Raw genomic sequence first — 144179 nt, 5'->3', positions numbered from 1 at the left:
TCTCACACAGAGCTGATAGGCATCCACAGTGATGAAGATTCTCTATAAGCTCCAGACTCTCCCAGTCGAGCACACACAGAAACATCCTAGATCCTTTTCCTTTACCATTCCAGGCAGACTCACACGGAGATGAAGCAGGCATCCAGATTAATCCAGCTCCTAACGCTGTCTATAGCGCGAGCTCTCACGACATCCATGCTGAACTGCATCTCTCACCCTCTCCAAAGGTGAATACAGAAATCCGGCAAATCCAAACTCCAAACCATCCTAGTTGAGTTATCAAGGCACTGGAGGATCCTGCCCAGCCTTTGGCAAGCCCATCGCACTCCACTGTAGCCTGCATTTTGCCGGTGGTGTCACTATCTCCACAGTGAAACAAAGTTCTGCAGCAGATAACAGCAATCACTGTAAACTGAAATTGTAATCGCTGACTGAGCACATGGCATCCCTGTTTATATGGTTGCACAGCACCACCTTGTGGTTCCTTTTGGGATCAGCCATGCTGCACCAATCCAAAGGCTCTGCCCCTGGAAACTTCAGGCAGAAAACCCATATCTCAGGCCATGAGGCTCTGGGGAGGGGAATTAACCCTTAGACCGTAGGATTAACTCTACGGGTCCCTACATTTGTATACTTTCAGGATACAAAATCCCATTTGTATTATTTTAATACAGTTGTGGGATCCCTTATCTGGAAATCCATCAGGATGCAATCAAAAGGCCATTCACTACTGGCAAACACTACTTTTTATGCACTGCTTTTTGACACACTCTTATGCCTGTCATTATTCTGAATTACACTTTTTTTAAGGTACAATGGCATGCATAGTAGAGAAAGGGAAACAAATTACAAGAGTAATATAGTTAAAAGAGACTCTTGAAGGTTTAATCTACATACTTCACCTGTGTTTCTTAGTATTTTTCTCAGTCAGAGAGAGTAGAGAGAGAGTAGAGTAAGTTGCTTACTTTCTCTTTATGGTAGTCCAATACTTTAGAGGGTGCCACTGATCAGAAACCCAGAAACTGATTCAGAAATGGACAAATAAACTAAATAAAGCAATACAGTACCTAGTCTTATTGATAATTAGTGATGGGCGAATTTATTCGCCAGGCGCGAATTCGCGGCGAATTTGCGAGATTCGCCAGCAGCGAATAAATTCGCAAAACGCCCGCGAAAATTCGCTGAAAAAATTCGCCGCCGTCAATTTTTTTTTCGAGAAAACGGACGCCGGCGAATTTCGTGCGAAATTCGCAAATTTTTCTGCAAAGCGAAACGGCGCAAATTCGCCCATCACTATTGATAATGAAATGCTTGGGAAACTTCGGCAATTCTAATTAAAAATGTGGCTTCACACAAGATATTGTCAAGATGTAAATACAGTACATATGCATCCACTAAGATGGAGCAAAAGAGGATATGGAGATTTTCTTTATTGTAGGGATAGGCATGTAGTGGACTTCTGTAAAATGAGAGTTGGCAGTTATTCATGGTGGAGATGAAATGGGTTAGATGCCTCCTACTAAAAATGATACATGTAATTCTAATGTAATTAAATACATTATTTTGCATATTTTGGATCCACTTATTCTCCCTTTGCAGGGTTCCTTTTAATTTATTTCTCCCTCTCTATCTTTTTTTTCATTACTTCTAAATCCCAGAATTTAAGCACTTTTCCACAATTCTTTTAAAATATTTGGAGACACTGCCCTGTTCATTATACCAGCCTTAATATTAATGACATGTTCATTAATCCTATCTCATCATTTTCTATTTGTTTTCTCTCATTCCAGCATGGCTTTCCAGACAATAAATAACATTCTCAGATGTGAATATGTTAGTTTCACACCACTTTGGATATACATTTTTTGTTTTCGCTCTGTATTTATAAACCTTGTCCAATGTGCAAAGATAAGATCCCTTTCATTTCACTCTAGATTCAGTTAATTTTGTAGCAATCTAGCTTTGTATTAGTTCCTGCTTTATATTCTTTGCTTTTTTTAAAGAAAACTTTTGCTGGGGGCATCAATTTTAAGACATTTTTTAAAAAGTTGGATGTCTGCAATTATGTTCTAGCCAGCAGCAACCATCTCCCATTGTAGATTGAGAATATACTCAATATGGCCCACTGTTTGAATAAAAAAGAATTGCTCAGAGCCTGATGAATTACACAAAACAAACGCATTTTATTTCAAACCGTTTTTGGGAGAGAGGATAAAAAGAGAACTGTATTAAAAAAAAAAATCTACAAAAAGTGCTGTATGAGTAGTTCTGATTTGTAAGGATAATAATAATGAAAATAACAGTACGTTTGTTCTTCAACATAAAAGCCATAATGTTTAAGTGCTGCAATAACAGATTTAACTGGTGTTTTCAAGATAAGGTTAAATATTTTATTTGGAAGCTGCAAGGTCCAGTATTAGGTAAAGTATATTTAATGAAATCACCTTATAGCTTTATGCATGACATCAAAATTGATATACACTGTATTAATAATTCTTAAGACTATCCATTAAGATTTTAACCCTTCTCCTTCAAACATATACTCGCCTTAGGTAAAACAAGGATTTTTTTAGCCACGTAATACAAAGGACATTGTTAACATAGATATCAATATAATGAAAATGTATATTATCATTGAGTTTGTGATGTATTTAACTTTTATATATTATATTATAATTTAATGTGAAATTAAGCTCTTATTTTCACTCCTAGAGGACAATGTTGATAATTCATCTTCTGGTTTACTGTCTCATTTGGCTTGCACATTCTTTTATTTGGTACAAGCTGAAGTGTATTCCTTCATTGTTAACCTTTTACTAAATAGGTGTTGCATGAATGTTGCATTTTATGTGATTTTACACTTTCAAGATACTTACGCTTATTTGTATGGTTATTTTTATTATCTTAAATGCAAAAATGATAGAACAAGGTAACAGACCAAATAAATACATTTCTTTATAAAACTTTAAGCAGCAGTAACTAAAGCATTCATTTAGAAGATATAAAACTCTGCCTGCTTTATATGGTGTATTTTAATTTGTGTTACACTTTGTAAACCACAGTCAAGTGAGTTGAGTTCTGAATAGAATTACAGGTATGGGTCAGAACTCCTTACCAAGAAACCTCCAAAATAAGGCATCTTTTTCCATTGATTCTATATTTTTTCCCTATTAGATGATTCTTGTTTAATGTCTATGCAAGAGTATATTCTATAAAGGCTGGTTATTGTTGTTGCCAATATATGAAAATTGTGTAGAAAGTTTGTACAAAGGGCAGGTTAAACCATTTTCTCAGAGGTAAAGTGAAAGACACTCGTGGAATATGACTGGGGATGGATAGGGATTGCTTGTTTTGTGGAAAAATAAAGTTTATATTCATCTGCCATCTATGGGATTTCTTCCAGTTATGTTCCAAACGTATGACTTAATTCTTATGCAACCTACACATATCTAGTATATGCTTACATTAAATTATCTACCCACACATGACAGTCAATTTTTGACAACTGTTATACGGCTTGAACAAATATCAGTAAAGCCTTATAATCACCCACTTACCAGGCATGACACATTTATATAAATGGGGATAGACCCAGCTATACCTATCACATTGTCTCTAATACCATTTGAGAAACTATTGCCTCAGAATTCATATAAATTAAAAGAAACAAAATCAATCACAAGACTTTATTTCCAGGATTAGAGAATTTGAGTTGCACAGAATTATGTTGCAGATTATTCCAGTGAACCTGGTAAGCATCATAACTGATCTTTGGAGAATGCAATACTTGCTCTTTCTGCAGAGTTCTGCATTTACTAATGCTGTTTATAGGATAGCTTTAAAATCCAAAATTTGAGTGGGAAAAAAACACAAATTTTTCAGAATTTATTATAACCCAAGGATGGAAAAAGTCCAAATCCGAAATCCGGCATCTTAGACCTGCCAAGGTTCCATATTTGTCAATGGGAGAAGTCCAGAAGATATCTTGATCTGCGCTTGGTTTCGTGCAACAATCCGAAGATTTCATAGTTTTTGGGCAAAAATTTTAAAAAATCTGAGTTTTTGGGTGGAAAATCTGAAAAATTCAACGATTTTTCCCACACAGGAAATTTTCAGGAATATTGATTGATAAATAAGGGAAAAAAAACCTGTGCGGATTTGGTCTGAGTATTTTACAGAAAATAAATTTGGACTTTATTTTAGGACATACAGTATTTTAATGTATTTGTTACTGTCTTTTTTATGTATTACCAGATATACTCATAAAATAAAATAACAGCACAGTGTGCAATGTGAATTTTTTTTTAGAGATGTGTTCTTGTATCTCTTTTGACATTTGAAAAGTTAAAAGGCATGTGAGGATACAAACATCACTAAAACAATTAATTTTCTATTGAACCATCAGACTCTAATTACACTTATGCATACAGCTTAGCAATTTGTCTCTAGAGTTAGCAGTCTGGGATAACTTGCAGTGTCAAGTAAGGATAACACTTTCTATGTCTCAATTAGGTTTACAATTTCCTTATTTTGTGCTGACCAAAAATATATATAATGGTGTCAGAGGGATGTGTATATAAAATTACAGTATAGATTGTATGAAACGTTATCTAAATTCAGGGAAATTGAAAATGTCATTTTTGATCTATAATTAAATCTAGGAGCTAAATGAATATTATAAGATATTAAGTAAATATATCAGCATGCACATTGTGGACCTAGTACCTATTGGACTGGAAACTTGAAAACCACCAAAATCCATGTTAGAAATCCTTTTTAGAAATAAAGAGAACTATATAAAAAGCTCTTATATTGTATGTTTGGAAAAGTCCATGAAATTAAGATATAGGGTTGCACTGAATCCACTATTTTGGAATTGGCCAAACCCCCAAATCCTTCTGGAAAGATTCGGCAAATACTGAATCCGAATCCTAATTGCATATGCATGCATTGCATAAGGGGAAAACATTTATTACTTCCTTGTCTTGTGACAAAAAGTCACATGATTTTCCCTCCCGCCCCTAATTTGCATTTGCCAATTATGATTAGGATTCGGTTCGGCTGGGCAAAAGGATTCGGCTAAAAAAGGGCGAATCCCGAACCAAATCCCTATTAAGATATATGTCACACAACTGTGTAATCTATATATAATCTAGGCTGCATCCACAATGGTAAAGAAATAACGATTTTTTGAGGTGCAGTTATAAAATGGTGAACTCTAATATGACCCATTGATAAATAAACCTAATAATCACATAGAATGAAACTGGTTGAGTTTTATTTGTGGTGAACTCTAATCTCACACTTTGATAAATCTGCCTCATTAAAACTCACAATTCTTTAAAAATCAGATTAGTAAGAGCAAAGCACAAAAATGTATGCAAAATTTAGATCATATTAATGCCATTCAGAAAGGCATTACACCCATACTTTTTCCTAGAACTGAAGGACAGTGTCAATGCCCATCTGCTCTCATGAATTGCACGCATCAATGCAAGGGAACCATGAAATTACTGCCAGCTTGGACATTATGGTACAGTAGTTCCAGGGTTCCATTAGTAGGATCTGTCAATATCAGCTACAGACTTGCACCAAGCAATTTAGTTGCCATTATTAATACTGGCTAGTGATGGATGACTAAATTCGGCAGGCATGGATTTGCGACGAATTTCAGTGTTTTGCAGACCACAAATGTTTTCGAGAAACTGTGTCAAAAATTTGCAGACGAAAAATCCGCTGCAACAAAAATAAATTGTCAAAATTGTTTGGATGCCCATTGACTTTAATGCATTTGGACAAAATAGTCACCTGTATAAAAATTGTTGCCCATTGACGCCATTAACTTCAATGCATTTCTCGAATTTTCGCCATTTTGCTAATTATTCAGCGAAGCCAAACGGGACAGATTTGACAATCACTAATATTGGCACATTGGTGCACCTAAAGTGACACCAAAATGAGTCTTAATATTATCAAATTGATTTCCTATGGATTTGTAGAAGTCATAAGTGTTAAATATGAGATAAAGTAATTGTGCATGTTTCCTGTTGAATCTGCTGATGCATAAGGAGTCTAAAATGTTTAATCAGAAAAGTTCTACTTTCTGGTAACAGAAAAAAAAAAACGGTACACTGCAAAAAACATGTCCACAAAATCCATATTCATATAAATACTGCAAAGAAAAATCTGCCTGGAATAGTAATCTGACATCCAGATTACTATACCAAGATTATCAATTAAAAATGTACAAACTATAGCTTCCAAAAGATACATTAATCGTCATATTGCCACATTTGATTTTAAAGGAAAAATAAGATTTTACAGTAGGTATAGTGCCATAATAGATATGTTTTGCAATGCTTTCACATCAATCATAGTGAAGTAATAAGTAATAGTGACGTAATAATATTAATTTAATTAATATGTGCATGCAATACATACATTCCAAATAAAATAAAAACTACAAATAATACATTTAAATACTTTAATTTAAACACATTTTTGGGCAGATTGTAGGAAAGTGTTTAACTTTATGATACAAAATTCATAACTTAAAACATTTCTAAACTTCAGTTTGAACATAGGCTGTAATTAGACTGTAACACAGAAGTATGTTGCCTATTTGCAATAAAAAAAATACCTTTGTAAGTGATTTCAATTCTGAAATTTAGAAAAAGGAAACACTTTAGTGATTTGCTTATACAGGCAATTCATCACATCAAACAGCTTCTTGGCTCACAAACTGCAAGTAGAACAAAGTTTATACATTTGAATAAAATAGAAACTTCTCAGTAGAGGCTCAAGGCATAGGGTCTCTGCATCATAGCAAAGTCATTAAACAAGTACACCAAACACATTCGGTGCAAGCCACCACTAAAATGGCTTAACACTTTCAGGTAGGCATGCTCACACTGCGTAGAAGTAGATGCCTAAATGACATATGTAGAATAATTATTAACATTTATTAATGCAGCCATGGTGTTTTGCCTCAATGACATGTCATGTATCGATCTTGAGTTTCTTGCAAAGTAAGCATGTCTAGTCTAGAATTCTCATGCCTCTGCTCTCAGTGCTGACTCATAGTGATGCCCCCGGATCTGGGCAGACTCTATATGACCACACTGAAAATTTGTATGGAGCACAGGAGCTTGCAAATCCCACAATAAAGAAACTGGTAATGAAAGTTTGACGGAGGTCATCCTTGTGTGTAGCGTGTCGGCCGCAGCTCTCGCGATAATCCGGCAACTCCAAGCCGGAATCTGCAAGACAGTCTCTGTGTATCGCCGTCTGTGTATCAGCACACAGGAGATTGGTTTCATAAAATCTTAATTTATTTCAGTCTGGTTAAAAGCATATATAACATCTGCAGTGATATATGATACCTCACGCTTGACACGTTTCGCGGCGTCTCGCCACTTCCTCAGAAGGACAAGGTATCCACCCTCAAACCTCTGGTTAATAAACAAGGGTAAACCACACCCACTTAAACATTTTAACCCCAAAAAACAAAGTAATCATACCACATGATATATAGTTACGAGGTATATACCCCATAAATTAATTAGATTAATTAACCAGAGTTACCTCAATTTAAAAAGAAATTGATATATGAAAAACACACCACGGCCAGATCAAAGTACAAAAATATGACATACATACATTAAATAACCATTATTGATCTCAGATGTTATAAATTAAATTACAAAAATTATTAATAACTGAGGGTTTACTAGGACCAAATATAAAATATGTGTTTAGCCTTCTATATCATATAAAAACAAATGGTATGGGATCAAGAATCGTCCATTAGAAACTGGAAACATGCACTAATTACAATAGCAAGCAATCTCCCACCCTCTATTAAGTCCACCATAGTTCTCTGTAGCTTTTAATTGATTAATCCAGAACGCCTCAAGTCAGCATAGTTTTTTATCAAGATCCCCCCCTTCTGGCATTTCTTGAGGGTTTGTCAATAATTTGAAAAGTTACACTTGGGTTACTTTGATGCTTTTCTACTTAGGGGCAGATTTATTAAAGGTTGTGGTGAATTTTCGAATAAAAAAATTGGAATTTTGAGCTATTTTTTGTTTACTTCGACTAGGGAATAGTCCAAATTCGATTCGAATTTGAAAAAAAAAATGTGAATATCGAAATTGATCATGTACTGTCTCTTTAAAAATTCGACTTTGAGCATTTGCCATATAAAACCTGACAAATTGCTGTTTTAGCGTATGGGGGACCTCCTAGAACTTATTTGGAGTCAATTGCTGGACTTTGAAAAATCTAAGTTTTTTTGGGGAAAAACTTTGAATCGAATTCGACTGAATGCGCTATTCCTTTGATTCGTACGATACAAATTCGGCCGCATACAGACCTGTTCGATCAAAAAACTGACCTATTCAACCGAAAAAAAAACTTCGACTTAATTTCGGTTGGTCTTTTTGAATTCGAATTTAGAAGTTTTTTTAATTCTAAATTTGACCCTTGATAAATATGCCCCTAAGTATTTGGCTATAACAGATTTCAAATCTTTACGATCCACTGCAGACATATGTAAAAATACAGGTACAAGCCATTCGTATAGTTTTACCTACATACTGGGCACTGCACTCACATGTTGCCAGGTATATAACCCACTTAGACATACAAGACAGATTAAGATATTGATTAATGTTATACGTCACACCAGTGACTGAACTTTGGAATACTTTAGACATATTTATAATCAAGCAGGTTTTACACCTGGTACGTCCACATATATTTATTCCTTGTGTATTATATTATGTATTTAAACCAAGTACTCTCCTTTCCCTTCTCATTGGAGGATTACATACTCTCAGAGATGTATGCTGCCAGATTTTTACCTCTCCTAAATACAAATGAGGGAGTTTTTTCCAAGATTTTGCCTAGAACTGGATCCTGAAGAAGTACCCCCCAATACTTGCACTTCTACGAATGGAATGGGCATCTTGGCTATAGGTTGTACAAAACCGGACACTGGGCTGTACCCTATTATTCTCTTTCTGTCCACTCCCAGGCTCAATCTTAGCTTTATAGTGTAACAATTTCTTACGATCAGCCCTTACAGCCTTTTACATATGCCATTTTTATATTTTGCAGCCTATAACCTCTTTCTGCAAAGCGATCCCACAATAACATTGCTTGTTCCTAAAAGGCATCCCAAGTGGAGCATACACGTCGAAGACGTAAACATTTTCCCACTAGGATACCACTCAAGCAAGATGTAGCATGACTACTCTGGGCATAAAGCAATGTATTGTGGGTAATAGCCTTTCAGAATAGGGTGGTTGAAAATGTATCTCCCTGAACCTGAAAAACCACATCCAAAAAGGACAATTCAATTGAATTAGTCTCATATGTGAATAAAATGCCCTTCACTGTTTGATTGCAATATTCTATGAAGGATGACAGCAATGATATCCAAGGCAAAATCTTGGAAAAAAACTCCCTGTATTTAGGAGAGGTAAGAATCTGGCAGCATACATCTCTGAGAGTATGTACTCCTCCAATGAGAAGGGAAAGGAAAGTACTTGGCTTAAATACAAAGGAATATATAAATATGTACGTGCCAGGTGTAAAACCTACTCGATTATTAATACGTCTAAAGCACTCCAAAGTTCAGTCACTGGTGTGACGTATAACATTAATCAGTGTTTTAACTGTATGTCTCTCTCTGTTCACTCACCCAGGCTCAATCTTAGCTTTATAGTGTAACAATTTCTTACGATCAGCCCTTACAGCCTTTTACATATGCCATTTTTATATTTTGCAGCCTATAACCTCTTTCACAATAACATTGCTTGTTCCTAAAAGGCATTCCAAGTGGAGCATACACGTTGAAAACGTAGAAATTTTCCCACTAGGATACCCCTCAAGCAAGATGTAGGATAACTAAACATGTCAAACGTGGGGTATCATTTATCACTGGGCATGTTGTATATGCTTTTAGCCAGACTGAAATAAATGAAGATTTTATGAAACCAAGCTCCTGTGCGCCGTACAAATTTGCAGTGTGGTCTTATTTTATTTTATGAAATATATTGAGTGCGTTAGAATTTCATTATTATAAGAACATTTCGACAGAGCAGCCTGTTTTGTATTGGCAGCACAGTAAAATATAATTTTCTGAAGAACCTCTAGTTTCTCACATGCATATAAAATGGTGGACATTTCTATTGTAAAACATTACAAATATAAAAAAAGTACATTGAGAATGACAAACTGATAATTAGGGATGTAGCGAACGGTGGAAAAAATGTTCGCGAACATATTCGCGAACTTGCGTCAAAAAATGTGAACGGTTCGCGAACGTCGCGAACCCCATAGACTTCAATGGGAAGGCGAATTTTAAAAGCTAGAAAAGACATTTCTGGCCATAAAAATGATTTTAAAGTTGTTTAAAGGGTGCAACGACCTGGACAGTGGCATGCCAGAGGGGGATCAAGGGCAAAAATGTATCTGAAAAATACATTGTTGACACAGTGCTGCGTTTTGTGCTGTAAAGGGCAGAAATCACACTACGTCATTCAGGTGATGTTTCTGGACACGGAATGTGAAAAAGCTCACACAGCTAGGTGGCACTTGGTTAAAGACTGGGCAAACAATGCCTGCAAGGGCAACGTATACAGTAGTGGATACGGAATATATTATTGCTGCTGTAAAAACATCACTCAGGTGATGTTTACGGACACGGAATTATTATTGTTATTTAGACAGAATGTGAAAAAACTCACACAGCTAGGTGGCACTTGCATACCTCCCAACTGTCCCTCTTTTGACCACTCAACCCCCTGTCCCTCTTTTGTACTGGAAAGTCCCTCTTTTCTCTGCACTGAACAGCCAGAAAAAAAACAGTTTCTAACTTAATTGGCTTTTGGCAGAGAGCTCAGAACAGCTAACAGGTGCAAATAAGATACTTTGTAACAATTTTGACTCTGGTTGGTGCTGGTAGTGGTGAACTACTAGGAGGAGCAGCACACCAGTCCCTCTTTTCTCTGAACTGAACAGCCAGAAAAAAAACAGTTTCTAACTTAATTAGCTTTTGGCAGAGAGCTCAGAACAGCTAACAGGTGCAAATAAGATACTTTGTAACAATTTTGACTCTGGTTGGTGCTGGTAGTGGTGAACTACTAGGAGGAGCAGCACACCAGTCCCACTCCCCAACACAGCTAGACTAATAGCACTGGGCTCTTACAGTAGCAAAGTAAAAAAAACAAAAAAGAAAATAAAAGCAGTCCTTACAAGGACTATTGGGTTACAGGCAGCAGTCAGCAGATGAGAGATCAGCAGCAGGACAGCTGCCCACAGCAGCTACATACAGAGCACTGCAGTAGAAGGTAGATTACTAGCCAGCAAAGCTACCTAACCTAAAATGTCCATCAAATCCTTGCAGAGTTCTGTAAAGGGCAGAAATCACACTACATTTCTAAACTTGTGTAATAAACTGCTTTAAAACGTCCGGCGTCTACATGCCAATCAAGTCGTGTAAAGGTTACAGCCTGTTCACACGCAAAGACAAAACGCGGCGCTTACTGCAACGCAAAAAAAACGCAAAGAGCTTTAATGAATGATACCGTCAAGTGAGCAAATAATAGTTTTTAATTACTAGTTGCTTGTCACCTCCAGGATGTTCGTCCTGTTGGTGGCAATATTTCTGTAGTGGTGTGTTTAGCAGTCACCGTGCTTGTGCGCACGTGCACGGTCAGGCAGAGGTAATTCAATGTACAGTGAAGTGAACCAAAAAACACTGATTCTGCAGTGTGGGCCCAGTTTTGGTCTACTTTATTGATCACCTGCGGTGACCATAAAAGATGCGATTTTGCCACTGTTGCAGAACCCTGAAAAATTAGGCATGTGTACTTTCCTGAAAAATTATGTTTTTTTTGTCGCAGCCACTGAAGCACAGAGGCCAGAAAAAATATGCCATATAAATGCTAAAAATATAATTTTTTTTTGTCACAGCCACTGAAGCACAGAGGCCAGAAAAAATATGCCATATAAATGCTGAAAATATATATTTTTTTGGTTGCAGCCACTGAAGCACAGAGGCCAGAAAAAACTCAGGATTTACCTGTCCAAAAAGTTTTGCTTAAAATGAAACCAGTAGGGTTTGCACCCTAGTTTGTAACGGTGGCGGAGGGAGGAGGACGCTAAAGGACAGCTGTGTGTGGAGTCATGCGGCGTGCAGAGAAGGACAGCTGCATGGGGAGTCAGAACAAGTCTTCCGGCATGCAGTAACCCTCCGAGATCCATGCCTCATTCATTTTAATAAAGGTCAGGTAATCCACACTTTTGTGACCTAGGCGAGTTCTCTTCTCAGTTACAATCCCTCCTGCTGCACTGAAGGTCCTTTCTGAGAGGACACTTGAGGCGGGGCAAGACAAGAGGTTCATGGCAAATTGTGACAGCTCTGGCCACAGATCAAGCCTGCGCACCCAGTAGTCCAGGGGTTCACCGCTCCTCAGAGTGTCGATATCTGTAGTCCACTACCTGCCGGTCGAGGCGTTCTCTGAGGGTGGATCCAGAAGGGTTCTGGCGCTGCCTTGGACTGAAAAACCTTTGCATGTCTGACGTTACAGAGTGGCCAAAGTGCATTGTCCTTGCAGGTGCGCTCGTGGCAGGATTACTGGCACCTCTGCCCCTGGAATGTTGATGAGTTCCTGAAGTGACATCACCCTTAAAAGCATTGTACAACATGTTTTGCAGGCTGGTTTGTAAATGCAGCATCCTTTCGGACTTGTGGTACGTTGGTAACATTTCTGCCACTTTATGCTTGTACCGAGGGTCTAGTAGCGTTGCGACTCAGTACAGGTCCTTCTCCTTAAGCCTCTTGATACGGGGGTCCTTCAACAGGCATGACAGCATGAAAGACCCCATTCTCACAAGGTTGGATGCAGAGGTATCCATCTCCGCTTCCTCGTTATCAAGGACTACATCATCCACGGTCTCCTCCCCCCAGCCACGTACAAGACCAGGGGTCCCCAAATGGTCACCACAAGCCCCCTGGGAAGCCTGCTCCTGTTGGTCCTCCTCCTCCACAAAGCCACCTTCCTCCTCTGACTCCACTTCTGACACCTCTCCCTGCGTTGCGGCAGGTGCCTGGGCTCGTTCTGGTGATTCCGACCAGAAATCGTGCGCTTCCTGCTCCTCGTCACGCTGGTCTACAGCCTCATCTGTCACTCGTCGCACGGCACGCTCCAGGAAGAAAGCAAAGGGTATTAGGTCGCTGATGGTGCCTTCGGTGCGACTGACCATGTTTGTAACCTCTTCAAAAGGGCGCATGAGCCTGCAGGCATCGCGCATAAGCACCCAGTAACGGGGGAAAAAAATCCCCAGCTCTGCAGATCCAGTCCTACCACCCAGTTCAAACAAGTATTCATTGACGGCTCTTTGTTGTTGCAGCAGACGTTCAAACATGAGGAGCGTTGAATTCCAGCGAGTCTGGCTGTCGCAAATTAAACGCCTGACTGGCATGTTGTACCGCTGCTGAATGTCAGCAAGGCGTGCCATGGCTGTGTAGGAACGTCTGAAATGGGCCGACACCTTCCTGGACTGCCTGAGAATGTCCTGGAATCCTGGGTACTTCGAGACAAAACGTTGGACTATTAAATTCAGAACATGTGCCATGCAGGGCACATGTGTTAAATTGCCCAGTCTCAGTGCTGCCAACAGATTGCTTCCGTTGTCACACACCACTTTTCCGATCTTCAGTTGGTGTGGGGTCAGCCACCGATCGGCCTGTGACTGCAGAGATGACAGGAGTACAGATCCGGTATGGTTTCTGCTTTCCAGGCACGTCATCCCCAAGACAGCATGACAACGGCGTACCTGGCACGTCGAATAGCCTAGGGGGAGCTGGGGGTACACAGGTGTGGAGGAGGAGGACCCAACAGCAGAGGAGGAGGAAGCAGAGGAAGAAGACGAGGTAGAGAGCGAAGGAGGAGTAGAGGTGGTGGCAGAACCGCGTGCAATCCGTGGCGGTGACACCAACTCCACTGTTGTTGTTGAGCCACGCATTTCCTGCTTCCCAGACATAACCAAGTTCACCCAGTGGGCAGTGTAGGTGACATACCTGCCCTGACCATGCTTGGAGGACCATGCGTCAGTAGTCATATGGACCTTTGCCCCAACACTAAGTGACAGAGATGCGGTGACTTGGCTCTGCACATGGTGGTACAGGTGTGGTATTCCCTTCTTGGAAAAAAAATTGCGGCTGGGTACCTTCCACTGCGGTGTCCCAATTGCTACAAATTTGCGGAAGGCCTCAGAGTCCACCAGCTGGTATGGTAAAAGCTGGCGGGCTAAGAGTGCAGACAAGCCAGCTGTCAGACGTCGGGCAAGGGGGTGACTCGCAGACATTAGCTTCTTACGCTCAAACATGGCCCTCACAGAAACTTGGCTGGGGGCAGATGACTGGGAACTGGTGGTCAAGGTGGAAGGCGGAGTGGAGGGTGGTTCAGACGGGTCAAGGACAGCAGAGGTAGAGCAGTAAGATGCTGGACCAGAAGGAGGGTGGCTTTTAGTTTGTCTGCTGCCTTTGAGGTGTTGCTCCCATAGTGCTTTGTGCTTGCCGTTCATGTGCCTTTGCATAGAAGTTGTACCTATGTGGCTGTTGGGCTTCCCAAGACTCAGTTTCTGACTGCACTCATTGCAAATTACAACGCTTTTGTCAGAGGCACACACATTAAAAAAATCCCACACTGCTGACCTTTTTGAAGCTGGCAATCTGGCGGTAACAGTAGAAGTTGGCGGCAATGGCGGGTGCGTTGGCCGGCTGACCACAGGTGCCGATACATGTTGTTGCCCTACTGTTCCCTGCGAGCTGTCCTCCCTGCTTCTTCTAAGTCTTATTCTCCTCCTGCCTCTCTGACTCTCCGTCTCTCCATCTGAACTATCCTCCTCTTGCTCTCTTCTACTGGGCACCCACAAAACATCAATCTCCTCATCATCATTCTCCTCAGATGCATCAATTTCTTCTAACAGCTCACAGAAGGAAGCAGCAGCGGGGACCTCCTCATCACTCATTATGTCCATCTCTGTTGTGTTGTCTGCCAGAATTATATCTGGTGTAACGTCCTCATCTCCTTCATCTTCTTCTGCCAATAATGGTTGCGCATCACTCAGTTCAAGAAACTCATGTGTAAATAACTCCTCTGACTCCAGTGAAGAAGGGGCGCCGGTGGTGGAGGAAGTGTTACGTGGGGTGCCCATAGCAGAGGAGGATGAGGATGTTGTGGCAAAGTTAGAAACGGTAGAGGATGGGGTGTGCTGTGTAAGCCAGTCAACTACCTCTTCAGCATTTTGGGAGTTCAGGGTAATTGCCTTTGTAAAACTGGGCAATTTCCTAGGGCCACAGGATAGCATAGCAGCACGGCCCCTAGTGCCTCTACGTGGCGGCCTGCCTTTGTCTGGCATTTTTTTTAAAACAACAACAACAACTCAGGTGATGTTTCTGGAGATGGTATTATTATTGATATTTAGACAGAATGTGAAAAAGCTCACACAGCTAGGTGGCAGTTGTTTGAAGAACACACTGGGCAAACAATGCCTGCAAGGTCAACGTATACACTACAGCAGTGGATACGGAATATATTATTGCTGCTTGAAAAACGTCACTCAGGTGGTGTTTCTGGAGACAGTATTATTATTGATATTTAGACAGAATGTGAAAAAGCTCACACAGCTAGGTGGCAGTTGTTTGAAGAACACACTGGGCAAACAATGCCTGCAAGGTCAAAGTATACACTACAGCAGTGGATACGGAATATATTATTGCTGCTTGGAAAACGTCACTCGGGTGGTGTTTCTGGAGACGGTATTATTATTGATATTTAGACAGAATGTGAAAAAGCTCACACAGCTAGGTGGCAGTTGTTTGAAGAACACACTGGGCAAACAATGCCTGCAAGGTCAACGTATACACTACAGCAGTGGATACGGAATATATTATTGCTGCTTGAAAAACGTCACTCAGGTGGTGTTTCTGGAGACGGTATTATTATTGATATTTAGACAGAATGTGAACAAGCTCACACAGCTAGGTGGCAGTTGTTTGAAGAACACACTGGGCAAACAATGCCTGCAAAGTCAACGTATACACTACAGCAGTGGATACGGAATATATTATTGCTGCTTGAAAAACGTCACTCAGGTGGTGTTTCTGGAGACGGTATTATTATTGATATTTAGACAGAATGTGAAAAAGCTCACACAGCTAGGTGGCAGTTGTTTGAAGAACACACTGGGCAAACAATGCCTGCAAGTGCACTACTATTGGTGCACTACTATGAAGAACAGCAAACAGCACTGGACACGTTAAAGAACAGTAAGATAAGTAAAATAAAAAAATATATATATATATTAAAAAAAAAAAATTACTCTGGTTGGTGCTGAACTACACCAGCAGCACACCAGTCCCACTCCCCAACACAGCTAGACTAATAGCACTGGGCTCTTATAGTAGCAAAGTAAAAAAAACAAAAAAGAAAATAAAAGCAGTCCTTACAAGGACTATTGGGTTATTACAGCAGTCAGCAGATGAGATCAGAAGCAGTGCCCACAGCAGCTACATACAGAGCACTGCAGTAGAAGGTAGATTACTAGTCAGCAAAGCTAACTAACCTAAACTCACTGTCCCTCAAATCCCTGCAGAGTTCTGTCCCTACAATACAGAGCAGTATCAAGTAGATTACTAGCCAGCAAAGTTACTATCAACTGTCCCTCAAATCACTAAACAGCTCTCTCCCTACACTAGCTCTTCCAAGCACACACAGGCAGAATGAAAAAACGCTGCAGGGCTTCAGTTTATATATGGAAGGGGAGTGGTCCAGGGGGTGTGGGTTGGTCCAGGAGGGAGAGCTTCCTGATTGGCTGCCATGTATCTGTTGGTCTGGGGTGAGAGGTCAAAAATAAGCGCCAGCTAAGGCGCACCCAAATTGGCGAACGTCGCGCGACGTTCGCGAACATTCGGCGGACGCGAACAGCCGATGTTCACGCGAATTAGTTCGCGGGCGAACAGTCCGCGACATCCCTACTGATAATATGGAAAAACAGATTGCTTTACAGAGAGGCTGAAACACAGCAGGAGAATCTGGTCTCCTTGGATAAGGGAATCGGAACAAAAAACTGTATAACAAGAATCTTAGAGTCAAATATCTATCTATCTATTTATTATCTGTCATCTATCCATTTTTTAAACCAATACAATATTTCACTTTAAACAAGACCAACTTTGTATAATTTAAAGTATAAACAAGTAGTTATAGCATTGAGCCCCTTGCTTTCTAAGAATAGGGAACAACAAAAGCTCCTGAAGTCATAAGAAGATATTATAAGACCACAAAGCCAGCTTTATTGCTTCAAGGAAAAAATGCCATGAGAAAATCCACCTCCATGCAATACTCACAAAATAACCACTGGGAAAAACAATCAACAACAAAACCTGTCAGGTTTTGAAATATGAAGTAGTTCTGGTTTTTAGAAGTGTTATGGATTTGCTTTCTATTATCATTATAACGGTGTAGCCTATGGGTATCATTGTAATACAGTCAACACAATGTTTGCGTTTAATGGTATATTTATTAATTTGGCATTTCGTTACTTTTTACTTAAATGTTTAACTGCTTTTATCCATTTTTCTTATTTCTGCATACAATAAATTCCACCACTCTCCATTCATTTCTATGGGATTTTGAAAGGTGTATTTATCAAAGGATGAACTTTCACCCATTGATAAAAACTCTTTTTAAAATCCCATAGAAATGAATGGAGAGTGGCGGAATTTCACTCTATAGGACTGTGGTGATCTCTAACTTCACTCTTTGATAAATATACCCCAATATGTTTTAGTACAGGTATGGGACACGTAATCCGGAAACCCATTATTCAGAAAGCTCCAAATAACAGAAAGACCATCTCCCATAGACTCCATTTTGTCCAAATAATTCAAATTTTGAAAAATTATTTTCTTTTGCTTTGTTATCATAAAACAGTACCTTGTACTTGATCTAAAATAAGATATAATTAATCCTTATTGGAGGCAAAAGTAGCCCGTGTGGGTTTATTTAATGTTTACATAATTTTCTAGTAGACTGAAGGTATGAAGAACCAAATATCAGAAATATCCGTTATCCAAAAGAATTTTGGATAACTTGTCTCATACCTCTGTTTGCATTTTTATTTGTAGGTGAGAAGCTTGATTTGCGTGTAGCAATGTGCCTCTTATTATTAATATAAATCATGACTGCTTTATCAATATTTTTATTTCAAAAGCACTGAAAAATAGGATAACTTTTTCATTTATCATTTCATTTATAATTTTATTATGAATTATTTTGCATTCATGAGACTTGTGTCATACAAGTCTCAGTGCTTTCCAATCTCTCTTGCAGATGAAGGAAAAAACCTACCACAGTAAAAAGATGGACATGACTTGTATTCAGGCAGTAGCTTTTGTCCAAAAATCTGTGGAAAGGATAGATTTTTCCATTGACAAAATACCAGAAACATTTTTCTTCACCAGGACCAGGATTTTCTGTGAGTTTGTTTGAGCATACCTTTATCACCCTCTTTACGAAGTATTGCACAATCTGTCTAAGAAATTTTTAGAAGCGACTAAGGAGCCCACCGGGCAAGGTTGTGGAATATTACAGATGAGTACATAACTCTTAGGCCTTAGTGAAGAAGGGGGCCCAATGACCAAGAGGACAGAGTAAGGAAGCAGGCTTGAGGATAGGAGGACATCCCACCTCTCCTTCATCAGTTTCTGGGGACTGGGGATTGGCTAGTTTAAATTGTTTAGGTATTGATGGTGGGGGAAGGATTATGCAAGGAGATGTAAGACTAGCTTTTCAGTTGGTTCTGAATAGTGAGAGGAACAACAGCTCACAACATCCCAACCGAGGGTGAAGTAAAATGGGGTACTTTACAAGGTGTGTGAGTAGCTTGGTAGGCCTGGGGTCCTGGCGGGAAGGTAGGCAGCTTTGATTTAGGGCTGAAGAAGGGGGCAGGAACCAGATTTTACATTTTGGAGCAGGGCTAGTACCTTGGGGGTAGTAAGTTAAGATTGCTGGTAAATGTTTGTTTAACAAATGGCTTTGTTAATAGTTGCTAATGTTATACATATAAATTTAGGTTTAATGTTATGGTTTATAAATAAGCCTGGCCTTCTATTTTCGACCAAGGTGTCTGGCATTTTATTAGGGATAAGGTGGTGGGGGATTGAGCCAAATGGAGAGGGGTGCAGTTTCGATGCTGAACCTGTCAAATGCTATATATTTGGGAACAGGGTGCTAACAGAATGTATTTTCTATTTTTTCATTGCATCAATAGGAGGGTTTGGACATGATTTAGCAGAAGAGGCAGAACAGACATAATGGTTCTTAGCACAATATGGAAGTGCAATGAGAAAGTTGTCACAGGTTCAGTAAGCATTCACACTAACCACTCATAACTGGCCAGGTCAAGTATAGTATTTAGCAAATTACCCAAAAGTGCAACAAAACTGAATGGTTTGTAGTTCCAGTTTTTACTGGAAAATGCCATTCTTTTGCTACAATAATATACACCAAGTGACTGTTAAAATTGGCAATATAACAAAATATTAATCTGAAATAGCACCTTAATTAAAATGTTGTCATTATGTTGTTGTTAATTGCACATGCTAATTGGATTTTGATATTATATCTTACACATGGAATGAACTTAGGGCAGGTTGAAAAATAGTAGTCAATGGGGGGTAATGGGATTTTGTAATGAAATGATGAGACAGTTTACACTAAACAAGATCATAAATCTCAGAAAAAATAGACACTGCTATAAGTTTAGACGGAGGGTAGTGATGCAAGATTGAATCACATAATGGCCCCAATTCACATAAATAACTCTTACCCCTCCCTCTTTGTGGGGGTCAAAGGGGCAAATATACTTGCGAATTCTCAATTCGGAAGGCTTAGCCATTCTTCATGTAAGTAAACCAGCCGCTATTTCATTGCGAACGTGCATATTTATTGTATAGTTTCCCTCTATAGAACTGGAGTCTTAATAACAAACCTTCAAGGATAATGCACCTAAAATTTATTTGATCTACTGTACAAACTTAACTTCCTGCTAAACCTTAATGAGCTGGGCTACTCAAGGCATTTAAACAGACTATTTCTGCTTTCCATAACTGCACTAAAGCTGCTCATTCTACAGATGAGAAAAAACATGTTGATGCAATTAACTTATTAGGCAGTGGAGTAATAATATACTGTGTGACAAAACAGAGAGAAAAAATCAACATAGTGATTATGAGACAAGTAAAATTGTAAGTAAAAAAAATTATTTAGATAAACTACAATTAAAAGCTTAAGATACAATAAACTTTAATTCATTCAATCATTACTTAACAAATAATGACATTTGCATTCATTCTACAGGCAGCTGCTTTTGTATGTGATGGAAAATCATGAAATGTATGTTGTTCTTGGATAGTACTTACAGTAAGCCATTTACATTTATGTTATATCATCATAGGATATAACATATTAGCTACATGCTATGTTATATTGTAGCCAGCGTAAGAAATACTCATCTATGTGTATTTCAGTTGGTTTTTGTGGACTTTGGAGCTTGAGTTTCCCTTATTTTCATTTAATATTCCTCCAGAGAAAAATATATATTGATTTATAATATATTTAACAATTGAAAATTCTATATCCCTTTTCAAAATAATGTCTCAGACACAATGTCTATTTCACACTGATGAACTTTGAAATCATTACCAGGAAGGTGTAAGCTAGGATTGTAAGTTAGGACCAAACATATCTTATTGTATAAGAGAATATTGTTACTGCTAGCTTACTAGCAATGCTGCTTATACCTTTCCTTATTTATTTTTACAAACAGTGTATCTGTCCTTCGTCATCTGCTGCCAAATTTAATACTTGTGCTTTAAAACAAATTCACAGAGATAGAGATGAGGGATCAGAACATTTGATGCATTTTCTTACACACTTTTTCAATTGGTGTTTTCCTTTTCTGTTTCTGTCTCATCTAGTTTTATTAGAGTGGTTTCATGAATTTTTTTTTCATGGTTATGACAAAGTCAATGCTTACAGTCCAAAGACACTGGGAATGTCTCTAGAATGGCAATTTCCTGCCAAATATAATTTTACCATTTAACAAGCTGAACAGGTTACATAATTAAATAACAACATTACCACCCCAGGAATGCTTGCCTACTCCACTGGAGTGAAAGAGCCCCCGCCAAGCCGGCCACATAGCTACCCTGTGGTAAGGTGGGCAAGTGAAGGCATAAGGAGGACTCACTCCTAACTCCTACCTCCCAGGACCATTATCCAAGGAGGTAAACCACACAATAAACACCAGGGCGCAAATTTACTAAAGGGCGAAGTGACGCCGATTTACTAATGGGCGCTGGTGTAAATTTGCTTGCGAAGGAGACTCTAGCGCTACTTCGCACTCTAACACTCTGGCAAATTCACTAAGATGCGGACTTTACTGAACGTTACCTCTTGCGCCAGATTTGCCTTCGCCACCTCAAACCAGGCAAAGTCAGACCAGGCAAAGTGCAATATAGTAGATAGTAGTTCCTCAAAAAAAAGTTTAACATTTTTTCTAAGTCCTAAAAAACATGGCGTCTTTTACTTTTTACAGGGGGATAGGCTGAATAAGATCGTAATTTTTTTTTTTTTGGGTTCCCTCCTCCCCCCTACATTTCCTAACATATGGCACATAAACTATACTGTGGGCTCATGTGTAGGGCAATATAACACCTCTATTTTATTAGGTTCCCTGGCCTTGTGTAGTGTAATGTAGTTACTGCAACATATACACCCATTGTACTTTAACTTCACGCCGTATGCTAATTAGGCCTCACTAGCGTAACTTCGAACTGCTTATCGTATTATTGCTAGTGCAACTTCGCGAACCTTCGACACAACTTTGGATTTTCGTGAATTAGCGTTGTACTGGTGAATCTACGCCTGGCGAAGTATTGTGATGTCAGCGAAGCCGTTGCTGGTGCAATTTCAGAGGTAAGTAAATTTGCCCCCAGGGGTACTAGCCCCTTCCCACTATAGCAAGCATTCCCCCGCCAAACCACCATGCTGTGACATAACTGGAACCAACCTCATGAAAAGCCAAAGCTCCCAAATCCCAATATAACACTTGCCCTCTCGCCAAACCATTCAGGGCGGGTGGGCTGGATGCTGCTCACCACTGACGATCGTGGAATGGTGTGCTCCCTCCTTCCTCCTCCTTTCTCTTACCTTAATCTAACCCTCCAGCTCCCTGCCTTCCTAGCCCTGTCAAGGCTTCCCTACTCTATCCCTTTGGGTCGGGGTAGCTCCGTTCAAAGCGCAAGCTTAATTTGGAACCAATGCATTGTGACCATTTCTGTATTGCTAAAAATAGCCTCTAATATTCAGTTCCATATAAACACACATCCAATTACAACTATTGTTTTTCTGTTTAACAAGATGTATAAGCCTTTATATAAAATAAAGGTACCCTTAATGCATTACTTTGCCATTCATTCAAATTATTGAAAGTAGTTTCTGTACTTTGATTGTTATTTCACTGTCTGACACAAAGGAGTGATTTGCATGACTGATTCCAGAAGGCATCACTTTGCATATAATTGCTAGCTAAGGGCTTTTTGGCTCCTTTCAGCCCTTCTCACCCTAACCAAATTTGGCTCCCCATTTTACTGTTTGTCTGACAAATATCAGCTGCCTTCCAGCCTAGATTCCATTTCCCACAATACATAGATGCTTCCTTTTATTTTTAAGGAAGTCATGATGGGAAATGGAATCTTGGCTGGAGGAGAGCTACTACCAATTCGATATTTCAGTGAAATGAATAGACAAAACAAGCAGGACACTAACAGATACTGGTTTCAACAGCAAATACCTTTAAAAATAAGTTTAAAGGGGATCTAAAGGCAAAAAAGCATAATCGCTTAGTGCATTTGGAACATTATGCAGAGCAAATATTCAATATAAATATATTTAAAAAATGATCTACCATTTGCAACAACAAAGCACACACATTTGCTACTCCGGACAAAAAGCCCTTGTTTTCCTCTCTGCACACATCCCCACTAAATTTAATAATTTAATAATCACCACTAAAAATAATAAATCTAATAAATTCTGTCTCCTGCTGCACTCAATTGCCAATAAAAATAGTACAGGTGTGTCTGTTCATTATGTCCGGCTGCACAAAGTGCTAGTTTACAGAGGTAAATAGTAAACAGACACTGCACATTTATTATTGGTGGGCAGCAGGGATGGGCGAATTTTATGGGCCGTTTCGTTTTGACAAAAATAAGCTGCGGGTGAAATGTCGCCGACACCCATTAAAGTCTATGGGCGTAATTTTTTTTTGACGCACGACGCCATACAACTCTATGAGTGTCATTTTTGCACGAAACAAGGCGAAAAAATGTACCCATCCCTAGTGGGCAGGGCAGGAAGAGCAGGAGACAAACAGCAGGCAGGCTTAATCCTTATTCTTTTATTTTATTTACACTGCAAGGAAATTTAAGGGACACACATTGTTTTAGTGTAAAATGTTTAAATATTTCACACTCTCAAGTTTGATTGGGTGAAGGTTTGTCCCTCTTTCACAACAAATCACAGAAATGTTGACAATTATTCCCACACATTCCTTTTATTTATAATAATATCTAAGCCATAGATTTCAAGGTGTGTAATTAGGATGACAATTTATTTATAGTGCTGAGAGTAATCATATAAAACATGTACTTACTATAGTTCTGGCACAAATATTGCTATAATCTTTAGATGAAGGGCTATATAAATAGATATTCTATCTTCAAATTGTTTGCTACTAATATGGTTTTGTCTTTTAAAACAATATCTTTATGTCACATGAACTTTATTATGTTTATTCCCGACTGGGAAGGCAAGATGGAAAATGCAAAAAAAAAAGACATATTTTTTTTTGTTTTTGCCCTTCGCTTCACTAAATAAATTGTCATAGGGCCCTGTGCTCTGTTTCAGACCAACATCAAGGTTAGTGCATGCTTATGATTTTAGCAAGCAGTTGATTATTATTATTATTATTATTATTACTATATATTTATAATAGCACCATCACATTCCACAGCACTGTACAATAAATGGGTGTATACATTGAACATATAGATTACAGAAAAAAGGGGGTCCTGCCTTAAAGAGTTGATCTGAAATTCCTTTTGTCAATATGGAGTGGAGTTTATATAAAACATCTATTTGTAATTATGGCCTTTGATTTCTGTTTGAATATTTATTTGTTATAAATGCACTTGAAAAAAGGGTATGGAGCCTCACTCCTTAACACCTAATATGTAACATTTAAAGTATGTGCTGTGGGTGCCTGTGCTTCCCTTAAATGTTGCTTATTAACATTTCCCAGTTGTTTTGTGGAGAGCATTACAGGTATATTAATATGTAGTTCTAAGGGGGGAGTCTGTTTTGTCTAGCTGGGGTTTGACTAAAACACAAAAATGTCTATAATGTTATAACTGTGGAATAACTTACACTTGCTGTGATAAACAAAGCATCATGTTCCACAAGTCTGCACGAGTTAGTGAAATTACTTTATGCTGTTATGTTTGACAAAGCACACTGTATGTTAGCACTGCAGGTCATCACTGGTCTCAGGCAGGAATTGTTTCATTCGGCTAGTGAAGGAAAATATATAACAGCATCTATGAGGGCAATATGGAATTTGTGCCTGAATCTGGTGCTAAAAGAGTCTTTCACAAGCTGAACAGTGTAGAAGATATATATATATATATATATATATATTGTGCTAATATTTGATTTGGTTACATCTTTTTAATCCTACAACTTGCCACATCCTCAATGGATAAGTGTATATATAGTGTATATACATATGTATAGTTTTTCAAAGATATCTACTGTATGCAAAACCTTTTAAGTGAATGCCTAAATATGAAGCAGAACCGAGAAATTGACGTGTCTCTTTATATACTACAAAGCAGAAGCATTTGGTTAATGGAGTCTTTATCATTTCCAAGCGTAGGATTAAATCAAGTAATCTTGTCTTTATAGGTAAAGAGTGTGAAACCTTGTGGCTTTTTAATGGTAATTACAGATTTAATTAGCCACAGCAGCAGGGTTAAACCCAAGAAGATCTGTATATCCAATCCAAGAGTTAGAAAACGACCTGGATTCAAGACTTATAAATCTGTTATTATTTGCTCTTCTTTATCTATATTGTGTTTTTATTTGTACAAGGTGTCAACAACATTTCCTTTGAAAATAACACTAATTTGAATTTTCCAATGTGCCAAACAGAGGGTACTTATGTTCCTTGTATTTCAAGGGAATCATGTAAATGAGATGTGAAGGACAGCAACACACTTCCCTTAAAGGACATGTAACCCCCCCGCCCACACACACACACAAATTGAATCAGTGAACAGCTACTTTGAAATCTTTAGATACAGTAACTGTCACTCTGGTTTTTAAAATGTTAACAGTAAGGCTGCAGCATCCCCTTAATCACTTAGATTTCCTTCTCCTCCTCTAACCCACTCTGCCCCCTTCCTCAGGAATTTACTTTGGCTGTTGGCTAATGAGCATGCAGTTCTTCTTAGCTCAGATAACTAAACACACCCTCCAGTCTAACAGCCACTGAAGAGATAGCATTGCTGGTTCCAATAGACACTCTAGATGTCTGTTCCAATTTTTTCTCCTAACCACCTCTCCTGAGCTCAGGTTAAAGGGGAACTAACATAAAAATTTAAATTTATTATGAGCTTCATCATACTGAAATAAGAAACTTTCTAAATACAAACAATTAAATATTCTGTACTATTTCTGAATAGTCAGCTATTCTTGACAGTTAGATCTAATATATCTTATAGGGTGGGGGCTTCCTTTCCTAGCAGATGAGCTCAGATTAGAGCTCATTCAAATAACTGATTCCAGTACAAACAAAATCTAACAAAATAGCTGCCTTTTGCACAATACTGCATGTAGAGAGATTTCTGGTGATTTTAGAGTGAGCTCTAATACATCTTCTAAGCAAAAGGAGCCCCCCTGTTAGATATATTAGATCTAACTGTCAATGAATATCTGACACCCAACTCCTGCATGAAGAGAGAATGAAGAGAAACAGATGCTGAGAGAGGGATAGTGAACATGAACTTGACTGTTTCAGAAACGATATAGAATATTTAATTGATTGTATTTCGAAAATTTCATATTTCAGTATTCTGAAGCTTATATTACATTTTAATTGTCACTATAGTTCCCCTTTTAACCATTACAGTGCTCAACCCCAGCAGAACCTTTTATCAAAGTATGCTGTGCCTGTGTAAACCTGCATTTGCATGAACTTTACAGCATACATGTCCTGTTTGCAGATGTCAATGTTACTGATAAAGTGTCAGAGGGAAAAAGCTTCTATTTGGTTTAGGAAAATGAGATGGGGCTGGCAAATGGAGGGGGTATATGCAGAACAAATGATGTGGTTCGGGTGCAGAAGATATGCCCAACTTAAAAACATGGTAGGAAAATGTAGGCTTTACTTGTCCTTTAATTGAAAATAAAGCAGGATAGGAGTCATGGTGGCATCATTTAGTAGAATATTCTACCATGTGGGTTAAGAGCAGTACATAAGCATTTAATAGTAAAATATATGTTAAACTTCTTTGCAAGCTTTAAAGAACAAGTGACATCAATCAACGATGTTCTGTGATTTTTATGAAAGGAACTATCAGTTAATGAAAAGAACTATCATTTCATGCACAATTCAAGACATTTCAATTGGAGTAAATGGCCTGGTACAAATGGGACCTTGGCGATAATTTATCAATCAAGCTCTTTTCTATTATTCATGCAAAAATGTATGTTGTCTTTGATTCAACTTAAAGGCAAATATAATATGTAAAGGACTTCCTCAAAAGCAATTCATTTTCATGACTGATTTTACAAATAGAAACTCAGATATGCTTAAGTCCAATAACATCAACAAACAAAATAACTTTGCCTACATATACATTGTGAGGTTTATAACTGTACTTCTTGTACATCTTTAAAATGGTTTCATATGGTATGATAAAACATTTCTGTTGCATTATACAATATTCCCTTCAATGGGGTGTTGACACAGAGTGCGAATGACCGCTGGCATCTGTCTCTTTCACTAGCGAAGTTACGCCTGTGCCCGTTAGTAAATCGGCAAAGTGCCTGAAAGTGGTAACGCTGGCGATTGCCATCATTACTCCCTTCGCCCTCTGCCCCTTAGACTATAGAAATTGTTTGACGTTTGAATCTATACATAACTCAAATTATTTTGTAAGTCTGAAGTCCCCAGAATTTACAGTTTAGTACTGCAGTATTCTGCAGTTTACTGGAACATCTATTAAAAGTTTAGCTTCAGCATATCATTAGACAGCCAATGTGATAAAAGTAAAATCTTTACATTAACAATTAACAAACTTCATGTAACGGTGACACGTTTATTGGCTGCTTATGATGATAATCAATGCAAGGGGAAGTAAAGTGTAAAATAGAATAATGCTAGAAATGCTGTATTTACATATAAACATGAACTTACTACACAACAAGCCAAAAAAAATTATAGTTTGTCAAAATTGTTGCACATCAAAATTATTCAGATACATTTGGACAAAAGAGTTGCGTGTGTAAAAGTTGTCTCTGTTGTACAGAGAACACATTTTCCTGTGTTCCATCAGCCTAAGATTCATTTAGGGGCAGATTTACTAAGCTCGAATGAAGGATTCGAATTTAAAAAACTTCGAATTTCGAAGTGTTTTTTGGGCTACTTCGACCATCGAATGGGCTACTTCGACCTTCGACTACTACTTCGACTTCGAATCGAACGATTCGAACTAAAAATCGTTCGACTATTCGACCATTCGATAGTCTAAGTACTGTCTCTTTAAGAAAAACTTCGACCCCCTACTTCGGCAGCTAAAAGCTACCGAAGTCAATGTTAGCCTATGGGGAAGGTCCCCATAGGCTTGCCTGTGATTTTTTGATCGAAGGATATTCCTTCGATCGTTGTATTAAAATCCTTCGAATCGTTCGATTCGAAGGATTTAATCGTTCGATTGAACGAATAATCCTTCGATCGATCGATCGCAGGATTTGCGCTAAATCGTTCGACTTCGATATTCGAAGTCGAACGATTTTAGTTCCTAGTCGAATATCGAGGGTTAATTAACCCTCGATATTCGACCCATAGTAAATCTGCCCCTAAGTGTTTCATTACCTTCAACTAAACGTCAATCCTAAATAATTTAGGGAGCTTGTGACAAAATTCCAAATGTGTTAAACTGTGGGTTTGATCATTTTATATTTTCACTACCTATTATATATTGCAAGTCCACCTAGAGCTCTGCTGGTTTTAGAAAACAATTAACTGTAATGTCAAAACAGTTATTATTTGTATTGTTTGTGTCTCACTAATCTGTTGCCTCTGACAAACAGGGTGTTATTTATCAAAATCTGAATTTTTCAGATAAAAAAACACAACAAAAAATCGTGAAAAACTGCGTCTATTTCAGATTGTTGCAAAAATCTGGATTTTTTGGATTATTTGCCGAAAAGTCCGATTTTTTTGTGAAGGTGGCAGATAACCCCAAAATGTTTGGATTCTCGTACGAAACCCAGTGCAGACAATAATATCTTCAAATTGTAGGCATATACACCAGGAAAAAAATATTTTATGCACAAATACTGTATCTAACTGATTAAGAAAACCCAATATTTCTTGAGCATGCCAATATCAGATACAGTATTTTTAATTTTATATAGGTTTCTGGCTCCTATAGGCCAAAAACTCCCAGCAGTAAATTCCCAAAATTTCAAAGCACTTCAGAAGAAATTGGTATAGATTCTACAGCTAAAAAATCCTGTAAAAGTGGGTTTACCCCAGGAGGGGGTGGAATCACGATGGCCACCTGAGAACACGCATTCTCTGGAGCTCCTGTAATCCTGTATTAAATCCTACTATTACACCTACCTTCTATAGCATGGAAGACTGCCTGACTCTCAGTGGTTCCAATGGGCAAACACGGGGCAAAGAATAATTTGGCGCAAATGAAGTTTGCCACCTGAAGTCAAGAACACCCTGCTCGCAGCTATTAACCAGACCCATGCCTGCATGACAACCCAGCTGGAAATATCCCAATATCTCCCTTGCAGAAGAGAACAGTAGAGGTGGAGCACAGACTCCAGACTGTCAAACTATCATCCCCAGAATCAGAAAAGGAGAGGGTCAAATTAAATCTTACACTCAGGGCATATTAGACATATTTGTTACCTTTTATAAAACCTTGTATAGCTCCCAAATCACTTACTTTATACTGTTGAGAACTTCTTGAGAACATTGAATTTCCATGCCTCTCCCAGGAGGAAGCATTCCTAATTGATATCCCAATCACGCACAGGTGAGTAACATGATTTATTCCCTTCTACAAGACAAAACTGAAGTCCCAGACAGCTTCCCAGCTGCATGGTACAAGCTGGAATGCAAGCAATTTTCCCAACACCTGCATAGAACCATGTTGGACTCCACATAAAAAGGTGCTCTCCCATCTTCCTTTTATGAAGCTGTAATTGTGCTCATATACATGGAAGGAAAGGACCCAGAACCCTGCGACTCCTTTCACCCAATTTCTTTAATAAACACCAGTGTGAAGGTGTTTGCTAAAATCCTGGTGACCAGACTATCACAAAGTAGTTATCACAGCACAAACTACTACTACTAATACATTTACCTAATTCAAGGGGTCCCTGTGCCCTGACTTCACCAAGGTTTTTGGTAACCTTGAGGCTCAAAGCTTGGTACTGGTCTTTTCTGCACCAGGCTCCCCAGCATATATATCCCTGGTAATTGGTGGAGAATTGTGCTTCATTCTATTATATAAACTAAGGACGGGATCTAGTCAAACTATCCCTGGCCCAATTGTGAAACCTTCCTCCCATAGGGCATAGTTTACATACTCTATAGGTTTGCAATAAATAATCTGTCCAAGGCCATTGTTACTTCTGCAACTAATGGGAAACATTATGGCCTAGATATTCTCTTGTGGATTCTTTTGTTATCTAATACCTCTGCCCTCTACCATGTTTATATTACAAACATTTACCTGGTGTGTGCTAAATTTTAATTCTAAGTTAACAGGTTTATTTTATGAACATATATTTTAATTCAATACATTATAGCAAAAGAATATACTGAAAAAAATACCTTTGCGATGTCTGACATTTTTCCAGGAATGCATTTTCCTAGAGTGATTTTTAGATACAGGATTAAGCACTTGTAAATTGGTCCATGGAGACACCATTAAGTTTCCTTTTTGATGCCTATAATTCTAGGCAATGCTGAGCTGTAAAGCAGATATGTATCTATTCCCTTTATGTTGGAATATACAACACTGAATGTAAGAGTAGGAGTAAAAGATTTTTTTAATGTGTCAATTTGTCCTTTATAATGTGAATTAGTGGGTTATAAATAATTTTGTTTTTGTATAGGATGAAAAGAAAACATATGCACATGTATAGTAAAAGTCAAATATCTCTTTATAATAATAATATGTACAAATAAAGCATTTTTTTGTTGTGACATCACATGGCTAACTGTGCACACATACTGTACACAAAGCATTCATTTTAACTGAAGTTGATGATTATCTGTTTAAAAAAAACATGAGCTGCCCAAATGAGTAAAGCTCCTCCAGTTAGAACACTATCTGCTCTGTTTGCACTTGACTTTATCTTCTTGGATTCATATGATAATTTATGATAATTTACATTATCATATATATACATTAAGAGGTTAAAACATGTTTCCAACCTCTAAAGTTGTATAACAATGTAATATTGGCTAGCATATCATGCTTGATAATCTCAATATGTTATGTGATGATACGGTACCGCTAGAAGAACTGATTCTGACTGAAAGTGCTAAGAGGTCCAAAAGGCAGTTAGATGGATGGACTGTGTTCCATTAAGCAGTGCTGTCCAACTTCTGTGGTACCAAGGGGCGGAATTTTTCTGGCCTAAATGGTGGAGCGCCAATAATAGAAGCTAGTGTTGACCACTCCCTGTTTTTAAATCACACCCACTTTAAAACAAATCCATTTTTCCACAAGACCATGTCCACATAAATGGTGGTAACACACCAAAAAAAAAATGGTTGGTGCTCATTGCAGGGATATCACTTATCCCTCATATGTGAAACAAGTTAAGTCATATTAAGAACATACCCTTAAATACATATGCCTCCTCATCCCCTGTGGATAACACAGTACCCCCCACCTTAAACACCTTAGGGACCCCTAACAACAAGTTTCAAATGCTTACAAACCCCCGGAAAAAAAACCCCACCAGGCATATGTTCAGCAGGCAGAGCAGGACACACAGGCATAGTTTGGCACATACATGGGGCAAAGGGAAGGCAGAGTATAGTGCACACAGCCAGAGTATGGCACAACCAAGGACCATAGGACAGGCAGATTATGGCACACCCAAGGACCATAGGACAGGCAGAGTATGACACACCCAGGAACCATGGGGCAGGCTGACCATGGCACAAATAGGTAGCATGGGACAGACAGATTATGGCACACACAAGCAGAGTAAGAGTATGGCACACACAAGGAGCATATGGGAGGCAAAGTATGGCACACACACAGAGCATATGGCAGGCAGAGTATGGCACACACAAGGAACATAGGGAAGGCAGAGTTTGGCACACACAAGGAACATAGGGAAGGCAGAGTATGGCACACACAGGGAGCATAGGGCAGGCATCAATTTTTACATTTGCATCAATATTTATGCTGGCGTTAAAGTCAATGGGCTTCCAAATAGTGTTAACAGTTTTGATCTGAGCGACTATTCCGACGCGTGTCCATTTTTTTTTTTACCCGCCGAATTTTCACGTGAATTTCGCAAATTTATTCACCAGCGGTAAAACACGTAATTTCCCTCTGTGGATTCGAGCCTGGCAAATTTATTCGCCCATCACTAGAAATAACACATGCGTAACTTATAATACAATTTGCGCGATTCGCCACCAGCGAATAAATTCGCAAAACGCCCGCGAAAGTTTGTGGAAAAAACGAGACGCCGGCGCTGTTTCGCAAATTTTTCGGCGAAGCGAAACGGCGCAAATTCACCCATCACTACTTACTATTCATCATAGCAGCTGTCCTACAAGTTCATGTTAAACCAGTGGAGTTTAGAAGCAAAGATAGGGTGCATACTGATCTCTAAATGGGATAAGATCATTTGTCTCACTAAGACTGATCACTGGAACTTGCAGGGCAGGGCTGGTATTCGTTCATACACACTACACTACAACTTCACTGAATTTTGGTGATACTATATTTCTCTCTCTAACACAGATGTACTTTTAAAGAATTCCATTTGTATTATGGCTGTACATTTTTTGATCTATGTTGAAATAATGAAGTATAGTTGTGTCTATGAATAACCAGTCTGTAAACTAGCTATTTAGAGACACGTTGGAGCACACGGTGATGTGATAACTATGTTTACTAAAGAAGATGTGTTTTCTGTGTGGCTATCTATTGTAAAACATTAACCCCCCCAAATTCACAGGTGGTTTTTGACACTGATCTATGTAAATAGTAATTGTTTTGGCCCTGACTGCTGGAGATCCTGGCTATGCCAATTAAAATTTGCAAATGTGATGGGACTGCTACTCCTACAAAGCCTTATACCAGTCTATGCTAGCACGTTATAAATGGCAAAAACAACTTTTGCATAATACCATATATAAGTGGATATGTTTATCAAAGCTGTATAAAGGGGTGGTAGTAATAGAAGTAAATACAGGTACAAACCCAACCTTTCAGATTTTAGAGTAGTGGGAATTTAATAAATTTGTGAAATATGTAAATTAAGTAATATGATGGATTATGGGGAGCAATATGAGCCACATATCTTAATATAGCTGGCTCCATGTATATTTGTTAAATGGTTATCTCTGTAGCTGGTAAGCTATTAAGAATTTTCACCAGTGATTCTAAAAAAAGATTTTTGTTTAAAAAATTATACTTCAGGAACATGCACTGACAGGCTGCAAAAAGTTGAACAATTTTACTTTTTTAGGCTTAATATAATTTCTTTCCTTACAGATAAGAAACACATTTGGTATTTAAGAATTTAATGGCAGAGAACAGGTACAAGTCTGAAATCCAATATTTCCAGCAAAAGTCAGAAATTCCCTCTGTCTGCGCTGATTAAAAATATATGAAATTTTGGCTCAATTAAAGGATAAATCCCTATAAGCAATTTCCTCCTCAGTTAAGCTGAAAATTTGAAGGTATGAGAAAAAAAGGAAAGATTCCCTGCTACTGTAGGTGAAAATAAAGGATTGCTAAATAAATGTACAAAAACCTCTACTACTAAATTTGAAAGTAAACATCCATTCTACCTTCTTCAGCCTCTACTGTTGCAAACCTAGCAATAATATTGATGGCCACTGGTTTGTTTTGGGAAGTGCTACCTTTTCTGAAAGGTACACATGTAAAGCAGTTCTTATTAAGCAGAGGAAACACCTAAATGCATTGGCATTTCATGTTATTAAAACTAAACTTTGAAAACTCTACACTACACTAAACCATGAAACAATAGCCTTCAACAGCTGGAATACAGTCCAAAAACACAATTTTTTTATCTACTGGAGCTTTCATTTTTCTGTGTGCATTCTCTTTTTTTTAAGCTCAGTAATTCTTAGAGACCTACTGATCTTTAGAACCAGTGAGGACAAAGTAGTTAATTTGTCACACATCTCCAAATATTTAGAAACATTTTTGGCAGATTTTCCTAGACCTGAATGAATAAAACATAAAACAAGAGATTGGAACAAAATAGAAACCTTTCTAATCTGCTTCTTGACAACAATAATAACCCAAAAGCATTTTCTGTGAAGATGTCAGGATACCTGGTGGTCCAGCAGTGCAGCGGGGACGCCTGCGATCTTCTTTTGTGCATGTGTCCAATGCACTCTTTTTTACACAGTCCGACACTGTGTGATAACATTCCAATGTTATGACATTGTTGTGCCAGGCACGAAAATAAGAATATTTAAAAGGCTCCATTACCCAGTTTCACTTGCCCAAAGTAAGTTTATTTTCTGATAGTTCATGGGTCTGTTTCAAGTTGATGTCAGTTCTTTGACTCTTGCCTATCCCTGATTACTGCCTGTTTGCTGCCTGCACAAACCTTTGCCTGTTACTGACCATTTTCTCGGATCCCGACTTTGTACTGCATTACTGATTGGTTTTAACCCTGACCTGTGACCTCAACTACATCTATGACTCCTGATTCTGTACTGAAATGCCTAGTTTAGTTTTGGTCTTGGCCTAACCTTCAACTGCGCTCCCTGTTTCCCGTCATTGCTGTACACATTATGGTTCCTTTATTTGCCCAGAACTTTTGTCTTGGTCCTCTCACATTAAGACCTGGGGGTATCCGAGTAGTGTAGGGGTCCTCCCAAAGTAAAGGCAGTGGTTACAGGCAGAAGCATGAGCCAAGACAGGGACCTTGGTTTTTGTTCTGGGTGGAAGTATAGTTGGTCTTGGCGCTGCAATCATGAGAGGAATTGCTGCATTGTGGGTAGAAAACATGACCATTGGGACAGACATTTTTTCTATTTGCCACCAGGGACATCCTCATGACTAAAGAGTCACAATCCTTACCATCATAACTTTATTTCTTATTGGAACCCAAAGGTGGTGCATTGCCTGATACCACATTCAGTTTTATAGTATTAAAGTTGATAGAATCCACATTAAACAGTATGAAATTGCCAGTTTAATGTATGTCTGCAAGTGCATTTGTGGTTCCTGCTAGGGATGTAGCGAACCGCCGAGTATGTGTTCGCGAACGCCGTTCGCGAACACCGGCAAAAAATGCGAACAGTTCGCGAACTGTTCGCGAACTTCGAACATCCGAAAATCGTTCGATTCGAACGATCGAAGGATTTTAATCGTTCGATCGAATGATTTTCGTTCGAATCGAACGAAAATCGTTCGATTTTAGCGATCGAATGGTCGAATGGTCGAACGATTTTGACGCGAACGCCTATTGGCGAACGTCGCGCGACGTTCGCGAACTTGCGGCGGACGCGAACAGTCGAAGTTCGCGCGAACTAGTTCGCCGGCGAACAGTTCGCTACATCCCTAGTTCCTGCACTTTCCCCCACAGGTAGCTGTGCATTACAAAACTTTCATTAAAGGTACTTGTGTCAAAATGCACTCCTTGCACTTCTGTATACAGGCCTGGATTTGTGGGCAGGCTGCAAAATGCTGGAGGTGGCATGCTGCCAGCTGGGCTCAACTGAACCTGTCACTATTAACAAAAAGAGAAGTCGATGGCGGAGCTCTCCCCACTCCTTCCACTCTCCCACGTCCTCCGCAGCTATCGCGGGATCCCGGCAACACTCAGCCGAGCATTCACATACAAACGAACAAATTACCGCTGGCAGCGCTGGAAAACGTATCCACGGGAGACGGTAGGATAATATCAATATCTGGCTTTTTTTTAAAATTTTTAAAAAAAATTGATTGGCACTATCAAATGATATATACATTTTTTACACTAATGGCATGATCTATGACTTTTCACATTTTTATTCCTTAAATATTTATGAAGCACATATATGGTGTGATCTTATAACATATGAAACCTTCATGTTATATAAATTAAAGGTGAAACAATATGTACAAGCACTATGTATACTAACTAATTGATTAATATGTAACACGTGTGAACACAGCTATTTATTTGAACTCTTACGTCACTTCTATTGAACTCTGAAGAAGTGCCCAGTGTGGGGCACGATACGCGTTAGTTTTTTGGCACTCCCACTACTATGATACCACTATGTATGTTTAAATAAAGCCAGATATTGATATTATCCTACCGTCTCCCGTGGATACGTTTTCCAGCGCTGCCAGCGGTAATTTGGTCGTTTGTATTCAACTGAACCTGTCCCCACCTGGCACTCTGCACCTGCCTGCCACCACATCTGAACCCCACCCTCCCAGTGCCGTTAGTTGGGAGAATTGCGTAGAAGGTGAGCTGGCTGGCGGTGGGGTGACAAGCGTGTGGGCGGTGTTGGGATGAGGGTGGTGGGTGAGCAGAGTTGGGGCAGGGAGGTGTGCGGCCTAGGGGGTGCACCTTTTAGAAATCTGGCCCTGTCCATATAGTTCAACAGCTCATCGCTGCTAAGTCATTCCTGCCTTCCATCTGGAACTGAACTTTGTTGTGCCTATTGTCTCAGGGGAACCTATTCCCTCAGCACCCTGTGTCAATCTTTGCAATTAGATGTGTTGAAAGAATAGGTTAGGAAAGACTCCAAAATGGCAATAGGACATATTGCCTCTGAGGCATATTAAAGAGATGAGTTCTTCTAGGCAAAGTCTAGTCTAGTTGGCATGAGGTAAATTGTTCAGTCCTTGATGCAGTTTCTCATGCTAGGGACTCTGGTTGCATTCCCTGTGACAACACATTGTAACCCTGAGCAATTCACTATCCTGGTGTGCTGGCATACATTTTTCATGGCTACAAAAAGCCCTTTAAAGAAAAAGCTTTATAAATAATCTCCTTCCCCTTCTTTTTTATTTCTGTATTTTAAAAATCATTCTGTCTGGCTTTTTTTAGGACATGATAATAAAATATGTTGGTCACATCCTATAAATCCCATCATACATACACAAAGCTTTACAGTTCTTTTTAACTGAACCAAAATGTTCTGCCCATGGCAACATAACAGCTGAACCTGAGAGCTTCTGTTTACGAGTGATGTCTTTTTTTTTTTTTATTTACAGATGCCTTATTGCCATTTTAAAATGTTCCAACCATTTTATTTTCAGGTGTTATTTTTCTTTAAATGTTAGCCAAGAAATGTTGGAGAGAGACAATTATGAGTAATGTTTTATCTGAAAACAAACCAAGTCTAAGCACTGCCATCCAAACCATAAAATATTACAGAAACTGGCACAATTATGAAATAGAAAAGACTTGGTATAATTTTTAATTTGTAAGTTACTTGCAAAGATTATATATAAATATGCAGAAATATAAAAGGTAACACATACATATGAGTGACAACTTTACATTAAAGTGACCATATGGCATACCTTCGATAACCCTGTCCCATTTTGCTACAGTGGAAAATTCTCAAAATGGCTAAAAATTTGTATTAATGTGTATTTTTTTCTAACTTTCTTTTCTCGCTATGCATTGCGGTGGGTGGGTGGTTTTTTTTCTCACTCTGAATGTATCAAAGTCAGTGGGTGTTTTTTCTAGAGTTTTATCTAGCTCCAAATGCATTGAAGTGAATGTGCATTTTTTGCTGTGTTTTTCTTGGTGAGGGAAAAATTTTGCCATGTTTTTGTGGAAAAAAAAGAACTCTGCCTCGAATCACAGCCCTGAAGATTGTTTTCTTACTGCCCAATACCTCTCTATGATTCTTCAATGGACATGTCACCTTGCAGTTATTTTGCTGTTATTTAATAAAGGCAGATTATTGTGCAATTTTAGTTTTATACTGTATATCATCATGTATCAAACATCAACAGGGAGGACAGAGTGTTGTTTAGATGGTTTGGTACTATAAGAAATATGTTTAACACCTTCAAAGACTATAGTTTAAACAAATAAAACAGGTGAGCACTAAACACTAAGGATTCTCATTGATGGATTCACTGATCTGCTGGCCCCAGAAAAATTGGGGGTAAAATTGTATTACTTTAAAGTAATTGTTTAATGTAAAAATACAAACTGGGTAAATAGATAGACTGTGCAAAATAAAAAATGTTTCTAACATAGTTAGCCAAAAAATTAATCTATAAAGGCTGAAGTGAGCAGATGTCTAACATAACATAACAAAACACTACTTCCTGCTTTGCAGCTCTCTTGGTTTCACTGATTAGTTACCAGGCAGTAACCAATCAGAGACTTGAGGGGGAGCACATGGGTCATAACTGTTGCTTTTGAATCTGAGCTGAATGCTAAGGATCAATTGCAAACTCACTGAACAGTTATGTCCCATGTTACCCCCCTTAAAGTCGCTGACTAACTCAGAGTTAGAAAACAGGAAGATGTGTTCTGTTATGTTATGTTATATATACGCTCACTCTAGCTTTTATAGGTTACAATTTTGGCTAACTATATTAGAATATTTTTTTATTTTGCACAGCCTATCTATATACCCAGTTTTTATTTTAACACTGAACTGTTCCTTTAAAAAAGTGTCTCTAATATTACTGGACTCCTAACTACCATGATACATTAACTCTTGTTAATACATCTTAGTAAGTTGGAGTACACCAAAGCTACACTAGTATGGAAGGTTTATGTCCACTTTATATAGATGCTGTTTAAAGTATACTTTATATAAAGTATGAATTTTAATGAGAAAGAAGTATGCAACATGTTTGTTCTCTTTTCTTTCCTGTCTTTTCACATGGCAGTGGGAAGTAGTAGAATTAACCCATGTGTGCTCACTACCATGTTTCAGTCCTGGAAAAGAAAATCAAGATATGTATGTATAGTACATATGATGGAATTATCCCTTTTTTCTCTGAGAAAAATCTAATTATACGAGTATTTGTATGGTGCTTGTTATAAGGTGTTAGTGTTAAATCCGGTCGGTATATCAAACTCCAAGTAATTGCAGTCAGAGCCTTGAAAATTTTCAGAGAAGGAAGTTTATTTTTATAGCAAGTGCAGAATACAGAAGCATTCAGCATCTCTGAGAGATCTCTCTTTAGCTGACCGTTACAATCTTATTTATTACATAGTATATCATATCAAAATCATGTGTTTAATTGGTTACATTTAGCTTGTCATAATGCTAAATAAAAATTGTCCCTAGGCAGAATTAAAGTTACCCAAGTTGTTTATTAATAACCTTTTTATATCTTAACTTCCTTTCCTGCAAACTGATGCTTATTAGGTTTCCGATATTTTGCTGTTAATTTTGTCACGTAGCTACAGTTAGGGGGGTTATTTATCAATCCGATTTTTTTTTTTTTACATTAAAAAGTACGACCACAACTAAAATCCACAATTTGACCTTATTTATTATTAAAAAAGTATGATTTAATAGGATCGGATAAAATCGAGCGAAAACCCAAATCATGGATTTTTTTCCAGAATTGCTAAAAAATTTTGGGTTTTGTCCAGAAAAGCACAGACTACAGAAACTTCCAAATAGGATAGGGACCTCTCCCATTGTCTTATATACAACCGCTGCAGGTCTAAAAATGCCAGATTTTTGGATTCAGGCTTTTTGCAGCATCGGGCTTTAAAGGAATTGATTAGTATAAAAATAACAACTAGGTAAACAGATAGGCTATGCACAATAAAAAATGTTTCTTATATACCGGTAGTTATAAGTAGTGTGGCTATTACGTTAGCCATTCAGTCACTCCAGCCATTATAGATTACATTTTTGGCTAACTATATTAAGCTGGCCATAGACCTGCAGATTTACCTTCATATCGGATGTACAACCTGCCACTAACCATTCAGATCAAGTAGTAAAAGAACAGATCAGATGATGTTCTGCCCCGGACAGCAAAAAGCTGGTAACAGTCTCCCACTGATATCGCCAGATCGCCAATAAATGCAGAGAGATATTATCGGTAGCCGACAGTAATTTTCTAACCGGTCTGATCGTCTGAATGACCGATCGCCATGGCATGAAAAATGTAGGGACCTTTTGCACACGGGCCGAAAATCGTACAAAACGGAGATTCGTACGATCAAATCTTTGCGTCTATGGCCAGCTTCAGAAATATTTTTTTGTTTGCACAGCCTATTTACCCAGTTTTTATTTTAACACTAAACTGATTTTAATAAATCTCTAAAAATTTAATTTATTTTTCCTCTAAAAATTTGTGTAACGTTCTGCATTTTTATAATGGTTAATCTATATAAAATGATAAAACTCACTTTATTGATTTAAGCATAGAACTCACTTTATTGATTTAAGCAAAATCTTTTTCAGGACATGCTGGTTATGATGCAGCACATCAAAGGGCCAGACAAGTCATTGAGCGTATGTTTGGCTTACTCAAGATGCACTTCCGTTGTTTGGTCCATTCAGGGGGTTTTCTGCAGCATTCCCTTAGTACAGTATGCAATATAATTTTAACAATGTGCATTTTATAAAAAATGTACATAAAATTCCAGTGGAATATCATCTATTGGGGGATCTTCAATTACCTGAAGCTATTGAAGGTGATCCGCAACATGAAGATCCACCTGTTCATCCCACAGGTGAAGGCCAACATGGGAACCAGGTCCGGCAGCAAATTTTTTGTGGCCACTTCTCTTGTAAGTGAATTTAAAATGCTTTTACACATGAGATTGTGATTTTTTAGCTAACAAATGTCATGTGTCTACTACCTCATCTATGAACATACTCATTTTCATTTGCTGTAGTTTATATGAAACTACCCGTTTTTTTTTTTCAAGCAGGATCATTGTAATGATGTTGTTTGGCCCTGTCAATTTTTTCAGACAAGTGTAATTTGCACATTACATTGTCTAAACATTTATTACTGTCTTCGCTATACAAAATAGCTTTTTGTGTGAGGGGTACTCTTTGCTGTTTACTGAAACATCAACACCTTCTATAACAGCCTCTACAATTCAAATTAGACTCTCTCATTCAAACAGGCTGTTTGCTATAGTAAAATGTACCCTAGCAACTAGACATCTCAGTAAGAAAGAAATAGTGTAGGTGTTACAACCAAAGCTATATGTTTGATGTTCAATTATAAACCAATATTCTACGTGTGTGTTTGTGAGTGAATAAATGACATTTTACCTTAATCTACACATTTCTATAGAATTGGAAGTAAACCTTCACTACATGTAAGTAAACCTTCTTTTGTAACATTTAAGCTAGGTTTGGAGTATATAAACAAAACAACAAATCTTTGCCACCATTTTTATTAATATAAACAAAATCCTTACAACGGGATGCTTTTTCTAGTGGCTTGCATGGCAAAAAATACAATTATATCCACTTACAAACACCTGACCACTGGTGTTTGTTAAAAAAAAAAATAGGCACTTTGCTGCAAATGTTACACAACCAAAATACAGTATCCACAAAACAAACTAGACATATCAGGACAATAATAAAGGCTTAAATATTGTGAGTTTAAAATAACACCAAAAATGAAAGTGTTTTAAATGAATGACAATATAATGAGCTGTTGCCTTGCACTTGTAAAACTTGTGTATTCACTTCAGAAAGAAGCTTATATAAACAAGCTGTTGTGTAGCCATGGGGCAACCATTTAAGCACAGGATACACAGTAGATAACAGATAAGTTCTGAAGAATCCCATTGTATACTACAGAGTTTATCTGTCATCTGCTGTGTATTCTGTATTTTCTCCTTTTCAGCTTTGAATGGGCTGGCCCCATGGCTACACAGCAGCTTTGTTATCTAAACTATTGTAGAGTTCCTAAAGCAAATGCACCAGTTTTATCGATGGAGATCAACAGTATGTTATATTGTCATTACTTTAAAACGCTTTAATTTTTTTGTGTTACTGTTCCTCTAACATTTATTTTTTACCGTTTTTTTTTTTTGGAATATTTGAAGTGGGACATGCTATAGCACTTTATTGTCTCAGCCGGTTGCGTAACACAGGCGATCTTGTGGACACAATCTCTTTTTCCTTGTTCATTGTGTCACATAATAAATCACAAGTGGTTGCTGTGTTGTCGATACTAGATATGGGAGCATGTCAGAGCTTTTTTGAGTGTTTTCTACAAGCTGACACATTGATTGATGCCAATGAATGACTAATGTCAAACAATTGGTGTTGTGTGGTCAAATGTTGCTTGTGGAGTTCAGTTCGATTGTGCTTCATTTTATTTTTCAGTGTTGCAGCCAAATCATAATTATGATTTTACATTAGTAGCTGTAAACATAATTTATACATTTCTCTATTTCTCGTACAATGCAAATTCACTATATTATTATATATATTGACTTGACTTAAAGAACTTCTTTTTCTTTTACTAGAACTACATGAGCCACGTCTAGGTGATAGGTGATCTGCTTTTACTTGGTTCTTTAGCCACATCAGCATGTGGGTTTGTCTCATCAGGGCCACCATGGACCGTGTTAGGGTCCATTATACATTATACAAATTATAAATTCTCAAGACAATTTTTCATCCAAGGGGAAATAAAATGTTTAGGCCGTTTAGAGATACACTTATAGACACATTCACAGCATCAAATTATGTCTTTGGCTACATTTTGCTATGACATTGGCTACACAGAGAAAATTCTATGTAATTGAAGCTTTCAAAGCAAACATAGCATGGTGATAATGCTTAGCTTCATTTCCTGCTAATTGACCATATGTTTTTGTTGCATCACAGCTACTGCTGTTTTCCCTTAAAACAGCTACACTATGTAGTTGTTACAGTTGATACAGTATGTAACCCTCGCAAACATCTTCGGTTTGTAATGGCAGACTAGAATAGTATTAGAAATGGACACAAACATAAACTATAGTATTTAAAAACATAAAAAACTAAAACTTACCCCTTTTAAAAGAAGTCTAATTATATTTTGACTTCAAATAAGTGAAACAATTAGACATGGCCAGTAAATAGTTCTACATAAGTAAGCATATGTTTGTTTGAATTGGTGTAGATCATGGTTGTTACAAATATATTTTTGAAGATGTGTGTCACGGTCGGCACCCAACACCAGAACAAATGCCAAGCACCCTGGTCTCGGCTCGTACTTCACCTGTAGTGTGACTGTCTTTGGCCTGGGGAGGAGCCCTCAGCTACTTGGATGCCACCAGGACTTAAACGAGAGGTGCAAGGCTAGGGGTAGGCAGAGAATAAACGTAGTCAGGCAGGCAAAGGTCAAACCAGGAAGTCAATCAGAAGGGTTAAGCAGAATCGAAGTCAGTAATCAGGCAAGGGGTCAGGATACAGACTGTAGAATCGTCAAAAAGCCAGGCAGGGGTTAAAACAGGTAATCAGGAAAAGGTTCAAACAGAATAGCAACAGCTAACAGCAGCAATCACGGGCCCCAAAATAAAAGGCCATGGGTTTGTTATATCACTTTTTGCCGATGACGTTCTTCTGACATTAACAAATCCAATAGTCTCTCTCTTAAACCTCCATAAACACTGAATGAATATAGCCTATATTCAGGGTACAAAGTAAATATAGATAAAACAGAAGCCCTGTACCTTAACTTACAAGCAGATATTAAAAATTCCCTATCATCGACCTTCCATTACAAGCGGAAAAAATACACTCTGAAATACCTGGGGATTCACTTGACCAAAACTTATGGTACTCTATCCGAATATAATTACCCCCCACTTATACAGAAAATAAAGAACCTCCTTCATAAATGGACCCCCTTACCATTTTGTTGCTAGAGAGAATCACAGCAGTAAAGATGACCATCCACCCCAAACTAGTATATCTCTTTGAGACTCTGCATGTGCCTAAAGCTGTCCTTTAAGACTTACAAGTACCTTTTTTAAGTTTATATGGGGTAAGTCCAGACACAGATGCTAAATTGTCAACTTATTAACCAACCTCAAACTGGGCATATATAGAGTCTCTATGGACCTCCCCTACCCAGCGCAGATTCTGGGGCTGCTGCCGTCTGAGGTTAAAACCCGGAAGTTTGGCTCTTAAAGTTACAAAAGGCGGCTTTTTGCCGCCCCTTGTAACTGGCCGCTCTCTGCCGCCTGAGGCAAGGGTTCCACCTTGCCTCATGGCAAAAGCAGCCCTGCCCCTACCCATCTTGCCACATACCTATGGCAAAGTGGGCCAAACAACAAGACACCATCTGGAGCCTTGAGCTCTATAACATTCACACTGCAAATTTTGGCGCTAATGCAAACTCAAGTATAACTTAATAAGCTCCCACTCCTAACTCCGATACTTGATAATCATTTCCCCCTGGTATGCAGAACACCTTTTAAATGCATTGGGGACCTAAGAATCTTTTTACTATTATGCCTTTATCAACCCACTGAGGAATAAACTCCTAACCTGTAATAAAAACTCAACCAGGTGGTCTAGTGGGGAGACGCCAGGGACGCCTGCCGCCGCTTCGGCAGGGACGCCCGCCTCCTTGTGATTTAAAGGTGAAATTTAAAAGTATTTAAAGGTACATTTTCTTTTTACACGCTGCCTTTTTAGGAATTTGTTCCTGGTGCTATTTGAGCTTTGTGCTATTCTGTTTTGAACCTGTTTGATTTCTGTTGTGACCCCTGCCTGGCTTTTGACTATTCTGACTTCTGGATCCTGACCCTTGCCTGTATACCGACTACCTCTTCTGCAAAATCCCTTCTGATTGATCTTCTGGTTTTGACCCTTGCCTGCCTGACTTTGCTTATTCTCTGCCTGCCTCGACCCGGCCTGTCCTGACTACGATTCTGTCCAAAATACTTTGCTTACAGTTGTGCCCCTTCGTTTGTTTAGAACTTTTTGCCTTTCACTTCTCGTTTTAAGACCTGGCGGCATCTGAGTAGCTGAGGGCTTCTCCCGAGGCCAAAGGAGGCTGCTACAGGCAGAAGCATGAGCCGAGACAAGGGTGCTTGGCGTTGGTTCTAGATTCAGGGTGCCAACCGTTACATAACCTTTGCTGAAGTACAGACTAAGCACCACCTCTCCTCAGCTCATTTTTTTAGATATCTGCAACTGAAACACTTCTTCTAAGAAACCCTCCCTAGCCGATGGCAATTGACCCATCTCACAAGGTTTGAACACATCTGTAAATCTGGTCTCCCTCAAAGAGCTCTACTCTCCACACTATACAAGTTCTTGACAGATCTACCAGCTGACCCTTTCCTTAATACAGATATATGATGAAATAGGAAGAAATCTTCTCCCAAGAACTATCAATAGAAACCTGGGAGGAAATATGGGAGAATGCTAGAAGAAATGTTTCATGTGTAATGCAACAGGAAAGCCTTTACAAAACAATGTACATTTGATATCAAACCCCAATTAAACTACAAAGATTGTTCAATAATATTTTGCAGCATTGCTGGAGACACTGTAGGATGACTTGACAATCCTTTATCATGTGAATTGTAACCATACTTATGTGTTAACCTCGCTTTCTCACCTTTTCATCCAATGGACCTATACTAGTTACTAGACCTTAATGTATGCTATGTCATTTTTCTTTTTTATGTAACAAAACTGTTAAAACCCTAAAAAATTTCAAGTTAAAAAAAAGTACTGAGAGCATTTTTTAATGTCTGCAAAATTCAATGTCAGCTGCCTTGAATGTCTGCAAAATTCAATGTCAGCTGCCAAACCTTCTTCCAACATAATATGGTATTTTATTTCCATTTATCACCGCTTTTCAGACCACTATCACTTAAAATTGGGATATGTGCTTCTCAAATTAACTTGTACAGGACCTCCTGTACATCATCATATGATGATGGGAAGCATCATCATATGAAATGTCAGTGATCTTTTTGCAGTTATATTGGCATATGGAGCACTCCTTGCCCTAAATAATTCCTTAAATAACTTTGAGTCTGAATCAAGATAGACACTGGGAATCATTTTCTGTCTTTATATGTAGTGTGGCTGTATTCATTTAAATTATTCAAATTATAAAATGGTTAGAATTATTGATTGGCGAATTTATTTGCCAGACATGGATTTGTGGTGAATTTCTGGATTTCACCGACAAATGTTTTCATGAATTTACGCTTACAAAATTGTCGCACGTCAAAATTATTCGGACACCCATTGACTTAATGCATTTGGACAAAAGAGTCTCAGGTATAAAAATTGTTGCTCATGTCAAATAGGGATGTAGCGAACTGTTCGCCGGCGAACTTCGACTGTTCGCGTCCGCCGCAAGTTCGCGAACGTCGCGCGACGTTCGCCAATAGGCGTTCGCGTCAAAATCGTTCGACCATTCGACCATTCGATCGCTAAAATCGAACGATTTTCGTTCGATTCCAACGAAAATCGTTCGATCGAACGATTAAAATCCTTCGATCGTTCGAATCGAACGATTTTCGGATGTTCGAAGTTCGCGAACAGTTCGCGAACTGTTCGCATTTTTTGCCGGTGTTCGCGAACGGCGTTCGCGAACACATACTCGGCGGTTCGCTACATCCCTAATGTCAAAATATCTCTAATGCATTTGGACAAAAGAGTTGCGTGTGTAAAAATTGTTGTGCACATAGACATTGTCGCATGTTAAAGTTATTCAGACGTACATTGACTTTAATTCATTTGGACAAAAAAGTCTCTGGTATAAAAATTGTTGCTCATGTCAAAATATCTCTATTTTGACAAGCACTGCTCAAATTTCAGTTTTTGTGCAGAACTGATATGAAGCGTGTTGCATTGAGATTTATGCAAAGCCAATTAGACATAGCAAGAGGACTGACTGTGACAGAAGGGGTATTGGCAAAACAAAATGCTACTGTATGTACAGGGAAACCTGTGCAAAAAATAAAAAAATCTATTCTGTTTGTTCTAATGAGTGCAATTGTGTTTTAATTCACGGCAATTTGTAATCCGAAAGAGATACTGTTTGTTATAATATAAATATTTTGTTACTTAGAGTTACTGTACATTTAAAACCACAATTTGGTTTTACAAAGTAATTCAAATCTTAGTGCATTCTGTTTATGACATGTCCAGCTGGGTTTTTAAGCTTTTGAATTCCCCCATTATTTTAAAGGTTAGTAGAAACAAACCTGCAGACTTATTTAATGGTTCATTGTTGTTACATTTATAAGTGTTCAATAATTTACACATGGCATTACTCAACCTAGATTTGTGTATTCTGCAACTGCTTTCTGGAATCACAGAGTGCAGAATGGGACATTCTAACGCTTCATAGGATTGGAAACCAAACTCTAGCAGATGCTTTATTACTATTAAACATGCAATTAACTGTTTATTTCCATCTCATATTATCTAAAGGTTGAATCTTGAACACAGGGACATTATTTACATATTTACATAATTTATGAAGTTAGCTACTGTAGAAATGAAGAGGAAAGTATAAAGCAAGTTTGGTGATTGAGTTCATTTCAAAGTAGAGAGGAATGTCCACACATGAGATGGCAGTAGTGAGTCGTGAGCAGGACTGAAGTGTAATAATAAGGCCTAAAATTTAAAATAACATTTTTTAAAAGATGTTTTTAGTACACCAAATATAGTTGTAAATATAAACTTTGTTTGAATGACATTTATGTTTCCTTTCAAACCAGATCAAGAATATAATTTACTTACATTTGAACTTGGGTGGCTTAAAGTTGTTATATACTATTGAGTTTGTAAATTATTTCACCATTTAACTGAATTATTACTTCTTCTGGAGTTTTATTGGCCTATATTCTAAGTCAGGATAGTAGTCATTGATACATATAGTAATTGTGTAGGGTTGAACCATGCCTTAGGCTGTCCTGTTAAAAATGATTTGTTCTGAAACTGGTGATAGAACCCCAATATATTCAATCTCTGCCTCTGATCAGCCTAGTCCCCACCACCTTGGATCACCAGCGCTGCTGGCATCATCACCCCACTCTTCACCATCATCAGCCTACCCCCCCAATGTCATGGTGGCATCTCTAAATTGTTCCTTTACAATTGTGTCCTTTACATAAACTTTTAATCACTTACTATTTTATTTCTGTTTTTTCCATTTAATATGATTCTGATCTATATTATGTATATGTATAGAGGCTTCAAAAACTCTATATAAGTTACAGAAAACACTGATTCTCAAAATAAACTTTAAACAACATTGTGTTATGGATACTTTTACCTAAATGCTCTCAGTGTTGGATAATATTGATATATCAGCTGCATTAATTTAATTAGGTCCAATAAGTATTAATAACGACTGTTTATATAGTTCGAATTCCACCTAGATTGGTTGGTCATCTCAAGGGAAGACCTTCAGTACAATAGACCTGTATTGCACCTTGCTATCAGTGCCTTCAAACTATGGACTTGTCCACATCAGCATGTACAGTATATAACTTACTGATAATTTTACACAAACCCTGCAAACTGGTGGCTCCAATGGCTCATTAGCTGTTGACCCACTTCTGTCATTCATACTCTTATAGTTATTAAAATAGAAAACATTATGGAAATGTATTTACATTGAACTGCGCTGCCACTTCTAGTTTTCATTACTTACCTTCCTGTTTCTAACTTTTATCTGAGCAAACTTTTTTTCATGTTATCTGCATTTATCATACTTGTCATGTTAGACTTTTTCTTTATGTAGCACTAAAGATGACAAGATAAAATATTTTAAGTGGTATTTATTGCAGATTTTATCTTTGTAATAGGTGACTCAATCACATTGTGTTGGCCTGACCAAACTGAAAACAGATATCATCAATATATTAAAAGTATAATTTAATCCCTACATGGGTCTCCACCTTTAAAGAATGGGACTAGTTGATAAAACCATAACAAGTTCATTGTAAGGATACATGTAGTTGTCTAAATATTATTATTATTATTATTACTAAGGGTTTATAAAGTTCCAGAAGATTTACATACAAAGCATCCAATAACCCATACAAGAGGTAAAGAGTTCTATGTACATTATAAATAGCAAAAAAAAACATTTCAGCCTCATAAGCACCAGACAATTGGATGCAAACACCCATTGTTTCACGTTAATTAAGACAAGTAAACAGATGGTATATAACCACATCTCTTTTTATAGCTACTGTACTTGTTTTAGTGATGTTTTATTAATCAAGTCTTTATTTGATCTTACATTTATGCTTCAGCTCTGTGTTCTTATATTCTATATCTCTTGAACACACAGATACAGCCTTGCATTATTTTAGTTTTCATTTAGAAGGACTTCAATAATCCTACCATTTAGCAAATGCAGAATATATACATTAAAGGGCAGATTTATTAAAGTTGAGTTGTTTTTTTCCAAGAAAAATTTGCGTTTTTGAGGGTATTTTTCAGCCAAAACTAGAATTTTCAGGGTTTTTTAAAGAAATTAAACATTTTGAGATTTATTATACTACATTTGAGGTCATGTAGAAGTCAATGGCAGAGGTCCCTGGAACCATTTGAAGATGTTAATAGTCTTCATGATGGTCGGTTTGTCTCAAAAATTCAATGAATTTGAGTTTTTTTTTCAAGGAAAATATGATCATTGAGAGTATTTGAGTTTTTCACCAGACTACAATGATTCAAGTTTTTTCCATTCAAGTTTTTTCTTGAATTAGAAACCATTCCAGTTGTGAGTTAATTCAAGGTCTATAAAAGCTCACAGAGCTCTAAAATTTGACCTTTGATAAAAAAAAACCCCAAATAAGAATATAACTATTTTTACAAATCCCTTTCTAGTGTTAATGGCACATGTTAATTGACTGCATCTTGATGTACACTGTAATTTACTACAATTCATTTTACAACTAACATTGTCTTAACATTCTTACATTCAGATACAGTGTATATGTTTTAATTTATAAACAATATGCATTTTTGAACAAGTCTACAGAATATTCACTCTTTTTTGGTTACATAGTAACATAATAAATTAGGTTAAAAAAAGACACATGTTCATCAAGTTTGACCTTTTTATATATAACCTGCCGAACTGCTAGTTGATCCAAAGGAAGGCAAAACAACTCTTCTGAAGCCTCTCCAATTTACCTCAGAGGGGGAAAAATCCTTACTGACTCCAAGATGGCGGACCAGTCCCTGAATCAACTTGTACTATGAGCTATCTTCCATACATGTATTTCTTCTCTTGCTAAAAAAAGCCATCCAACCTTCTTCAAGCTATCTATTGTATCAACCAGTATGACTGATTCAGGGAGAGAATTCCACAATGTCACGGCTATCACTGTGAAAAACCTTTCCAAATATTTTGACGGACACCTTTTTTCTAATCAGAATCTGATTAGAAGAAAGGTGTATCCATCAAAATATTTGTATGAATTAGAGAGATTATTATATGATCCAGTGTCGGACTGGGACACCAGGGGCCCACCCAAGAACCTTAGACCAGGGGCCCAGTCTCAGTACTGTTATTTTTCCTCTTCTCACTCAACCTCTATTCTTCTAATCTCTGTTCTTTACATACTATAAACTATGATTCCGTCTATTTAGCTTAATAGAAATAGGGAATGGCCATGAAATAGGCCAAATGTTTAACAGCATGAGGGCACACTGACACCTGGGCCCACAGAGAGTTTTCCTGGTATCCCGATGGGCCAGTCCGACACTGATATGATCCCTTTAAATTGCTCTCAGCTTAAATTAACACTAAACCCCAATGCATCCCATTTTGCCCTTACAATTATACTAGAACAAATATTTGATTGGATGAATTAGTCAACCTAATGATGATGATGATGATGATTTTTGCTTGAATAATGAACAGATTGCAAAGACTACCCACTCATATGTGCATGGGGTATTCTTCCATTACTAGGTAAAAAAAAAATTTTATAGAGACATTTATGTTACAGAACACAGTGTGCATAAAAGAGCTCTTTGCTCACTGCACACTTTTCCTAAAGGAATAGTTCAATATAAAATTAAAAACTGGATAAGTAAATAGGCTGTGCAAAAATAATGTGTCTAATGTAGTTAGTTAGCTAAAAATGTAATGTATAAAGGCTGGAGTGACTGGTTTCCAATATAATAGCTAGAACACTACTTTCTGCTTTGCAGTTCTCTTGGTTTCCACTGATTCAGAGACTTGAGGGTGGGGGGGGGCACATGGGTCACAACTGTTTGTTTTTTAATCTGACTTGCATGCTACGGATCAATTGCAATTGAGAGCCGAAAAGCAGGAAGTTGGGTTCTGGTAATTATGTTAGATATCCGCTCACTCTAGTCTTTATAGATTTCTTTTTTGGCTAACTAACTTTATTCGAAACATGTTTTAATTTGCACAGCCTATCTGTTTACCCAATTTTTATTTTTACACTGAACTTTTCCTTTTAAAAAATTGCAGCAGGTCTATGCTCTCCATTTACATTGACACTGTATTTGTAGTGGAAGCTGTGGGTCTCTGCCCTGAATTAGCCGGGCAGGCATATAGTCACTTGCGTTCCAGAGAAGGGTAAATGTCCCCTTTTGTTTTTGTTAGTGTCTGTGCATATGACAAGTGTTTAAAATGTGCAATTTATTTTTCTACTTCCAGAGATGACTTTCAGATATAAATAAAATCTTTCTGTTGTCTAAAGGGTTAGACACTACACATAATTGTATCTGTTTTCTTATAATACTATTTAATAATATGGGCTATTAAATCTTTTGCCAGAACTAGTGCACATCTTTTTGTGGGTCCACTACCACACTGCCAGATAAATATTCATCAATATACAAGGGCACCAATCACCTAAAAAAAACCTGATTTTTGTCCAGTTACCTGCCTCAAGGATACTGAATAGTCCTATGCACACTATGGACGTGAACAGGTCACACATTACACCTTTTCTTTATTGGGTTAAATATACAGTTCTAGATTTCACCTTTGTATTCCATATGCAGAAAGAAAATGTGCAGCAGTGTTATAGCGCTGGCGTATTGCCCATTGCATTCCTTTTTTCAAAGATGCAGGTTATCATTTGTGTACATGGCTATATTGTGAAAGATCTTGCCATGGAAAGTTGGGTATATATGTAAGCTCCTTTTAAGCAAAAAGAAATGTAAAACTTTCAAATATTTAAAATTTGGCCTCAAAACAAAATTTTAATTTTTTTCCCTTGCAATTATTTATATGATACAGTATCCCTCTTGTCTATAATATAGTTACTGAGGCAGCTTGCAGATTAAGGGCCATTCACAATACAGAATGCAGGGTGCACATTATGTTCTGCTCTTGCAGAATTTGCATACACCAACCAGTGTTCTACTCTTACAAAAAGGTCACAACAGCCCATTTTTTAGAACGTATTCTGCTCTTGGCAAGCAGTAAGGACATGGCTTGCCTGTACCATCTGACACTGTGCAGAATGCAGCTTTTACTGGGGCACAAGTGATTTTTAGATGAAAACAAAGGAGTACACTCTTGCAAGAGTGCACTCCTTTGTTTTCATCTAAAAATCACTTGTACCCCAGTAAAAGCTGCATTCTGCACAGTGTCAGATGGTACAGGCAAGCCAAATTAGCGTTTTAGCACTTGGGGCCATGGATGAATCTGCTTAGGTGATTTTAAAATACAAAAATTCCTAATTTTCAATCTGTTATACATTATGTTATAACAAACTTTAATTTTACAGCATGCTTACGTGCGTAGAGTTACTTCGTAATGGCACTTCTAGTGACTCATAACAACTGGATAGTACATGGAAAATATACAAATATGACACCTCTCTAACTAACTAAACACCTAACTTGGCAGAATATCCATCTCTAAACATAAAGTGTAACATCTAATGGTGTTTGTGGAGTCGATCTTTATCATTATAATATTGCAGATTTTTTAATGTTCTGTCATTCGTTAAAAACTGAGAACTTCACAGTCGACACATATTTATCTTTTTTCATACTGTACATATATATTTTTCTTAGTAGAACTCTTTTATGAACTCAAGCTAAAATGGACGCAAAATTGTGATTTTTTTTCCATTGTTATCTACAACAGTTCAGGTATGGGATTCCTTATCTGGAAACCCCTTATCCAAAAAGCTCAGAATATGGGAAGACCTTCTTCTATAGAATCTGTACCTTGTACTTTATCCAAACTATGCTATAGATGCAAAACGGTCCTATTAGGTTTATTTAACGTTTAAATTAATTTTAAGTAGACACTAACTTCGAGTGAAGGATTCGAAGTAAAAAAACGTTGAATTTTTGTGCTCCTCGACTATCGAATTGGCGTAAATTCGCCTGAGTAGAATGATTCGAATAGATCGAGCGCAAAAACGCTGCGACTATTCGCCATTCGATAGTCGATGTACTGGATCGAGCGCAAAAACGATGCGACTATTCGCCCATTCGATAGTCGAAGTACTGTCTCTTTTAAAAATACTTCGACTGCCTACTTCGCAACCTAAAACCTACCGAATTGCTTTAAAAGCCTATGGGAAAGTCCCATAGGCTTGTTTTCCAAGTTTTTGATCGAATAAAAAGGCATTGAAAATCCTTCGAGCGAATATTCGATTGAGCGCCTATTCGCCTGGCGAATATTCGCCAATTAGACTATTCGCCAGCGCGTTGCCTATTCGATTCTATTCGATTCTATTCCCCAGTCGAATTTCGAGGGATTTAACCCCTCTAAATTCGACCCTTGATGAATTTGCCCCTTAATGTATGAAGATCAAACTTACAAAAATATCCCTTATCCAGAAAACCTCAGGTCCCGAAACATTCTATATAATAGGTCCCATACCTATAGTTTTCTTCCATATGTTCTTAGTACAGCTTGCAAATGCTGTAAATGTCTCATACCATCACATACAATTATGTACCTTTTCAGCTTGCTCTGATGTATTAGACTGTAAGTGCAAATTACACCATTTGTACAAACAAATATGCAATTTTAAAAATTGCTAATACTTGTACATGGTTTGCCAAAGTGGAGAGGTGGAACCAGGTCTGGAATGGAAGTCAAAATAGGCCCTGGCATTCCAAGTACAGATAGGCCCAATCAGTTCCCCACCAGCCCAATAAATAATGACTGTCTATGGCATCTTATGGCATTTTATGGGAACCCACAGATTGCCAGTCCAACCTGGGTGGAACAATGCATTGTGTGAAAAGAATATAGAAATTTACAACTGATGTTTTGCTGTTGCATAGAGATAACCTCATTATGCAGTATAATCTAAAACTGCCATTGATCAAAATGTCTTTGTGTTCTGGAGGGTAGTTACCATTTAAATATTCACTACTTTAAATGAATGGCTATAATTTATTTTCATGCCGCTATCAGTTTGAATTATTATTTGAATTCTTTTCAACACCACTTGCTCTGAATGATGAGGGTTTTTCTTTCCAATGAGAGTTATTTTACCCTTTGCATAAATATATATACAGCTCAATGATCATCAAGCTAATTTAGTGACACTATTATTTGATACACTTGATATTATACAATAGATTGCTATCTGGTTACATTCATGATCAACATGATTTGTATGCTACTTTAACATTTTCTTTTTTTTCTGTCTCTGATTTGCATGTCCCAGTTTCTGAAAAAGCAAAAAGCATAGAATAATGTGCTTACATTTATCTATAGTGATGGGCGAATTTGCACCGTTTCGTTCGCTGGAAAATTTGTGAATTTCGCCCGAAATTCGCGAAACGGCGAAAAATTCGCGAAACGACGCCGGCGCCCATTTTTGACGCTGGCTTTCTTTTTTTTCGACGCGGCAACAATTTTTTTTTACGCCGGCAAATTTTTTCTGGCGAATTTTTGCGGGCGTTTCACTAATTTATTCGCTGGCAGCGAATCGCGCAAATTCGCCAAGAATTTGCGCCTGGCGAATAAATTCGCCCATCACTATTTATCTATTAAGAAGGAATATGAGGGTAAATCTGAGATTTAATTGTAGGGCAAGCAATTTGTGGGTATTTTGCTAAAGCTCCCATATGTCCCTGTTCTTTCTGGACCATTCCTTTCTTAACATTGTATCCTGTGTCTGGGCAGTTTGCTGTCCAGGGTTGTGCTCAAAACCCATAGCTTTCTATAAGTACCATGAAACCAACAAAAACTATAGGATTTTTTCTTTCAATTGACTCGCTTTTTGTGGGGGCGCCATAATGTTAAACTGGTTCAGGGCAATAAAACATGTTTAGCTGCAATTTTGGGTGGATCACTCTCATGTGTCCTCTTTTTTTTTTTCATTTTAAAAGCCCTACACTCCTCAATGTTTTTTAAGAGCAAAAAAAACATCAGATTAAAGTTAAATGCCCATGTGTTTTAGTCTTTTGGAGAAAGTGCCTCAGGCTGCAGAGGGGCCAGGATTGCCCCTGCATTTTTAGGACCCCCAGGGTTGAAAATGACCCCTAATATCTGTTCGGTTGGATAAGGTCATTATGAGTACATAATTACAAGCTGGATTGTGTACATGCAGGGGTTAATGTTGTGTCACCTTGGGTATTGGAATGTGGATGGAGCTGGGTATTTAAAATTGTGATGTTCATTTTAAATATGTGGCTTGATAAAGGAGCATGAGGCTCTGAAGTGTTGGGTATGGGGCAAATTTACTAAAGGGCAAAGTGGCTAACGCTAGGGAAAATTCGCCAGCGTGATGTAATTTCGTTACTTCGCCGATTAACTGGCGCTGGCGTAAATTCGCTAGTGAGGTGGACCTACTCTAGCGCTACTTTGCACCCTTACACCAGACGAAGTTGAGCTATGGCGAAGAGACGTAACTACGCTAATTCACTACGTTGCGAATTGTACTGAACATTACCTCTCGCGCAAGACTTGCCTTCGCCACCTCAGACCAGGCGAAGTGTATTACTTTTTTAAAGGTGATAGGCTGAAAAAGATCGTAAATTTTTTTGGGGGGTACCTTCCCCCCCCTACATTTCCTAACATATTGCACCTAAACCATACAGTAGGCATATGTATAGGGCAAAATAAAACTCTATTTTTTTTTATGAAGCTTTCCCAGCCCTGTGTAGTGTAATGTATTTGCTGCTACATATACGTCCATTGTACTTTAACTTGGCGCCGTATGCAATTTAGGCATCGCTAGCGTAACTTCTTATGCTTGATGATTTACCGCTAGCGCAACTTCACTACCTTTTGCCTCCCTGAGTGCAACTTCAGATTTTAGTGAATTAGCGGCGCCCTGTCGAAACTTCGCCTGGCGAAGTGCGGCGAAGTGCGGCAAAGCCAATGCTGGCGCAACTTCGAAGGTAAGTAAATTTGCCCCTATGTGTTTCTGGACTCCGTTTTGCTAGTTATGTTATGGAACAATGAAGGACACAGGACATAATAGGGCCCTGTAGGGTTTGCAGATGGTAAGGCAGACAGACTTGCATGCACCTACACTGCACTCTGCACCATGTGTGGGATACAGGCTTTTGCAAGGTTCATAATAGAGGGCATTATATAGCATTTAGGGCATGTAGGTGTATAATGTATCTCAGTTGCATTCACAACAAGCCTGCTTTAATAAAGGTAAAGCACATTCTCACTCCATTTCAAAATTTTGTAGTTGGCAGATCTCATTTCATCAATAACCTCTCCAGAGCTATAGATTTAAATAAGAAAACTGAAATATGCGGTTTCATTAAGTACTTGTTTTAATATATCCATCTCTTCATATAGATATGATATTGGTTAGATAGCAGATCTGTTTTAAAACTTACACACAATATTTTATAGAATGTTCCATGAACTACACTATGCAGTAACCTGTTAATATATTACCTATATCAGGCATATGAGCCATCTGATTTTATAAGTGTGACTTTCTGCATACCTGCATTGACATCAGCAGAAGTTCTGTGCATCTGTACGAATTCTAACAAAGTTTGTAGGAAATAAATGCCATCCGAAAATAACCATGGCCAGATTTCAGTGAGTGAAACAGTGAGTGAAACAGCTGGATACTCTATTTGCTAATGCCAAGGCATTTTTCCAGATCGTGTTTTCTGCTATACTGTTCTATGTCTCATTATTGAGAGTCTGCACTTTAGCAATTTATGTTACTGTATTACAAAGTATTTGCAAAGTAGCAAACTAATATAACTACCTATACACAATTTAGCTGTACAAGGAATAAAACCTCTATTATTACTACTAATATTACAGCTGGTCTTCATTTTACACAGCGTTGAGTGACACAAGTCTTAAGTATGTTGGAAACAACAGGTTAATGGCATCATTAACAGTACTTTTGACTATAATACTGGCACCAACACATTGTTCCTGGAGAAGAAAGCATAAAAACATTTTTTTGCTGGATTAATGACATGGTATAGGTAGCCAAAATATAAGAGCAATGCAACAGTGGGGTTAACATATGAAAAGTATTTTCAGCACCTTGCCTGGAGCATTCTACAAGTAGATAAATGAAAAGATCTGATTGGTTGATGTGAAAGTGCACTATATACAGCTCCATTGTATGATCTTAAAGGGGAACTACCGCAAAATGAAAATGTAATATTAGCTTCAGCATACTGAAATAAGAAAGTATCTTAATACAATCAATTAAAAATTCTGTATGTTTGTGAAATAATCAAGTTCATGTCTCTCTACATGCAGGATTTGTGCAAAAGGCAGTTATTTTGTTAGATTTTGTTTGTACTGGAATCAGTTATTTGAATGAGCTCTAATAGATCTGCTAGGAATGGAAGCCCCCCTTTAAGATATATATTGGATCAGTCATCTGACACCCAACTGCTGCATGCAGACAGAATGAAGAGAAACAGAGGGATAGTGAGTATAAACTTGATTATATCAGAAACCATGCAGAATGTGTATTTAGAAAGTTTCTTACTTCAGTATGAGGAAACATTAAATTTTCGTTTTTGCAATAGTTCCCCTGTAAACTTGGCACTACTTTTATAGTTTTACTATGACATGTTCTAATGTCAGAAATGTATTGCTTCTATAACAATTTTAAATAATCTTTCTTAGGTGAATGGCTGCGATGGTTGCCATTTAAAAGCTAAAAAGCATATTCTTTCTGTGATGTTATGTTCAAAATTTTTTTCAATCCTTGCGATTTTTAGCATTTACCAGTGGCATTGCGCACTTGTGGGCCCTATACCTATACTCTAAGAATGTGCTTCTGCCCACCTGCCGCAAATAAGAGGGACCAGAATGCTTGAAGTTTAAAGTGGTTGGGGATTTGCCATACAGCAGACCCTGTACCCTGAGCCCCTTTGTACCCTAGACACCTCCTCTCGCCTTCTGTGACCACCTTTTCCAAAACACACCACCTAGCTAGTGCTGGGCTGTGCTTATATTCATTAAAATGTTTTTATACAGTGCTGTTCTTTGTTTTAATGAGAATCGGTGTAAGCGTAACTGTGAAGCCGTTAAAAACTGTGCAGGTAACATTCTCATTAGAATTTCATAGTCATCAAGAATTCAGTTCATTCAAGAATTAATTGATTTTGTTCTTAATGAAATCTTTCTAAATATTAGTTGGTCAAGAGGAAGACAAAAAAAGCCTTTCCAGTTTGTCTCAGAGGTCAAAAAAATCCTTCCTGACACCAAGATGGCAATCAGACCTGTCCTCAGATCAACTTTGTGCTAATAGCTAATTTCAATAACTTGTCTTTACCCCCTTGCTAAAAAGCCTTCAAATCCCTTCTTAAATCTATCAAATGTATGTCAGTACAAGCACTTCGGGAAGAAATGTCCACAATCCTATAACTCTCAATGTAAAAATAAATCTTTTTCACATATTAAAATATAACCTCCTTTCTTCTAACTCAGATGATGTCCTCATGTTTGCTGGAAGGACCTACTGATAGTTACATAGTTAAATTGAGTTCACAATAGCATTTGATATTATGTCTGTCCAAGAAATCTTCCAAGCCACTCTTAAAGGCATTAACAGAATCAGCCATCAAAACATCATCCTGCAGAGCATTCCACAACCTCATTGTCCTCACTGTGAAGAACCACCTACGTTGCTTCAAATGAAAGTTCTTTTCCTCTAGTCTGAAGGGATGGCATCTGCTATGATGATCCTCTTTATGGGTAAAAAGGTCCCTGCTATTTGTCTATAATGTCCTCTAATGTACTTGTAAAGTGTAATAATGTCCCCTCGCAAGAACCTTTTTTCAGAGAAAACAACCCCAACCTTGACAGTCTACCCTCATAATTTAAGTCTTCCATCCCTCTAACCAATTTAGTTGCACGTCTCTGCACTCTCTCCAGCTCATGTATACCCTCTTAAGGACTGGAGTCCAAAACTGCACTGCACACTCCAGGTGAGGCCTTACCAGGGACCTATAAAGAGGCATAATTATGTTTTCATCCCTTGAGTTAATGCCCTTTTTTATGCAAGACAGAACTTTATTTGCTTTAGTAGCCACAGAATGACACTGCCCAAAATTAGACAACTTGTTATATACAAAAAACCCTAGATCTTTTTCATTTAAGGAAACCTTGCATTTATCAACATTGAACCTCATAGTCTATATTTTACCCAGTTCTCTATTCAGGTACAAATACTATGTTCCAGGCCAACATTCCTTAATGTAACCAGTAACCTTCTGTGTGCCACTGTATCAAATGTTTTAGAAAAGTCTAAGTAAATCACATCTACTGCCATCCCAGATTGGAGGTCCCTGCTTACCTTCTCATAAAAAGAAATTAAGAAATTAAGTTAGTCTGGCAAGATCTATTACGCATAAAACCATGCTGGCACAAACTCATAGTATTATGATTTTGTCACGGCCGGCACCCAATACCAGAACAGGTGCCAAGTACCCTGGTCTCGGCTTGGCTTCACCAGTAGTGTGACCACCGTTGGGCTTCGGGAGGAGCCCTCAGCTTACTTGGGTGCCACCTGGACTTAACGAGGAGTACAAGGCAAGATGTTCTGGCTAGCAGAGGGGCACGGCAGGTAGCAGTGTCTTTTGGGCCGAAGGTCACGGTACAAACGGAACAGGCAACAGAATCGTCAGACAGGCTGGGTCGAGGCAGGCAGATAACAAAAATCGTCAAACAGGCAAAAGGGTCAAAACCGGGTGATCAATCGAAGGGTTAAACAGTAGAGTAGTCGTAAGCAGGCAAGGTCAAGATCCAGAATTCAGAATAGTCAAATAGCCAGGCAGGGGTCAAAAACAGGAATCAAACAGGTTCAGAATACAGCAAAAGCTCAAAAAGCACCAGGAACGAAATCCTATCACGGGCAAAGTCCCACAGCCCTAATGGGCTTTAAATAGTGTTTGAATTGCGCGCCCCTGCGCCTTTAAGAAAATCCAGAGCGCGCCCTAAGACGCCGGCGCCTGCGGCCTACAGAGCTGCTCGTCGAGGCGGGCGTCCCCGCCGAGGGGGCGACAGGCGTCCCTGTCGTCCCCCCCCTAGACCACCAGGTATGTTCGTTACAGATTTGCTATGAAGTCTAGTATCTTATCCTTTATTAACCCTTCAAAAAGCTTTCCTAACACTCACGTCAGACTAACTGGCCTATAGTTTTGAGGCTGAGAACGAGATCCATTTTTGAATAGTGGCACCACATTAGCAATTCGCCAGTCTCTCTGCACCATGCCAGACCTCAAGGAATTCTGAAAAAGAGAGGTTTGGCAATAACAGAGATAAGCTCGCTAAGTACCCTGAGATGAATACTATCTGGCCCCGGACCGTTGTTTATCTTAAAGGGATACTCTCAATACTCTCATTTTTCAAAATAAATCAGTTAATAGTGCTGCTCCAGCAGAATTCTGTTTGGCTGCTGGGGGGGGAAGGGAGGGGGTGATATCACTCCAACTTGCAGTACAGCAGTAAAGAGTGATTGAAGTTTATCAGAGCACAAGTCACATGACCAGGGGCAGCTGGGAAATTGACAAAATGTCTAGCCCCATGTCAGATTTCATATAATAATATATATATAATACTAATATTATTTAGTAAGCAGCGTTTTAAAGACTTCCCATTTTTGTTCTTTGTTTAACCCTGTGAAAAACCTTTCCCACTTAATATGTTGCAGAGAGGCCCTCATACTGTCAAAGTTTGCACATCTGAAATTATTGTTTTAGTTACTCACTTATAGAATTGCCTCTGTAACAGAATTTCAAAGGAGACCATGTTATAATCACTATTCCCTAAATGCTCACTTACACAAATGCTAGAGATGAGTTCAGTATTATTAGTTATTACAAGATCCAAAAGAAACGGAGGTTCTTGAATGAGCTGGAATAAAAAGTTGTCATTCAGCATATTTACAAACTTACTAGCTTTTCTGTCTTGGCAACTCCATTACCCCAGTCAATGTCTGGATAATTGAAGTCACCCATAGTAATAACTTGACCTAGTTGAGAAGTTGCTTCTATTTGTAAGAGTAAATGGTATATACAATATGTAGACAGTTGGGTCATGCCCAGCCCCACCCAATAATTTGTCTACCCGATCAACCACATGCCGAACCCTGGCACCAGGTAGACAGCAAACAGTTTGGTTCTAGTGGTCCGGACAACAGATTACCCTATCCACTTTCCTAATAATTGAATCCCCTACAACCACAATTTGCTTAGGCCTGACTCTGCTCTCCTCCCCACAACCACTAAAGAAACTGGTCTCCCGGCTTTTAGAGAGACCAGCCCCATCTAGAAATGCCAATCCAGAGTTCACACTCCCATCATCTTCACACAATCTGGCAAATCTGATGGGATGTATAAACCCCGGATCAGCCTTTTCCTTTTGCCCACCTTACATTTTCTGTCACCCAGCTAGCTGCCTCAACATCCTGCTGCTGTTCTGTTCCCCCCAAACTATCTGACCCCACTAGGTCCTGCTCAGTGAGCAAGAGACTTCTTTCAAGATTGTCAATTAACCTCAGTGTTGCAATTTGTTTCTCTAGTGCTGTAACTCGAGCCTCCAAAGTGGCAATTTACTCACAACCACCACAGAGGTAGACAGTTTGGATCTCTTGTTTCAAATCTGCATACGTATGGCACTTGGTCAGACCTTCAAACTTGCTAACACTTATTATCCCAGTTACAGATCAAAACAGGAATAAAAAAACTAGGGTTAGAACAAACTTATGACCTAAGTTTGAACCTCCTTTATTTTGAAACTCCTGTGTATGTAACTCCACTTACAGATCCCCACTTAACTCCTGTGTTTGTAACTCCACTTACTGTTCCCCCACATAAAGAGCAAACACTTAAGAGCAGCTAAACTTTGCTGTTTAGCACCCAAGACAGAAAAAAACTATAAAAATGAAACCACAGTATTAAAATATACAACCTTACTATAAAATAAGAGTTAATAACAAATACTCATCCTTTTCAGTTGATTTGTTTGCTTTTAGTTGCTTTTTCCAGTCAGCAGCCTATTAGTAAGCAGGATGAATAGATGAATATAGGAATAATGATCCCTTCCTCCAATGAATCTTTACCGCTTTAAGTGGAGGTCAAAACTTTACTTGCTGTTGCTGACTAGCCTTATTTGCTACAGCCAAGTTTATTATCCACAAGTATTTCAACTAATACTGTAGGCAATACTTCTGCATCAAGAATTTGTTTAATTTAGTTCCATTAATGATAATAGCGGCTTACCAATTTATAAAATAATAATTAATAAATAACCCCATTAAATGTGTATTTTACATGACAAGTCTTTTAGTAGGGCATTTTCTAATTATATTTGAAATATAACCAATGGGCTCATTTTTAAACCTGAAGCTTTTACTACTTCTTCTATATTTAAAGCAATGCATATATCCGGCTGCATCTTTCTTTTGGCTTAGCAGTTCTCTTAAAGATTTTTAAAGAGAAGCACAGAGTTTAAAAAGAGTTCACTTATTTTTGTATGAACAGCATAAATGGTTTATGTTTTGTGGCACTGAAAATGTATTTAAATGCGAAACTAGCAATTTTACAATGAAATTAAACATGTAGTTATTCAAATCAAAGAAACATGCTAAACTGCAATATAAGTCATGTCAGAAATTGCAGCCATTGTTATATTTCTATGCCTTTGGATGTAAAGATTTTTGAGTTTAGGAAGTCAAAATATAATTTATCAACTATAAATAAGTAAATCCATTTGCATAGAAAGGGACTACAGTTTTAGTGCAGCTATGAATATATTACTTTGGAAATTGATGTGTATATTGTGTTTTGACATAATCAATATACAGCTATAAAAGGTAATGGTGGAAAGAGAACAGTTATGAATAACTTACCACAAGCATTACTTAAATATAACCTATTTTAAAGGTAAAATGTATTTTTAAGTTGTATTAGCGCTAGTCTTTTATAGCTCTAGTTTACTGTACATCTTTACCATTGCCTCAACAACCATTAGAGGCACATTTAGTAAAATTACATTTCTTCCATTTTTTAAAATTTTAAAGAAAAAGGAACAGAGGAAAGGGATATAGTCAGAGGTGAGAACATGGGTTTGGAAAGCACTTATGAGACTCCAGTATGTAAAGGTCTGTAAAGTTTGTTTTGGTGAATAGAATTTGGTGTAAGGCATTGGATTCAGCTTTTTTGGCCTTTGTGTAACATTCCTAAAAAGTCAATATGCAGATTTGCTTGGTTAATTGGTACATACCCAGGGTTCTTGTGTGTGTTATTTTATAGTTCATGTATTTAGAGATTTCAGGCTCAATTTGGCCGAAGTCTTGGAGGTTTTCTTATTTCCAACTTCTTGCCATTATGTTGTGGTATATAAATAGTATGTAAAGCATAATGAAGCTTTCGTCATTATTAAGGGATTTAGGTAGTAGTCCTAGTAAAGCTGTGAATTTATCTCAGTCTTAATTATCAAGGAAAGGGGATTGGAGATGTACCAAGTATTCTTGTTTTTCTTGGTGCATCTCATGTTTCAGAAATGTTGTGGAATATTTTGTGCATTTTTCAGTTCTCGGGTATTTATTATTTGTCTTATTTCTTACATTTGTGAGGTTCCCATTGGCCCTTAAAGTAGAACTAAACCCCCTTTCTAAAAAAACCCTACCCTCCATAGTCCCCCCTCCCTGCTCCCCCCTACACAGGTGTTCACACAAGTAAATGCCCCTAAGCTGGTAATTACCCCTCATTACCCCTCATTGCAGAGTCAGCACAGTGGAGCTCACGGGGGCCATCTTCAACGCTTTGTGAAACTTCAGTAGGTAAGTGCCGTATCGGTGCATGTGCAGTTGTAGCAATATTCTGGTCCCGAACAACTGCACATGCGCCGAAAGCCATGGAAATTGCCAAAGGGACCAGAAGATTCCCAAAGCGCTGCAAGATGGCAAGTAAGCTCCGCTGCACTGACTCTGCAATGAGGGGTAATTACCAGCTTAGGGGTATTTACTTGTGTGAACATCTGTGCGTGGGGGGGACAGGGAGGGGGGACTATGGAGGGTAGGGGATAGGGTTTTTTTTAGCAAGGGGGTTGAGAATGCAATTGGAATTGCTAATAATAACATTACAGTTTGGATGCAACAAACATTATTGCTATATAAATTATGTGGCATTTTAACCTCCTCTGCAGAACAGCAGCTCCCCAGAGTTTGTGTACAAACTAGGCTAGGCAACAACAATATTCATTCCCTAGAATGAAGAATAAAAATGTAATGGGGGGGTCTGGGATCATGTCAAACATTAGCGTAATGGGAAGTTTAGGAAAGTAGAATTAAAGAGTTATTTTGAACAAAGAGACTTCTTTAGATAGAAGACAGGTGTTTCTCATGTCAGACTCAGCATTACTTATTTTCTCAACATTTATTTCATGGTTCATGGTTGGCATTAGCTTGTGATATTTTGGGATACCTTTTCCTATGTAGTCTCAGGAACAACAGCCGTTCAATGCAGATGGTGATATTTCATGAGTTTTCGTGAAGACATAATAAACACCACGTTTGAAAACACTGGTTTGGTAAACTACAACATTTATGGCAGCATCTTTAATAGATTAGAAGCTCTATGGGACAGAAACTTCTTTCCAACTGTGTTTTAAAACTCAAGTATTTTTTTCCACTAACTGCCACTAATTTACAGTAATTATAGCCATGCTTGAGTTTACACCTTGTAAAGCACTTTCTGGTGTCCAGGGCCATATTTAACTATAGGCAAACTAGGGCGGCAGCTTTAGGGGGGGCGCCCTTAGGTGTTAATATAATTGATTACTTGTTTTGCAAGAAAAAAAAACTCCCCATCTGATGGAGTCTTTGTTTGTAAATATAGCGTCTGAGCTGGGGGATGAGGGGTTACCAGGCACATACTGGAAGTGATGTCATACAGGAGTGTGTTTGATGTCACTTCTACAAGCCTGAGGGGCTCAGTTAGGTCTGGTGCCTAAATAAAATACAAATACAATTTTAGATCATGACCATAAAGATAAAGCCTTTTATTAAAAAACATTAGTGATGGGCGAATTTATTCTCCAGGCGCGAATTTGCGGCGAATTTCGCCGCCAGCGAATAAATTCGCGGAAACGCCCGCGGAAAAAATTCGCCGGCAAAAACGGGCGCCGGCGTCAAAAATGGGCGCCGGTGTCGAAAACGAGACGCCGGCGCCGTTTCGCGAATTTTTTGCCGTTTTGCGCGAAATTCGTGAATTTTTCGGCAAAGCGAAACGACGCAAATTCGCTCATCACTAAAAAACATATGTCTGCAATATGTACCATAAAACTATCCAAAAATAAAACACTGCTATTTCAGGTAGAGAAGTTCATTCTTTTGACCCAAATTAGCCACTGCGATCATGCATGCATAAGTTTCACTGACGGTAGACCGAGGTGTGTCTTTTACTTCCATACTTTTTCATAATACAGTTAGAACCTACTATTGTTTTTGTTCATTGCTCTCTCAAGAGCATACAGAACATTTTGTTACATATCTTACACACTGGCCTGTAAGATAAAATATATATGACATGATTTAATTTTATTTGAAAAAATAAAACTATAAAGTATCTGTTGGTTAAGTTGTTTTTTAAAACAAATAGATCCCCCTTAAAGTTTGTATTCATTACATCTAAAATGATGATTCCAAAGAAGCGCCTAGCACTTCTATAGGGTTGTCTTTGATGCTGGTAATTCCATCCCACCTTTTGTACTGAGTCTTTTCAAGTGCATATCTGTAGTAATAAGTCAAATCAACTGGATTTGCTATATATTTTTTCCTTGAAGTCTTTTCGCTAGTCCCCTAACTGGATTTCTCAATTCTGAATGAACTGTACAAAAATATTTGTGGTTATATAACCAGGAATCTTACTCCAAATGCAGCTATTTATGCAGGAGAACACTGGAGCTAACAACTCCTTTAATCAGGCAGTAATTCTAGGGGTCCTATTGTAGTCTGAATTAGTTTTATTTTATCAGAAAATAGTTAAAAGTTAAAATCTCCCTCATTAATTTTCTACTTGCAAACCCTACCTCTTCAAAAAGGCATCTTAAGCCAAATTCAAGATGCAAAAATATTCTAGAATGAATTACTACTTCCAACATCATCTTGCAGATTTCTAACACAGGGAAACTACCTTACAATATCTGATTGATTTCTAGCTGCAAAGTTACTGATCCAGATCCCTGTGTAACCCAATACATAGGGGCAGATTTATTAAGGTTCGACTGGTAAATTTAAATTCATCCCTTCACCATGAAAACAGTTAGTTTGAATATTCGCCACCTAAAACCTGGCAAATTAATTTCAAAGTCAATGGCAGAGGTCGGTTGAGCCATTTGAAGATGTTAATAGCCTTCCAGACATTCGAGTTTTTTAGGAGGAAAATTTGATTTATTCGTATTCGATTCAAATACAAATCAAATTTTAGGATCGTTCCCATTCGATCGAATGTTAGACGTTCAAATTTTTTCATAAATAACCTCCCATTCAAATTGTGAGTAAAGAAAAAAATATTTGAAATTTGACCTTTGATAAATCTTCCCTTTACTGAGCTCTCCATGCATCTGACATGTAGTAGTTTCACTAATCACCCCAGCGATGAGGTAAGTCCCAACACTGGTAGCTCTCTGAGAGCAGGAGTCTCCATCTACCTACACTGCCACCTTGTTTTGCACTGTGTCTTTGTGTTCTGCTGTGTGACTATTATTTTTTATTTTCATTATAGCCTGGTCAAATCAGTTGATAGTTTTCATTGCAGATACACATTTATAAATGGTGCCACTTAAATGCAGTTGTCAGGGTCACCTTAAATAACAGTGGGCATGATTTACAGACATGTGATATAATGCACAAGTGTAGTTACCCATAGCGCACAATGGAGAAATTGTTATGTTTTACACACTAACATCATTAATAATTCAATTATTGAGATTATAATACACAAAAGCCATGAATATCCTGTAAATTATATCCTTATAAACGGTGAGTTCTGATATCATCAGTTATAAACGGTGAGTTCTGATGTCATTTCTGTCACATGACTCACTGAAACTTGTGTATTATAATAAATAAAGTACCCCCAGTTGCAAAATATGAGGATATTAGAAGTTACCTCGGAGTTCCATGACCAATATAAAAACACTCGGCCTTCGGCCTCGTGTTTTTATATGGTCATGAAACTCCTTGGTAACTTATAATGTCCCTATATTTTACAAGAGGGGGTACTTTATTCACTATATTACATATCTCAGAAGTCTTTTAAGTGTTTCATGCCTTGTTTTTATTCATTACATCCCAGTACATAATTGTTCCAATTATAAATACATTGCAAAGCTCATAGTAGATAATAATGTTACAAACAATAAAGGAGAAACGCTTGTGTCGGAAAGAGACACATTTATCTGCAATTAGCAAATCAACATTGATTCTGTAAGCATTCCAGAATTTCTGTTGTTCAAAATGTAATTTACTGTTTCCCTTAAAAAGAAAGTCCTTATCGGTCATTTGGACATCTCTGGATCTCAGGATTTGTCAGAAATAGTTTGAAGAGTTTCATGTATAGGCTGCAGGGTATACTAATTAAAATGTGTTATTATCTCCCTTGAGATAATGACATTCAAGCTGCTTTAATATTTTGTTATTTTACTAAAGTCTAAAATAACTCACTGCTTGAAAAATTAGTTTTCGTTACAGTGATTTAAACGAATGAGAGCTCTTGTTGCCATAAAAGATGTTTTGTCGTAGCACATTTTGGAAAATCTGGTCCCCCTGGATAACCTATATTAAATCCCTATGATTAGTAATATACAGGTATAGGATCCCTTATCCGGAAACCCGATATCCAGAAAGCTCCGAATTACGGAATTGCTGTCTTCCATAGACTCCATTTTATCCAAATAATCGAAATTTTTTAAAATGATTTCCTTTTTCTCTGTAATAATAAAACATTAGTTTGTACTTGATCCTAACTAAGATATAATTAATCCTTATTGGAAGCAAAACTAGCCTATTGGGTTTATTTAATGTTTAAATGAATTTCTAGTAGATTTAAGGCATGAAGACCCAAATTACAGAAAGATGCATTATCCGGAACACCCCAGGTCCTGAGCATTCTGGATAGCAGGTCCCATACCTGTATAAATAAAGTCTGCCTGTTTTACTCAATGTAGTACTCCCTTTTTAGCAGAGCGCCCACCAGGTGCAGGCTAATATAGGCAGCAGGACGTAGGCAGAATTTATGGACTCACTGTCACACCCCCTAGCTTGCCCAACATTATGATTTAGCTTACATAAATGTTGTCCATGTATTTGATGCTACAGTGTTACCATTTTATCATACTTGTTAGAGCAGTCCAGATACTTTTCCTTTTGTCATCATTCTAGAAGCATATAAGTGTTTTGGTACAGATATAAACTAACATTTACCATAGTATGTCTATGTTCTGTTTATAATGTTAGTGAAACCAACCTGTGTGTAAGAAGGTACAATATATTTTACACTAAAATACTAAGGGACTGATTTATGAACGTTCATTACTCCAAATCGTACTTTAGCACAATAGTTACTTAATCTACATTTTGTTCCATAATTCATCAAGTGTAAAAACTATGAAATCTACAAATACAAATGTACAGCAAGTAAAAGACATCGAGGTCAAGTAGAAGTCAGTGGAAGTTTCCTTTCTTACCAAGATCAGCCTTTCGTTCGTGATTTTAGAGATTTTCAAAACATTCATTGTCATACAAATTTTTCAATAATTTAATAAAAATTCACGATTTTTTTCAACAGCTATTTTTGTTATTCGAATCTTTAAATAGCATTCATGGCATTCGTGATTTTACAGAAATCGAGTTTAAAAAAATCTCTATGTATAGGTCAAGATTGCACCATTCTACAGGTATATAGAGGCCTATTTATCAACAGTCTCATTTTAATGGTTTTAGAGGTTTTTTAAACCACGACTAAACACACTTTCTCTAAAACCATGAATGCTATGAAATGTATTAAAAGATCCAAATTTAAAAAACATTGTTGAGATCGTCAGAATGAAAAAAAGTATGAACAGTATTCATTTAAACCCTTCCGGGAATCTGTTTAATCTTTGGATCCAGAAGATGGAGGACTGTGACCCTTTTCCAAGTTATGTTTATACAAGGGGATATCTGTTTGTCTTTTTTCAAATGCAGCTCGCAAGGCTATTATTATTATGAATTACTCTTATGAACTGGGAAAAAGGAACATCTGAGAGCAGCTAAATTTAAGAAATACAGCAAAGAAACCATTACATCAATATGAGGAGTTATTTAAATTATTTATTCTTTTGTTGATATTTGTACAGGTATGTGGTTAATCTTAGATTTTTTCCCATTTTGTTACATTAATTATAGTTAATTCATTATTAACAAACATTTAAGTGTCATATTAAACTACACTCTCCTTTTCTTGTTGACTGGCTCTAATGGACTTTTATTGCCTTTTTAATTTGACTACAGATTATTCTTAATTTTTAACTATACAGAATACACTGCAGCCTAAGGCCAAGGCAATTTAATAAACATTAGTTGGTGAATGTTTCTTTTCAGTATTTTGTATTTTTTTTGTACAATATTTCATGGCACTGCATAGGTCAAGATCACGAACAAGAAAACATGTTATTAGTAATTATGCTTGAAAAATAAATAAACATGTGTGAGTGTTTGTGTGTTAAATAAATATATTATAACCCACTGAGCATAAATATTTGTGTTATTTCTGTTCAATCATAATAAACAAACAATAATAAAACTGTTGTTGGCCAGCACAACAGTAAAATAACTGTTGTTAAAAAAGAACTATGATTCCTATGAAAGAATCCAGGAAGCTCCAAATTACAGAAAGCCCTTCTCCTATAGACTTCATTTTGATCAAGTAATTCAAATTTGTAAAAATTATTTCCTTGTTCTCTGTAATAATAAAACAATAATATTTTTTTGCAGATTTAGAGAAATCCAAATTATTGACAAAGTCAGTATCTGGAAAACCCCAAGTCCTGACCTGGATAACAGGTTCCAAACCTGTATTCAGACAGATCTGTAGGCATATGTATTGCAGCACTAGCAGTTTTGTACTTATATGTGTTTCATGCATGGTGAACTGATGTGTTTCAGAGAGCATTCTAGAAAACATTCACTGTGTAATACCAGGTGCTCCATCTGCATTTGATGATGCTTCAGAAGGAAATGTGGAATGCCTCCTGTTCTTCAAATATAGCAAACTTGGGTGCGGCTTTGATACTATAGTGAAAAAATGTAATATAAGCGTCATCATACTGAAATAAGGAAATTTCTAAATATAATCAATCAAAAATTCTGTAACATTTCAAAAATATTTGGGTTCCTCTGCTATTTCCCTCTTAGCATCTGGCTTTCTTTATTCTATATTCATATATGTTAACTACATACTATGTTGTGGAATCAATTCACCTACTCTATTTATCTAAATCAGATCTCAGTTTAACCAAATTAATATTTCTGGATGGAAAATTGGTTAATCATGGCAATAGATTACACTTATTAAATTGATCTAGTCACTTGTCTCTCATTTGAGGAATCACATAGATCAAATTACTATTTTAATGGGATTTTAAGATAGAAACAATATTTATAATTTATGCAGTAAAGTTAGAAATTATATAAATGTTTCTGCTTTTAACATGGGGCCCCACTTAGGTTGAAAAGTTTGACATGTTCTGCATTTCTCATCCTTGCAAGACTTACATGAAAATAAGACACAATATATTGGATCAAACTATTAGTGCTGAAGTATGTTAGTCTTTATTACTTTTTATACCTACCCTGTTCAAAAACTACAGGTATGGGACTTCTTATCTAGAGTGTTTGGGTCTTTTTGTAATTTGATCGCCATACCTTCAGTCTGCTAAAAATCATTTAAATGCTAAATATACCCAACATGATTGTTTTGCCACCAATATGGATTCCTGCAGCTTAGTTATAATTAAGTACAAGGTGCTGTTTTATTATTACAGAGAAAAGGGAAATTATTTTTAAAAATTAGAATGAATTGATACAAATTGCCTTTATGTGAGATGGCCTTCCTGTAATTTTAAGCTTACAGGTTTCCAGATAAGGGACCCATAGCTGTAGCCCTCATTAGGTTCCCTTACCTTCCATTAACAGAAATGGAAAAAGTCTTGTAGATAATATAAAATCAGGCTGATTGCTGAAAGCTCCATCCAATTAGATTCTTACTTCAACAAACTAGTAGATGGATTTTAGTGTTTTGCTTCCTATTTCGAGCCTTTAAAATGTTCAGTTCTGTTACCTAGTGATGAGATACACTGAAAAAATTCTTTAAACTGCAAAATAAAAATTGAGAAATGGGTGTCAATTAGTGATGGGCGTATTTGGGGCGTTTCGATTGGCCGCGAAATTCGCAAAACGGCGGAAAATTAGCAAAAAGGTGGTTTTTGGGCAGAATTCCGACGGCGTCCATTTTTTTTATGCCGGCGAATTTTTGCAGTGGTTACGTGAATTTATTCACCGGCGGCGAATCTCGGGAATTCACCACGAATTCGCGTCTGCCGAATAAATTCGCCCATCACTAGTGTCAATGGGTGTCAACATTTTTTATGTGCAACAATTTTTTACATGTGCAACAATTTTTATCACTCCAAATGCATTAAAGTCAATGGGAGCAACTTTTTTTGTCTCTGCAACTTTTTTGTCCAAATGCATTATAGTCAATGGGTGTCTTTTGGTGGTTGAGTTGGAATTGAGGCAGATTTCTGTAGTGAATATGGAAAAAGTATTTTACACCAGTTTGCCACTAGCGGTGGTATACCAGTTGTATACCACCGATATCTCCACTTTTGTGAATTCGCTTATCACTAATGTTATCCCAATAGCGCTCCAAAAGCATTATGGAACAGAAAAAACACAGATTCAAAAGGCCTTTCAACCCCCCTCTAAAACAGAATATTGAAGAGTCAAGATATATTCCATCATTACATGCTACCAGATCCATTTTCAGTTGTGAGTTCACCAATTTAAAAATTTGGATTGCATAAATTATTTGGAATCAATTGCGAGTTTTCTTTCTTTTTACTTTCTTTTCATTAAGGTTTTTTTGTATTTTTTTTCTTTAAAAACAAAGTAATAGATGTCACATGTACAGTACAAGCTTGATTATGGGAAAACATCAAGTTATATTAGAAAAACTGGTAAGTGACAAGTAGTAGTGGGGAATATAATAGAAACAAAACCAGATTAACAAAAATATTAACTGTTTATCATACAGTGTAAAACAATTAATGCCAATGAAAAGGGTATAAAAACCTGTGTAAAAATAAATGACAAATTTATCAAGGTGTGAGATTTATTTTATGTTGCTAAACGATATATTTGATGTAATTTTACACCATTTCAGACCTTGAGTATTCCATTTAAGTCAATGGTAAAAATACAAGCAGCAGGTAAGTTCCAGAGAAAAAAAACATAGAAAAAACTTGAACATCATATTTTCTCATAGACTTTCAAATGTCTGCTTCTGTTTACTGTACACTGGATTTTTACACAGAGGTAAACAATTGCTGAAAATCAATAAACTTGATAAATACAGTGTTTTACATCTGGTCATGTGTGGTGTATTTAGTCACCATCTTTTCTTTTACAGAGCATGATAAATTCACCCACATTAACAAATAATGACTACTTTTGCAGGCCTTATATCTCTGTTGCAGAAACCTTTCCCCTCACCATGCATTTCTGGATTTGTGATGTGTGGGTCAGAAGAAATTCAACCCTCACCTGACCCTAACCCACAAAACCTTAACTTGCACCCCAGCGGGGCATCGGGAAAAAAAACGGTGGGCCCGATCATTAATTTTAGAACCGACACCCGCATCTTCTTGCTCTGTATGCTACTTCTCACCTGTGCACACACCTCTGGTTCCAAGGATGAGTGTACTGACCCCAGTTTTATCTGCCCCAAACCTATCACATAATGGTTGATAAAATTTAAACCCAAACCTGGCCAACCCACACACATATATATATATATATACGCATATATATTTTTGTGTTTTGTCCCTGAGGAAAGTAACAATTTTAGATCTGAAATGCAGGGCTATGTATTTATTTTTATATCAAGTCCTGCGTGGTGCTATACTGTGAACTCTAAATATACTGTATTACTGATGTTCTTTGTAATTTTTCTGATTTGACCTTGTAGGTAAATGCTACTGAAAGTAGTAAGCATTTTAAAATGTTGCCATCTGATTGCAAGATTAAAGAATTATAACAGATTATTTTTAATTACCAGAAGAAAGGTTTCATGTCATTCTAAAGCTGTACAAAAATGACATGCATAAAGTACATACTATCTATTGCCTTATCTTTCCAGCTCACATCTAGACAGTCAATCATGAATAATTAAACAGTCAGTAATGGTGGTTTTCTTTGCTGATTAGACGTCTATTATAAATGATACTTCTGTCGAAATATGAAATAAATGATATTATTATTATTATTCATAAACAAAATCCATAGGGACAAATTTACTAACCGGCAAAAATTCTACATCGCAACATTTCACCAGGCGAAAATTCGCTCAGACAACGCTAATTTACTATAATGTAAAGTTTTGTTCTGGGTGTCGGACGCTGGCAAATTTTCGCCAGCATTACTTCGGCAATGCAAGCAAAACAAACGAAGAAGCTCTAGTGTTTCATTCTGCCTAGCGCAACTTTATTCGATGACTTCGCTCAGGCTAATTTGCATAGGGCGGGAAATTTAAACTTGAATGGAGATAGATCTGTATGTTACATGTTGTAGCTAATACATTACATTTCCACTGATAACTACACATATCCAGGGAACCTAAATAAAGCCAATACAGTTGTTTTAATGCCCTACACATGAGCCCACTTTAAAATAATGTTCCATATGTTAGAAAATGTATAGGGGAAACCAGGTACCCGAAAAAAATTTTTATACCTTTTGCAGCCTATCACCCTGAAAAACTGAAGATTTTCCTCTCAAAAATTATAATGTAAGTAACTGAAGATGCAGGATGTTCTTTGTACTCCAATGCACTTCGCCTGGTCGGAGCTGGAGAAGGAAAGTCTGGCAAAAGAGGTAACGTTCAGTAAAATCCGCATCTTAGTGAATTTGCGGGGTAACGTCGCAATTTGGGTGACCTTTTGGTGGTCAAGAATCTTGTGCCAGATACAGTCAGGAAGGACAATTGGCTAGACAGACCCCTCAAGAAGGGCTGCTTTAAATGTGCCGGATGCCTCACGTGCAGCAGCATGCAACAGGGCACGGATTTTAAACATCCTAGGACAGGGGCCAAGTTTGCCATCAGACACAGGGTGACATGCACCACTGATCATGTGGTCTATATGGCCTGGTGTCCGTGTGGGCTCCACTACGTTGGCAAGACATCCACTACATACAGAGAAAGGATGAATAATCATAGGAGCGAAATCAGAATGGCCCTGTCGACTGGGAAGGCGGAACCACCAGTTGCTAAACACTGGTTAAAATGCAGACATTCACTCCCCCAATTCAGACACATGATCATAGACCATATCCCGGTTCCCCCGAGGGGTGGCAATCGTGACCTTTTACTCGTGCAGAAGGAGTCGATGTGGATCTATAAGTTGGACACGTTGGCACCCAAAGGACTAAATGAGACCTTGCCCATGTCCCCATTTTATTAGATTATAACAGAAGGGGGGGGGGGGCTGAAGGATTTTGTTGACCTCCCTAGGTTTATTGTTAATAGAGGTAGGGTATTGTGGCCCCCTTGTTTTGCTTTTGGAGTCTCGGTCACTGTTTATGATACAAAAATAGTAATATGCTGATTCTGTGACCCAGACAAGTTTGTTTTTTTCTTCCAGATCGATGGAGGATACCCCCCGAGCGGCAGGAACAGCTCCGCCCCCGACAACCCTGAGCAGAATACCCGCGTGTCTAAGGGATTACCCCATGAAGGGTAGAATGGCAACCCTGGCACTGACACTCTGGACGAATAAGGGCAAGAGAGACGCGTTTGAAATGACCGAGCCCGCACCCACTGAACACTTGTTATGGTTCCCAAGTGATAGTTGGGCTAAAGTGCCCGTGAGAGAAGAACCCGGCCATTTCTGACAGGTGCAATCCCTGGCATTGAGTTAGGGGCTGACACCTTATCGGATGGCAGTGTTGGACGTAATGAGGCCGTGCCTCTTGACGCGATTGGAGCTTAGTGTGTGGGGTGGCTTCCTCCAATCGGCAGACAGAGGGGAGGAGCCACAGAGGAGCTCCGGCAGCGCGTGGAAGGTCGGTGCATCGCAGTGTGTCAGGTGCTGGGGTGCGCTTACTGAGCGATCAGATGTGGTTGTCCCTTTCTTTCCATGACAGTGGAGGTAGCTGCACAGAGGGATAGAACGGTATTGAAGGCTGCGGTGGGGCTGTGACTGCGAGCTGGGGGTAAGTAATTTTGAGCGCGATGCCTGTCACTAGGCGATCGTGGTTTTAATTTTAATGAATTCTTCTCTCATCACGATCGGAGGGATCACCCACTAGTTTCACGTGTATATATTGGCCCATTTGGTCCAGGCACTATGGGGTTCACTAAATGTATTTGACACTCCATCACATGACTCTTGGTAATGGTGGGCGCTTGTTGATGATGTCACAGCCTTTTTTTTTTGCGCCAACTCTTCACTATAAATATGACACACTTCTGTAAGGTTTTGTTTCTTCCTGAGGACGGCTAGAGTTGTAGCCGAAACGTTGGATCAATAAATCACAGCCTTTGCGGCTTTCTTTTGAAGTCCTGTGAGTGTGGTTTTTTTTGTTACAATATATATATATATATATATATATATATATATATATATATATATATATATATATATATATATATTATATATATATATATATTATATATATATATATATATATATATATATATATATATATATATATATATATATATATATATATATATATCTCAGAGGTAATGGAAAATGACAACAAAGAAAGATAAATACCACCAGGCAGAATGAGCAATAAATAAAGCTGGAGTTCTTGCTGCTGTGATGGGGAGGGGTGGAATCTGGAAAGCAGCCAGCAACGTTTCTAGATAAGCCCAGCTTCTGATTTTAGTGGAGCCCACAGCCCATGTGTCACTCATGGACCACACGGTAAGAAATTTATTATTATTGAGTGTTGGCAAATTAACTAGGGCTTCGGGCCCCCCCCCCCCGGTTCTTCGTGGGTCCCCCGCAGGCCAGTCTGACTCTGGAAAGCGTAGTCGAAGATCAGGCCAAGATCAATACAAATCAGCCAATGCAGTATAGAATCAGGAGTCAAAGACGTCGTCAAGGACACAGGCCAGGGTCAAAACAAAAAATAACGCTGTACAGAATCAAGATCCGAGAGAATGGTCAAAAAGAATAGACAAAACAGACTTGAAACACTGCCAGAAACTATTACAAATAGGCCTACATTGGGCAAGGAATAATTGGCCACTGTGCCCTTTTATATTTAATTTTTGCTCCAATGAATAAAATTGTGCACATTAATTCTGGATTCAACACACAGCATTATTACAATGGTTGTAGATTGAGGTTTCCCTAGGGTACATGTGCAGAGTTCTGTCCAATTTATTAGAGCAACATGAAGTATCTTATTGGCACTTGCAATTGCTGATGGTTTCTCGCGTGCAAAAACACAGTTTTCTGGCAAAACAAAATGCATGATTAAATTGCAGATTCACAAAACTATTCAAAGCAAAAAAAAGGTAACATTTTTTGCATTGCAATTGCCCTATGGTTTTTTCTTCCTCTGAATCATCAATTCTAGCATGGATTTTAGGTAGGAAAGTCCAAGAAGAGGGGAATGAAATAACAGGTGCTAAGGCATCAGTTTACTAAGGTGCGATAAGCGGCGGCAATAGCCTGCGCCAGAAAAAAGCCAGAAAATCCACAAGAGCAAGTTTACTGAAGTGCAAGCTCTTCTGACATTACAAATATTCTGGCGAACATATATATTAACGCCTATTATCGCATTTATGCTATGTAAGTTGTCGCGCAAGGTTTACTAATAGGGATGGGCGAATTTGCGCGGTTTCGCTTCGCCGAAAAATTCGCGAATTTCGCGCGAAATTCGCAAAATGGCGAATTTTCGCAGGCGTTTCGCGAATTTATTCGCTGGCCGCGAATCGCGCAAATTCGCCTTGAATTCGCGCCTGCCGAATAAATTCGCCCATCACTATTTTCTAAAGATTATCGCCAGAATTGTCTCCAACTTTTATCGCCACCCAGAGAGTGGCGTTATGTGAAAAAAAGACAGAAATGATGTAGTAAAAAAGCACTATAGTCAGTTTTTTAAACATAAGCAACAAAAATTTGTGATTGCACTGGGGAAGAATGATACTTCTAAATGTATTTTAAGAGAATTGATTAAGAAAATTAATATAATAGGAAAATAATTTATTCCTGCTAGGACTCAATTGGCCATAAGTATATTTAATAATACATTATAAACAGGTAATAAATACTATTTTATATAAACTCATTCATTTAAATCCATACACTTCCTGATCTCCCTAGTTGCTGGGCAGATGCCCATGTAGCTAGTTGTAATTTGTATAGTGGTGATATTGGCCAAGAGGTGTTGTGACCACTTCCTGTCACACTTTGGCATAGTGAGTGAGAAGGGGTGGATCTACCTCTTTGGCTTCTGGTTGCTGATCCAGCTGGATGTTTCCAGGTAACCTGAGTACACCAAGGCCCAGTAAAGTTAGTTTGCCCTGAACCACTAGTGTGGAAGTTGGAGGCTAGTGAGTGGCATGAATATCATTTTTATAGACTCTCGAGGAGAGTAGGACAGTGAGGGAAGAGAGAAAGAGCAGCTTTGTGCTCCATCAAGTAGGTGTAGCAGGGCGTAGCTTCCCAGGCTATAATATTGCCCACAGTGAAGGGACCACAGTGGATAGGGTGTCAGGCTTTAGGTTCTTCTCACTGACCACTCTTCTGGGTGAGATCCAGACCATGTGTGAGGTATTTCTGCCTAAAGGAAAGTTGTACTGCCTTGACTAAATCCTCAGGGAATGCACCTGCATCTACCTCTGATATACTGTCTGAGCTGTGTGCCTATATATTCTGCAAATGCCTCTTTACTGATGTAAGTAACCTGTGGATCATTTGTCTTTGTCAAATAAACTTTGTTCCGTTTGACTGCAAGAACCTCCTGGAGTCCATTTCTTTGGTTAAAGTACAGTAGCCTGTGGATTTGTAGTTCCACTACACTGCACCTTCATTTCTTCCACTTTGTGAAAGTCCTGCCTTAAGTGTCCAGGGTAACCCATGCTCTGATATACTAGCTGGTTGTTAACCTTGTTGGCCTGGATAGTCCAAAAACGTGTTAGATAACATTTATATTGAAGCGTGAAAGATAAAGTCAACTTATTCTGTTATTCAGTCATCCCTGTCATTTAAAGGATCAGTAACACCAAAAAATTAAGGTCTTTCAAAGTAATTAAAATATAATGTACTGTACTATTGCCATTCATCAGAAAAATTGTATGTTGGTATAAATAACTGCTGTGTAGCCATTGGGCTATTCCAGCTGATATAAGGAAAAATCCACAGGTTACAAAGCAGATAGTGGAATACACTGGGTTTAGTTTTTACACAGAAAAATAAACAGAGTTTAAATGCTATCATATCTCCCTAAGAACTGTATGATAAATACCTCTATTGTATAAAATAGGACATTTGTTGCCTAGAAATGGTTTGTTTGTAGGTTCTATCTAGATCAACAGATACAAACTGTAACTGTAACAGAAAATTCAATTTTTGATGTTACTGGTCACCTAAAAATACATAGTAACATAATTAAATCGGATCGAAAAGTTGAACCCCTCCAAATGAAACCCAGCATCCATACACACACTCATACCGACCCCTCCATACACTCACATAAACTATATATATACAAATATATATACTAATTGTAGATTTTAGTATCACAATAGCCTATGATATTATGTTTGTCCAAAAAAATCATCCAAGCCATTATAAAAGGCATTAACTGAATCAGCCATCACAACATCATCCTGCAGTGCATTCCACAGCCTCACTGTCCTCACTGTGAAGAACAACCTACGTTGCTTCAAATGAAAGTACTTTTCCTCTAGTCTGAAGGGGTGGCCTCTATTATGGTGACCCTCTTTATGGTAAAAAGGTCCCCTGATATTTGTCTACATTGTCCTCTAATGTACTTGTAAAGTGTAATCATGTCCCCTTGAAGCCTCTTTTTTGCTAGAGAAAACAACCCCAGTCTTGACAGTCTACCCTCATAATTTAAGTCTTCCATCCCTCTAACCAGTTTAGCTGCACGTCTCTGCACTCTCTCCAGCTCATGTATATCTCTCTTAAGGACTGGTACCCAAAACTGCACTGCATACTCCAGACGAGGCCTTATCAGGGACCTATAAAGAGGCAATTATGTTTTTATCCCTTGAATTAATACCCTTTTTATGCAAGACAGTACTTTGCTTTAGCAGCCACAGAATGACACTGCCTGGAGTTAGACAACTTGTTATCTACAAAAATCCCCAGATCTTTTTCAATTACGGAAACTTCCAACATACTGCAATTTAGTGTATAACTTACAATTATATTATTTCTGCCAAAGTTCATAACCTTGCATTTATCACAAACTGTAAAGAAGTGATCAATGTTTTTAGGCACTGTTTTTTTTTTACAATAGCAAGTTTTCAATGTATTCCTCCCTCAAATTCAGTTTAGAGCTATTAGTGAATGTATTTGCATACTTCTGCTTTAGTGATGTAAACGTGTTTTTTATATTTCTACAAGGTGAACCAAGTAAAACTTGTAATGGTGTGCGCTGCTAAACATTTTGCAAATAAGTTGGCAACACTATCTCTAGTATGGAACCAGATATAGTATAAGCAATATTAAGTTTTTTAATTAAATGAAGTGAAGATGTTCAGATCATAAATGGTGGAAGTTTTTTTCCCTGCTGAGTTCAGAATCTGTTATCAAATAATGATATTAAGAAGCTATGGGTTAGGTTAAAAAGAGAAACCCCAAAATAGCATGATGAAATTAGCAATCTCTGCAATTTAGAATTTGAAGTACAGATATAGTATAAAATATCAGGAAACCCATTAACCAGAAAGCTCCAAGTTACGGAAAAGCCATCTCCCATAGACTCCATTTTAATCAAATAATTAAAATTTTCAAAATTGATTATCTTTTTTTTCTGTATTAATAATACATTCAATTGAACATGATCCAGACTAAGATATAATTCATCCATTTTGGAGGCAAAACAATCCTATTGGGTTTATTTAATGTTTATATTGATTTGAAGTAGACTACGGGGCAAATTCACTAAAGGCCGATTTTCGCCTGCAAAGGCTTCGCCATATTCTGCACAACTAAAATGCGAACTTGCATCTTGGCAGCTGAATGCTGGTGAAGTTTCGCTAATGTTAATTCATCAGCTCTAGCATGTCATAGCAAAATGACTATGAATATTTTTATTCATCCAGGTCATGGTATATCTAATATAAGTAATTCAAAAAACAACTGAACTTGCTGAGTAAGTATTGAAGACGTTTCATTACTCATCAGCTTCTTCAGTTCAACTGTTGTGGGAAATTCTCACCATATAAACTCTTCCACTAATCCAATCACAACAGCACATTGTAACTCTTCAGAGAGGTGACATCTGAAATTCACAGAGGTGTTGATTCTGTGTAGTTACTGTGATAGGATTACCAATGTGTCATGCAACTCCTAGAAACAGGTGTTACTTGAGAGAGTTGCATGAATGGATAGCGGAACAACTCTGACTAAAAGTGTTACCTGCCTTGTCAAGTGCCAGAACACCTTCCTCTAACCTTACTACACAAGAGAGGAGAGCTCTCAGTTCTCTCAGTAAGGTCCTGAACATCACAATCCTGCCAGCACAGTGATAGCAATACATATAAACCTTTAAGGAAAGACCCAACCAGCTGTTACAAGAAAAGGGTGATTGGTTGCTTACAACAACTTGAAAAGGAGAAAGTCATCAATCGAGTTTTATACCGCCGCCTGTACCCCAGAAAAGACATCAAGTTCACAAGGGAAGATGTCCACTGGAACAAACTTGCCTTTTTGGACTGTTTGATATGCATCCAAGAGGGGGTAACTTGAAAGCTGTAGTATACAGAAAACTCATACGGATTAATATCTGTTGTTTGATTCCCACCAGCAGCTGAAACACAAACTGGATGTCATTAGAACTCTGCACCACAGGGTGGAATGGGTGGAATGTGTGGCAACTGATACAGAGTCCAAGGACAAGGAGCAAAAACATCTCAGAGGAGCTTTGAAAGTGTGTGGCTACCCAGACTGGGCCTTTGTCAAAACAGCAGCAACCAAGCCCAACAGGAACACCAATAGAAATAACTGCATAACTGCATGGAGACACATAGTAGGCGAAACAATGTAGCTGGAGTGTCTGAGAAACTCAGGAGGATTTTCAACAAACACCACTTCCCTGGGTTTTTCAAACCTAGCAACACACTGAGACAAAACTGGTACACCCAACGGATTCAATGCCTAAAGGAAAACAAAGCAATGTGGTAAACGCAGTCCAGTGTAGTGAGGAGTGCACTGATCTATGCATTGGGGAAACAAAACAACTGCTCACCAAGCGAATGGCTCAGCATAGGAGGGCAAAATCTACAGGGCAAGACTCGGCTTTCTTTCTATACCTAAAAGACAAGGGACACTCCTTTGAAGATAGCAATGTCCAAATCTCAGATAAAGAAGGCGGATGGTTTGAAAGAAGTGTGAAAGAGGTGATTCATTTCAAGGTGGAGAAACCATCCCTGAACAAAGGTGGGGGCCTTCGACACCACTTGTCTGCTACATACAATGCTGTCCTAATATCTGTATCCTGGCGGTTTCAGAACATTTCACACATCCATTCATGCAACTCTCACAAGTAACACCTGTTTCTAGGAGTTGCATGACACATTGGATAATCCGATCACAGTAACTACACAGAATCAACACCTCTGTAAATTTCAGATGTAATCTCTTTGAAGAGTTACAATGTGCCATTGTGATTGGATTAGTGGAAGAGTCTATATGCCGAGAACTTCCCACACCAGTTAGTTGAACTGAAGAAGCTGCTCGGATGAGTAAGGAAACGTCTTCAATAATTACTCAGCAAGTTTTTTTTTGAATAACTTATCTTAGATATTTCATAGCAAACTTTCACTAGTGTTCATTTCTGCCTAGTGAAACTTCGTACTCTTATAGGTCGTATAGACCTCTTTATTAGAGATGTTGGGGCAAATGCTTGAAGTGGCCACTTATTATTAGAAATGTCCAAGGAAGTATAATAAAGACAAAAGAGATCCTCTAATGCCCGAGACACGAGCTCACCCTAAATGGTTGGAAAAAATGTGAACACAAAAATTTTTAATAGTTAAAACTTTTGAAGGCAACCCCACTTTAAAATATGAAAAAACACCAATGTTTTTTAGAACTTTTATCACTTTTGAGCATACAGGATATGATGTCACTGACATAAGATTGAGCAGAATGTAGCTTCATGTTATCACTTCGCCAGGTCTAAGGTGGCAAAGAAAACTCTAGCAAAAGAGGTAACGTTCTATAAAATTCGCACTTTAGTGAATTTGCTAAGTAACAATTGTTTGCCTGAGTGAAAATTTGCCTTGCGATAGGGCACAAAACTGCAGTAGCGACAGTCGCTTTGGGTACCAAATTGTCCTGTACGCCTGTTAGTAAATTGGTGATGTCCCTGCCAGTGCCGTAACTAGAGGGAGGCGGGCCCTGGTGCGTGATGCGCAGCCGGGCCCCGCCCCCTCCATACACGGCGGATTTCACTGGCACCCCCTGCTCACCCAGTAGTTCCACCACTGGTCCCTGCAGATGGGGCGACGGCCACTTCACCCTTTATTAAATATTGGGGTTATTTACTAAAATCCAATTTTATCTCATTTTAAATAAAAACAGCTCGACCAAACTCTCATCCCCAATTTTTCCTGACCTCGACAGGTCTGAGATGGCTGATTTTGAAGTTTTTATTTTGAATTATTTTAATAATAAATGAGGCAAAAAAACGTGGATGGAAGCTTTTTTATTGAAACAATGAGACAAAATCAGATTATGTGTGTGTACATGCAAACTGCTCTTCTGTCTCTTGTGAAAGACACTCTAAATTACAATACTAAATTAACATCAAGCTGCAAAAATCACAGAAAAGACTTACAGCCATCACCAGCAATTATAATTCATGTGAGCTCAAATAATTAGAATAAAAATTGTATTGAATTTCTGTGTTTAAAATAGCACAGCCCGATCCTTATTAAAGAATAGCCAACAGAAAGGAACGGTCCGTTTCACATGCATAAATGTCCTCTGGAAACTGCATGGTAAAATGGCTTCTGGCAGGTTTAATGACATTTACCTTTTGTTTCTGGTTTAACTGACTGCGTCAGCGATCTTGCATTAGTTTGCAGTGAATTATTTCCAAAACATAATACATTTTGAAGAAGAAGGACTGAATACAAAACTAAACTGGTTATAGATTTGAATCCATTAAAGCAAATTCTTCATACAGTAGTTATTCAGTGTGTGCCCTACCCATGATCACCCTCTGTCAGAGAAAGGTTTGTTTGTTATATGCAGATGCTGAGTGGCAGCCCAAAACTTTTATCAACATGAATTAAACATTGTTTTTTAATTAAAGCTTATAAAACTTGTTTGTGGATGTTTGTGTGCTATTCCCTGGATTATCATTGGCTTTTTACAGAAGTTAATATGTTTGTGGACCTTTAAAGAAGGGTTTCCTATAAAAACAATTACGTCCGTACTTGATCAATAATATATTCAGCTATGTATTTTTGTCCGGAGCCAGCCTAGGCACCTGACCTAAGCCTGCTTCCCCCTGGAGGTGCATGACGTTATATTGTTATAGTCACCAATGCTGGCCCAGGTACCTAGTAAATTTTATTTTTTCTTGAAAATATTTTAACTTATCGAATAGGCACCCAAGGGCTGCCCCTCTAAACTGGTCATCCTGGATTTACAGGCCTTAGGGTGTGGATATATAAATAAAGTCAAACTCAAAAAAAATTCTCTAAATTCATGTTCTTCTAAAAATATTTTTTAATTGTATCATATTAAAATAACAATATCCCTGCATGGAGCCTAACGCGTTTCATGCTTACATAGCACTTATTCATAGGCAATCCTAAATGGGACACATGTCTCCATACACATATACATTTACAAATAAACACACCCATCAATTAAACCAATCACAATTGAGCAAGGCTCTTGTTGCATAAACAGCTCATTAAGGCATTCCAGATAAGCCCACTCAGCTAAAAACACTTACCCCCTATATGTAATAAAAGTCACTAAATTTGCCCAGGTGCAGTAACCCACAGAAACCAATGAGACGTTTGCTTTCAAACAGGTGAACAGAAAATGCTACCTGCCGAAAAAGGTCCCAGCAAGGACCAAAACGTTGGCGCACTGTAAAATGTGTATTTAAATAAAAGACACTGATTTCACGAAGGGAAGTGCTGGCCCAGGATGATTCATTCCACAGTACGATTATATATATATATATATATATATATATATATATATGTATGTATGTATGTATATATATATATATATATATATATATATATATATATATAGCCCTGATTATATGGACCATTTAATTAGGAATTCAACATATATTAACATAGCCGACTACTGTGAGTATGTATAGGAGCCAGAGATGAATATTGTTTTCCATTTATAGTGGTTGTGTTTATTTCAGTTAATGGGTAATTAGCCTGTTCAGGTGGGGGTTTCTCTGTACGCATTCAATTAACTGAATAAATACATACACACAAATAATGTTTTGCATTTAGCGACTGTAACACTTTATAAGGTGAATGGAGAAAAAGAAAAGAAAGATGGGATCATTTATTAAGGGATTTATTGAATTTTAGAGTAATGTGAATTTTTTAAAACTCTAATAAATTTGATTTTATTTACAATTCGAATGGTATGTTATTTATGAAAACATTTGAACATCTAAAATTCGATCATATTGTCCTGACCCAAAAACTCGAATCGAATTTGAAAAAAATAAAATTTTGACACACAACATTTTTTTTGATGTTCGTCATAGATATGCACTCTCTGACTTGTGGGCCTGAATGATGTGCAAGTTAGTGGGCAGTTAGGGTGTAGATGAAGGGATGTCATGTGACTCTGCCCAAGCCATATTCTAATTATTTGAATAATTCTTTAAATACTATACCAAAACAACCCCTTTTACCACGAAGCAGAGAAAAAGGCAGTCCTTCTGCTACATTCCACTGCAGTTGGAGCTCCATTCTCAGCAAAACTAGAAACGTAGGTCTTTAAAAAATGTGTAAAGCTGATTCATGTTTCATTCATAAGCATAATACATGCTATCTGTAAAAAAGGAACAAGGGCTTGTTTACAATGTAGGGAACCATGTGCCAAATGAGATAAAGTGCACTTTGCATGTTTCGCTGTATATTTAGACCTTGTCTGACTTTACTTGTACTGTACGTATACATACTTGTATGTATTACATTTTTTAAATATAAAAATAAATGTTCATACAAACTGAAACTGCTGCTCTATTAACTGTACAAATATCATATTAATATTGTAATGCAAGGTTTCCGTCCCATTTAAAGCAAACACTTTTTGTGTATTCTGACAGTACTATACTGTAACTAATGTTATAGAAGCAGCCTAGGTTTTATGTAACGTTTAAAACACTATAAAAATAGAAAATGAAGTTATATCCTTATAATGCTCCTATGCTCTGGCTTAGCCTATATCATAAAAAAGAGAGACAAACACATAAAAATATTTAAGAGAGTAGTAGTTCTTCACTGGGAATATGGCAAAATAAAAGTATTACAGTTACAGCCCTTATCCTGGGCTACAAGCATTTGACTGAGAAGAAATCCAAGTGGACTGCCAGATATCTAAATAACAATGTCATATAACAAAGATAAAAATAGTAAAAGCACTGCACACTAAAATAATAAAAGTTAAGTACTTGTAGAAGAAAGTCAACCCCATACTGTACTTAACAAAAGGCCCTAAGTTTTCCCAGGAGCAGTAACCCGTAGCAGCCAATAAAATGTTTCCTTTTAAACAGGTGACCAGTAAATTGGTTACTATAGGTGATTAGACTGGTTGCAAACTTTTCTCCTTTTATTACATTTGACCTAAAGATCTTTTATACAGATCCCCAAAATAATGTTGAATGATGGTAAGAATCATGGACAACACATGATTACCTATGAAGGTTTCCATTCATCCAGGTCATGATACAGATGCAGCCACTTTGGTTTGTCTGTTTGACACAGAATAACTAAACACAGATATCCCATTTATCTCATTTAACACAGAAAACTGTGACACAACATCCCATCTAATTAAAGCATTCACCATTGTGAACAATGGTGCTTTGGTATGCTAATGAAAAGGTTAAATGCATTAAATGAGTTAAGATAACTTTAGATAACACAGTTTCTTCAATTAACTCTGAGTCATGACGCATTTAACTCACAAATCCAAGTGGCTTCATCTGTATATCTAGTTGAAGTAAATCTAGAGCAAATGGACTTGCTGATTAATCATTGAAGGCATTTCACTATTGATCCAAGCAGCTTCTTGAGTCACCTGAATGGTACAGGAAATTCTCTGCATATAAACTCTTACAGTAATCCAATCACAATGGTGCAGGGGAACTACACACTGTATCCAGAGAGGTGACAAGTGAAACTCGCATAGGTTGTGTAGTTACTGTGATAGAATTACCAATGTGTCATGCAACTCAAAGAGACAGGTGTTACTTGTGAGAGTTTATGAATGGAGCTGGGAAGTTTTCTAAAACCACCGAGGTAAAGATGTTAGAACAGCATTGTATGTAGCAGACAGGTGGTGTTGAAGGCCCTGAGACACATAGTAGGCAAATCATAGTCATTCCATATGTAGCTGCAGTGTCAGAGAAACTCAGAAGGATTTTCAACATACATCACATCCCTATGTTTTTCAAACCAAGCAACACACAGAGACGAAAACTGGTACACCAGAAGGATGCAACTGACCCCCCAGTTGCAGTCTCTGCTGTAGCATGGTTTCACTTGATGCCTTCCTTTAGTGTAGGGCAGATATGATAACATTTGCCTACTGTTAACAGATGTCATTATGGTGCTTATTTAATAATTTACTCTTGTGTACCCCCTGGCTTCTTCTTGCTTGTCATGAATACAGGAAGTGACAAGTCGTGCCCATGAGCTGCTCATGGCTATTCCTGCTATGTGGTGCTCAGTAACTTCTTGGAATAATTAGCTGAATTGTATGCACCATCACCAACACTGGAGCCTCAGCTTCTGGACTAACTTCCCCTAATTATGTACACCCTTTGTGCCTGGTGCCTACTGTTTCTACTCCTTACCAGGCAGAATAAGGGCTCCCTCCAACATTGGCCAGTAAGTTTCAACGAAAAAATGTGATAACACTAGGTTGCATTAGAAAGATTGCCTGGCAGGTGGGGCACAATCACCCTTGGTACTAATTAGCAAGGATGCAGAGCTGGCAGGTTCTGTAAATTAAATACACTAAGTTTGAGGGTTGGAGAAAAGTGTTAAGTGCATAAAACATGGCACTGTTCACTTGTTTTTGGGCCCTTACTCCCCTCCCATGGTATAAGAGTCCTTATATTTAAATATTCTCTTGCTGTTAACTGCAATATTTAAAACAAAAAAAACTTGTTATTTTTGTAATTATTTTCATAAAAATTGATGATCTTTTACTCACTTTACCAAGGTAAAAAAAGAACATTCTTTCACAGATGGTTTTTAGATGGCAGATTTGATTCAATGAAGGGGTCTGACTCCTTCCAGATGGGTGCCAATCATATATCTGAGAAGACAAAGTCAAAATGTTAACAAGGCATTGCAATGTTTAAAGGTCGAAAGACTTGATTTGCTAATGTTATTTTTCAGTTTGTGGCTGATATATCTGAAATACAGCATTGCCATATTCTGTAGTGTCCAATTCAAACAAATAATTCAATAAAATGTAAATATGGCACTGACTGTTACAAGTAGGGGAAGAGACAGCTTTGCTGTAACTTTGATTTAAAAATAATTTCACCTTTATGTTCTTACTACAGGTATGGGATCCATTTTCCAGAAACCCATTATCCAGAAAGTACCTAATTATGGAAAGGCCATCTCCCATAGACTCCACTTCTATCAAATAAACTTGATTTTTAACAATGATTTCTCTTTTCTCTGTAATAAAACAGTACCTTGTACATGAGCCAAACGAAGATATTATTATTATTATTATTATTATTAACATGTATTTATATAGCTCCAACATATTTCACAGCGCTAATATATTTATTCCTTATTGTAAGTAAACCAGCCTACTGGGTTTTTAATGTTTACATGATTTTTCACTGCATACTTTATTTTCTTTAGTGGCCACAGAATGACACTGCCCAGAATTAGACAACTATATATATATGTATACACTATGAGGCACATTTATCAAAGGTTGAATTTTGAATTCATGTGAGTTTTTTTAACTCCAATAAATTTGAATATACTTGAAATTCGATTGGGAGGTTATTTAAAAAAAATGAATATCTAAAACTCACAATGAATTTTACCAACTCGAAAACTCGAATTAAATTTGAATCAAATTCAACTAAACTCCATTCAGGCTTTTTCTCTGAAAAAAATTTGAATGTCAGGAAGACTAGTAGCATGTCCAAATTGGTCCCTAGACCTCTCCAATTGACTTATATGAGTTTGATAAATCTCGAAATTAGAATTAGCATTAAAATTCGAGTCGAGTTTGGATAATTTGCAATTCGAATTTGAGAGTTTTGTCCATAAAAAAATTTGAAAATTCGAATTCAAATTTTCAGTTCGAACCTTAATAAATCTGCCTATGTATACACTATTAGTGATGGGCGAATTTATTCGGCAGGCGAAGCAAAACGGCCCAAATTCTCTCATCACTATACACTATAGCTACATGTTGTACCTCCCATCGTCACCAACTAAAGTTAGGTAATCCCAGTGGTGGTCATTAAAAGAGTAACCATTTGGAAGTTTTTGTACCTTGGAAAGAAAATATTTAATGAAACAGCAGAAGAAAATGAGTTTAGGGCCAGAGATGACCTTATCATAGTTGGCCAGATTCAGTACTGCAATATATGGAAAACAATTGCTGTTTTGTTTAAAGGGGCGGGCATTTTTTTATTAGCTTCATGCATAAAATGCTTTTTGCACTTAGGGGGTTATTTACTAAAATCCGAATTTATCTCATTGTCCCAATAAAAAAAACCTCGACCAAACTCACATGCTAGATTTTGCCTTATTGATTAATAAATTAACTTGAGTTAATCGGATTGGAAAAAACTTTAAAAAAAATTCCACCCTGAATATCTGTACATCTGCACTTCTATGCTATGCCTTTTATGAACCCGTGTTTTGCTCTACTTTCTAGTGCCATGAAAGTCACATACACATCACCTCCTACCAGTCTGATGGCTCCTATTAAAGTCTTACAGGCATGTAGCCTATTGCTCGTGCCAATAGCTACTTTTTTGACTTCTTGCTATTTTCACAAGTTGTTTGGCAAATAACCAATGCACAAATGACACAAGAACAGGAAACTCTGGAAACTTAAGGACAGTTCTATATGAGACAAACAGAAGGGAAGAGTTAGACAGACCATGAGCTCACCTGGCGCAGAGTTGTTATCTTTACCATCTACAGAGGTTGAGATCCATTGGAAGCACAGCTTTCTGTACTATACTGTATACCCAGTGTCTGTAGAACACATTGAACATACAGTATTTAGATTTATCCCGCATGATGTGAGGACCATGCTCCATGCACCTAGTAGGTACAAAACTAACAGGTCAGCTGTAAACAATTATGTAGCATAGAGTTGCGCAGGTCAGCAGAAACCTTCAGGAACCACAAGTCAGGGTGGTTTGGGCCAACCAATGGCTACCACAAGCAGGTCACAGACAGGCAATGGGCACATTATTTCTCACACATTTTAAACTTAAAAAGTCCGTCAAATATTAAGGATTTTTTTTAAAAGGCTAGTGAATGTATTAACATTTTAATGGTACAACTCTTAACTTTGACTGGTATATAAAATCTTCTTGCTGTATTTATTTGCCTTGCTTTGTTTTAGGTACTGTACAGATACATTTACTCTCAACACGTCACTGTAAAGACATACTTACTGTGCCTTGCTAAAAATACCCAACCATACCAATCTGATCTTACTGAATACAAAATCTACTAAACATTTTGTCTCGCTTATATATTTATTCCAGATCACTAAAACTTTTTTAATATTTTTATAAAAATCTAAAATTTTGAAGTAAGAAACCCCTTATAGAGTCATCTTTTACAATAATAACTATACTGTATGTCTTTGTAGTAAATATTCACAGTTATTTTGACCTTTGCATCCAAATAGATTTACACCAATATGTTCAAGCTTTTTAAAAAGAGCCACATATTCTGTTTATGGAATGAGCATATACATGGGGTATACAATATAGTCAAATGTAAATAAAAGTATTTTTCATATATTGGATGTAGCATGTTTACGATTATTTTTAATTTTCATATGTAGGAATAGTTCTGTTTTTAATTTTTTAATCTTCCAGCAACTACCCTTTAAGCTGCTAGCAAAATATTCTGCTTCAGTGCTCAGATATCTGAGAGATCTTAACTGACAAAGAAGACGTAAGTGACTGCCAATAGAAGGTAGATCTGTCTAGGCTGTGTACAACATTAATCTTCAAGGACATGCACTTTTTTCTGACTGGTGCTAGTAAAACTCATATACTTCTAAGCTCAAAGAGTGCAATAAATAACAAAGTTGTAATATAAAAGGAGAGAGGAAAGTTATACGTTTTTATTTTTTGTAAAAAAATATAATATGTAGGTTAGGCATAAACATCACCTATTTGCTAATTAAGATATTTAGTGCTGATTTATTAATGCCTTCAGTGACTTTGAACTGGGTTGCTCAGTAATAATCACACAATACCACACAATACCACCAATAGAGGGAGTGCAAGGAAATTTCATTTTAGAGCCTCCATTTGTTTTAGGGTTTTTTTTTTTTAAATACTTAAATACTGCAAATACCCTACTGGAAATGTTTGTCAACACATACAAGAGTCGATAGAATATGACCGCTCCAGGTACCTTGCAAACAATGCATACACTTACAAAAAAGTTTATTTGGGCGGATAAAAACCCAAGACTGGCCAGATCGACCTTAAACACAAGGCGACCTAAGTCTCCCAGATTGGCAGAAATACCATCAAGCCACGATTATAAACAGATGCCTAAACTGGGCCTTTTTCAGGAAAACCAAGTTGTGGATGAGGATAGAACAGGAATCCTTAGTAACCCCTTTATGGGCGGCCTGTGGTTACCCCCAGCGGACAGAACACACAGAGACAGAACAGACGCCAAACTAAAATACACATTAAATATATGGGACACTCTAGCCAAATCAAGCAAATGGATCAACTCCCCTTCCCCTTTATTTCCAGTAATAGGCAATCCCAAACTCGCACCAGGCCTGGACCTAGATAATTACAAGGGCTGGGACATTCTCCTGCATGCTGGTGCCGATCATTTTTACAATCGAGGCAAATTGAAAGACATAGAAGAGCTACTAGCCAACAACACTCCGTCCGACTTGGATAGATTTAAATACCGGCAAATCCGGCACTTCTTGCAGGAGACATTTCCACCCCATAAAGACAGGCCTACTCTCTCGAACATGGAACATATTTGGTCCCAGAAAGACCCCCCAAAACGTACAATCTCACAGATATACAAACACATTACAGATCTTAAACCAGGTCTGCTTTCTATTCTTAAAGACAAATGGCAAAAAACGTAAACAACTATAACTGAAAAACAATGGGCCAAAATCACTCAATTAGTGCACCAATTCTCTATATGCGCCAAACTTCAAGAACTTAATTATAAATTACTCACAAAATGGTTTAGATACCCAACTAAATAGAGCAAGATCTATAAGGCAGTGTCACCCATTTGTTGGAGATGTAAGGAACATCCGGGCACCTTAACACACATATTCTGGTATTGCCCCATACTTAATTATATCTGGACCCCAATTCGCAACACTATCAAAACTGTCACAGACACAGACAATCCTCTAGCTGTTCTTCTACATGACACCCCACTACCGATAAAGGCATACAAGAAATCTCTTGCTCCCATAATGCTTGACTCCGCCAAAGCGCTAATCCCCCTTGAATGGAGACAAATAGTGATGGGCGAATTTATTCGCCAGGCACGAATTCGCAGCGAATTTGCGTGATTCGCCGCCAGCGAATAAATTCGCGAAACACCCGTGAAAATTCGGGGAAAAATTTGCTGGCGTCAAAATTTTTTTTTTCGAAAAAACGGGCGCCGGCATCAAAAACGCGAAATTCGCAAATTTTTCGGCGAAGCAAAACGGCGCAAATTCACCCATCACTAGAGACAAACAGAAAGCTCATCCGTAAAGGATTGGTTGCTTAGGATTAAAGAGATACATAAATTTGAGGAGCTGAAGAACGAATCTGTGAATGATTCCCAGAATTTCATAACTAAATGGTATCACTGGATTCATTTTACTAACTCAGATTCATATGTCCAGTTGTGTTCCGTGGGAGATTCACCCTGACAATCTTTTTATAATCCCATAATTTTTCTTTCCTGTGTTCGCCGGGGAGGAGATGGGATCCAGCGGTACCTATAGCATTGCTATAGTGACTATAACAAGATTTTCTCGTACTCCTTGCAGGTTCAAAATGGCATAGTGTTGATATGAGTTCAACCACATTTCTTATGACTCAGAGCCCCCCAGGCCGGCATGCCATCTCTGCCACCTCATTCTTTTCCCACCCTTGTTTACCCCCCCACCTCTAGCCCTCTCTCCCCCACCTTGACTCACCCCACCTACTCTTTTCTTTCCTTTTCCTCGCTGTACCCTCTACTGACTTTAAAATCAGATACATCAGCACTCTATGTTGAATTTTATTGCACCCCAGGCGAAATGCCACGACAAGAAGCCACAGAAATAAGACGAGCAAGACTCAAAGACTTGTAATATATGCTCACCTTGGAATAGTCTCCTCAGATAATCACTATAGTGGCAATTTAACGGTGCACTTATATGAATAGTAGATGCTATCCTATGTGTATGATATGCTATTGTTTCCGATACGCTAAACCTGTATGGAATGTGCTGATGTATTCCTGTTCTTCCTAAGTTGAAAATTAATAAATACAGAATTATAAAAAAAAAAAGAATATGACCGCTCCAGACTCACCACCACACAATGTGTCCCTCCATTCAGCTCCACAGGCCTACCTATCCACAATTAAAAAAAAACAACTTCATATGAATAAAGAGCTGCATCAATGGATCGCACCCTATTATCCTCATTGATTACCACTGGAAAAGACTCCCCAGAGCACTTCTCCTACATAAGCCATGAACAGGTCATGTTACTCTTGCCCAATCCACCTCTAGAGGTACCACTGCTAGACCATTCTAGAGAAACTAAACCATTGCCATACCTGCTCCATTGTCAGCCCAATTGTGCTTATCATTCCAATAAAAAAAGAGTGATCAACCACCCAAAAGTTTATCTTCTTGTCAACATATGGAGTTTCCTGATTCGTCCCCTTCCGTTCCCTAGCTGGAGTCAGCAGATATATTCTGGCCACAAGAGACATCTCCTGTTTTTCTGTATTCCCGGGAAAACTGACTCTACAAGTGTTGGACTGGTATTTGCCATGACCATGCCTGAGTTCACAGAGCTTACTGCAAACTGCTGCACTGTATGAACATTTCTGGTTTTCCAGATGATGAAAAGCACTGTCGACTTTTTATTCAATAAACATTCCCTCTGCGCTCAGTCTGCCCTTTACCCCCACCTATACTGTTTTTCTGAATCCTGGCAAAAGCCTTCTTAAAATATAATAGTCCTCAACCCCACAGTATACTGTGGAGTTGAACAGGAATGAGCAGGAATGAACTCCCGTGTTCATTCTTTTATTCTGAAAACTTTAGTACCTTATAACATATCAGCTCTGAAACGTCCCTGGCAGAGTTCCAACCTCTTTTAAGTTGCATGCTTCTTTATGTACCGATTCTCTCACTTTCCTGCTGAGTGTTATTTGGTTAACACATTTTAAATCACACTCTAAATTGCATTCTTACAAAGCTGCAGACTGTTGATCTTTTGATGTGTGTTTGCAAGAATAAAAATTAATATGTATGTACTGAAACTGTAATGATGAGAAAACGGATTTATTAATTTATATATCTGTAAAAGTTGAACTTGATGGATACATGTCATGCCAGTCTTTCAATGCCAATTTGCAATATGGCTATTGTTTGATTAAGACTGGTTGAATCTGTAAGGAGACTAATGATATTTTTAACAGATAACAGAAAGGTTCACTTGACCAAATTAGGTTGACTTTATCCTTTAAGTAATCTTTTTTGTGGTTTAAGGCAGTGATTGTTAGACTTATTCAATGTAATCCTCCCTTTGCAGTCCAGCATTTGGCAAGGGACCCCCTTAGATCAAAACAATGTTTCAAACATAACAGAACACTATTATCCAAAGTGCCAAGAATATCAAGGACAACAGTATTCACCTCAGATGTTGGTCTAACTGACCTCAAAACTTAGTTTACAAGAGTATATAAGAGAATAAATTGGCATTCTATCTAAATCAATCCCTAAATGGTTAGGCCTACGTAACCAAGATGCTGATCACCTTATGGGGCAAAACCCACAGTTGGGAGTAACTGTTTTAAGTGATAGTTCACAATTACATTTTGGTATGGTGTAGATCAGAGGAACCAAAAAATGTACATAATCCTAGTAGATCCTATTGAGATTTTAGATAAGCCCTAGAAAGTTACAATGGATGATGGTCACACAAGAGAACGCTACATCACAAAGATAAACAATAAAAAATAAGGCAAAACCATTTCAGAGGGAATCAGTTTATGATTGCGCTTGTGACGAAGTCAGAATAAGCACATGGTTTATGGTCTAAAAACCATAAACATGTTAAATATTATTGAAAAAATAAAGAAAGAAATTTCAAATTTAATAACATAATATTGCTTAAATTTTAGTTGTACATATTTTAAAGACCTTCTTCAGAATATTTTTTTACAACCTTCCATTAATATGTTTTTATTACACATACTGAACATTGACCCAAATAAAAAATGTGCCATTTTAAAATTTTCTACCAGAAATGTATTTTCAACTTTGCAGAACTGTTACAGTACTAAAAAAAACCTTAGTGTATAAATGAGAATTAGTTAACATAGCAAAAAAGGGTTTTCCGTTGAGCATATTTTCTTCATCTTATGCAAATTTTATTACTGTACATATTGCTGTGCATTTCCCAATATCTATTAAACATCAATAAGGCTGCAATGTTTTTCACATACCCAGAGCTGCTTCCACTAGCAGTCAAACCAAAAAAGCTTAACAATAAAATGTCCCTAGTATTAAGTTTGTAATTTTATGAGGGCACTTCATATCAAGACTACAGATATATTTAACTCAAGGCAAATCGATCGGATTCAATTTAGACTGATCATTCACTGTGCTTCCGTCCAATGAAGACAATAACTTGTAGGAAAAGGAGTGATGAATTCAGTCGGACGCAGTGGGTTGCTGCAAAAACTGTGTTTTTTATTTTAACACAACATGTTTCGAGCTGTGCTCTTTGTCAAGTGTAATACAAAAGAAACCCAATACAATCTTAAATAGTTTAAACCCCACCCTATATTAGTGGTAATCAAATGCAGGTTATTGCTGTGAGATAATTATTCAACCTGGGCACTTTCCAAAACAGAAATAGTAAAAGATTTTTATGAATATACAAAAAGTCCCATAGCGTGTAGACAGTATTCATGTTAGTGACAACACGACGATTAGCTGTGCAATCCCAAATCCATGATGTGAGCATGAATCTGTAAAAATGACATTTTAAAAATTTTTTTGTTACAAAAGTTTAAAATCAATTTCCAGGTACTGCTCCTATGGAGCCTACCATGAGCCAGCTAAATTTATTCATAGGACATCAAACGATATCTCACTATCCATAGATAAATAGAATCTTTCTTACCCTTAAGTAGAAAATTTCACATTCTTATTATTAGTCAAACAGTATCCAGTTTATCTGGAAAGGAGAAGGTCAACAAATGTATCAAATAAAGGTTATTGTTTATAAAACACCAATGTATATTATCATTTCAAAGAAAACTGCTAATACTCCAGTATTCATTTAAACCGTCTGGATGTAAACTATTTAACCTTTTAATCCACTTTGCTTCTTCTTGAAGTAATAGTTTGAGTACATTGCCCCCTCTCTGTGGTTTGCAGATCACCTCCAATACCTGCCATTTAAGCTGTGAAAGGTTGTGTTTAGAAATAGAGAAATGTCTTGAGACGGAGGTATCTGTTTGGGTCCCTGCTTTAAAATTCCGTATATTGGATCTATGTTCTTTGATCCTCTCTTTAACTGGGCGGGATGTCTGTCCTATGTATACAAGTCCACACGGGCATTTCAATAGATATACTACATTTACACTTTCACAAGTGGCATAGGTGTGGAGTTTCAATCCCTTGCCGCTAATGGGATGATGTACAACTTCCCCTTTAATAATAGATGAGCAGCATATGCAATTGAGACAAGGAAAAGTTCCCTTTTTTGGGGGTCCTTGGAAAAGAGACTGTGACTTGTTGGACTTACGGGGTTCTGCTGGACACAGTTTGTCACGTAGTGTCTGCCCTCTTGTATAACAAAACAAAGGGGTTTCACTACAGTGACGTTTTAGTGATTTGTCCTGTTGTAAGATGGGCCAAAATTTTTTAATTACCTTTTCAATCTGAGTGCTTGCCCGTGAGAATTTGCTAACAAATGTCATTCGCTTATTATTTGTTTTGTTTGACATAGGTTTATGCGTTAATAGTTCGCTTCTAGGTAACGCCCCAACTTCATTTGCTGTTTTGTATAAATGTTGTGTATTGTACCCTTTAGCTTTAAATCGATTAATAAGTGTATCTGCAGCCTTCCAGTATTTAGTATCGTCTGAGGCAATCCGTCTTGCTCGTAAAAATTGGCTTTTTGGGATTGCTGAAATACAGCGAGGGTTATGATAACTAGAGGCATGAAGAAGGCTATTTCGGTCTGTCGCCTTTTGATACAGGGCTGTCTCAATAATGCCTTGGTTAAGCGTTAGTTTTACATCAAGGAAGTTAAGCGAATGGGTCGAGGTCTCTAAGGTGAATTTAACTGATGGATGTTTAGTGTTAGCTTTATTTACCATGTCATGGAAACCAGAAATGTCACCTTTCCATATAACCAAGATATCGTCCACAAATCTGAGATAAAGTGCAATATGCTCTTTAAATTCCTCATTAAGGAAGAACATTTTTTCAAGTTTGTGGACAAATAAATTAGCAAATGAGGGGGCGACCGCCACCCCCATTGATGTACCTTGACATTGCCAGTAAAATTTGTCTTCAAATCTGAAGTAATTACGTTTCAAGATCAATGTTAAACAATCAATCAAAAAATACACCATGGTTTGAGGTAAATTTGTTTTGAGAAGACAATCCTCAATATGCATAATCCCTTCATCTTGAGGTATAGATGTATATAGACTGGCAATGTCAATGCTGCATAAGGTACAATTTTTGTCTAATACCTCCATTGTGGACAATATTTGTAATAATTCGTTTGTATCTTTCAGGCAACAGGAAATATTTTGCGCTAGCGGTTGTAAATATGAGTCCACATATTTTGATAATGGCTCCAATACGGAGCCTATCCCTGAGACGATAGGTCGTCCCGGGGGATTTATCAACGTTTTGTGTACTTTGGGAAGGAGGTATAGTACTGGGACACGAGGCTGATCCACTAGGAGGAAATCCCTGGTATCTGACGTAATGAGACCATTTGTGAAAGCGTCAGTTACCAAGGACCTAATCTCCTTTTGTATATCAAATACTGGATCTTTCCCAATTAATTTATAGTGTCCAGGAGTCAATAGCTGTGTCCAGCAGAACCCCGTAAGTCCAACAAGTCACAGTCTCTTTTCCAAGGACCCCCAAAAAAGGGAACTTTTCCTTGTCTCAATTGCATATGCTGCTCATCTATTATTAAAGGGGAAGTTGTACATCATCCCATTAGCGGCAAGGGATTGAAACTCCACACCTATGCCACTTGTGAAAGTGTAAATGTAGTATATCTATTGAAATGCCCGTGTGGACTTGTATTCATAGGACAGACATCCCGCCCAGTTAAAGAGAGGATCAAAGAACATAGATCCAATATACGGAATTTTAAAGCAGGGACCCAAACAGATACCTCCGTCTCAAGACATTTCTCTATTTCTAAACACAACCTTTCACAGCTTAAATGGCAGGTATTGGAGGTGATCTGCAAACCACAGAGAGGGGGCAATGTACTCAAACTATTACTTCAAGAAGAAGCAAAGTGGATTAAAAGGTTAAATAGTTTACATCCAGACGGTTTAAATGAATACTGGAGTATTAGCAGTTTTCTTTGAAATGATAATATACATTGGTGTTTTATAAACAATAACCTTTATTTGATACATTTGTTGACCTTCTCCTTTCCAGATAAACTGGATACTGTTTGACTAATAATAAGAATGTGAAATTTTCTACTTAAGGGTAAGAAAGATTCTATTTATCTATGGATAGTGAGATATCGTTTGATGTCCTATGAATAAATTTAGCTGGCTCATGGTAGGCTCCATAGGAGCAGTACCTGGAAATTGATTTTAAACTTTTGTAACAAAAAAATTTTTAAAATGTCATTTTTACAGATTCATGCTCACATCATGGATTTGGGATTGCACAGCTAATCGTCGTGTTGTCACTAACATGAATACTGTCTACACGCTATGGGACTTTTTGTATATTCATAAAAATCTTTTACTATTTCTGTTTTGGAAAGTGGCCAGGTTGAATAATTATCTCACAGCAATAACCTGCATTTGATTACCACTAATGAAGGGTGGGGTTTAAACTATTTAAGATTGTATTGGGTTTCTTTTGTATTACACTTGACAAAGAGCACAGCTCGAAACATGTTGTGTTAAAATAAAAAACACAGTTTTTGCAGCAACCCACTGCGTCCGACTGAATTCATCACTCCTTTTCCTACAAGATATATTTAACTATTATGGTTTTAGAATCCCTGCTATAGCCCCATGGTTATCAGAACAGCAAATTAGTACCCACGCTAACCTTCATTCTTACTGACCATGAGGTTTAGCCCTCCATCAAAAGTGGTGGCTCTCCCTATAAAGATGGCCTCACATTTTTGAAACCTAGACAATCAGTTTTATATCAGCTTAATAATGCCACGGCTTTATTTTTTCCTGATCGTTAAGTACAATGTTGTGTAAGCTAAGATGCAACATAATGTCGATTTAATGTTATAAGTATGGAGTTTTTACCAAAATATCTAACCTTTTCAGCTTTGGAACTTTTATGAAACTCATACGTGTACCCATAAAACCACAGATGGATTCAAGCTTTGTATGCAAATTAGCAATCCTACATGTTTCAGAGAAATGTCAAGGTAAAAATTTTGAAAACATCACTACTTTTTCTTTAGGCAGATAATGAATTCTGATAATTGCTTAGTGTAGCTGTTTCTCATTTAAACCCTCTTGTCAGTTGTTTAAATGCCACATATATGAATTGGGTTTATTTATGGTGTTTTGTGGTTATATGGGGACATTTTACAGGTGAAAAGTTTACCACTGCTTTTCTGACCTAATAGCAAAGAAGAAAAAATATTCCACGAAAACAAAACTGGATTTTTGAAACCATTTATCAAAGTTCACAGTGTTGTTGATTTGGAATTAATTTGGCTGTGCTGTATTTGACCGATTGTGCTCTTTGATATTTTTACAGGGATTAGTAAACTCTGTCACAAATGACACACATAAAGCCTTAGCTTTTGCCATGATAACATAAATTTTTAATTCCAAAACAGTTTAATGTCCCTTCCCCAGTTTAAACTTTTTAATGGTTACTTAAACAGTTATAATGCTGAGTAAAGTATTTTGCACAGTCAGTTAAAGGGTAGTTCACCTTTAAATATATAAAAATCATATCTGGTTGTTGGGATCACTGGCAACGCAACATCTATTGTTCTGGAAGACAACAGATATACTGTATTGCTACTGTTTTATATATTATATTACTTTTAATTGCTTATGTTTCTATTCATCTTCCATTCCGTCATTCAATCAAATGCCTGGTAACAAAGATAAATCTACTCCTAGCAACCAGAGAGCTGCTGAAATTCTAAATTGGAGAGATGAGGAGCAAAACTCATCTTAAAGAAAAGTTAATTTTGACATAAACTTCCCTTTTAATTAGTGATTATAGTAGGCATTTCCTTTTCTCATCAGTGCTTGCTAATGTCTGTGATCATACGACTCACTGTAATGTGTGCAAGTAATACTATATAAGAAACAATGCCAATACCTTAGTATGCTGCAACGGGGGTGATCGCAATTTTATTCCATACTGCAATTTTGATCAAATGTTTTGGGACCACATGTCCCTTCCTCAGTGGACTCACTGGAGAAGGGACATGTGGTCCCTAAACGTTTGATCAAAATTGCAGTGTCTGGAAGCACTATGGAATAAAATTGGCATCACCCACGTTGCAGCATACTAAGGTATTGACGTTGTATCTTATATTGCATTTATTGCTGATGTGTGGCGTGGCCAGTGCCATTACCTTTCACCCATATTCTGAACTCTTTTGAATCGCAAGCAATACTAGACACCTACTTGGAGACTTAGGGGCAAATTCCCTAAGCGGTGCAAATTCGCTAGCGACCGCTTCGCCCACTTCGCAACACTTCACCAGACGAAAATTCGCCAGGACATCGCTAATGCCCTAAAATGCAAAGTTGCGTCCAGGGCACCAAACGCTGGTGAAGTTTCGCTAGCGTTACTTCACGAAACAAAGTGAAGTTGCGCCAGCGTTGGCTAATTTGCATACGGCGGGAAGTGAAAGTTGAATGGACGTATATGTTGCAGCAAATACATTACATTACACAAGGCCAGGGAACCTTAATAAAATAAAATAAAGTTGTTGTAATGCCCTACACATGAGCCCAGTGTAGTTTATGTGCCATATGTTAGGAAATGTAAGGGGGAACCCGGGTACCCAAAAACATTTTTACGGTCTTTTGCAGGTTATCACACTGAAAAAAGGAAGACACCAGCGTTTTTGGGACTTTTTTCAACAAAAAATTGAGGAAGTCCTATGCACTACATTGCACTTCTCCTGGGGGCAAAGTCACTAAGCGCCGAAGCGCCGAACGCTAGCGTTACTTCGCTAGCGTTTGTCATTTTCGTTACTGCGCAAATTCACTAACGAACGCTGGCGTAGTTTCGCTAGTGTTACTTCGCACCCTTACGCCTGGCGAAGTTTCGCTAGCGATGTAACTACGCAAATTCACTAATGCGCGCAGTGTACTGAACGCTACCTTTTACGCTAGACTTCCTTCGCCACCTCAGACCTGGCGAAGCGCAATAGAGTAGATAGGGATTGTTTCAAAAAAAGGCAAAATTTTTTCTAAGTCCCAAAACACGCTGGCGTGTTTTCTACATTATGGGTGATAGGCTGAAAAAGATCGAAAAATTTTTTGGGGCTCCCCTCCTTCCCCCCTACATTTCCTGACTCATGGCAACTTACCTATACAGTGGGCACATGTGTAGGGCAAAATAAAATTTTTATTTGATGAATTGAAGGTTTTCTAGGCATTTGTAGTGCTGATACGTATTCCTCCATTGAAATTTGAATTTGGCGCCCTATGCAAATTAGCCTTTGCTAGCGTAACTTCGCTTTACTTAGCGAATCAACGCTAGCACAACTTCGCAACCTTACACTACCCCTGTGCGCAACTTCGGATTTTAGTGAATTTGCAAAGCGCTGGCGAAACTACGCCTGGCGAAGTGTGGCAAAGTGCGGCGAAGCGCGGCGAAGTTGCGCCTGGCGAAACTACGATTGTTAGTGAATTTGCCCCCATGTCTGAGGTGGTGAAGGCAAGTCTGTCGCAAGAGGTAATGTTTAGTAAAATCCGCATCTTGTTGAATTTGCAGAGTTACGTCCGTTCGCCAGAGTGGAAATTCACCTGGCATTAGAGTGCGAAGCAACACTAGCGTCTATCTCCTTTGCTAGCAAAGTGATGCCTGCACCCATTAGGGAATCGGCTTAGTTACGAAATGAAGTAGGGGATCTGCCCCTTTAAGATACAGGACGTCAACTCAAACTTCAATAACCCATATCAACTACTACAGTAGAGTAGCCTTGTATTTTTTATGTGATTGTGGAACTCTTGTTGACTTCTAATGTACTTATATTTTACAATATATATAAAACTATTCCCCTAGATAAATGTAGGTTGGGAGGTAAAACTATAACTATATGATGGGCAAGCCTGACTGTTCCAACTTGGTTGTGATATTATGTTGTAATCTTAACCAACTCATTCATAAATAAGCCTGACACTTTATCAAAGGCCAAGTTGTGTTTTCCATGAAAAATTTGAGTTTTCAGTTTTATTTTTGATTATAAATGAATTTTCTGGGTTTAACAAAATGAATCTGATTGTTTTGAGGTTTTTATAAATTACATTTTTGAGATTTATTATACCCGACCCTGGAAATAGCTTGAATCCAAAAATTACACCATCTAAAACCTGTTGAGGTCCTGTAGGAGTCAATGGCAGAGGTCCCTTCTATTCTATTCCTTCACTCGAGCTAAGTAAATGGGCCCCTAGTAGTTGTCATGTGGCATGATAACAATAACACTAGACTCTCTATCAAAAACAAAATGATACCTTCACATTTAATATTAACTTAATGCTTCACTGGTACATTAAGGGGAAACACATAGCAACATGATTAGTAATTTGTTACTATAAATTTGTAATTTTCAGTGATACCTGGTTTTTATTATGTCTCATAATGTAAATTCCTTTCACCACATTTCGATGTGTCTGTGTTTGACTACCGAGTTTATTAGTTACAAGATACAAAAACAAACTATTAAAGCTATTGCAAATATACAGTAAGATTTGTATTGTCTATAAATAATAGGGATCATTTGTTACATGCAGGGCACAGAGCAAAGTTAAAAAACAATGTAATCCATTGTGTTTTGAACATTTTAGAACCTGTCCCAAGTACCATTCAGAAGCACAAGTTAGGTAGTTATGATGAGTGTCTACCACTAGATGCAGCGCACAGGCAGACCATGGACACAAATGCTTGTACATACAGTTATATGAAAGAGGTTGGGAACCCCTCTTAGCCTGCATAATAATTTACTCCACTGTCAGCAAAAAAGATAACAGTGGTATGTCTTTCATTTCCCAGGAACATCTGAGTAGTGATGGGCGAATTTGCGCCGTTTCGCTTAGCCGAAAAATTTGCGAATTTTGCGCGAAATGGCGAAAAATTCGCGAAATCGCGCCGGCGTCTCGTTTTCGACACCGGCGCCCGTTTTCGACGCCGGCGCCTGTTTTTTCGATGCGGGCACCCGTTTTTTTGGACGCCGGCGCCCGTTTTTGGCGGCGGCGTCCGTTTTTTCGGAAAAAAAAATTATTTTTTTGACGCCGGCAAATTTTTGCCGCGAATTTTCGCGGGCGTTTTGCGAATTTATTCGCTTGCGGCGAAATGCGCAAATTCGCTGCAAATTCGTGCCTGGCGGATAAATTCGCCCATCACTACATCTGTACTGTGGTGTTTTCTGAACAAAGATTTCAGTTGTATGAAATTAAATCAAATGTTAAAAACTGGCTGTGCAAAATGTGGGTACCCTTGTAATTTTCTAATTTGAATGCATGTAACTGCTCAATACTGATTATTGGCAACACCAAATTGGTTGGATTAGCTTGTTAAGCCTGAAGCTTCAGGTGTGTCCAATCATGAGAAAGGGTATTTAAGGTGGCCAGTTGCAAGTTGTGCTTCTATTTGACTCTCCTCTGAAGAGCGACAGCATGGGATCCTCAAAGCAACTCTCAAAAGATCTGAAAATAAAGATTGTTCAGTATCATGGTTTAGGGGAAGGCTACAAAAAGCTATCTCAGAGGTTAAAACTGTCAGTTTCAACTGTAATGAATGTAATCAGGAAATAGATGGCCCCTGGCACAGTTGCTGTAAAACCCAGGTCTGGCAGGCCAAGAAAAATAAAGGAGCGGTATGCGGAGGATTGTGAGTGGTTATAAACAACCCAAAGATCACCTCCAAAGACCTGCAAGAACATCTTGCTGCAGATGGTGTGACTGTACATCGTTCCACAATTCAGCACAATTTTCATAAGGAACATCTGTATGGCAGAGTGCTGAGAAAAAAACCCTTTCTGCAGTCACGCAAACACAGCTTGTATCCAAAAGCTAATTTAGACCAAGAGCAAAACAATTCGCGCCAATAAGAATAAAAATCCACATCTCGCAATTTAATATTGTTCCTTAAACTGTTATTAATTTTAATTGCACACTCTTAAGAAGTTCTTGAAGGTGTAGTAATCTTTTGGAGCAAACATAATGACTTTTTCAGTAAGAAGTTTTATTACATTGACTGCGCATTGTCACAAACTATAAAATTCGCAAATGGTCTTTCACTGTCGGAAGTGGTCACTAAACAGTTTCCGGGTTCGCAAAAGCTATATTAAATTTGTGCAAAGGCATAAATTTTCACATTGCGAATAGTATTTCCGTTACTGACTTTTATTACATTCCCCTGGACCTGTATTATGATAATAAGAGGGGCATATATGTATTCCTATGTTTGCATGCATGTATTCAAAAAAGGGCCATTATAAAATTCACAATGTTTGAATGGTATTGCATGTCTCCACCCCAGAGATGTTTATTTGCACAGATTTTACTAAAGGTTATACAAATTTGAATAAATATGAACTTTTTCAAAAATGCTAGTATTTGCATTGTATCGTTGAACAGATATGCATTCCATTATACGTTATGGCAAGGACATCTCCCATAAACTTCATTTTAATCAAATGATAGACATTTTAAAAATCATATTAAATCATCTTATCCGAAATGCTCAGGACCTGGGGTTTTCTGAATAAGGGATCTTTCCATAATTTAGATCTCCATATGTTGTCTACATAAAATTAATTTAAACTAAATTAAAATAAACCCAATAGGATTGTTTTGCCTCCAATAAGGATTAATTATATCTTAGTTGGGATCAAGTACAAGATACTGCTTTATTATTACAGACATAAAGAAAATCAGTTTAAAAAATGTGGATTATTTTTATTAAAAGGAGACTATGAGAGACAGCTTTCCTGTAACTCGGAGCTTTCTGGATAATGGATTTCTGGATAACATATCCCATACCATACCATACATTTATCACAAGTATAAACTTCCATGGCTTCAGACAGCTACAGACATATACTTAAATGTTTTTTTGGTTTTTTTTTTTTGCTTTTCTGTTCTATTTTATCAGAAGCCAATTAACCTGCCTGTATGTGGAGTATCATATTACTATCTATAGCTAGCTCTACACTTATTTAGCTGCATATTTACCATCAGGGATTTTTGTTTTGTGATAGACATTCAAGAACATAATATTTATCTTAAAATACTATGCGTTTTTCTGTATCATCTAATTAAACAAAAAAGCATCACAATTAAAACTGAAAATGTGGTACAATGGAGTGTTCATTAGCCTGTAACCCAATGAAGTAGCCACAGGTTTTTCCCTGGAATTGGATATCAACTAATTAGCTTTCAAATTACTTACGGTAAAACATTTCTCATACCATGTGTTTAATTTTAAATAAAATATGATGGAACCAGAAGCTTATTTACTTATAGATACTAGACTGAAAATGTTTTTACAGTATAAATTGAAATATAATACATTATTTCAAATAGCTGTATTAAAGGATTGCAAAATGGTTTATTCCCCCACCCCAAAAAAAGTATCATATGGTTTTCTTGGCAAATATCTCAGAATCACAAATGATGCCACAAATTTAGAAATGAATAAAAATAAAAAGCAATGTTTGAAATGAACACAGTTTATACATTATATATTTATATATTAAATATACATACTATTATAGAATATAATTGCACACTTTCCAAAAGTGTATTAATTTAAGCAGAATTTAAAAGTTTGTTATTTGGAGACTTAGGGGCAGATTCATTAAGGGTCGAATTTCGAAGTTAAAAATACTTCGAAATTCGACCCTCGAATTGAAATCCTTCGACTTCGAATATCGAAGTCGAAGGATTTAGCGCTAATCCTGCGATCGATCGATCGAAGGATTTTTCGTTCGATCGAACGATTAAATCCTTCGAATCTAACGATTCGAACGATTTTAATCCAACGATCGAAGGAAAATCCTTCGATCAAAAAAAGGTTAGCAAACCTATGGGGACCTTCCCCATAGGCTAACATTGACTTCGGTAGGTTTTATCTGCCGAAGTAGGGGGTCGAAGTTTTTTTTAAAGGGAAAGTACTTCGACTATCGAATGGTCGAATAGTCGAACGATTTTTACTTCGATTCGTTCGATTTCGTTCGAATTCGAACGAATTTAACCAATTCGATGGTCGAAGTACCCAAAAAATACTTCGAAATTCGAATTTTTTTCATTCGAATCCTTCACTCGAAGTTAGTGAATCTGCCCCTTAGTAAGTAGAATATTATATGATTTGTAAGTAAAGGGGAACTATCATGAAAATAAAAATAATATAAATATTCTCTATAGTATACTGAAATAATAAACTTTCTAAATATACTCAATTAAAAATGTTGTACCATTACTGAAATAATAATGTTTATACTTTATCTGTTTCTCTTCATTCTGTCTTCATGCAGGAGTTGGGTGTCAGATTTTAATTGACAGGTAGATCCAAAATATCTTTAAGGGGGGGGGGCTCATTTTTCTAGCAGACCTGTTAGAACTTAATCAAATAACTGACTCCAGCCCAAACAAAATCTAACATAGTTCAACCTTTTCTCTCTATTTTAACCTACCTAACTGGTAGTTGATCCAGAGGAAGGCAAAAAGAAATTTTGAAGCCTCTCCAATTTGCCTCAGAGGGGGAAAAATTCCTCCCTGACTCCAAAATGGCAATCGGACTAGTCCCTGGATCAACTTGTACTATGAGCTATCTTCCATAACCCTGTATTCCCTCACTTGCTAAAAAAACACCCAATCCCTTCTTAAAGTATCTAATGTATCAGTCTTTAAGACTGATTCAGGGAGAGAATTCCACATCTTCACAGCTCTCACTGTAAATAACCCCTTCTGAATATTTACCTACTGGTAAATAAAGAATTAGAGAGATTATTACATGATCCCCTTATACATTTATACATAGTTATCATATCACTCCTTACGCGCCTCTGCTCCAGCATGATCAACCCCAATTTGGCCAGTCTTTCTTCAAAGCTAAGATTTTCCATACCTTTTAACAGCTTAGTTGCTCTTCTCTGTACCATCTCTAACAAAATAATGTCCTGTTTGAGTGATGGAGACCAAAACTGTACAGCATATTCTAGATGGGGCCTTATCTAATAAAATAACTGTCTTGTTCCCCCCCCAATGCCTGCCTTGGACCTAACTGTCATTCAGAATACGACTCCCAACTCCTGCATGAGGAGAGAATGAATGGTACCTGTTCACAGAAGATAAATTGGTATTGCAATTATGGAGCTACACTACAGTCTATTTTAATCATCTTAATGACTAGCAATTTTATATATGGATATTATTGAGTTACATACGGTAGTTACATAGTGAGATCGGATTGACAAAGTCCATCAAGTTCAACACCTCCAAATGAAACCCAGCATCCATACACACACCCCTCCATACTTTCACATAAATGATATATACCCATACCTATACTAACTATAGTGTTTAGTATCACAATAGCCTTTGATATTATGTCTGTCCAAATAAATTATCCAAGCCACTCTTAAAAGCAATAACAGAATCATCCATCACAACATCACCCGGCAGTGCATTCCACAACCTCACTGTCCTGACTGTGAAGAACCACCTACATTGCTTCAAATGAAAGTTCATTTCCTCTAGTCTAAAGGGGTGGCCTCTGGTGTGGTGATCCTCTTTATGGGTAAAAATGTCCCCTGCTATTTGTCTATAATGTCCTCTAATGTACTTGTAAAGTGTAATCATGTCTCCTCACAAGCGCCTTTTTTTCCAGAAAAAACCTTGAAAACCCCCCCAAGCCCCAACCTTGACAGTCTACCCTCATAATTCAAATCTTCCGTCCCGCTAACCAGTTTGGTTGCACATCTCTCCAGCTCATTTATATCCCTCTTAAGGACTGGAGTCCAAAACTGCACTGCATACTCTAGGTGAGGCCTTACCAGGGACCTATATAGAGGCATAATTACAGTATGTTTTCATCCCTTAAGTTTATGACCTTTTTTATGCAAGACAGAACTTTATTTGCTTTAGAGGCCACAGAATGACACTGCTAGGAATTAGATAACGTAGATTCACATTTATTTACAAAAACACCTAAATCCTTCTCCGTTAAGAGAACTCCCAACACACTGCCATTTAGTGTTTAACTTACATTTATATTATTTTTGCCAAAGCCCATAACCTTGCATATATCAACATTGAACCTCATTTTCCAGTTTGCTGCCCATTTTTCCAACTTCAAATCACACTGCAAATTGGCAGCATCCTGCATTGAACCTGTGATTTGTCTAAGTTGGAAAACTGGGCAGCAAACTGGAAAATGAGGTTCAATGTTGATAAATGCAAGGTTATGCACTTTGGCAAAAATAATATAAATGCAAGTTATACACTAAATGGCAGTGTGTTGGGAGTTTCCTTAAATGAGAAGGATCTAGGGGTCTTTCTAGATAACACGTTGTCTAATTCTGGGCAGTGTCATTCTGTGGCTACTAAAGCAAATAAAGTTCTGTCTTGCATAAAAAAGGGCATTAACTCAAGGGATGAAAACATAATTATGCCTCTTTATAGGTCCCACTGTCCTATAGTTTTGAGGCTGAGACAGGATCCCTTTTTGAATAGTAGCACCACATTAGCAATTTGCCAGTCTCTCCATTCCAGACCTCAATGAATCCTGAAAAATTAAGTAAAGAGGTTTGGCAATCACAGAGCTAAGCTCGCTAAGTACCGTGGGATGAATGCCATCCGGCCCCAGAGCTTTGTTTATCTAAACATGTTCAAGTCTCTTTTTAATTTTCTCATGTGTGAACCATGCGTTATTAGTTGTATTACTAGAATGATGGTGCCCTGAACATTAGTATTTTTTAATGTATGGATTAAAAATAAATCTAAGGTTGAGAGAATAAAGTTGTAATAAAGTTGTAATAAAGAGTCTTTCTAGGTGGTAATCCATTTGAGAGAATAGTAAAATAATTTTTCAATAGACACAATTTTTCATTTTTTGGAATTCTCTAAAAAAACTTTAGTTGTCTCAATGTTCTTGTGCATGTATGTACAGTATAAATAATTATATTCCTTGCGGAATTTTTTTAACTCTAAACTAGTGTGGCTAGCAAGAAAACATATTTTCTTTGAATCTAGCAACAGAAATGGAAATGCTGAATAACAATAAATGTGCAAAGAGCACATAAGGCAGAGGACATGTACAGTATACATAACGATTAGTGATGGGCGAATTTCCGTTTTTGACGCTGGTGCCCGTTTTTTCGACGCCGGCGCCCGTTTTTGACGCCAGCGTCCGTTTTTTCGAAAAAAAATTTTTGACGCCGGCGAATTTTTCCCGCGAATTTTCGCGGGCGTTTCGCGAATTTATTCGCTGGCGGCAAATCACGCAAATTCGCCGCAAATTCGCGCCTGGCGAATAAATTCGCCCATCACTAATAACGATTAATAAAAGAACAATGAAAGAACAATGAAAGAACAAAGGAATGAGGTCGTGGTTATGAAGTGCTCACAGAAATTCTTGCTTGCTCTTATTTTTCTTCATATTCTTGGGTGAAAGGTTGTGCTTATAACTGAATCTTGTAAAGCAGTGATTCTTCTAATAAAAATAATATGTTTAACTGGTTACTTTGATTACTTAATATTATTCTCATAAGACAAATAAGAAACATAACTAAAAAATCTGCAGTGGTTATTGAATTACTTTGAAAGTAAATGTAGTTTTAATATCATTTAAAAGCATAAATTGTTTTAAATGGCTGTATATTCAAGGCATTCAGTTTATATGTCACAGTTTATAGGTGAGAGTCCTCACTATAGGGCTCTTGTCTATTAGAACTTTGGCCCCAGGGAAAACTGCTCCTGTGCACTTATATTAGCCTTTAAAATTCCTGTCACACTGTTTGATATAGCATAGGGGCAGGTTTACTAAGGTTCGAGTGAATTTTCGAAGTACACAAAGTTGGAATTTCGAAGTAATTTTTTGGATACTTCGACCATCGAATAGGATACTACGTCTTCGAATTTACTTCGACTCAAAGTAAAAATCGTTTGAATATTCGACCATTCGATAATCGAAGTACTGTCTCTTTAAAAAAAACGTTGACTTCAATACTTCGCCAAATTAAATCTGCCGAATTGCTATGTTAGGCTATGGGGACCTTCTACAAACTTTTTCTAAGTCTTTACACATCGAATAAAATTCCTTCGATCGTACGCTAAAATCGTTTGAATCGTTCAATTTTTATTCGATCTTAGGATTGCCAAATTCGGTGAAAAAACTTCGAATTCGATATTCGAATTCGAAGTTTTTCAATTAGATGGTCGAATTTCGAAGTTTTCTGTACTTTGAAATTCGACCCTTGATAAATCTGCCCCTACTAGTTTTGAGTATAACTTGCATTTAATTATTTTTACCAAAGTGCATAACCTTGTACTTATCAATATTGAAGCTCATTCGCTAGATTGCTGCACATTTTTCCAGTTGAGACAAATGTGTCTGCATGGTGGCGGAACTTGTAGTTTTTCACAATTTAGTATTATCAGAAGAAACAGAGACCTCAAAGTCATTACTAAACAAATAATAACTAAGTACAAAAAAAACAAAGGGCCAAGGACAGGCCTGCTAACAACACTGGGCCCAATCAGGGTCCTACTGGGGCATCTGGAGCCCACTGGGAGTGTTATTTAAGGGTTCTCTGTGCAAAGGAAAGGGTCCTTCTCTTGGTGCTAAACCTTGCACCACTCCCCATGCGGGAGCAACAGAACATACTCCACTTCCTTTATTCGTCTGACCATGGTAGAGATGAGGGGATGGTGCCCGAGAGGGAGTTTTTTCCCGGTGTCCTGCCAGTCCAGTCCAACACTGGGTCTCATTAAAAAAATTTCAATTTACCATAACATAATTTGTTTTTAGTGATGGCCGAATTTGCGCCGTTTCGCTTCGCCGGAAAATTCACGAATTTCGGGCGAAATTCGCGAAACGGTGAAAAATTCGCGAAACGGCGCCGGCGCCCGTTTTTGCCGCGGATTTTCGTGGGTGTTTCGTGAATTTATTCGCTGGTGGCGAAACGCGCAAATCCGCCACAAATTCGCGCCTGGCGAATAAATTCGCCCATCACTATTTGTTTTTAAAGGCTTTATTTAAACAAAAAATAGAAAAAAATATATATACAACAAAGTACAAATAAATATGAGTTTTTGTACAATTTGGTTTCAGGTTTGAATTAGAGCTAGAATTGAATATTATATCCATTGAATATAGTTAATAGCTTTAGACATGACTCATATCATACTGTATTTTAGTATATATTTTAATAGATGCATTAAAACCTTTTTCTTTGACCAATAGTAATCACTTTCTGTCACGCATTACTTATGTTTTTAGTTCTGCATTGTTGTGGATATCTTCTTTTGTCTATTTCATTGCCTTTGTGACATGTGACTAGTGGATCAAGTATTTGACCGCTGATTTGAGTGAATTGTGTTAATTTCTTTTGTTCTTTTTTTATTGTGATTGTGTGTATTAGTGATTTTATTGCATCTAAAGGTGGCCATACACGGGCCGATAAAAGCTGCCGACAGGACCAGTTGGCAGCTCATTGGCCCATGTATGGGGCCCCCCGACGGCTTCCCCGATCGGATGGGACTAAAAATCCCATCGGATCGCAGCCACATTTGTTTGTTGATGCGGTCCTGCGATCAGTTACAATTTGCTAGGATCTCATCTTTTGGCCCTCAAGGTGGGCATATCGGGGAGAGATCCGCTCGTTTGGCGACATCACCAAAGGAGCGGATCTCTCCGTGTATGGCCACCTTTAGGTGTGTATTCTCAGAGATTTATTTTACATATAAAATGTCTTTGCAAAGTATGATTAGCTCTACAGATCACTGATTACTTTGTTTTTTATTAATCTATTTTTACTGACCCGTAATTTTATTTAGTATTGATTAAGTGGCATTTTGATCATCAATTTTTTGTACTGTACATACAAATGAGGGTCAAAAAAATTGGCGCCTTTTTTTCTATTGAAAAAGCAGTTGTAGCCTAGTGGAAAGGAGGTTCTCTAACAATGCAGGGAATGTGTGTAGCAATATACAAAGAAAAAAATGCATGTGATTTTGCCTTCCCAATTTTTATTGATAGTCCCAAAGCAGAAATAAGGTGCCATGAAAATAAAACACCCATAGACTCTTATGTAGTTTGTGTCAAAAAACAATTGCCATATGACAAAATATTTGCCATTTTGCAAATTTTTCAGAGAAGCAAAATGGGACAGATATACTCATCATTTTTATATTAGATTGGATAGCCTTAGAGCTGGCTGGAATGATGCAGAGGATTTTTGTGCTTTTATAGTCAGTGACAGCCTTATTGAAAATAATCATGAGTCACATAGACAATAAAACACAGTAAGCTACAAGGCTGTATTAAAAAGTACAAAAAGGTTATGCCATACCCTGGTGCGCTTTCATTAATTCTCTGTAATCAGTTGAAAAAGCTGAATGAAATTATATTAAAATAATCAAAATGAAGATAAAAATTATATTAAAAATATGTACTAAGAAGTTTCATGTTAAGTGATTGCTTGGTCAACCCATTCTCATTATCTTTATTTAAAATCAAAGACACATTCAGATCATGATTTCGCAATAATGATTTATTCTTCATTTTTGGCGTTTCCAAGTATTTATCATAAAAAGTTTTTTTTTGCTTTTTTTAGTGTGAAAGAGTAACCTAGGATTCAAAAAGTATTATAGCTGTGAATATGAATATACTATAGGAATTTGATACATTTGTGACACCCATACCTTGCTTGTATAAGATGCTTACTCGTGCAAGCTCGCTGCTGTCCTGTTGTTTATACAAAGCAAAAAGAATTAAGCCAAAACACCAGTACAAGTAAAATGTATGTAAGGAAGATACTGTACATTTTCACTTAGGTTCTGTCTGTTCGACGACTTTTAGCCCCCCAGTCTGGCTTTTGGAGGATGATTAAATACATAAAACATAATTATGTCTACCTATTATTACCCACTTGTAAATAATTCCATTCAATAATGTATGTTCTTCAATAGTTTAGTGTGCCTGTCTGTTATTTAAAAAATTAGAATGCCATGCTTTAAATGATTATGATTTTTTGCTAGCCTTGGCATTTTATATTAGTTTGCGAGGCTTTCTTGTTTTTTTATATTTTCCAGAATATCAGAACAACTTCTCACATTTGTATGCTTTTAGACTAGTGAACTGGTAACAATTTTTGTGTATGTATTGCCACACTTAGGGGAATATTTATCAAAGTGTGAGCTTACCACAGTAAAAATCCCACATATGGGATTTTTAGAGGAATATTTATGAAAATATGAAATTAAGTTAAAATTAGACTTCACCATTTGATATATGCCACATTCTAAGGTATAATTTATTTTATTTCAGCAAAGATTGAGAAGGTATGAAAATTGTTTAAAATATCATGAATGTAAAGCACTAAGTGAAGTCTCTATATGCAAAATCTCAAATCCAGATGCATTTCTTACATGAAGTATCTTTTACAGATGCAGCAGGCATTAATGTAACATTCAGTTGAAAATCTGCATATGCAAATTGCATCAATTGAGCATGCTTCATCTGTTTATGTATCTTCTAATTACATTAATTAGTTATTATGGAAATGTCACTACAGTAGCTTCCATGTTTGTTAATGCTTTGCCCTTATTGTACTCCTGATGGTACTAGTCATGCCTGAAGGAAATCTGATCTATTATACAGTTTTCCTCAAGAAAGAGCCATCTTGACCCTAGTTTGGCAATTTTAGTTTAGGCACGTTAGCCAGCTGGTGGCACCAACCGCTAAAGTTGGAGGGGGATTCCCCTGAAGGAGCTTCTAGAAGGATGTGCATAAGTAGGCACTTCCTCTTTTGGCATAAAAACTGGAGTCATCCGAAGGAAAAGGGGGCTGAACTTGGGTAGGACTGGGGTGAGAAGGAGCTCCGCATGAGCTCAGATGTGGTCAGATGGCTATTAGGTAGCAAGTGCAGCCTTTGGACCTGATGAGGAGGTAGTAATTGGGGTTAGTACTCCAGGAAATTGTGCGCCAGGTAGGGATTGAGCTTTCAGGGAGTAGGTTAGTGAGTATCTATGAGACAGTTGAAGCTTATAAACTGTTTGTAGATGGCAGAGATGGGGAAGCCTAACAAAAGAGAACAAGCAGGGTCCTTGAAACAGCTAGTGGCACTCTGCTATTGTTCATCCACAGGATACAGGTACTGAAGGCTTCTGGGAGAGAGAATGTGTGAATGAACACAAAGGACTGGCATGTTATGAAGTAAGGAGACAATCAAGTCTCCCAGGACATCCCACAAAGTCAGGCCAGTGAGAATCATCCCGATATTTTGGCGAACAGCCTTAATGAAGCAGAATTCTGATGCATTGCTTTCACCCCAATTTATATACAGTATCTACTTTCAAAACAAATGCCAAGACTGAATCCGAAGAGTGCTTGTACATAAAGTGGCATCACATTATATCATCATCTGTGGCTATACCCTGATGCTAAGTGATCATTGCTATTTCAATATATTGCAAGCAATACAGTATATATATATTGTGAATAAAGTACCCCCTTTTGTAAAATATAAGGATATTATAAGTTACCGAGGAGTTTCATGACCATATAAAAACACGAGGCCGAAGGCCGAGTGTTTTTATACAGGTCATGGAACTCCGAGGTAACTTCTAATATCCTCATATTTTGCAACTGGGGGTACTTTATTTATTATAATACACAAGTTTGAGTGAGTCATGTGACAGAAATGACATCAGAACTCACCGTTTATAACTGATGACATCAGAACTCACCGTTTATAAGGATATAATTTACAAGATATTCATGGCTTTTGAGTATTATATATATATATATAATATATATATAATACATAAACCAATATTAATATTTCTCTTAATTGCCTGAATGAGTGGTTACAGCAGTACTGATGCCCCAATGTATTATTTCAGATCCAACCAATAAACAAATCTATCCATAGTATAACAATTACATTTTAATGGTGTTCTTTACTAAAATGCCACATTTAATGAATTGGCTTAAAGAGGAATTACAGTCAGTAAGTATAAGGCTAATAATGCATATGGGGCATTTTGTCCTCTGGCATAAAGCCATTGCATAATAGTGAATGAAAAGTCACTAGCCTTAACATCACCTATTAACTATAATATAATGGGTGGGGCTTAATAACAAGTTTTCAATGAGTACCCCTTGTTACAGATGATTAATTGAAGAAAATGGGGAAAATCATTTTCAACAAAAGTGAAGCATGTGTATATAAAAACTTATTATTATACTTAAAGCTTAAGCAGTTCCAGAGCAGTCGACTATGACAGCTTTGGCAGTAAAAATTGTACATAAATAAAAGAACATTGTCCCCTATTAATAACATTGTCATTATTTGGCTCATAAGGCGCCTTACTTTATTGTCTTTTGCTGATGTAACTTCATACTTGTTCATTTTATGGTTTGCTCTCTTGATTCTCATTGCACTATTGTGAAATTGAATAATTTGATTTTATTTTTACCTATTTTTGCAGTGATTTATTTTTCACAAATGTATGTGCTCTACATAGTAGTTTTTTTTCTGCCTTCAATAAAGTATTTTGTGTATCTATTTTCTAACTGTATATACACACACTTATTCTAAGCAACGTTCAGAATCCTTTACACATTTACAAATGCACACTGGTTGCTGGATCTCTGACCCTGGCAACCAAATAAATCAAATTGACTGTATGGTTTTAGTTTTATGGATAATCTTATTTTGTTAAACTTAGCTTTATTGTCTGGGCCTTTCCTATATATTTTCCATTATGTCTTTTTTGAGCAAAATAAGGGCTCAGTTAGTATTTGCTTAGAGCCCTCCCACCCAACCCAATTTGCACAGCAAATCTGTCCCTTTTTAATTATTTGTTATAGAAAATTACAGTGTGACAGTAAAGAAGAGTACCCTGGGAGGCTGTAAGGAAGTGAAGGAGACAGGGCAATGACAGGGGTTAGGAAGGAAGCCAGAATATATTATCTATCAAGGGGTTGTGGGAAATGTAGTATAGAAGGTGAGTGGTTGGAGGCAGTAGGAAGAGAGTGAAAGGGATAGAAAAGGAGGAGCCATTTGCTATTTTACCTTTGCAGTCCCCACCATACCTTGTTTAGTGGAGGTGATGGTAGCAAGCAACGAGTTGCATTAAAAGTCGCAGCTAAAGGCGGAAGTGGTTTAGGTCTGATGCTAGTGGTTGTGGATATCAGCCACTGTTAACCTCAGGATTTACAATATCTTTAGGAATGGGGATCTCCACAGAAGCAGCCCCTAGTGGGGGGGGGGAGAGATCCAGTTAGTATATTATAAAGATGGTTACACTTTCAAAATGTATAGTAATATGAATATTAACTTGTGGTTAATAAAACTGACTGCAGCCTTTTCAAACCATAAAGATGTGTTGGCTGTTGTGTTTAAATTCAAGGGGTGATGATGGTGCGAGGAAGGATCCAAAACTTGACACTGACCATGTTTCCTGAGCATGTGCAGTTGAATCCAAGCTAGGATTTTGCCCCTTTGAACTCTTTTGCATTCCTCTGTTTTTATTTCCATCAGGTAAGGGAGGGCTGTTTGCAAATACGTTTAACAGTAGTGTCTCCTTTAATTCTGGAAACTGTAGAAAAATAAGCAAAAAATATTAAAAAATGAAGATTAATTGCTAATTAGGGATGTAGCGAACTGCCGTTTATGTGTTCGCAAACGCCGTTTGCGAACACCGGCAAAAAATGCAAACAGTTCGCGAACAGTTCGCGAACTTCGAACACCCGCAAAATCGTTCGATTCGAACGATTGAAGGATTTCAATCGAATGATTTCATTCAATCGAATGGCTTCGATCGTTCGATTCGAACGAAAATCCTTCGATTTTAGCGGTCGAAGGAATCGAATGGTCGAATGGTCGAACGATTTTTGTTCGAATCGAACGCGAACTCATATTGGCGAACGTCGCGTGACGTTCGCGAACATTCGGCGGACGCGAACGATTTTCATTCGAATCGAACGATCGAAGCCATTCTATCGAATGATTTCATTCAATCGAATGGCTTCGATCGTTCGATTCGAACGAAAATCCTTCGATTTTAGCGGTCGAAGGAATCGAATGGTCGAATGGTCGAACGATTTTTGTTCGAATCGAACGCAAACTCATATTGGCGAACGTCGCGTGACGTTCGCGAACATTCGGCGGACGCGAACAGTCGAAGTTCGCGCGAACTAGTTCGCCGGCGAACAGTTCGCTACATCCCTATTGCTAATTGTTTTAGAATATTAATATCTATGCTAAACTAATATTAAATTTTATTATTAGCTAATCCTTTAAATTCAGTATCCAAATAACTCAAAATGAATAGAACTTGATAAATGTAAATGTAATGTTTCTGTTTTTAGATTGAAAAACAGTGTCAAATTCTGTATTCTTGTATCATTTAAAAGACTGTTCTTTATATTGATCTCGCCAAGGATTTTGCATTTGTAAAGGTCACATTTTGCATTGTATACCTGTCTAGCTGCAGGGAAACGAGTGACAATGGAAGGACCCATTCTTCACTCTTTTTTTAATTCGCCTGCCATTTGAGAATGGGAACACTTCTGGTACTTATTAAAATGCTTTCTGTAGTGTTGTGTTGAAACCCCAAACAAAGCATTGTTTTGTCTCCCCTTGTAAAAGGAAAATGTTACCATTTTACATTTACAGGAAATGGCATTGCAGTTACTTTCATTGCAAAAATCCACCCATAGCATGCAGTTCTATTTATAGACTATACTTGGAAACAAATGACTGCCCATATAACAAAATATCTACAACTGACGTTTCATGACATTCCTAAGCATTCCATGACACACTGCAGTATTTAATGACAGCCACAGTGAGAGTCCCCCAGCATTTGATGACAGACTAGTGTGGCACTAGTATAACTAGCATAACTTATATTTCAGTTAGCCTTGGAGTGCTCTCACCACCTTTTATATTCTTTTCAATATACACCTTTTAGAAAAAGGTTGTCCGGGCTTATTTTTACTAGGAAGATACTTGGAACCGAATCTTGTCAACATTGTAGAAATTAGATATATGGGGGAATGTAATAAAAGTAGGTAAAGGAAAAACAATTCACCTTTGCGCAAACAAATTTTGCTTTGCACACATTTAATATAGCTTTTGCGAACCCTGAACTGTTTAGCGACCACTTCCGACAGGGGAAGAAAGTTTGCTAATATTATAGTTTGCACCACTGCACAGTGAATATAATAAAACATCATACTGAAAAAGTTATTATGTTTGCTCCAAAAGATTACGACCACTTCAAGCACTTCTTAAAAGTTAGCAATGTGTAATTGAAATCTGCAATGCAGAATTTTTATTCTTATTTGTGCAAATTGTTTTGCTCTTTGCGACTTTTATTACATTCCCCCAATAGTGTTTAATGTTCACACCAAGGGGCAAATTTTCGTACCTCCGAAATTGCGCCAGCGACGGCTTTGTTGACATCGCAACACTTAGCCAGGCGTAGATTCGCCAGGACAACGCTAATTCACGAAAATCCGAAGTCGCTTGTGAAGTTGCGCTAGCGATAATACAATAAGCAGTTCGAAGTTACACTAGCGATGCCTAATTATCATAAGGCGTGAAGTTAAAGTACACTACACAAGGCCAGGGACCTTAATAAAATAAAATAGAGGTATAATATTGCCCTACACATGTGCCCACTGTATAGTTTAGGTGCCATATGTTAGGAAATGTAGGGGGGAAGGAGGGAACCCCCAAAAAAATTACGATCTTTTTCAGCCTATCACCCTGTAAAAAGTAATACATCAGCGTTTTTCAACTTTTTTTTAGGAACTCCTATCTACTCTATTGCACTTCGCCTAGTCTCAGGTGGCGAAGGCGCAAGAGGTAACGTTCAGTAAAATCCGCTTCTTAGTGAATTTGCGTAGTTACTTCCATTCACCAGAGCGAAAATTCGCCTGGCGTTAGAGTGCGAAGTAGAGTCTATCTCCTTCGCTGGCAAATTTTTGCCAGCGTTAGTCACTTTGCCCTTTGATAAATTTGCCCCAATGTACAAGTGTGTCATGGGCACTGCTAAAAGGGAGGTAATACTTAATCCCTTAAAGGGGAACTATAGTAACATGAATATGCAAACATTTTGACAATGGATAACTTTTAAAAAATATGCATTATTATAAAGTTATGGCAAATTATTGAAGTATCCTCAGATCCCCCCACTTTCCAGAATCTCTGGCTCCCTGGCTGGTGTCTGAGGGACTGAGAAAGATTTGAGTGACAGAGCAGAGTGAAAGCCGGGTGCTGATTTAAATACACTTGTGCATATAAAAGTAAAGAGACTTGCTCCATACCAGTCACATCTCATGCACATTAGTTCTAACACCTTCTGAAAACATTTATTTACAAATTATACAGAAGGCAAATTGATTGTAGTTTTATGGGAATGTGCAAGTGGATGCCCTAACATTAGCATCACCTGCCAGCTCACTTGGCATGTATGGATTCAACTGCTGGGCCTTTGTGCCAAATAACTCAATTGCTGCTGCTCAGAAAAGAAAAATCAAGTGATAGTCATAAATATCATAGAAATAAAGTTGATGTCTTGAGTGTCTTTTCCAGGTTTTTCTACCAAGTAGGAAAGATGGGTAGGTAGGGGTAGAACTTTAGATGTCAGTCAAGAATGGTTGGACCACTCCCACTCCTCACACAAGCTGACTGTCTGTACAGTGCCAAATTAAGCAGATTGTTTCCCATTCATGATAATTTCCCTTTAACTTGAATATTTCAGAACGGTTCAGAAGTTTTAAGCGATTATATTTAGAAAATGTCTTATTGCATAATGATGAAGCTTATATTACATTTTAATTTTTGAGATAGTTGCCCTTTTATTTTTGAGTACATTGTTTTATTGTAAGTCCTGAAGTTGTGCTTTCAATCTATTTAAAACTACCTTGCATCAACCATGTTTATAGGCATCTTCACAAATCCTTTGCTATGTAGAAAGTTATTGACTAAAATGGTTAACAACAATATCCGCGGAGGGCTATGTACATCAGGTAAAATTGTCACTGCTTGCACAGCTCATTATAATTGCAGACTAAAACAAATGCACAATAGCGAAGTAGCGCTAAAGTAGGTCCACTTCGCTAGCGAATTTACGCCAGCACCCGTTAGTAAATCAGCGAAGTAACGAAATTATATCACGCTGGCGAATTTGCGTTAGGTGCTTCGTGCTTTTGTGAATTTGCCCCAAAGGCTTTGCTCTCTCCAGACTGTCCCATATCTCCTAGTTGGGAGATATAACGAGAAGTGTGTAACTCTGTTTCATCGCAAAACATAGACTGTTCAAAACATTTGTTTGCAGTTAGTGACCTTAATAATATGGGTCTGGATATTTTTTTCAATAAACTGTTTTTAATATTACAACTTGCTTCATTTTAATAACACTCCTGGTCCCTTGGTGTAGGTTCTTTATTCACAAATGACTCGAACACTGTACACATCACACTTGCTAAATGTAATAATACCCACTGGAAAATGTTATATGCAAATCTGTGCAGAATAAAAATGTTGGTGGAAAGTGCATAGTCAGGTTACTGAGAATTATGTTGTGTTTCTTTCACCTCACACTACAATCTGAAGTGTGCACTTATGTATAAAGTGACATTGGCACCCTATGAATCAGCAGCTTCATCATAGGCATGCTCCCAAAACTCTTAGGCAATGGACTATACTAAAATTTGAACTGGTAATGATTAAGAATTAGCCTGCATATTTTGTGACATAATAAATGTATACTATTTGTTCTTACCCTCCTAGTGGAATACTGCCTTTATTTGAGTGCCTGCTCTACTGTTTCCTGGTTTGATCTGCTCCCCTTGCTGAATGCTCAGGGCAGTGCACCTGGGCCTCTTCCTGATCTTGGTGGGCAGTTTCTTGATTTGGCACCCACCATTTATTTATAAATGCTCAAGGAATATAATTATACTTGTACAGGAATGTGATGGGCAATTAAAGATCCACTGGTCTCTAAGTGAGTACAGCCTTATGCATTTCATGCTCCTGGAGGTTAACATAAGTTACAGAAAGTCACTATTTAAGAACACAACTACCAGTGAAAAAAACATTTAAAAAAAAAAAAGTGTTGTATATATTTTCTTGGCCACCTCTGTCAATCCTTGAAGACCCATAGCTTTCCTGTACATTTACTCTTTTTGGCTTCCCTGAATGAGGGTCCAAGGTTTGTGCAACTGGACACTGTGTTTTTTGTGTGTATTGAACTCAGTTGATGTATCTCTGCATTTGAAATACAGTAGAACCCCCATTTTACATTTTTCAAGGGACCAGAATAAAAACATGCAACATCAGGGAAATATATTATGCATAATATATATGTGGGACCACAAAAAAAACTATGTAAAGTGTTAGAAAACTTAAAATCAGGTGATGTAAAATTGATGTTTCACTGTATGGTTATGATTCATACAATACACAAGGACTAGCGCCAGTTTAAATGTTATCACATTTTATTAATACTTATTAGCATTAACATTTTCTTAACAGAAATACTATTATAAAAATAAGAGAGCATCCAAAATGTATAACATTTTGCTACTAAATATATTGGTGCTTGTGTATATTTGCTCACATGTATGTACATGAATAGTTTCTACTCTACATTACTGTAGAGTAATTTATTTTATTGCATTATAACAAAATAATACTTCAATAATATTTTTTTCTTACATCTCCCTTCGCTTCATCCTGGTTGATTTCTGTGACATCTTAATTTGATTTACTTGCAGTTCATTATATAATATGAGTGTAAAGAGATCCATTGCAAGCTGTAACTAGCACGGACGTAAAGGTGAAGATGTTTGTCAGAGGCCAGAAAGAATTTCAAGACTTATTTAGAAGCAGCATGACCTTAGGCAAATCCATACTGTTCCATTAATAATAACATTGACAGCTGTAATTACTGCTCCTCCATGTGAGTATTTAATTGCTGAGCAGAACTTTTCTTCCAGGTTGTGGCAGAAACGTGCTCATAATACCGTATCTTGTCAACATGCCTATGTACTAGCCACAGTGGAAACCCTGCCTGGATGAAAATAGCACTGTCACAGTTTGTCCTAAATAAATAATTAAATACTATAGAAGCTATAATTGAAAAGGTGTTTTGATGTATTAGATGTAGTGACAATTTATTCTTCATCAGGCAGATACAACTACACCCATCTGCTCAATGTAACAAACAGTATGTCATATGCAATATTTGTTCAAAATGCACAGATCAAAGTTACTCTCTGCTCTCTCCAACTATGAGAAGGCTGAACATGGTGTATTATAGTGGTAGTTGGAGTGAGAATATAAATCATATAAAGCAAGGCACTCACAGGACTTTGAAATATGGTGGAAAGAAATAAAATGTATTTTTTTATTCCAATGTTTCAGTCTTCCTTGAGACCTTTGTCAAGGTGTTTATATATTTACTACTACGCATAAAGTAGGAACTCACGTGTAATAAGTCCAACTTGCCTGGATGCAGGGCCAATAAATTATGTACTACCATTTGTAGAAGAAACTCGCAGGTCTTACATGATCATTCAAATAATTTATTGCGTGGAAACTGATGTTTCGGCTACCTCCTTAGCATTTTTCAAAGTGCACGCATAAACCCAACATACATTTTTAAAGGTGCATCTGAGCCAGGTGTGTTACATCATCAGTGTCAGGCTCTGCTGGTATTTGAACCATGGACTTTTGGCTTTCTGGTTCGATGTCTTAACCACTGGGCTAGGTGCTCAATATATATTACCTGGCCTTTGCAGCCCCAGCCCAGCAGCAGCCTGATTGGTTTGCAGTCAGCCAATCAGGGCTGACTCTGCCCAATTTAAAGCCAGCCCTCAAAACACTCCTTGCCTGAGCATTGGCTTCCCAAGCTAGCAGTGTGGCATTATCCCTAGCTAAGGTTTCCTGCTCTAGCCTCCTTTCCTTGCCTTGTCTTGTCCTGCCTGGCTCTGAACCTTGTCTTGGTCTGCCTTACCTTCCCCTTCCAGTTCTGCCCCGGTCCTGCTTTAACTTTGCCTTGATCTTGCCTTGCCCAGCTTTCCTTGCTATTCTGAATCTTGCTCTGCTCCTCACTCCAAACCTGATCTTAACTAGTACCTTTCTCTGCCTTGACCTTGAACTTACCTTGCCTTGCGTGTTCCTGATTCCTGCTTTCTGTCCTGCCTTGTACTTAATCTGTCTGCTATCCAGTCCTCTTGCTATCCAGTCCTCTCGCTATCCAGTCCTCTCGCTTCCCTGCCCTTCTGCCCATCCTCTCCTTCTGCACTCTATCCCCAGTTTAATCTAATCTAGATTGTCCTGTCCCATCCAGTCTGTTCCTGTCCTGGCCTTTGCCCTCTTTATCCTGTCTAGTCCAGTACTGAACTTCGCCCTCTCTATCCTGTTCCGCTCTGCACCTGTTGCATTCTGACTCATCGCTCTTGTCACCCTGTTCCTGTCCTTTTCCTGTCTGTACCCCATGGGTTCAGCCAGCTCTTGCCTGAATGACCTGCTTTCCTCCTGCTGCATCCACAGCGCCCCCTATGTTATCTCCATATATACTTTTGGATTCTCATCCTAAAGAAATTAAGTACACCCAAGAAACACATAATGTAGTATTAGCAAACAAAAAAGAAAAAAACGAGTACTGCTACTTATGCCGAAGATTTTTTCAGTTTTTTTTCTTTTCCAATACCACATTATGTGTTTCTTGGGTGTACTTGTCCTGCACAGATGATGCACTAATGATACAAGAGTATTGGTTTAATATAACAGAGAAAAAGGAAATACGTTTTTAAATAATAATTATTTGATTAAAATGGACTCTATGGGAGTTAACCTTCCTGTTATTTGAGGTTTCTGGATAATGGGTTTCATGATCATACAGTATACCTGCACTGTAATGATGATTTGAGCAAATGTCATGGAAAGTTTAATACATGTCTTGGGTATTGTTCTACATAAAACACACGAGTTTAAGCACTACAAATCCTGACACGTATAAACTCATTAAAGCAATAATAGTGTTATACAGCCGGTTTAGCTGCAAATACTTAATTTCTTAAGGATGAAAATCCAAAAGTATATATGGGGAAGCTAATATGTATAGAGATTATATTTGTTACTATGGGAGATTTATTGATGATCTCCTGTTGGTACGGTCTGGTACAGAAGACATTTTTACACACTTAATTTGAAATTCAAATCCAAATTTAATTTTACCCACATTTACTTTCTTGATATAATTTTTATTGCAAACAATTGTGACAACTATCTACAGAAAAAAATGCTCATCAAACATGATATTTCATGCAGGCTCAAGTCGCCCCAAACATTTAATAGAATATACCATATAGTAGGTTTTTGATACTATGTCATATATGTACAGATTTTGATGACTTTGTAAACAAAGCATGTGAATTATGAATTCAGTTGTTTAATAGAGGATACATACATGAAGATTTTGAAAAAGCTTTCCAAAGAGCAGCCTACACACAGAGACTAAGTCCATTTAAGAAATAGAGAACCAATGATGAACCTATTCCTTTTAACTCTCTTTCTGCGAGCATCAAGGGCAGAAAAGTGAACATTTGTAGTATCCGGTGTAAAACTAAATTCACCGGAAAATAAGCTGTCTAAAATAAACGGTGCGTTTATCAAGTTGTGTTTTATTTTATGCCATGCAAACGTCAGATTTTCTGTCATTATTTTACTGTGCTTCAGACCTTTGTAAGTAAGTTCCAGAGGAAGTTTCTCAAAGAAAAAGTACATAAAAACATTACTCCATTTGTATGTTGTTTTTTACAAGGCAATGCTTGGCGAATTGTTCCCCTAAATGTGTTAAATAACATCATATGCACAAAATTTGGAACATGGGACAAATCAAATGCAAACTAAAAGAGCGAATAATGGAACACTTCAATAACACATGTAATACAAAATTTTTTAGTGCAACAGCAAAGCACTTCCAAGACTGTACTAACAGATCACTTTTCCACTTTTCAGTAATAGGTATAGGGAAGTTATTCATGAATCCTAGAGAGGGGGGGGGGGTGACATTATTGCAGAATTGTTGAGAAAAGAAACAAAATTGATTTTTACCTTAAAATGAGAAAACGGGAAGGATTCAATTTGGACTTTGATTTTGTATTATGTTATGCATGAATATTATATGTATCTATCTGAATATTAATAGCTATGCTTGCAATACTAAACAATTTATACTTAGACTGTGAGCTCTGTGGAACAGGGACCTCTTTTCCTACTGTGTCTCTTACCACATAGCACTTAAGCTCTGTGTTCTTAAATGAACTCTGTGTACTGTGTATATTTATTGTATTTATTGTCTGACGTTTCCTCCCTGTCTGTAATTTTAGACATTCTTTTTTTATTTACATTGTACTTTTGTGCACTTTATGGCACTGCAGCTCCTTAACAGTGCTTTACAAATTAAGTTATATATACATCCATACTTAAAGCTATGTGCAAATTTTGTATTTTGTTTATAATTATGAATCTTGTATTATTATGGAATAGTGTATATTTCAGAGTTTTTTTCCTTTTTTTCACAACTTGCTTGTTCATAATTAGTTATCATTATGAGCTCTGTGATTGGATAAGTTTCTTTAAATACTGTATAATGTTTATCTGATATATGCCTATGATTAAAGGGCAAGTCAAGTCAACCCCAAAATAAAACCTAATACATAAATAAATAAAACATAATTCTAAGCTACTTTCCAATATACTGTACATTTATTAAAAATGTTCAGTGCTTTTAAAGTTATTTGTAAAAGTAATAGCTATTGAAATCAGCATTTGCTTAACTTCTGTTTGTTACTTTTTAAACAATGTTGCAAAAGTCTTAGTTCCCCAGCAGAGACAGGTCTGTTAATCAGCTGCCTTGTCTTACATTGTATCAACATTATGAGCCACCAGGGCAGAGAATAGAAAGGGACAGAAAAACACTGCTTTTTATCCAAAATAATTATAAACCATAGAACTTTTGTAATAAATGTATATTGCAATGTTGCAGAGAATTATGTTTGATTTTGATTTGTTAACCCCTTCCCACCCTAAGCAAATAAGCAACTAAGTGCAAAATATCCTAGAATTTTCTGTATTATACTAAATGTAATTTTAAAAGTGAATTTACCCTTTAAAACCGCATTCTAGGAATAACAGCTATTCTGCAGCATTTTTCTAAATAGCATGAGAAAGCTGTTCATGCCAGGAAATTACACTGAAGCTTTCTTTTGTGATTATATACTTGGGAATTTCAGTCTTGGGTCACTGCCTTTTTGCTTCTAGCTATTTCACACAGTCTGTAAAAATGCCAAATGGAAAGAAAGCTCTGTTGTTGAATTAAAATTGTGCTTTTACAGTATATTAGGAGAAAATTTGCTCTATTAAATGCACCTTATACAACTGTAAATGGTGAGGTGTTTATTCTCAAATACCAAAAGCTCTTAGACTGTTGAACCTCAGACAACAGAGGTATTCAAGAGTTTTTTTGATTTCCATAGTCTTTTGGGGCTCAAACCTACACAATTCAATCAATTTCATAAATATCAAGCAAAATAGCCAGTCAAAACAGCCAAAAGAACAAATGGGATTTCATTCACATGGAAGGCTGTGGGTTATGATCATATTTTTATAGATCAATATATTGCCCTACATAGGCCACAGGAGAAATGATGGGTTGCAAGATGATCAATCATCAGACGTGCAGGCTGTATATACTATAGTGCATTGGTGGCAAATGGGAAATATCTTGGGGTTCCAAGCACAATGGAGTCATGTACTTACTGCCTGCTTAAGGCAATTTTTAATAAACAGGTATGGGATCCTTTCCCTGTGAGATCTGCACTTGCCAATTTTTGGTCAGATATGTGTTGGGCAGGCTCCTCGGAGGGTCCATGCGGTAGCTATATATTACTGATATATTGGTCTTTTTTATTTGCAGCAATGAATATCATAATTGAAGCCATATACACAAAATACCAAAATTATGGCAAAGTAACTACTACCACTGGTCAGAAAACAGAGGCGCAAAATCTGGCAGCATCAGCTTCCAATGTTTCTCATTATAGGCACAAAAATCAGGGACAAGTATTCTTTTGAATTTCTTTCCAATGATATCTGCAAACAATAAACTACAGAGATCATATATGTGAAAGGGCAGTAATAAAATGCTTTGTTTGCACAAAAATTCAATAGCCCTATTTATCAATGTCTTTGCCTTTTTTAGATGGCACCTTTTCCAAGACTTGCATCTATATATGTGAGACAGTATGCTTATTCTTATAAAAATATTTAACCAGAAGAATCTCGTTCTTTTGCTTACCCATGGTTTCAGTCACAAGCCTGGTTGTACTTAGATGGATGTTATTCAAAAGGTACTTGCATCCAAACATGCTCCTTGCACCTTCATATAGTTGTGACATTGAATCTATCCTGCTTTTTCTACTGAATCATAAAGTGCAAACATCATTTTTATGATTGTCACACTTTTGTGTTCTGGCAATTATAACGGAAACCTGCGTGAGTTTACTAGGGGGGAATTTGTGCTATAAAAAGCTTGTCAATCTTCTTACTGTATGTTTGCCTGAAAAGGGCTTTTATAATGAAGAAAAACTAAGCTCCTATACATACACTTTAAAAAATAATAAAAAGTAAGAGCAGTTTAAGGGGTAAGTGTTGACAAAATCAATACTGATAGAAACCTTTACATTTAAGCATATACAGTAAGTCTCATATATACATATTAAAAATCCTGTCCCAGGAGAAAAAAAATGTGATACCTAATATGGTGCAGTCGGTCTCCTGATGGACTGAAAGCTTAGGCAAACGTGATTTGATACTTTAGGTGAGGAAGGCACAAATACATAGCTTCATATATAAATGACTTAATGTTGGATGGTAAAATGGCTGCCACTCTGAACCGTTTTCATTTGTGGGACCCTGACAATTACCATTAGACAAGCAGAATAACCTTCTACCATAACCCCATGCAGGCCTCAATTAGGACTGCAATTATTTTTTCTAAATATATAAGTTTCTTCATTAAGGGGCGTGCATTTTAAACTAGCTGTTGCAAGCTATGTTTGTCACAGGTCTGAGAGCCAACAAGAATTATGTACCTGATTTAAAAGGCATTGAGATGTATTCCCCTTTCTAAAGTATGTTTAAGACCCCATCTATAGTATGTGGTTTGGTTTTAGAGCACACAAGAAATATAACTAAGCTAGAAAAAGGAAGATAGGATGCCATCTATGAAATTGGCTAGTCAGGTCAGGATTGTTTATATTGGAAAACTAATAAACTGAGGGTGACATATTAATCAGAATATCTTCCTAGTGGACACAAGAGCACATCCCTTGAGAATAGTATTTTCATATTTGGGTCCGAAAACAAAGAGATGGTGTACAATTCTTTCCTTGAACTGATTATACTGGAAGACACAGTTGTTTAAGGAAACAGCTGGATGTTGTTTGATCAAGTGGAAAAATACAAGTCTATCTCTGCTATTATTCATGGCATAAGGTTGATGCAGGGAGTCTAGTCATGGGCAAATGTGTCCTGTACCATTAAATAAGATAACATTCATAGTGATGGACGAATTTGTCCAGTTTCGATTCACTGAAAAATTTGCAAATTTCCCAAAAAATTTGCAAAACTTTGACGCCAGCATTAAAGTCAATGGGTGTCCGAATAGTGTTGACGCATGACGGTTTTGATGTGAACGACTTTTCTGACGCTCGTCAAAATTCTTTTGACGCCGGTGAATTTTCGCAGGAGTTACGAAATTTGCTGCGACAAAACGCGTAAATTCGCCGAAAACTCACGCCTGCCAAATTTATTCGCCCATCACTAAACATTAAACATTCAATTTGGAAATTTCAGACAAATTAATATTGTAGGAATGGGGGCATTGTCTGCAAGATATATCATAACGCTATAGGTTGAGGCTCAGATCCTATTCTCCCCATAACTGCATTGTCTTCCTAATATGGTACAACAAGGAAAGCTGGAAAAAGTTGGCTTTAGCTTTTAATTCCTCCCTAGTGAGAGAAGCCAGCTTCAGGAAAGGATTTTATAAAGTTTTAGATATTGTAGTGCCAGACACTCCACTCCCCAGCTCCAGTTTGGATATATTCAGCTTACTTTTCACAGGAAGGCTGTCCTGTGGAAAGGGTATATAATGTTCATGAAAGTGTTAGAAGGAGTCTCTAAGCAGGACACAGCAGGTAGGAGACCTGTTGTGTGAGGAACTCCCAGAACTGCAGAACTGCCTGGTTGTGACTCTGATCAAGAGTCTGGCAAAGAAATTGAGGGAAGCCAGACATCTGAGCACCTTCTCAAAGGAGTGCTGTGAGTACAGGGGTGAGCCAAACTTGCTTTTTGCTGGTAGTTCACAGGGGGCCCATATTTGAAGGATAGTTCCAAAAATATAAACTGAACTGTAGCCGATGAATTGCTTAATGGTAGTCCTGCTGGGTATCCTGTGTTGATACACTATTGAATTGTTCATAAAGGGTTAGAATGCAAATCAGCGGCAGTAGTCTAAGTCTGCAAAATTCTTTAATTGGGGAGTGGATATCCAAAGTCACACCACGGGGTATATTTATCAAAGAGTGAAGTTAATAGTGAAGTTCCGCCACTAGAGTGAAATTCCGCCACTCTCCATTCATTTCTATGGGATTTTTATAGGCGTATTTATCAAAGGGTGAACTTTCACTTTCACCCATTGATAAATACGCCTTTCAAAATCCCATAGAAATGAATTGAGAGCTGCGGAATTTCACTCTAGTGGCGGAACTTCACTCTTTGATAAATTTACCCCTGTATGTTTCGGACAAGGCCCTTTGACACTTGAAAAAGGGCCTTGCCCGAAACATGTAGTCTGACTTTGGAAATTTTTATTTTATTTTTATAAAAATAAATACAATAATTAATTAACAGTTTCTGTTGCATTTTTAATGTTTATATAATCAATAGCGCCATTAATGGAGCTGCCTTTCATGAGGCTTACTGAAAAAGGCTCCTTTATATCTTTTGTCCTTAGCATCTGTCATAAATGGTTTACTCGTACAGAGTAAATTGCACAGCAGAAAGTGTGTTTTGAACATTTCTGCTTCTTTATTAGTGCTCATTAGGGATGTCGCGGACTGTTCTGCGGCGAACTTGTTCGCGCGAACATCGGCTGTTCGCGTCCGCCGCAAGTTCGCGAACGTCGCGAACGTTCGCCAATAGGCGTTCGCGTCAAAATCGTTCGACCATTCGACCATTCGGTCGCTGAAATCGAACGATTTTCGTTCGATTCGAACGAAAATCGTTCGATCGAACGATTAAAATCCTTCGATCGTTCGAATCGAACGATTTTCGGATGTTCGAAGTTCGCGAACTGTTCGCGAACTGTTCGCATTTTTTGCCGGTGTTCGCGAACGGCGTTCGCGAACACATTATCGGCGGTTCGCTACATCCCTAGTGCTCATGCACAGCTTCCTGTTATTCTGATACATATCCATGGCATTTTTTTCTAAGATGGTGAACCTTTTTAAACATAAAACAACATAATATAGACATAATATAGAGTTGCTTTAGACTTTTATCACAGTAACCAATTTTACCTAACACAATCCACCAGAAGAATTGCTTTTTTGCAACAGCTATTTGGGAAATGGACTGAAAAACCCCAATGGAGGTCATTTATTAGCTCACCATTAAAGCCAGTGCTCATGAAAAGATGTCTTTGTAAGAACTTGTGCTGTGTAGATGACTAAAATTTGAGCCATAAGGTATTTCAGAACTTTCTAAAACAAAACTTGGTTATATTTCAGACTTTATCCCGGTTTAAGATATACGGTACATAATAGAATGTATCAAGTAGCGTTGGTCATGTATATATTTTTTAAAATCCAAAATCCTTGACAATACAGAAAGGAAGTAATGTACACACTTTTGTAAATTATAAGTATATCAGAAGTACTTACTATCTGTCCAAGGTATGTGTTAACTCTATGGCTCTATTGTGCCTGTGAAATGTAGGGATGTAGCGAACGTCGGAAAAAAAGTTCGCGAACATATTCGCGAACTTGCGCAAAAACGCGAACGGTTCGCGAACCCCATAGACTTCAATGGGAAGGCGAACTTTAACATCTAGAAAAGACATTTCTGGCCAGAAAAATGATTTTAAAGTTGTTTAAAGGGTGCAACGACCTGGACAGTGGCATGCCAGAGGGGGATCAAGGGCAAAAATGTATCTGAAAAATCTGCCTGTGTGTGCTTGGAAGAGATAGTGTAGGGGGAGAGCTGTTAGTGATTTCAGGGACAGATGATAGTAAGTTTGCTGGCTAGTAATCTGCTTGATACTGCTCTGTATTGGAGGGACAGAAGTCTGCAGGGATTTGAGGGACATTTTAGCTTAGGTAGCTTTGCTGGCTAGTAATCTACTGTTCTCTTTAAACAACTGCCATACGTTGACCTTGTAGGCATTGTTTGCCCAGTTTTTTTGGACGCAGCCACTGAAGCACAGTTGCCAGAAAAAATATGCCATATAAATGCTGAAAATAGTAATTTTTCGCCATACGTTGACCTTGTAGACATTGTTTGCCCAGTTTTTTTGGTTGCAGCCACTGAAGCACAGTTGCCAGAAAAAATATGCCATATAAATGCTGAAAATAGTCATTTTTTGCCATACGTTGACCTTGTAGGCATTGTTTGCCCAGTTTTTTTGGTCGAAGCCACTGAAGCACAGTTGCCAGAAAAAATATGCCATATAAATGCTGAAAATAGTCATTTTTTGCCATATACGTTGAGTCAACGTATGGCAAAAAATGACTATTTTCAGCATTTATATGGCATATTTTTTCTGGCCTCTGTGCTTCAGTGGCTGCGGCCAAAAAAACTGGGCAAACAATGCCTACAAGGTCAACGTCGTTGACCTTGTAGGCATTGTTTGCCCAGTTTTTTTGGCCACAGCCACTGAAGCACAGAGGCCAGAAAAAATATGCCATATAAATGCTGAAAATAGTCATTTTTTTGGTCGCAGCCACTGAAGCACAGTTGCCAGAAAAATTATGCCATATAAATGCTGAAAATATGCATTTTTTTGGTTGCAGCCACTGAAGCACAGAGGCCAGAAAAATGATGCCATATAAATGCTGAAAATATAATTTTTTTTGGTTGCAGCCACTGAAGCACAGAGGCCAGAAAAATTATGCCATATAAATGCAGAAAATATGCATTTTTTTGGTCGCAGCCACTGAAGCACAGTTGCCAGAAAAATTATGCCATATAAATGCTGAAAATATAAATTTTTTTGGTTGCAGCCACTGAAGCACAGAGGCCAGAAAAATTATGCCATATAAATGCTGAAAATATGCATTTTTTTGGTCGCAGCCACTGAAGCACAGTTGCCAGAAAAATGATGCCATATAAATGCTGAAAATATAAATTTTTTTGGTTGCAGCCACTGAAGCACAGAGGCCAGAAAAATTATGCCATATAAATGCAGAAAATATGCATTTTTTTGGACGCAGCCACTGAAGCACAGTTGCCAGAAAAAATATGCCATATAAATGCTGAAAATAGTCATTTTTTGCCATACGTTGACCTTGTAGACATTGTTTGCCCAGTTTTTTTGGTTGCAGCCACTGAAGCACAGAGGCCAGAAAAAATTAAACCAGTAGGGTTTGCACCCTAGTTTGTAACGGTGGCGGAGGGAGGAGGAGGACGCTAAAGGACAGCTGTGTGTGGAGTCATGAGGCTTGAAGAGAAGGACAGCTGCATAGAAGTCAGAACAAGTCTTCCGGCGTGCAGTAACCCTCCGAGATCCACCCCTCATTCATTTTAATAAAGGTCAGGTAATCGACACTTTTGTGACCTAGGCGAGTTCTCTTCTCAGTTACAATCCCTCCTGCTGCACTGAAGGTCCTTTCTGAGAGCACACTTGAGGCTGGGCAAGACAAGAGGTTCATGGCAAATTGTGACAGCTCTGGCCACAGATCAAGCCTGCGCACCCAGTAGTCCAGGGGTTCATCGCTCCTCAGAGTGTCGATATCTGCAGTTAATGCCAGGTAGTCCGCTACCTGCCGGTCGAGGCGTTCTTTGAGGGTGGATCCAGAAGGGTTGTGGCGCTGCCTTGGACAGAAAAACATTTGCATGTCTGACGTTACAGACTGGCCAAAGGGCTTTGTCCTTGCAGGTGTGCTCGTGGCAGGATTACTGGCACCTCTGCCCCTGGAATGTTGATGAGTTCCTGAAGTGACATCACCCTTAAAAGCATTGTACAACATGTTTTGCAGGCTGGTTTGTAAATGCCGCATCTTTTCGGACTTGTGGTATGTTGGTAACATTTCTGACACTTTATGCTTGTACCGAGGGTCTAGTAGCGTTGCGACCCAGTACAGGTCCTTCTCCTTAAGCCTCTTGATACGGGGGTCCTTCAACAGGCATGACAGCATGAAAGACCCCATTCTCACAAGGTTGGATGCAGAGCTATCCATCTCCGCTTCCTCATTATCAAGGACTGCATCATCCACGGTCTCCTCCCCCCAGCCACGTACAAGACCAGGGGTCCCCAAAAGGTCACCACTAGCCCCCTGGGAAGCCTGCTCCTGTTGGTCCTCCTCCTCCTCCTCCACAAAGCCACCTTCCTCCTCTGACTCCACTTCTGGCACCTCTCCCTGCGTTGCAGCAGGTGCCTGGGTTCGTTCTGGTGATTCCGACCAGAAATCGTGCGCTTCCAGCTCCTCGTCACGCTGGTCTACAGCCTCATCTGTCACTCGTCGCACGGCACGCTCCAGGAATAAAACGAAGGGTATTAGGTCGCTGATGGTGCCTTCGGTGCGACTGACCATATTTGTCACCTCTTCAAAAGGTCGCATGAGCCTGCAGGCATCGCGCATAAGCACCCAGTAACGGGGGAAAAAAATCCCCAGCTGTGCAGATCCAGTCCTACCACCCAGTTCAAAAAGGTACTCGTTGACGGCCCTTTGTTGTTGCAGCAGACGTTCCAACATAAGGAGCGTTGAATTCCAGCGAGTCTGGCTGTCAGAAATCAAACGCCTGACTGGCATGTTGTAGCGCTGCTGAATGTCAGCAAGGCGTGCCATGGCTGTGTAGGAACGTCTGAAATGGGCCGACACCTTTCTGGACTGGGTGAGAACGTCCTGGAATCCTGGGTACTTGGAGACAAAACGTTGGACTATTAAATTTAACACATGTGCCATGCAGGGCACATGTGTTAAATTGCCTAGTCTCAACGCTGCCAACAGATTGCTTCCATTGTCACACACCACTTTTCCGATCTGCAGTTGGTGTGGGGTCAGCCACCGATCGGCCTGTGACTGCAGAGATGACAGGAGTACAGATCCGGTATGGTTTTTGCTTTCCAGGCACGTCATCCCCAAGACAGCGTGACAACGGCGTACCTGGCACGTCGAATAGCCTAGGGGGAGCTGGGGGTGCACAGGTGTGGAGGAGGAGAAGGAGGACCCAGCAGCAGAGTAAGAAGAAGAAGAAGACGAGGTAGAGAGCGATGGAGGAGTAGAGGTGGTGGCAGAACCGCGTGCAATCCGTGGCGGTGACACCAACTCCACTGTTGTTGTTGAGCTACCCATTCCCTGCTTCCCAGCCATTACCAAGTTCACCCAGTGGGCAGTGTAGGTGACATACCTGCCCTGACCATGCTTGGAGGACCATGCGTCAGTAGTCATATGGACCTTTGGCCCAACACTAAGTGACAGAGATGCGGTAACTTGGCTCTGCACATGTTGGTACAGGTGTGGTATTCCCTTTTTAGAAAAAAAATTGCGGCTGGGTACCTTCCACTGCGGTGTCCCAATTGCTACAAATTTGCGGAAGGCCTCAGAGTCCACCAGCTGGTATGGTAAAAGCTGGCGGGCTAAGAGTGCAGACAAGCCAGCTGTCAGACGCCGGGCAAGGGGGTGACAGTCAGACATTGGCTTCTTACGCTCAAACATGGCCTTCACAGAAACTTGGCTGGTGGCAGATGACTGGGAATGGGAACAGGTGGTCAAGGTGGAAGGCGGAGTGGAGGGTGGTTCAGACGGGTCAAGGAGAGCAGAGGTAGAGCAGTAAGATGCTGGACCAGAAGGAGTGTGGCTTTTAGTTTGCCTGTTGCCTTTGAGGTGTTGCTCCCAAAGTGCTTTGTGCTTGCCGCTCATGTGCCTTCGCATAGAAGTTGTACCTATGTGGCTGTTGGGCTTACCAAGGCTCAGTTTCTGACTGCACTCATTGCAAATTACAATGCTTTTGTCAGAGGCACACACATTAAAAAAATCCCACACTGCTGACTTTTTGGAAGTGTGCGATCTGGCGATAACAGTAGAAGTTGGCGGAGTTGGCGGTATTGGCGGCAATGGCGGGTGCGTTGGCCGGCTGAACACAGGTGCCGATACATGTTGTTGCCCTACTGATCCCTGCGGGCTGTCCTCCCTGCTTCTTCTAAGTCTTATTCTCCTACTGCCTCTCTGACTCTCCGTCTCTCCATCTGAACTACCCTCCTCTTGCTCTCTTCTACTAGGCACCCACAAAACATCAATCTCCTCATCATCATTCTCCTCAGATGCATCAATTTCTTCTGACACATCACAGAAGGAAGCAGCAGCGGGGACCTCCTCCTCATCACTCATTATGTCCATCTCTATCGTGTTCTCTGCCAGAATTAAATCTGGTGTAAGGTCCTCATCTCCTTCATCTTCTTCTGGCAATAATGGTTGCGCATTACTCAGTTCAAGAAACTCATGGGAAAATAACTCCTCTGACCCCAGTGAAGAAGGGGCACCGGTGGTGGAGGAAGTGTTACGTGGGGTGGCCATAGCAGTGGAGGATGAGGAGGATGTTGTGGTAAAGTTAGAAACGGTAGAGGATGGGGTGTGCTGTGTAAGCCAGTCAACTACCTCTTCAGCATTTTGGGAGTTCAGGGTCATTGGCTTTTTAAAACTGGGCAATTTGCTAGGGCCACAGGATTGCATAGCAGCACGGCCCCTAGCACGGCCTCTGCGTGGCGGCCTGCCTTTGCCTGGCATTATTTTTAAAAAAACAACAACAACAACAAAAACTCAGTTGGTTTTTCTGGAAACGATAATACACACAGCTAGATGGCGGGTTGAAGAAAACAGTGTGCAAATAATGCCTACAAGGTCAACGTATACACTACTACAGCGGTGGATACGGATTACGTAAAATATATGAATGCTGCTTGAAAAAAAGTAACTCAAGTGGTTTTTCTAGAGACGATAATATTATCAATATTTAGACAAAATGTGAACAAGCTCACACAGCTAGATGGCGGGTTGAAGAAAACAGTGTGCAAATAATGCCTACAAGGTCAACGTATACACTACTACAGCGGTGGATACGGATTACGTAAAATATATTATGGCTGCTTGAAAAAAGTCACTCCGGTGTTTTTTCTGGAGACGGTAATATTATGGATATTTAGACAGAATGTGAACAAGGTCACACAGCTAGATGGCGGGTTGAAGAAAACAGTGTGCAAATAATGCCTACAAGGTCAACGTATACACTACTACAGCGGTGGATACGGATTACGTAAAATATATTATGGCTGCTTGAAAAAAGTCACTCCGGTGTTTTTTCTGGAGACGGTAATATTATGGATATTTAGACAGAATGTGAACAAGGTCACACAGCTAGATGGCGGGTTGAAGAAAACAGTGTGCAAATAATGCCTACAAGGTCAACGTATACACTACTACAGCGGTGGATACGGATTACGTAAAATATATTATGGCTGCTTGAAAAAAGTCACTCCGGTGTTTTTTCTGGAGACGGTAATATTATGGATATTTAGACAGAATGTGAACAAGGTCACACAGCTAGATGGCGGGTTGAAGAAAACAGTGTGCAAATAATGCCTACAAGGTCAACGTATACACTACTACAGCGGTGGATACGGATTACGTAAAATATATTATGGCTGCTTGAAAAAAGTCACTCCGGTGTTTTTCTGGAGACGGTAATATTATGGATATTTAGACAGAATGTGAACAAGGTCACACAGCTAGATGGCGGGTTGAAGAAAACAGTGTGCAAATAATGCCTACAAGGTCAACGTATACACTACTACAGCGGTGGATACGGATTACGTAAAATATATTATGGCTGCTTGAAAAAAGTCACTCCGGTGTTTTTTCTGGAGACGGTAATATTATGGATATTTAGACAGAATGTGAACAAGGTCACACAGCTAGATGGCGGGTTGAAGAAAACAGTGTGCAAATAATGCCTACAAGGTCAACGTATACACTACTACAGTGGTGGATACGGATTACGTAAAATATATTATGGCTGCTTGAAAAAAGTCACTCCGGTGTTTTTTCTGGAGATGGTAATATTATGGATATTTAGACAGAATGTGAACAAGGTCACACAGCTAGATGGCGGGTTGAAGAAAACAGTGTGCAAATAATGCCTACAAGGTCAACGTATACACTACTACAGCGGTGGATACGGATTACGTAAAATATATTATGGCTGCTTGAAAAAAGTCACTCCGGTGTTTTTTCTGGAGACGGTAATATTATGGATATTTAGACAGAATGTGAACAAGGTCACACAGCTAGATGGCGGGTTGAAGAAAACAGTGTGCAAATAATGCCTACAGGGCAAATAATGCCTAAAAGGTCAACTTATACACTACTACAGCGGTAGTAAAATAAAAAAAAGTAAAATAAAAAAAAATGAATATTAAAAAAAAAAATTAAAGTTGGTGCTGCTGAACTACTAGGAGCAGCAGATTAGCACACCAGTCCCACTCCCCAACACTGCTAGACTAATAGCACTGGGCTCTTATAGTAGTAGTAGTAGTAGTAGTAAAACAACAAAAAAATAAATAAAAGCAGTCCTTACAAGGACTACTGTTATTGCAGCAGTCAGCAGATGAGATCAGAAGCAGGACAGCTGCCCACTGCAGCTACATACAGAGCACTGCAGTAGAAGGTAGATTACTAGCCAGAAAAGCTACCTAAGCTTAAATGTCCCTCAAACCCCTGCAGACTTCTGTCCCTCCAATAACAGAGCAGTATCAAAACGATTACTAGCCAGCAAACTTTCAACTGTCCCTGAAATCACTAACAGGCAGCAGCTCTCTCCCTACACTATCTCTTCAGCACACACAGGCAGAGTGAAAAAACGCTGCAGGGCTTCGGTTTTTATAGGGAAGGGGAGTGGTCCAGGGGAGAGCTTCCTGATTGGCTGCCATGTACCTGCTGGTCTGGGGTGAGAGGGCAAAAAAAAGCGCCAACAATGGCGAACCCAAAATGGCGAACGTCGCGCGACGTTCGCGAACTTCCGGCGAGCGCGAACACCCGATGTTCGCGCGAACAAGTTCGCCGGCGAACAGTTCGCGACATCTCTAGTGAAATGCTGGCCCTTGCACCACATTCACAAACAGCAAATTAGCACATACAGTTAATATATAGAGTGTAATCAAGCACAACATGAAAATTTATAGTACTAGCACCTAAATGAGCTGCTAAATAGGGGTGCCCTGTGCCAAATTCCCAATTATAACTATCCTAACACATGAGTGTGCACTCAAGTACAAAGAGTGTTGTGCTCACTGTGTGTGATCCCTTTCTTCTTGGGTACAGTCAAAACCTTTTGCCTATGATATCTGGCACAATTAGCCCAATACATCAACTCTTTGGGCTACTTTGAGTATGGTGTCCCGGCTCAATGTGTCAATTGGTTGAAAACTTTATACCTGGATGGAGGGATTCCCATTGGGTGTTGCGGTAAGGCAGGGCTGCCCACTCAGCCCGCTTCTTTATGTTTTTGCCCTGGATCCCTTTCTGAGGTGTTTGCATGGAGGCAGACTGGTTAGCATCTGCATCCCTTGGTCTCCTTCAGTCAGCTTGGTAGCTTACGCCGATGATGTTTCAGTTTAGGGGGCAGATTTACAAAATTCGAGTGAAGAATTCGAATGTAAAAAACTTCGAATTTCGAAGTATTTTTTGGGTACTTCGACCATCGAATTGGTTAAATTCGTTCGAATTCGAATGATTCGAACGATTTGAAGTAAAAATCGTTCGACTATTCGACCATTCGATAATCGAAGTACTGTCTCTTTAAAAAATACTTCGACCACCTACTTCGGTAGATAAAACCTACCGAAGTCAATGTTAGCCCATGGGGAAGGTCCCCATAGGCTTGCCTGTGATTTTTTGATCAAAGGATTTTCCTTCGATCGTTGGATTCAAATCCTTCGAATCGTTCGAAGGATTTAATCGTTCGATCGAACGAAAAATCCTTCGATCGATCGCAGGATTTGCGCAAAATCGTTCGACTTCGATATTCGAAGTCGAACGATTTTAGTTCCCAGTCGAATATCGAGGGTTAATTAACCCTCGATATTCGACTATTGATGAATCGGCCCCTAGGTGTTGTAATAGAGGCACTTGCCACCTATTCTGTTGCTTCAGGGTCAGCTGTCAACATTGACAAGTCAGAGGCACTCTGGGTGTCGGACTTCCAGCCAACTTTCCAAGTGGCGAGTTTTCTGACAACCTCCACTGAAATTAAGGCCCTGGGGATTAAGTTTGGGAGGGATGTATCTGGGGAATCCAATTGGGAGGAGAAATTGGACTCCGGAAAAGCAAAGGCTCATCGCTGGTCCAAATGGGGACTGACATGAAGGGAAAAAGTTGCCATGGTCAAGGCTTACTTTGTCCCTATGTTTTTGTACCTGTCACACATTTACCCAATACCTGCTAATCGGTGTGCAGCTTTATTTTTTTTGTAATGCTCTGGAGAACAAGATCACTTTGGTTAAGAGGGGCATTACTTACCTGTCAAAGAACAAAGGTGGTCTTGACATGGTCTGCCCTATAGCCTTTTTTGCTTCCACTTTCTTAAAGTTTAATTTCTCAAAGTTGGATGCAGACCCTCCCGCATTGTGGCAAATTGGCATATCATATTGGTCCGCTCTAAACTTGACCAAGTGGCATAGGGAGGAAAAGTTAACCCGATTCAAGCTGACTGGTCTCAACACCCCTGGCTATGTAACTACTGCTCTAGTATGGGTAAGGAAATGGGCAGTGTCCAAGCAGCAGCTAGATACAGTCCATAGAAAGGCTCTGTAAGAAAATTGTAAGAAATAAAAAGATTTTTTAAACATGCTTGAGCATCCATGCAAGGAAGAATTCAAAGCAATTGTGTATCACTGTGTATCAGTAAGTTTAGAAATAGAAAATCTTGAGATTTTTACATTTATACCCTACAGAATTTTTTATAGAGATGATAAGGCATATGTAAGGTAGACAGACTATTCCCAATATCTATAATCACCAATAAACTTTTGCTTATCCACAGCTAAAATATGATCTGAAATTATGTTTAGATCAGCAAACTTATATTCTTCACATAAGCCAGGGGTGTCCAAACTTTTTCCACCAAGTGCCATATGCAGTAGAATACACAAACAACCGGGCCACTCACTCAAGGTGAAGTATGTACGTACGCTGTGCAGGTCCACTCCTGCTGAGTTCTCAGCGCTCTTCTTCCTGGATTCAGCTGTGTTTTTTTCTGGCACATTTTCCGGTACGGAGCTACTGCGCATGCGCCCGAAAGTCACGAAGTTTCTGAAAAAAGAAATCAGAAACTTCGTGACTTTTGGGCGCATGCACAGTAGCGTCGTACCGGCAAATGCCTCTACTGTGCATGCGCCATGAGTATACCTCCTCTAAACTTCAGCTATAATCATTATTATCTGCTCAAAACCTTTTTTTGCATAATAAAAAGTTCTACGCAACACTGCTGGATACATTAAAGTTTTCAGTGGGTTGACAATTTGGCAGATTTAATTACAATTGAAAGCAGCAGTTGCTTGTTCCTTTATGGCTCTCAAAACAATGTAGTAGAAGTCAGTTCTCTTCCAGGTCAGAACCAGTACTACAGAGAATATATATGGCCAGGCAAATACTGCTTTCAAAGGTATATATAGATATCTTTAAAGGGATACTGTCATGGGAAAAAAACATGTTTTCAAAATGAATCAGTTAATAGTGCTGCTCCAGCAGAATTCTGCACTGAAATCCATTTCTCAAAAGAGCAAACAGATTTTTATATATTCAATTTTAAAATCTGACATGGGGCTAGACATATTGTCAATTTCCCAGCTGTCCCAAGTCATGTGACTTGTGCTCTGATAAACTTCAATCACTCTTTACTGCAAGTTAGAGTGATATCACTCACCTCCCTTTTTCCCCCCAGCAACCAAACAAAAGAACAATGGGAAGGTAACCAGATAACAGCTCCCTAACACAAGATAACAGCTGCCTGGTAGATCTAAGAACAACACTCAATAGTAAAAACCCATGTCCCATCGAGACTCCTTCAGTTACATTGATAAGGAAAAACAGCAGCCTGCCAGAAAGCATTTCTCTCCTAAAGTGCAGGCACAAGTCACATGACATGGGGCAGCTGGGAAATTGACAAAATGTCTAGCCCCATGTCAGATTTCAAAATTGAATATAAAAAAACCTGTTTGCTCTTTTGAGAAATGGATATCAGTGCAGAATTCTGTTGGAGTAGCACTATTGACGATGCGTTTTGAAAAAAAAACATGTTTTCCGATGACAGGATCCCTTTAAAAGAATTGCAATTTTTAAGGAATGTTGTAGTAGAATCACATTTTCTTTCATTATATACAAGTTTTTGGGTTGATGAGTCCCTTAAGCTGATGCCAAACCTGGACCCCCTGCACCCTCATACAATTAATAACAATGGGAACAAGTTTGTTGCTAAAATCAATGACCAACTCTTAAATGTCTCCCATTAAACTTTGATCTCTCTTTACAGCACCCTAAAAAAAACAAGAGGCACAGTTCGGGTTGGGTAATGTACTGAAGTTCTAAATGACAGAAAAGCAATGTAAGAGCATGGCACCATGAGAAATGCAATGTGCTCGACTAATGAAGATCATATAAGCTGTCGGACTTAGTATTGTGGCAATATATCATGAAACAGCTGAATGACGTCTTACATGCCAGCCCAATCACTAAGCATTTGCAAGAACTGCAGAAGGAAGACAAACACAGAACAAACTTGGAGACATATGGCATGGCCCAGCATGCTGTGGGTGCCTAAAACCTTAACATTACAGATCAAGCATACTGCCCGCCGCAAGACACTCCAGATTTTTATAAAACAACTCGCAATCTTCGGTTGTTGCTTCAATGTCCCAGATAGCATGCACAGTCGAGGTACAGAGCTACTGCACATGCGCCCGAAAGTCACAAAGTTTCCGAAAAAAGAAATCGGAAACTGACTTTCGGGCGCATGCATAGTAGCTCCGTACCGGCAAATGCCTCTACTAAATAAAGTGTCCTTTAAAAAATTTATTTTGAATTTGACCAGTGGTCCCTGGGAAGTAAAATGAAAGAAAGGAACAAGCAGCTCTGTAGACTGGAAACGTGACAGGTGCACATCAATTAAATTTGTGTCAAAGATCGCTTTAGGCCAGGGTAGCATGGGAATTAGATAAAAAGCCTATATTGACAGATTTAGAATATTTAAATATGCACATTTAAGACACTTTTATGGATGTTTAATTTGTGCTAAAAAATAGAAAGAAAGAAAAAGAAACCATTGACTTCAATTGCTTTTTACATTTTTTGCATCACTTTTTGTGCCAGAAATGAATGGCCATCTGAATTAGTCCTTTGACTATGTATGTAAATTATGGCATTACTCTAGTCTAGCATAAAGTACACCTTTATAAATATATCACATAGGTCTTTGTAATAGACTATTGCAATAATTGTGGTGCAGGACATTAATTAACCATTAAATCACCTGAGGCCACCTGTCAATAGTAAAACTGATAACTGAAACTATAAATAAATATTTTAAGACAAATAAAGTATGTAAAGAGAGATATTTCATATTTAGTGACATAATTGCTTTATAATTTATTTTTATTATAGGACCCCCATGCAAAAAATATTTTAACTAAGATGCTAGCTCAATATAACCTATATGATGTATGGAGGGTTCTCAATACCACTATGAAAGACTATAAATATTATTCTCATACACCAGGACTGATTTATTCTTAGTCTACCATCAAATATTTAAAATTGAAATATTATATGCCACTATTTTAGCAAAAAAGGTTACAGACTTTATTACCAGCCCTAATAAATAATGACTAATCCGGGTTTGTAAAGGGATGGCAATTGTATGATAAAA

Source organism: Xenopus laevis, chromosome 1L, assembly GCF_017654675.1.
Source record: "Xenopus laevis strain J_2021 chromosome 1L, Xenopus_laevis_v10.1, whole genome shotgun sequence".
Lineage (NCBI taxonomy): Eukaryota > Metazoa > Chordata > Amphibia > Anura > Pipidae > Xenopus > Xenopus laevis.
This window is presented reverse-complemented; position numbering follows the sequence as displayed.